General features: G+C 39.9%; 1 protein-coding gene across 1 annotated transcript; it reads right to left on the reverse strand.

Moving 5' to 3' along the window:
* Positions 1 to 2091: 2091 nt before the first annotated feature.
* Positions 2092 to 84248, reverse strand: Scn11a (sodium voltage-gated channel alpha subunit 11). The gene is made up of 27 exons (XM_076869138.2): positions 83982 to 84248; positions 83365 to 83483; positions 82042 to 82099; positions 81953 to 81981; positions 66819 to 66947; positions 65037 to 65131; positions 63026 to 63199; positions 61343 to 61409; positions 56858 to 56999; positions 56071 to 56268; positions 55073 to 55246; positions 52090 to 52219; positions 50777 to 51015; positions 47024 to 47194; positions 38134 to 38502; positions 36124 to 36555; positions 30997 to 31104; positions 30181 to 30298; positions 28311 to 28465; positions 25207 to 25380; positions 22651 to 22752; positions 21817 to 22071; positions 21603 to 21656; positions 16587 to 16728; positions 11027 to 11127; positions 5922 to 6192; positions 2092 to 3119 (listed from the first exon to the last, which is right to left on the reverse strand). Exons 1-27 carry the CDS (start codon positions 84246 to 84248, stop codon positions 2092 to 2094), a joined length of 5301 nt encoding a protein of 1766 aa, XP_076725253.1.
* Between the last annotated feature and the right edge of the window lie 58638 nt (positions 84249 to 142886).

The following is a 142886-nucleotide window of genomic DNA, read 5'->3' on the forward strand; positions in this document are numbered from 1 at the left end:
CTCTCCCTCAGACCTCTGGCTCTCTTCAGTGCTGGGCTCACACATAGATTGCTGTGCTAAGAACGTGTTGGTCATTTGCTGCCATCTAGTGAAAGAAGCATAGTTCAACCTCTTGGTATAGCCAAGCAGATCCTGTACTCTCCCTAGGAGGCAGCTCCAGGATTCCAGCCTGGTCCGATGGTATTCAGGTCTGTAAGGATGGCTGAAGCTTTGCAGAAAGCAGATGATATCCAAGCCCCTACCCGGTAGTCTGATATGGGCAAGTTCATATCTTTCCCTCTCTTCCTCCTGCTCCAGCAAAGAGGCACCCTACTGGAATGATGACCACCATCTTTTTCAGAAAACTTCCCGCACTTCCCCAGCAAGACACAAAGGCTCAGGCTTCACCAGGTGAATGATGGTGTGCAAGTCACCAACCTCTCTGAGCCTCAGTTTTCTCATACTTAAATGGGTACATCTTACTCATTGGGCTGTATGAGGTACAAATGAGATGACTCATGACAAATGCTTAGCCAGTTCCCCCTGCAGAACAACCACGTGATAAATATTTGTAATGATACTATTACTGTTTTAGTCAATGATCCAGAACATGAGGCTACCTACAAAACTCAGATCCTAGCTAAAAATACATTGCATCAAGTTTGGATGTTACATACATTGGAAATAATCACTGCCTCAGCCCACCACAGTATCCAGTGCTGGGTTTCCATCTACTGGACAGTGGTGGCCAGGTCAAAGGCTTGGACCTCAGGCTCCAGGCTGCTGGCAGACCCATGGACTCTTCCCACCTGACTGAGTACAGATTCTAGGGCTACACCTAGAGTTTTCCCTCTACACCTCGAATATTACAATGCAGGTTATTTGTACCCAGTATAGGCACTTTGAAGGCTGAAAACCGAGTGCCTCTTTTGACCTCTGGGCATCTCTAGTATTTGTGGAAGTCCTCGGCTGCCAAGTCCTTCTGATAGGCCTGGGTTTTGCTTTGAATGTCACATTTCATGATGACATTCAGCCAGAACTGAGTGGAGGGCTCATCTGATGTCTAAGATTGCTGGCTAACCAGTATGTCTTATGGTCCCCCATTCTGTAGACCAGATATTGCTTTAAAATGCTCCCTCTGTCCAAGGCAGATGTTATAACTAAGATTTCCTTATTAGTTCTGGCTAATGGTATACTGAAGCCAGCTCAGGCCACCTCTCCAAAATTTATTATGGGCATCTTTTCCCAACATGTTGTTAGCTTGAAATCAGCCATGATGGGAGTATTCACATCACAGAAATCAGTGAATGCTGTAATGCAATGGTTTTTTTCCCCCTGAAGAGCTCATTGTTAAACACTTATCAGACAGACTGCTGGCACCAGCTTTAATTCCAAGCAAAGACCCACATTAAGCCACGGCATAGGCAGCCACCAAACAAGAAGGAAATATTAGTGTACTATCTCAATGAAGCACAAATGGAAAAGTCTCATTTATTTATTTACTTGCTAAGTATATATAACAGAGATTGCAGCTTGCAAAAAGACAGCTTGGTAACTGACAAGTCAAGATTGTGCTTTTAGGTTTGAGATACACCCCCAAATACTTAATGTTGGCCAAAAAAAAAAATATGTGATAAGCAACTCATTTATTGGCAGGTTTTTATTTATTCACTTAGCACATAAAAGAGCTCTATGTGGTTAAACTACATACTCACATTGGAAAATCATTCAGCAAAGGTATTATACCTAGAAACATATGGGGACACAATTTAAAATTTTAACATGATTTTTGTTTGCTTTATTCTTTTGTTTTTATGACAGTCGAACAGTGTTTCAATCCTAACTTTATGAGGATATCCTCTGCAGCCCTATCTAGTGTCTTGTTCCTTACTAAAATAGTACCGGCAGTAAACAGTTAAGGCAGCCTTATCTTATACCTCTGCAAGAATCATTTTAAATGAATACTGAACTATCACTTCTTTCTGTCCAAAAACCAAAATAGAATGGCTCATTCAGTGAGTCCACGGCTTGTTCCTACACCGAGCTGCAGACCTCTGAGCTAAGGCTGGAGGCAGGACTGTGAGGCTGTGAGGTAGGGATGAGGTGAGGGGCTCAGTCATAGTGCACTTTGCCCTTGGCTCCCTCAGAGCTTGACAAGTCTCCGTTGCATAGGGTCTGGAATGATGCAGGAGGCCCGTCTTCCAAGGCACACTTGGTCATCTTCATCATGTACCTCCGAAAGGCCTTTTGAATGATAGCAGCCCCTCTTTCCTCTTCCTTTCTCTTGGTGGTAGTGACTATGGGTTCATATAACTTCCTGAAGGGATTGGCTTCCATGAACTTTTCCTCCATCATAGCTTTCATGGTATCCAGGCCAGTGGAGTCACCAAGGACCCTAGTGGTGAAGGCAAAGAGAATATCCATGCAGTGGAGACGATCTCCACTCACCATGGGCAAGTCCATGACAAGGAACTGGAATTTATTTGGCTTGGCCACACGCAAAGGCTCAGGCAGGGCATCGGCAAAGTCAGAAAGGGCAGAGTAGTCAATAAACTGTGTGGCTTCAGGGTCAAACTTTTCCCAGACTTCATAGAATATTTCAAAATCATCTTCCCCCAGAGGGTCCTCACTTTCTTCCGTGGCTGTATTGAAGTTCTCTAAAATCACGGCGATATACATGTTGACCACGATGAGGAAGGAGATGATGATGTAGCTAACAAAGTAGGCGGTGGCTACAGCTGGGAGGTGACTGTTGGCTGTGGAGTTGCCTGAGTCTCCTGAATTCAGCATGGGGTTGAGGAGGGAGTCCCAGCCTGCTGACGTGGTTATCTGGAAGAGACAGAGCATGCTGCCTTCGAAAGTTTTGAAGTTGAATATGTCATCGATCCCAGCGTCTTTCTTCACTTCGGAAAAAAATTTCATACCTAAAATGGCATAAATAAACATGACCAGAAAGAGTAGAAGACCGATGTTGAACAGAGAGGGAAGGGACATCATCAGAGCAAATAGGAGGGTCCTGATTCCTCGCGCCGCCCGGACAAGTCTCAGGATGCGCCCAATCCGAGCCAGGCGCACGATTCTGAAGAGGGTCGGTGGAAAAGGAATGTGCTCCTGCTTTTCCAAGGCAGAGACCATTGTACCTGGAGAAAGAGAAAAGCCAGTGAATTTCCACCTGATCTTCAACATGGGGAATCATTTCTAAGGACCATCTAATTTTACATAGCACTTTCAATGGGGTCAGTTATATAAAATATCCTGGACAAACAAAGAAAAGAATCTAATTTATGAAAGGCTACTTTGGGAATTATCTCACCTAATGAAGATTATCTACATTGGATTTTTAAAGCCCACTCTTAGAGCAGCAAATGAAATCATTTCCCTCATTTAATCGAATATATAAAATGCAAAAAGGATAAACTATATATACTTGGAGTCTTTCAGAGTCCAGGAGAAATTTCTACTACTGGAGACTGGCTTGAGTCATAGCAACCAGAGAATACTGTGGAACCCCTAATAACCCCAAAGTTCCTTAACAGGGACAGGTTCTTGTTTATTTAGAGAAATTCAAATATAGCCTTGCTACTGGCGTGTGGAGGGCCAGAGGGAGACAGTGGCATTGGGTCGCTCATCTTAGGCTAAGGCTGCCCCATGGATTGCTCACATCTGTCAATAAGGATTTCTCAAAGAATTCCTGAGGGCTGAGCCCATAAAATTTGAGGCATGAAATTGGGAGATACTTTCTGTGTTGTGGTGGACACCCCAGAAATCGCACTTCAAGCAGAGCTTTGTGCAAACATCTGAATATTTGGCCTAAAATGTCACCCTGTTCTCTCATTGCCTGCTCTCCAGGCAAGTGATACAGGGGTGAAAGCAGTCACATTTTGGCCCAAATATTATAGAACGGCTGGAACATGCTTGCCTTGTGTAGGCATGGCCTTGTTCTTGCTTTGAGGGTGCTCTAAGGTCATTAGGGGTCATGGGCAGTGAAAATGGTTCTGTCATCACCTAATGACTAAAGAGAACTAGTTGATGATATCCTTCACTAACTGCCCCATTGTGCCAAAGAAATTTAATTCATCTGTTAACTGGGAAGTCGACCCTGGCAACAAGTAAAATTTATTAAGTGCCAATTCAGCAACATCCAACCTTTAAAAAGCCCTGTCTTCTGCATAGATATTAATCGGGTCCACAGTTATTTGTCCTTTCTCTGAACTTAAGTTTTTTGTGTTGCATGTTATTGGTCCCTAGTTTTTTTCTGATACTTTAATAAGACAAGTACGCTTTAATTCCTCACTTGGATTGCTAACTCCTAGAGAGAGACTCATTCAACTTGCTCTGGTTTTGTTTTACTGTACAAGTTTAGGAAGAAGCTTGGGAATGTGTTGAGACTAAGTGTTGAATGGCAGATGAACTGGCAAAGGCACATTAAGTTCCGCCCACACTGGTAAGTAGGATTTGGCTTAAGGGGTAAATTTTCTCATTCACTGGAACAAAATGCTATTTGACACATGTAACTGCAATTGTCTAGCAGCTGTCCAAAGGACAGATGTCAGAGATATTTCCAGGAACTGTACAATGCCAGGCACCACCCAGAAGGAGTTGTGGAGTGAAAGAGCCTCTTTGCACATCAGAGGAAGGACTCTGAGCTTCCAGAGGGCTGACCCAGACCTGTCCTAACACCATTTTCTTCTAGCTTTTATTGCTGCTTCCAGTTTCACCAGGACTTGTGATTGGAATTGACTAATAAAGATTAAAGGTCTATTTAACTATAAACTTTACCTACATAAACCTTATGGCTTAGAAACCAGAGCAAACTTCAGAAGGCAATACTTTTTTTTTTTTTTTTTTTTTTTTTTTTTTTGCTCTCTGGCATGGCTATGTTGCTGCAGTAGCAACAGGAACCAAAATATTTTGATTCATCCTATCTGTTTGATGCATCATTTCTGAGATTGCATGAAAACAACCACTTGTGAAATCAGTTTTCCTTGTTTCCATTGCTTGTTGAACTAGGAGAAGGGCCCCTGGACAGTTTCACATAATTATAAAAAGCGTTAGACCATGGTTTAGTTAAAACCAGGCTTCAAAATCCAAGAGTAAATGCCAATGAGTTAGCTACGAAGAATTTAATTTCAAAGTTGTGTGTGTTTTGTGAAAAGATGTCTGGCAAGGGCTGGGGGTGGGGGTAGGGGGGTATAACTCAGTAGTAGAGCACATGATCCCCAGCACCAAAAAAAAGAAAGAAAAAAGGTATATGGCAATAACCTTCATTCTTCTTGCCTAGGTTTAGGAAATTGATATGCTTGTAGTCTGGGACAGATTGGTGAGCAGGGTCAAAACAGTTGAAAGAAGCATGGTTCATTCACCCTATGATTGATGTGAACATGGATTCAGAATAAAAAGAAAGCACTGCTTCTTGCTCTCAGACACTCCTGGAAGCCCAGTCTAGAATAGGCCATGGGCCCATACAGGAAGTGAGGGAAAGGCCAGTAATGTTAGATGATCTGATCGCTTGATCTAGCATCTGCGTGCGTGCATTTTGAACAAAACAAAAACATGAGCACTAAGTGCCAAATCCTGTAAATCATGGAGGGCTCATTAGAGTTCATGGTTGCACAGTAAAGGTCGATTTTGATTCAATTGCCTCTATAAATCAGGTACCACCACAAGAATTTCTAAATCATCTTAATTTTGTTCATCACCATTGAAAAAAACCTATTTCATTGGTGCTGACAATCAAAGGAATGAAAATTACTCTCTATCTCCTAGCAACTCCCCTTTAGAGATGGCATTAGTACACCTGTCTATTTTTTTTTTTCCAGACACCGCATTAAGCCTAATTTGTTGCTTTGTTGGATAGTTTGGACATACTTCCAAATTATAATGTTTACAGGTTTACTTCTGGTTCTCAGTTAAAAGCCTCTCTGGCTGCTGATTTTACTTACTAATAATAGAAAGAACCACGACCACACAATCAAATAAGTTCCAGCCATTGGTGAAGTAGTATTGCCTCAAAGCAAAGATTTTGATGAGACACTCTATCGTAAAGATGATCACAAAGGCTATGTTGATGTTATCAAAGGTAAGTGTCACGGCTTCAGATTGTTCATATGATTCAGCCATCATGCCAACCATGTTTAGGACAATGAGACTCATGATGAAGATGTCAAAGACCTGGTGTGTGACCAGGTCAAACACAAGACCTTGACATTTGTTCTGAGGAGAAAAATAAAAGAAGAAATCATTGAGTCATTTTGAGTCATCAGAATGAAATCATGTACATTTTCAAAAACATGTTAATACAACAGAATTTGCTCTTTCTTACAAGTAGGCAGTTCCTTGAAATAAAAACAGACCTTTCCAAAGGGCAAGATATTCTTATAGATCCCCAGTGTTGCCTTAAATTCATTTAAATTTAATTAGATAACTGTTTTTAAGCTTATAATTTTAATTCTACTTTAAAGCAAAAACTGTAAATAAAAAATTCTTGGGAGCAACAGAACTTTGAGATGATGGATGATGTTGTTTTACTGAAGCAAAACAGCTCCTGTTGGATTTAATAATAAAAGGATAAACCTTGATCTCCAATATTTCATCTGTTTTGGTATTCTTACTTCAACAATATTAATGCAAAGAACATTTGCTTACATAAGTGTCTTGGGCAAAATGGGAACGAACATCTTCAAACTTCTGTTTATCAGTTCAGAACAAAAAGAAATTTTATAACTTAACCAAAACTCTGTGTTCAGCCAATTCTTTTCTAATTCTTGTTAGAATAGGGTAGATAAATAGGGTTCTAATCCAATAACTACCCAAACTGAAAAAACATAAATGATTATTTCCTATTATTATTGATGATCAGCTTGCATATTGGCTTCTATGTAGCCAGTGTACTGCCCTTAATGTGACTATAAACCAACAGCTCTGGTCCAATTTCTAACTCTAGTTTGCATATACAGAAAAAAAAAAAATCAAACCTTGAATATTTCATTATTTTCTTTAACTCACTTGCCATGAAACACTACCTGGTACTTTACTGAGTGCAAAACTATTCTGAAACACAAACTCAGACCTGAGATTGAATGGCATTTTTGACTATATGTTGGTTGTTTTATAATACATGTATATATTTGATTGTTTTATATTATCATTGAATCAAAGAATGCACATACTGTTCTATTTAGCAAACTCATGGATCCCTAAGAATGCATCATTAGAACTCCCAGGGATCCGTTATGGTAAATCATCAAAAGACGATGTAGGTTTGTGGTGGTACCAGTAGAAAAAAATACCACATGCAAGTTTAAAAGCTAAGGTTGAGGCAGGAACAGTTGGAGTGTTGGAATGAAGGGGACTATGGGACAGACAAGGCAGAGGCTATTGTTTCTGGTTAGTCGGTTCATTTCAACATCCAGAGAATGAGGAGTTTTTGAGGGAAAGAGATGAGATCTGTCCTGAGCATGTTGAGTTAGAGGTGTCAGTGGGGCATCTAGGGGCCAGGAGTAGGCAGAGGTGTGTGTTTTGAGCTCAAATGCAAAATTTGGAAGGCAGATATGGAGTTCCATAGCCATCAACACTGATATGAATCAAAACCATGAAAGTGACTGATGTCATTCAAGGCAACAAGAAGAAGGGTACAGATCATATGGAAGGGATGTTACATGTACATAGGTCATTTTCAAGCCATGTGTTGGAAGTCCTAGGATTTTATCAAGGAGTCCTGAGGAGACACTGGAAATCTAACCACATTTCCCAGGTAAGGATGCATGTGGAATGTCAGTAAGGAGATGGAAAAGAGATATGTTCAAGGGTGCTCTTCAGGGAAGCAGAACAAGGGGCAAGAAGAAATGTGTGTGTGGGGGGGCTAAGTACTGGCTTTAGAGTTAAATCTAACATTTAGACAAATAGAGATTATGAGTATAAACTACTAAAGTTTTAGATGATCAATATATAGACTTCAGAATATACAGACTCTTAAAAATTATTATTATTATTATTATTATTATTATTATTATTATTATTATATTTTATTTTGGGGGGGTACTAGGTAGTGAACCCAGGGGCATTTTACCACTGAGTCACATCCCCAGCCCTTTTAATGTTTTATTTTGAGACAGGGTCTTGCTAAGTTGCTAAGGCTGGGCCTCAAATTTGTGATCCTCCTGCCTCAAGCCCCTAAATCTCTGGGACTAGAGATGTGTACCACTGCCAACCAGCACTGATTTTTAAACCAAGTAATGAAGTCACATTGTGGGGATGGGATGCTTCAGGAGAAACCAGAAATGACTCCAAATCATTTCCTCTATTGCTAGAAATGAAATACATCAATGCTCAGGCTAAACCAATTGTATTTTCTTCCCTGGGTCATTGCTACAGATTTTTTTTCTCAAAGTCAAAATATAAAGTTTAGATTTTAGAAATTTAAAAAAAAAATCTCTATGGAAGTGAAGTTGTAGGTGACAGGTTAAGAGTTGAATTGAAGTCTTATCTCAGGCTCAGGGACATCTGGGAACATGATCTCTGAAATAGACAAGTTAAGATCCATTAACTTATATTAAGATATATATGCAGTATTAGCTGGAAAGACTGTATCAGAACCATTCATTGAAGGCTTGACTGTGGGTTGTGGCTACAGGGAGGCCTGGGACTTGGCACCTGCTTCCAGATAACCCCTGGATAAACATGCTATAGAAGATGGTTAAGGAAAGGAGGTGACAGCTTTCCTGCAGGAAAGTCCTCCACAAACCACTTTAGGTTGATGTCTCGTGTCTCACATGCCCTGTGCAGTGGAGGGGTCAAGGAGCTTTATCTGTGCCTGAAGTTCTGTTTGGCTGTGTGCTGCACTGCTTGAAACAAACTGATAAATATGGGGGAACATGCAGTGTCTTGTGAGTCTTTGAATTAGTGAATTCTAATCCCTGGACCAACTGGTATTAAGCCAGTGGTTGTATAATAAGCACAAGAAAACACAAAGTCTCTGGGTCTTGTTTTGTTGGCTCAAGTCCAAATAAGAACTTCAAAGTGAAAGGAGTACTAGAAAGTGAGATTGGTATTTTTAAAAATATCTTTATTTTATTGATTTATTTTATTTTTATGTAGTGCTGAGGATGGAAGCCAGTGCCTCACACATGCTAGGCAAGTGCTCTGCCACTGAGCTACAGCCCCAGCTCTGAGATTGGTATTTTTTTTAAGCTTCTATTTAAAGTTTATTTTGGATATAGTTTCATTTGTTTGTATTTAGCGTTAAGAGTTTTACAAACCATCTAACCAAGTCTAATAATGAAGATTATTAAAGCCAGATGTGATTGAGCTACACTGAAGTTTCACATACTGTTAACAGATTAAACCTCTCCAAATACAATTATATCATTCACCTGTGGCCAAAAATTCCCTCGCTATTCAAAGGATAAATTCTAAACACTTGGCCCTGAAATTCACAGACACTTTTAGTGTAACACAAATATTTAATCCTAGTGGAACTCTGTTTATGTCCTAAAACACAGTCTTTCATTCAAAAAGTAATTAATGAGAACACACTTTACACCAGCTGTTTTGAGTTCTGGGCATAGCAGTAAATACCTTTGGCCATTTCAGGTTTTATGTTCAAATGAAAAATCTCCGAGTTCTTCAAATGCTTCATATAGCAAGCCTGCCTTCCAATCCTTTTCTCTCAATTTCTCAGTCCCCACTGAGCCTCCCTGCCATAGAAGCTTTCCAATTCACTGCTCAGAGATACCAAATGTGCCCCCTATTTTGCAGGTTAAGTTATCTCTTATCCAAAATGGTTGGGACAAGAAATGTTTTGGATTTGGGATGTCTTTGAATTTGTGAATATTTGCATATACATAATGAAATATCTCCGGGATGAGACCCAAGTCAAACACAAAATTCACTTATCCTGGGTCATGCCTGTAATTCCAGTGACTGGGGAGGCTGAGGCAAAAGGATTGCATGTTTCAGGCAAACCTCAGAAATTTAGCAAGGCCCTCAGCAACTTAGTTGAGACCCTGTCTCAAAATTTAAAAAAAAAAAATAAGAAGGACTGGAGATATAGCTGAGTGGTAAAGCCCACCTGGGTTTAATCCTCAGTACCCTCCCCCCAAAATTAATCTGTGTTTCATATTTGCCTTCTACACATAGCCTGAAGGTAATTTTATACAATGTTTTCGGTATATCCACATTTTGACGGTGACTCGAGGTCAGAAGTGGGATTTTTCACATGTTTGGCGTCACCACTAATCAAAAAGCACTGTATTTTGGAGCATGTTCCAATTTCAGGGTCTGGATTTAGGGATGCTTAACCTTTCCTTTCTAATCCAATGCACAGAGCAAGCACAAAGGGGCTGCTGCTGTATTGACCCATAGTACCTGACCAAGCAGGATTCAGAGAGAGCAGGATAAGCAAATTATGGCCCAGTGGTGAAAGCCAACCAGGCTGGGTTTTTTGTTGTTGTTGTTGTTGGTGTTGTTGTTTTGTTGTTGTTTTATTTTGTTTTGTTTTTTGTCCATGAGCTCAGAATGAATAATAGCCACATTCATTTGTCCTTTACTGTCTATGATTGCTGTACTTATTGCCACAAGAGTAGAATGTGATAGTCGGGCTGGAGACCACAGGGCCTTCAAAGCCTAAAGTGGTTGCTATCTAGCCCTTTACGGAAAAAGTCGCTGAATCCGTAATACACAGAGTTCATTATAAAGTGCAAGTAAGTAGGTGTGACCTCAGCCTCACACAAGCAACCTCACACACACTGGTCAAGAACGTTTAAAGTACATTTTAAACTGGTTAAGTTCAAACGAGCTGCTAAGTTTGCATCAATGCCATGCACCTGTGGTGCGGTCACTAAAAATGAACATTGAACTTCTTGCCCAGGCTCTTTCTAATGAATATGAATACCTAATTTCCTTAGGATTTGCATATATCTGGGGTTTTCTTGAGTTCTTAGATAAGTATGTAAATTTTACAAGTTTACAGGATGGCTTTGCCGAAAACTGAGTTCCTCGCAATCTCTTATCTAGGTTATATATTTAGAATCATTGGATCGCTCCTCACCAGAGGCCTTGGAATGGGTTTTTGAGGTTTCTTGGTTCCTAATTTTTTCATTGCACTGTAATATTTCTTTTGTTCTTCTGTCATAAAAATGTCTTGGCCACCTAAGTATAAGCAGAAGATGAGAGTTATTTATTTACCCTAACAGTTTTTTTTAATCAAATTCTGAATTTTTAGACACGATTTAAAGTTTCATTGCATTTTTATCAATAATTCCTAAAATTTCAATGGGAAGCAAAAGAAGATGAACTCGAGGGGAAAGCTGGAAAGAAACTGTTTAAGGGAGAAATAAAGTAACTTTTATAATCGTATTTCACTTTTTATAACAGAGATTACAAATTGCAAACCTCTCCCAGAATCTCTATAAAAACTGCATGTATTGCAGATTGTATAAATTCTACCACATGGCAACAATTATAGGAACTAACAAAAATTTAGATTAAAAACCCTGCAAAGTCGGGCTGGGATTGTGGCCCAGTGGTACAGTGTTTGCCTAGCACATGTGAGGCACTGGGTTCAATCCCCAGCACCACACAAAAAAGTAAACTAATAAAATAGTTTTTAAAAAATTTCAAAAATACTCTGCAAAGTGGCAACTAAGATTCTCCCAAACAATAAGCACATGTAATACTACTAATAAAATTGTATAAATTCTGTTTAGAGCCACTCTTAGAAAAAAATTACAGACCTTTCAAGCTATTTTCACCCCTGAACAACAACAACAAAAAGACAGAAAAATGGACTAGGATTTTAATTTCTGGAAATTCTGGAAGCAAAATATCTAGAAATGCTGAATCAAATATAACAGAAATCTTTTAAAATGTATAGCTGAACTTGCACAGAAAAAATCTCCAGGTTTTGAAAATTGAGAAAGAAAGAAATTAGAGTGGTTGAGTAGCTCTAAAGCCAGAGTTGGCCTAAGAGCATTTGCTAATCTCTATAAACTAGAATCTTGGGTTTTCTTGAATGTAAGGTAGAAATTCAAAAAAGACCATGGAAAAATGTTCATCATCTCTAGTAATTAGAGAAATGCAAATCCAAACTACTCTAAGATTTCACCGCACTCCAGTCAGAATGGCAGTTTTCAAGAATACAAACAACAATAACTGTTGGCGAGGATGTGGGGGGAAAGGCACACTCATATACTGCTGGTGGGACTGCAAATTGGTGCAGCCAATATGGAAAGCAGTATGGAGATTCCTTAGAAAACTTGGAATGGAACCACCATTTGACCCAGCTATTCCACTCCTCGTTCTATACCCAAAGGACTTAAAATCAGCATACTACATTGACACAGCCACATCAATGTTTATAGCAGCTCAACTCATAATAGCTAAATTGTGGAACCAACCTAGATGCCTTTCAGTAGATGGATGGATAAAGAAACGGTGGTCTATATACACAATGGAATATTACTCAGCTTAAAAGAGAATAAAATCATGGCATTTACAGGTAAATTGTTGGAGTTGGAGAATATCATGCTGAGTAAAGTAAACCAATCCCCAAAAACCAAAAGCCAAATTTTTTCTCTGATAAGTGGATGCTGATCCATAATGGGGGAGGGCATGGGAAAAATGGAGGAATTTTGAGCAATGGGGAGGGAAGGAAAAGGAGGAGGTATGTGGGCAGGAAAGATGGTGGAATGAAATGGACATTATTATCCTAGGTACATGTATGACTGCACATATGGTGCAACACTATGTGTCATGTACAACCAGAGAAATGAAACGTTGTGCTGCAATTGTGTGCAATGAATCAAAATTCATTCTGCTGTCATATATACCTAATTATAATTAATTAATTAATTAAAAAATAAAAGACCATGGGTACCTGGGTGCAGTGGCACACGTCAGTAATCCCAGCAGTTTGGGAGGCTGAGACAGGAGGATCATGGGTTCAAAGCCAGACTCAGCAAAAAGCCAGGTGCTAAGCAACTCAGTGAGATCTTGTCTCTAAATAAACTACAAAACAGGGCTGGGGATATGACTCAGTGATGGAGTGTCCCTGAGTGTAATCTCCAGTATTGCCCATCCCCTTCCCCCCAAAAAACATGGGCTAATGTGAACAGAGGGAAGCCCACAAGACCTGGCAAGACTCTGGTCCTTTCCAATGGCTTCCAGTGACAGCGTGAAGAATAAAACAGCCTCTGTCTCTTAGCAATGAAAGACACCACAAAACTCAGCCTGGACCAGGAGTAAAACACCACCTTTTCTGATACTCTGAGACTCCAGACTTCTCTTGATCAGAGAGTGGGGTTAGAATTTACTCCCCGAGTGTAGACCAAAGATACATAGCCCTAGAAGTTGACCTAGAAGGTAATCAGGTTGCTTGGGGGATGATGGGCAGAAATAAATCTTTTAGTAATCACAGGTGTGTTATGGGATAAAGAAAGTGAGTCATGGTGGTAATTTTAAATTTATCATCATCTCCTATGCTCTGAGAACCAGATTTTTCAGTGTGGAAAAGGAGAGATAAGATGTGATAAGAGGTTATATGAATTGTCTATATGCATATTCCTACACATATATTTCCTTCTATTCCTGAATTTGAAGTAGCTCTATCCACTAGAAAGACCTAGAAATGATGACAATGAACTTTCTGGATTGCAGTCTTGAGACATCATTTTCCATAAAAAACAAAAAGCAAAACAAACAAACAACAACCATTTCTCTCTGATAAGTGGATGCTGATCCATAATGGGGGAGGGCATGGAAAAAAAGAAAAACTAGCATTCCTTAGGGAAATGGCTGATTTTAGGTAAGGACAGAAAGGGTACAACCTAAGCCTGGAACATCTTGTCACATCAAAAAAAAAAAAAAAATACTGTCAGATGGGAGGACCTCATTTGAACCCTGATTTGAAAACACAACTTTAATAGAAATGAATAAATAAAATAAACAAACAAATCATTAAAGAATCTTAAAGACGGGGCTGGGGATGTGGCTCAAGTGGTAGCGTGCTCGCCTGGCATGCGTGCGGCCCGGGTTCCATCCTCAGCACCACATACAAAAACAAAAAACAGATGTTGTGTCCGCCGAAAACTAAAAAATAAATACTAAAATTCTAAAAAAAAGAATCTTAAAGACGCATTTGAACATAGATGGAGTATTTGATGAATTCAAAGAATAAATTTTTTAGGTGTGATAATGGAATTGTGGTTATGTTAATGTACATCATGCATGTATAGAAAAATCACAGAGAATCCATTAATCTGTACAATTAATATGTGTAGATGATTGTAATAAAAATATACATAAAAAAGAAATGTGTTCTGAAATATTTATGAATGAAATGATGTAATGTCTTGTCATTTTACTCCATAAAACAAATCCAGGGGCTGGGGATGTGGCTCAAGCGGTAACACGCTTGCCTGGCATGCTCGGGGCGCTGGGTTCGATCCTCAGCACCACATAAAAATAAAATAAAGATGTTGTGTCCACCGAAAACTAAATAATAAATATTTTTTAAAATTCTCTCTCTCTCTCTCTCTCTCTCTCCCTCCCACCCCCTCTCTCCTCTCTCTCTCTCTCTCTCTTAAAAAAAAAAAATCCAGGAGCAGAATTGAGTAAGGGTGTAGATGTTCTTAAGTCAATAAATGTTGTGCTAGTATACTCTTGTGCATATTTGAGACTTTCTACAAGATAAAACAAAAGGATGTTATGAATTGATCAAAACAATCACTTCTAATGTGAGCTTAAATCTAAAATCACAAGGACTGGCGTCCAAATTGCAGATATTGATTGCAATCAAGATGCCTATAACAGAGATGAATTCATTGCTTCCACACTCCGGAGTAGCAGGAGCAATCCAGTTGGTGTAACAATAGCAAATAACTTTCCCAACAGACGGTAAGAAGGCTAGTTGGTACCAAGGTACATTTTGGATGAATGACAAGATTTCAACAGTAAAAAAAAATTTTAAAAAGGCTTAAAAAAATAAAAGTAGTAATACCACAGGTTAATATTTAGCTACTTAATTTCAGAATCGAGAAATGCCTTTCGTTCATAAATGTGAGAAAAGGAACCCGGAAGGACAAACTTAGCAGTTGGACTCCATTAACGTATCTATAAGTCAAAATGTCATTACAAAAAATTTGAGAAGCAAGCCACAAAGTGGACTTACTATTTAAAAATGTATAAGAAATATGTCATCTTCAACATAGAAGATAAACCAGAGGATTCTTTGAATGTGTTACAAATGTGTAACCTCACTAATGATCAAACACACAAATATAAAACAATGAGATAACCCTTTCCTCATAAATCTAGAGAAGATTATAAATTATACCCATCAGAATGGTGAGTTACCACCCATTCTCATATCCTGCAAGAGAAGGCTAGCTACCACAGCATTTATGGGAGGTAATTTGATGATACCTTTAAAGCCTTAAATATTCTAATTCTTGGAACTTATCTTGAGAAAATAATAAAAAATCCAAAGGAATATTTATTATTGCTTTTAAAAGAACAAGAAGTTTATAATGACCTAAATGTCCCAAAACAGAGCATTGATCAGGATTGTTGTCTATACATAGTATGGAATATAATTCAGCCTTGAAAATTATGGCAAAAAATATTTTATGCCATAGGAATGATGACTAATGAGCTCATTTAAACTACAAAATTAAAAATATAAGGAATTCCAACTAAGTAAAAGAAATTATATGTTTAGTTAGAAAATTACTGGGGAGAATTATACTAAAATGTTAAGAGTCACTATCTCAAGTGGTTACCATTAGGTGATTGCTCTCAGGTGATATATATTTTATTTTTATGTTCCTTAATTTACTACTTTTAGTATGAAGCTCCTGTGGATTTTGGAATCAGAAAAATAAAGATCTGTTTATTATAATGCATGGGGAAAGACCTCTCTAGCTCTTCCTCTTCCTCAGTGATCTTTCCAAGTAGGTTCAATAGATCTGCTGAGACTGATGTTGGGAACCAGGAAAAAGTTTGTTGAAACAGGAAAGTTCATACTTTTTAATCATGGATTAAAAAAAAAACTTGGAATGTTATTAAAATATGACTCTAGGTCATAAATACTAATCCTGGTGATTGCTATTCTATTAAAATTCAATTATTATCAGATTTAATCTCAACAACAACAGTGTCCATTGAAGGATAAGATAAACATAAAAATAACGACTTTGGAGGATTTTCTCAGGCACAAGCTTTTTGTTCTCAAGCAGATAATAGAAGCTTCTCTGCACAACCATCTACATCAGAATCATGTCCCATTAAAGCCCTTGACAGGTGCCATAATTTTATTGTCTTTTAATGCTGAGTAATATTCCATTGTGTATATATATATATATATATATACCACAATTTCTTTATCCATTCATCTATTGAAGGGCATCTATCTAGGTCGGATGTCATTACCCTAGGTACATGTATGATTGCACAAACGGTGCGACTCTACATCGTGTACAACCAGAGAAATGAAAAGTTGTGCTCCATTTGTGTACAACGAAATGCATTCTGCTGTCATGTATAACTAATTAGAATAAATTTTTAAAAATTAAAAAGAAAAAGAAAAGCTATTGGCAGGATAACCCAGATACTTATCTTTTTCTGCTGTTGGTTGAAGTTGTCAATAATAACACCAATAAAGAGATTCAGAGTGAAGAATGACCCAAAGATGATAAAAACAACAAAGTAAAGGTACATGAGTGGTTTTGCCTCAAATGCTGGCTGTTTTTCTTCCTGTTAGGGATTTTTTTAATGAGAGAAAAAACAATTATTTAAGAAAAATTAAACCATCCTAGCTGTTTTACTTACAAGACCAAAGCATTTTTTTTTCTTTTCACCAGCAACATCACACACTTAACCTCCTCCAGATGACCCTGGTACTTTGCTTTTCCTTGCTTAGCTTGAATGGTGCACATAGTAGGAATACGGGGTGGGGGAGGCTCAGGCTTTTCTTCTGAGCAATGGAGAATCATTAGAGGATTGTGAGAGAGGTGTGGAATGATCCAATTTGCTTTTTGAAAGCCTCCTGAGCATTGCAAATTATATTCCATGCCTATATAATTATGTCAAAATGAATTAATACAAAATAATTTAAAAAAAAAAGAGTTCAGCTTCTCAGGGTACCAGTGTAAGACAGAAGAGAATAGAACCTGGATATGAAGAAATGAATTAAAGCTTCAGTCTTCAGCAGAGACTTGAATGAATTCAAAAGTCAAAAGATTTTGGGCTGGGGATTTAGCTCAGTTGGTAGAGTGCTTTCCTTGCATGCACAAGGCCCTGGGTTCAATCCCCAGAACCATAGAAAAAAAGAAAGAAAGAAATTCAAAGATATTCCTCTTTTTTAAAAATATTTTTTTTAGTTGTTAATGGACCTTTATTTACTTGGTGCTGAGGATTGAGCCCTGTGCCTCACACATGCTAGGCAAGCACTCCACTACTGAGCCACAACCCCAGCTCTTCTTCCTCATTTTTTAACATTGACAATATATTTCAAGTTTTCCACCAGTAGTTGAATTTCTTTTTATTGTTATCTCCTACATTTTGGCTTGAAATGAACTTCTGTCATGTGCTTTGTATACTGATACAATTCTATGATACAGTCTCTAAATATCATTTAATATGAAGATCACAAATTTTCTTTTGGTTTACATTTGCCTAGTGTATATTTACCAGTTTGTTTACATTTAACTTCTCTGAATTATGCTTTTTTATGAGTTTACATTTACTTTATGAACCAACCAAGAACTCTTTTATGTGGGAATTTAACCTACTTAGATTTATTGAAATAAAAAATATATTTTTTAAGTTATTTTTTTTTAAAAGAAATTCTCCCTGAGTGTGTGTGTGTGTGTGTGTGTATATATATATATATATATATATATATATATATATATATATATATATATATATATATATATATATTTGTATTTAGAGGGAACAAAACTGGAGGAAAGACCACCAGAGAAGGGGCACATACACTGTAGGCAGAAATGACTAAACTGCCCACCTTTATTGAGCTACTGCATCTGTCATACAGAGACCACTGCCTTTCTCATGGTTCTGTGTATGGTTCCATTCCTTCACTCCTGAATTCCTAGTGCCTAGCACACCTCCTGATATGTAGGTTCTTATACACATGGAATGAATACATAAACGAATGAATGAACAATCAAGCTCTAGAAGGGACAAAAATTGGCTACAGCTCTTCCAGTTCAAGAAGTAGCCAAAAGCATCTGAGATTCTTTTCATCCAAGTGTCTCACATTACTTTAAAAAATTTTATATACATATATATATATATATATATATATAATATATAAAGAAATATTTAATATTATAGACATACATATTTTAAATTGACATAATAATTTCAATACACATATATAATATGCAATGATCTGATCAGGGTAATTGACATATCTATAACCTCAGACATTTATCATTTCTTTGTGTTGAGAACATTCAAAATCCTCTCTTCTGGCTATTTTAAAATATTCAATTATTTGCTGTCAACCTCAGTCATGCAACCAGGCTATAGAACATGAGTTATTCTTCCTATATAACTGTATTCCTGTAGCCATTTATCACCCTCTCTCCTCCAGCCGTATGCCCTTCTCAGAATCTGGTAACCATTATTTACTCTCTACTTCTGTCAGATCAACATTTTAGCTTCCAGATATAAGTGAGAATATGCAATACTTGGTTTTTGGTGCCTGCCATTTCATTTAAGATAACACCGCCAGTTTCATCAATATTGCAAATGACATGATTTTATTCACTCACGTGGTGGGTAATATTCCATTGTGTATACATACCATGCTTTCTCAATCCATTCATCTATTGGTGGACACCTAGGTTGGTTCCATATCTTGGCTATTTTGAATAGTGCTACAATAAACAGGAGTGAACCTGCCTCTTTAACATACTCATTTCAATCCCTTTGAACATATACCCACTAGTGAGGTCATTGAGTCATATGTAAGTTTTATTTCTTTTTTTTTTTTTGAGGAACCTCAATACTATTGTCCATGTCATTACTATTTTACATCCCCACCATTGTTGTAAGAAGGCTCTTCTTTCTCTGCATCCTTAGCAGCATTTGTTAAGTTTTTGGTCTTGACAATAGCTACTCTAACTGGATTGAGATGATACCTCATTGTGATTTTTGATCTGCATTCTTCTGATGATTGGTAATGTTGAGCATTTTTTCCATATACTTGTTGGCTATTTGTATATCCTCTTTTGAGAAATGTCTATTCAAGTCATTTGGCCAATTTAAGTTGGATTAGTTCCTTATATATTTTGCATATTAATCCCTTGTTGGGTGAATAGTTTGCACATATTGCCATTGGATTCATGCATGCATGTTAGGTAGATGATGAGATTTCTCTTTCTTCTTCCTGATCATATTCAAAGATATAGCTAGCACTGTAGAGAGCTCCATTGCCACTGAAGTATATTTATATTTGTTATTCAACACCTCTCATATAGGCTCGGGTAATGGAGACAGTTATTAAAAATACTTTTCTCTTATGCCTTAAAGACTTGGCCTTCATACCAGTTGGCTTGAGGCTTCCATTTATTTCAACAAAGAACAGGCATTAGGACAGAAATAATATAATGGGAAGAAAGAATTAAGGTTCAGCATCTGACATTTAAAATAAGATATCGCAATGGGCTAGTAGGCTTGCAAGTTGTTATTGCCTTGAGAAATAAGAATATCTACATTCCTTCATGTCCCTCTTTGGCCATATCAAGGTCTTAGAGTAGACAAGTTTTACGTGAGGGTGGTTTAGACAAGAGGAGGAAATTGAGGGGTGTGGAAAAGAAACATAATCAGAGGTTCAAGATGTATGTCCTGATTCTTTCTCTTTGGTCTGGAGAGGAAAAATGGGGTCCAATAAATTGAGTGGAATGTGGAAGGCAAAGAAGATGTTCTTGCTTTAATCTGTATTTTTCTGAGAGGAAACTACTTCTTGGAAGACCTGGGATATACTGGGTAGGCAGGCTGACCTACGGGCCTGGGGAAGCATAATCAGGTAGAGTGAGGTTCCTTGAATCTCTCAGTTCCCATGTGGCTTAGATATGGAGTTGATAGTCATGGACCTGCCATGGTAGACCTTGTAGCAAAGGATAGGAGTAGTCTTTTAGGCCAGGGACCATGAGAAGGAGTCATATATATAAGTTTTATTTCTATTTTTTGGAAGAACCTCAATACTGCTTTCCATGTCATTACTATTTAATCTGAGAGTCTGTGTGAGGCCATGAAGAATTGATAGGGGAAAGTGGCCCAGGTATTTACCAGTTGAAATTGCAATATTTAATACCAGTAGGATGCCCTGTGATTTTGCAGACAAGGATCATAATGCAGCGATCGGTATACAACAGGTAGTGCACACTAAGACCAGAACCACAATAGGCACCCTTCCACACATTTCCACCCCACCTCCAGCATTCATCCTGGTAAGCCACACGCCTCTTCTGCCATACATCTGCAGAAGCTTTCCTTCATACCCTACACTTCCACCTCAAGGCAGATGAATGCCCAACACAAACTAAGGTTAAGTTCATGTATTCGAAAGGAAAAAAAGAAATGAATACAACTATATTTTAAAATGTGTCCTTTGTTACATAGTATAACTATAATATTATATTGTATATATAATATATATTTATATAACATAAATGCTATAGTATAAATTGTATATATGTGTAATATAATTGTATAATTATTATAAACACTTAAGTTTCTACTACTAGCTTTTCCTTTCCAGAAACTGGATTTTATTAACATACTCAGAATAAAGCAAATTCAGATTTGTTGCTATGCATTATCTACCTATGAACTCATAATGACAGTCTGTGAATTTATAATGAGAACTAGAATGACCATAAAGACAAATTTGCATTCCTTAACGTGTCTGTTATAGTACTCATACCATCTCCACTGCCATTGCCCTCTTACACATTTAAACACTTACCATGTGTCAGGCATCCACCCTGCAGACCCCCAAATAGAACAACGCACACACATGTGCCTGATAAGAAAAAAAAAAAACACACCTCCCCCATTGATTTCATTCTCGATTCAACCATTTGCTTACTCTGTGGCTTTGGGCAACTATTTTTTTTTTTTAAAACTGGAATCCAACAATCGGCAATCACCAGAATCCCCTCTAGTCTGCAGGGAAACTGGAGTCTTGGGAAGCCCTCTCTTACTCAGATGTAGCCCAGTCTTAAAGTTTTCTCACAGTCTAAGATGGTCAGGTTGTCTTTGACATTTGGTTTCTTCTTCTCCATTCATTTGTAGAAGAGATTAGAGAAAAATCAAGACATCCCATGATTATATGGCTTCTGGCTCCATCTTCACATGAACAGTCTTCCCTTATTCACCATGGAGAAGGAAGACTGGACTTTAGAGAATACTGGGATTTCAGATACAAATTGGACATGATTAGAATACCGTTTAATCAGACTGGTATTTTGTAATTTTGTCCCAAGGAAAACAAGGCAGAGAGCTCTCTGGCTGTGGAAACTCCAAGGCAGGAAGTTTTGGACTATCTATCATTTGACCCTAACATTCTAGAACATAGGGGAACAGGAACTCACCCCTCTGGAATCAACAGCTGCTTCCATGATGTCCAGCCAGCCTTTATATGTTGCCTACAACAGAAGCAAAGAAACACGGATACAACTGCAGACTTTGCCATCAACAGACACAGCTGATTCTGTCATTTTAAATAGAGTCACTAGGTTTTAGTAAAAAATGATTTACAGTTCTTACAGGTTTTCTCCGGGTGAAAAATCCACCAACAGCACTTACCACTTGCAACAGAGCAAGGTAAGCGATCCCCACATTGTCAAAGTTGACTTCCAGGTTCACCCAAGTCTCATTACACTGACTTCGGTTCTCAACATAAGGAAGATATTTGCTTTTATCTTTTCCACGAATGCATCTTCCAAAATGTCCGGAAAAGAAGTTTACTCCCAGGATACAAAATATGAGCCAGAAAATCAGGCAAACGAGCAAAACGTTGAGAATGGCAGGAATGGCCCCTATGAGAGCATTGACCACCACCTTCAGGAAAACAAAACAAAAGAAGAACATAAACAAACGTGTAGGCCTCACCCATAGCTTGATCACCTCAGGATGGGCCTGATGGGCGTGGCTGGTTCTCTTGAAGCTCTGTCTGACAGGCTCCACTCCTGGCTCCTGTTTCCACTGAGAAGAACTTGAGGATGAGCTTAGAAACTTAGAAGACAGCTGCCCTAGGATCCTGAAGGGAAGCCACCTCAACTGTCACAGAAGATCTCTTGGGAGTATCCCAGACTTTTCTCCACCACTTAGACTCTAAGCACTGGACTGGGTGGGAGGAATCCCAAGAAAATCTTAGCAACGCAAAGAAAAGCCCAAGTTGGGGGCTGGGGATGTGGCTCAAGCAGTAGCGCGCTCGCCTGGCATGCGTGCGACCTGGGTTCGATCCTCAGCACCACATACAGTTGTGTCCACCTATAACTAAAGAATAAATATTAAAAAATTCTCTCTCTCTCTCTCTCTCTCTCTTTAAAAAAAAAAGAAGCCCAAGTTGCAAGAGTCGTGGGCTCCTCGCCATATCTCTGTTAGCTAAATTTCCACCCATCCACCTGGAGAAGGTACCTTCATTCCTTCAAACTGAGACAGCGCTCGAAGAGGTCTCAGTGCTCGCAGAGTCCGAAGGGGCTTCCACGTATTTACGGTGAAGAGACTGACCACGGACACCTGGTGGGAGGAGATCCTGACTGGTGAGTGCTCCTAACTCTTGCCCAGGGTTCAGCACAGGCTCAAGAGCCCCTGTCTTAAATCAGTCCCAAAGAATCAAAGGCTGAATGTTTTCTCTGATACCCAGGTCCTAATTCACAATGGAGGGAGAAGAGAGGTACTTTGAATTAGACAGAGGGGAGTGAAGGGAGGGAGGGGAAATGAGGATTGGAATGATAGTAGAATGAATTGGACATTATTATCTTATGTGCATATATAATGACATGACCCGCGTAACTCTCCATCATGTACAACCAGATGAATGAGAAGTCATACTCCATTTATGTATGGAGTGTCAAAACGTGGTCTGCTGTCATGTATTAATTAGAACAAATTTAAAAATATATTTTTAAAAAAGAGCCCCCTTTTCTGAGAGGCTGAGCACAATTGTTATTGTCAGACTGTTCTGGAAGGGAAGGTGCAGATGGAGAGTCCACTTTTCTCCTTGTCTGGCAAAGCTACAGTCCACAAAAGCTGGAATAATGCATTTATATTATTTGTCCAATGAAAGATGAAAAAAAAAAGTTGAGAAATTGTTGTGAATCATAGGAAACCAAAGAGATGTGACAGTGGTATCATAGTATGGAATTGGGGCAGGGGTAGAGGGTGGACGGGTAGAAAGAACTCATCATAAAGAATCTTGTTTTGACAACTGGCAAAACTGGAAAACAGGCGTGGGTTTTAGTTAGGGGTCAATGCTGAATTTTCTTTGAGCATTGTATTGTGATTATGACAGACAATGTCCTCGTTAGGAAACACATGTTGACAGGTTGAGAGGTAAAGAGACATGATGCTTGCAACTCAATCTTAAGCATTTTAGAGAAAAAAATGGAGAGAGAGAATGAAAAAGAGTAGCAAACAGAGGAGCGACAATATTGCTAACTGGTCAAGCTGGGGAAAGAGTAGGAGGAGTTCTTAATACTATTTCTTACACCTTTTCAGAAAGTTTAAGATCAAAAATAAAAAGTTATAAAGAAAAACTAATTTGTTTGCTAATATTTTTTCTTTCTCAAATAGCCCCCTTTTTGTGAAATAAAAAGCATTTTTCTCTCCCCAATACTTTTCCCTTATGGCATAGGACTGAGGGTTGGAAAGCTCTGGTAAGAACACAAAATGAAAATTTAGCAATCTGCTGAACTTAAGCTGAGGGTGACTCCTTGCAGATCTTCAGTCATTCTTATTAGTCATGAAAAGTCTTCCGAGGTTCATCTAGAATGAGGAGTTGCTCAGCTGGCCAGGGAGTTATGATGCCCCTGACTAAGCCAATGTCAAAGTTTGCTATTAACCCAAAACATTCTGCACACATCCTGCCAACTACACTGCACTAGTAGCAACTTTTCAAATTAAGAGAAATTAGTGAATATGACAGAATGATAAGATTTTAAAATTTGTCATCAACTTCAAATGTTTCTATGTGTAATTTTTTCAATGGACTTCTTGCTTGAAGTAGCATTGCTTATTGAAGGAGTATTAGGCACCTCTCCAAGTACCCCTACTTTGCCCCTAGTCAGAGGGAGAAGGATGGCAGAGCTTAGCTGTTCATCTGGCTTTACCAAATTACTGTCCTTCTTGCTGGGAAGAGGTGTTTCAACAGGGACACTCGTCACCTTTCACCTGGAATCTTACCCCCATCTCTGTTCCATCAAATTTGGAAACATTGATGAAACCCATGAGAATACCCAGTGTTTCCCAATCTACTGCATTCTTCAGTGGGATGTCTTCCAATAGTTTTATCTTTTATCTACATGCTATACACAATGGCATATTACTCAGCATTAAAAGAGAATCAAATCATGGCATTTACAGGTAAATGGTTGGAGTTGGAGAACATAATGCTAACTGAAGTTTGTCAATCCCCAAAACCAAATGCTGAATGTTTTCTCTGATATAAGGATGCTGATTCATAAGAGGGGGGGATGGGAGGATTAGATGGACTCTAGATTGGGGAAAGAGATAAAGGGGAGGGGGGTGGAGGGGGGCCATGGGGGTAGGAAATATATTGGAATGAGATGGACATCATTACCCTAAGTACATGTATAAAGACATGAATGGTGTAACTCTGCTTTGTGTACAACAAGAGATGTGAAAAATTGTGCTGCATATGAAAAAAATTGTGCTGTAATATTAATTGTAATTCATTCTGCTGTCATATGTAACAAATTTTTTTAAAAAATTAAGAAATAGCCAGTGACATTAAAGGTTGGGAAGGTGAGCATAGGAAGTATCATGGATGAGAGGTGGGGCACAAGGAAGGCTGAAATTACATCGGACAAAAAACATTGAGTTACAAGTACTGTGAGGAGGCAATGATAACAAGTAAATAATTTGGAGAGGCACACAGGAAAAGCAAATCCTCAATAGTCCCCTTCCCCAACCCACCTCTACCTGCATCGGTCACAGACATGGGAAACTTACAATCACAATGATGAAATCGAGCCAGCACCAGGCACTGGTGAAATACTTCCCAAATCCAAAGGCCACCCATTTCAGACCCATCTCGAAGATGAAAATATATGTGAAAACATGGTCAGTATAATTTAGTATTTCTCGGACATGTGGCCGCTTGTCAAGGTGAACATCTTCAAATACCTGAGATAATAAAGCACATCCAGCCATAGGCCACGCTGAATATTTGCAAAACACTCCTTGCTTACTTTTTGTTTTTCTTGCTATTGTGAATAAAAGCGAGCCCCTCTCCTGGTGATGCAGTTTCGCTCAAAAGAAATCAAGGTTGATTTTTTTTTCCCAATGGAATCAAATCCCTGAGTACATGAAAATGGAAAATGCCATTTCTATACTTCTGTTGCTCTCTGGGTCCCATGGTCTTTCTTCACTAGTCAACCAGAATAGAAAACATCTTCCTAGTGGATCACCACACCATTTCCTGGACTTTCTAATCTTTTCAGGGCTTGCCAAGTGTATCTTTTCAACCTTTCCAGAAACACCCGATGGCACAGATCATCTCTTTCATCTTCCTAGTCCTCTCGGTGGCTTTATGCAGTGTCTCTCTATTGCTGATGGTATTGAGTCCAAATGCTCTAAGCCCACACTTGAGACGCAGGTCTGAAGTCTGTCATTTCCTCCAACAAGCAGCCTTAGCCATTTACCCCATTTCCCCTGCAAATAATACCATTTTCTATATGTGCCATGACACACTAAATTTGAGCAGCTCTGGACTTGATTTCCCAAGATAAATCACTTCAAATATTAAACATTCACTAAGTGTGATCATGAAAACGAGACTTATTGGTTTTCAGAGAGACCCTGTTTTCATGCTACATCCAAGCATTTCCCTCACCTGAAGTATGTGTGTGATTCTGCAAGGTTGATACAATTAGGATATCACCTGTCCTTTTGGCCTACACATAGTGAGGATGAAAGAAAGGAGAGAAGGGAGCCTAGTATTAAACCTGCCCAAGACACAGAGAAATGCTCAGGCAGGCAAGAACTTAACACTGCTATTGGGCCTGAAGGCAAGCCTATAGCCCCGGGGAAAAAAAGAATGTGAAAGGGTAAAACAGCCTCTCTTCCTGCTACCAAACGGGTTTTTGACGAGAGAAACCTTCCATCTCTTCCTTGCCCTGCCAACCCCATCTCAGCCTTGAGATCTGAGCTTAGCTCTCATGTCCTACAGGAAACTGTCCTATTCCCACAAGGCTGGGGTAGGTGCCAATCCCTACCTGTCCCACTTCACCCACTGCTTATGATCTGGCCTATAATGGAGCCATCCATCTTCATTACTGCTCTCCAAGCTTCTGAAGGTCAGGGATTTGTCTGCTTGCCTCTTGAGGACAGACAAATCTGATTCGTGTTATAGGTTCATTTTCTCTCTCATTTTGGAAGCTCAGCATCAAACTGGTAAGCAAGTCTGAATTAGCAGAGCTCAGTTACAACTAGCCCATTTCATGATCCAGGAGGCTCTCATTATTATTTAGATGCCCAAACCAGAACTTTTCAGATTTTAACAAGCACAGATCACCTGGAGAACTCCTTACAAGGTAAGTTCGGATTCGGGAGGTTAAAAGAGGGCCAAGACAGCATTTCTAAGCTTCCAGGTGATGCTGATGCTGCTGGCTCATAGACCACATGCATTGGCAATGGATTAAGTGCTTCATATTTCATTTTTTTTTTACAAATATTACAATGAAATGGGCTGGGTCTGTCTCCTGGCACTCTCTGCTTTGTATATTCAGTATCGCTCTGCCCAGATGCCTGCATTGCCTCCTGAAGGCAGATGAGAACTGGGATTGTGAACCTCTGCTCTGTCTCTGATTATACAATGTCTCTCCACAATGCCCATAAGTGTGTCTCTAGGGCCTTCTGACAAGCATTTTTGGCTTGAGGATTTCCCTCTGCCTGGTCTACCCACATCTACAGACTCAGGAAGGGTCCCGTCAGTGCAGCTCTCCCAGCTGCCACAGAATATCCCAAGTACTGTTTGTAGAATAAAACCAAAGAAACCCCAACATTGGAATAAATGTAGATCACCAATGGACATGTAATCACCAAGAGACTACAGATAATCCTAGACCATGGACGAGCAACATACATCAATCAAGGGAGTTCAATGGGTGGTTCTAGAAGCATTTGGGTGTTTTTGTTTGTTTGTTTGTTTTTGTCTAAAATGAATTTACATTGCAGCAAGTAGTTACATGGGGATATATGTTGGTCACAGTCCCTGATGAGCTTTGGTATATTCTCATTTCTTTTCACGTAGAGATCGCATGGATATAAAGCATTAGCTAGAAGGCATGGGATGCGGGAACAAGACATTTCCTTGTCTTTTCTATTTGCTAGATAATGTGAAATGAGCTGTCACTCTAAATCAAGAAGGGGGACCCAGGACTTTGTTCACTTAGCCTAGCAAATTGTAAAAGCTGTTAGTTCCCTATGGTGGCCCTTTAAAGGGAAGACACAAGATAGAAGGGGAAGGAATGAGAGAGGAAGAAGGAGGTGGGGGGGGGGTAAGTGATAAGAGATTCCCAGGGAGGAGCTGGAGAGGGTACAAGAAGGACCAGAAGGTGTGAAGAGAGGAGGGAAAGGAAATGATGACTCTCTGACTACGGAGGCAAGTGGAGTTAGTGTTATTTCAAGCCACACAGGGACTCTTACCACGCTTGGTCTAGAAGGATCTAGCAGTGTCTCCTGGTCCCCTCCTTTTAGAAAGCAGAACTAGGAGCCTCAGGAAAAGAGAGGATGGGAGAATTGCTATCTGGAGTAGGAAATGTGTAGATACAACAGAAGTAGAAATTCTCCCAAAAAGGTGGTGGTGGTTGGGAGTAAATAGACAGGCCTGGACTCATGTTAAGGTGCTGGTTTGGGTTCATTTTTTCCCCCGCAGATAAAAGCATTTTTGGCTTGAGGATTTCCCAGGCGTAGGATAAACTCTGAAAAGTACATCAGTGAAGATCCCCCTCTGCCTGGTCTACCCACATCTACAGACTCAGGAAGGGCCCCGTCAGTGCAGCTCTCCCAGCTGCCCTGAAATGCAATGTCAACACGAGACCATGATAATTTACCAGCGTCCCACTGCTCAGCAGAATCACAAAGATAATAAAGCTCTCAAACCAGCTGTGTTTCACTATTTGGTAGCAGGTTTTCCGCAGGTTCCACCAAATGACCCAGGGAGACTTTCTCCTGTCCTTCCTACAGCAGGGAAAGAAGCAACGCAGACCTGAAAGGGATCAGAAGAAGCACTAGCGTTAGGAGCTCTAGTAAATTGCATTAACAGCTCCGAATATTCACTCCTCCTTCTATTGGCATCTCTTGCCTTGTGGCCTGACAAGGCAGACAGAGTCTCTTTCCAATCCCCTGAATGGACTCGGCCATGGCCAAGAGCATGGAGTGCACTTCATGGTGGGCCAGTGCTGAGCCTGGACTGGGTATGTTTTCACTTTCCCTCTCGCACCATAAGGAAGGCATGTTCAGGCTAACCCATTGGTTCTGGGAGGAGGATGATAGACGTGTGGAGTAGAGAGCCATGACCCAGTTGAGCTAAAGCTAGATTAGTGGATTTCCAGACAATATCACGATTCACATGGAAAGCCATACAACATTGCACAGATACCCAGTCTAGAACAACCGAATCGTGCAGGTGTATGTTTATTATTGTGTGCTTCTGAGGTTTTGTGGGTTGTTTATTACGAAATAATATTTTTGGCACTCATGTACAGATTGTGTTCAAAGAAATGAGGTAAGGATAGCCAAAGGCTTTGTGAACCCACCCAAGCCATACGTGAAAGAACTGGATCAATTATCAAGATGTCTACAAAGAGCTGAACATTTGTCCCAACACACATAAACCTTTAGCATGGATCACACTGTGCTTCTCTCCTAGTCTCTCCTTCTTCTTCTCCCAGTTCTGATGATCCTAACTTCATGATGATTCCAACATTCCACTCCTTTCCGCATCATCTTCCCAAGCCACTATGAGGTCTCCCTACTCTGCCTGTTTTCTCCCCCTATCTTTCAGAACATCAGTAGGTTAATTTTCCCAAAAGCCTATTTCTTCCCATCTTTTATCCCACTCCTCAGTCCTTCTAGCATCTGCCTTTCTTCTCCATCTCCACTGTTGCCATCTGGCACCTTCTTCAATGACCAGGCCAAATGGAAATTAGAACTATAGTCTCTTGAAAATCCCCAGCCTGGCCCCTGTGAAGTTTGGGGACTGTCAAACAATGCAGAAGAGAAATCAGAAACCCCTTCTTGGTGTTCCTTCTAGACTCAGTTTAATCCCAAATGGATGGAGAAATTTTTAATTTTTAGATTCATTTATCAATTTTTTATCACTTATTTATTGATTGATCCATACTTGTCAGATCCATTATCTGGGCCATATTTTATTTCTCGTACTAGACATACAAATATATAATTACATCGACTCATTTCATACAACAATCCTTCGCAGTCGGTGCCATTGTTATCTCCATTTTATGAATGAGGCATAGACAGGTTAACTACACTGAACAAGTCACGTGGCTAGTAAGGGGAGGGGCTAGAGTTTGAGTTTAGGAAGTCTGGATCCTGAGATGAAGGTAATAACCAAAATAGCCAAGTTCTTCTCTTGGTTTTCAACCTCAAATATATTCTGATAATGGATGTCCAGGGACTATACAATGTGGTAGACGTGTTGACCAGTGGACATTCTAGGGAAGTTTTCTAGAGTGTTTGTCCTTCTTGTTGGGCTGTGTGAGTGGAGCCCAACTAAATCAAGAATTTCCTGAAGTCCCCTCTTCGTGGACCCCATAATAGCCTCAAGAATCTCTGGATGCCTTGTCTTTCCTTTTGTCCCTATGAAAAAGGAAGACACCTACCAAAACCACAGAGCTACAAAGATCAGAAATACCATTCAAAGACTTTTTGAACTGTATGAAGAATATGGCCACTTACCTTTAGGCAAACATCTTTCTGGTTGCTTTTGTTGGGGAACAATTCTATATAAATATCCAAAGGCTTCCTGCAGATCTATAGTGCTACATTCTGATGGAATACTGATGGCATCAGACTTCTGCGCATCAGAAAAAGGAAAGGGGGAGTCATTTATCAAGACCCTGTTTCCCCAGGGTAGTATCTAATTCTTCATTATTGATTTGCTAGGGAAGAAACCAATGAGGTGGGGGCTTTGAGATCTGAAGGGTGTCGAGTTAGGTCCTTTCCTAAGTGCTCTGATCAGCCTGACTTCAGGAGAGAATTCACTAACCACTCTCCATGGCTGAGGAACAGCAAGGCATATGATGACTCGGGAAGAGTCTTTTTGTAGGGAGGAAAATGTCTTCCCTGAAGGTTGCCTAATCCCAGTTAGGAACTAGGTAATGAGAAGACCATTCTGCTGAGACTCTAACTTTAATCTGTCTCACTTTGTGAAACAGTAGACCTAGACCAGTGGTTCTTGTTCATGTTGCCCTGTAAGAGACATTTTGACAATGTCTGCAGACATTTTTAATCATCCAAACAGAGGTGGAGGATGTTACTGGGCATCTAGTGAAGAGAGGTCAAGGATCCTGCTAAATATTCTACAGTTTACAGAAAAGTCCCATAATAAAGAATTGTCCTGCCCTAAATGTCATAGTAGCAAAGTTGAAAAATGTTCTACTTAAAACTCAATTCTGGCGATTCTTTCTGCATTAGATATTTTTCCATAATGGCTCTTGTGGAGGTGTGTGGATGAGTCACATGTTCCTTCCGACAATTCCCAAAGAAAATTACCTTTCTGGGATTTTGCACAGCTAAATAAACCTCTTCCTCAGGAAACACATCAATTTCCACACTTTGATCTCCTGGGATGGCAGGCTTCTCCTGGTGAAGGTCAGAGGCCTGTCACAGAGAAGCCCAGAGTAAAATTAATATTTTTTCTGGACATTTTGATTGAGATTAAAAAAAAAAGTTTGAATTCTACTTAGCTTTTTGAGAGTCATGAGAATAGTCTGTGACATTACTCTATTTTAAAAAACTGCCCCTGGAAGAACTCAATGTGAAATGATTCTGGGAAACCTACTAGATAAAACAGATAATTGAAACTTAACTTCAAAGTTACATAATCAAAATAGTTACATAATCAAAATACCCTTCAAAAAATTCAGAGGTGAAATGTAAATGGGGATTTAATATATTCTTAAATGTGTCCTTCAAATTTAATAGCTAACTAATAAATTATTTAATTTATAATAATAAATTATTATAAATGGTACTGATATTCATTGCTATTATATAGTAAAAATAAAATCTATAATTATGTGATAGTCTGATATAAAAAGAGATGAGCAAAAATACTGAGAAGAAAAATTTAGAAAATAATATTTTTTTATCTTCTGGGGGCAGAGAGGGTTTCCATAGCAAAACAGGAAGCAAAATGCATAAAGAAAACTACAGCAATACAGAACTACATATAAATAAATTTGGTTCAATAATCTGGGAGTATATCTGAAAAGGATGCATGAAGTCATAGCTTAGGCAAGAATTTCATCCTATTGAAGGGTTTCTGCAAATATGATCATGATTTAAGACTATATCTACCCTTTGATCATTTGTGATAACACATATAAATATGCATACACACTTATGCATGTCCTCAAATATACATACATACATACCTACACACAAAAAAAGGAATAAACACACAGAGCAGACACTAGACAGAAATATAAAGTCGTAGCAACAGGTACTGGTGCCTAAAAATGCTTCATGTAAGAAAAGGAAACAGAGCTCTATCTGAGGTTAAAACTGAGGGGTGAAACTATTGGGATGAAGTTCTTGCAATTAAGGAAGAAGGCTAAAAAACAATAACAACAACAACGACAAAACCCTGTGTCAAATGCTCCTAGTTACAATAATAGAAAGCTGTTCACCTAAGAGAAAAAAGGAAGTAGAACCTAAGAAATAAGACCTGGTCAAAAGTACCCACTGGTTCAGTGACCAGATCTGCAATATGCTTACTGTCACTATTAGAAAAAAATCCCAGGTTGGTAATAAGAGAGATGGTTTTGAAATGGACGTCCCAGACAATGTATGGGAGACAATCATAGAACTTCAGCTGTAAGAGAGAGTGACAGATTCTTTCAATAAACATGAACTTTCAAACTAATGTTCCAAAATATATAACATAAAATCAATAGCCTTCCCCCAAAATAAAAACTGAGGCGAATGTACTTGAGAAAATATGAAAGCAATGTAATAAATTAAAAGAACCATTAAAATTAGTAAGTTTAGCATTTAATTTTTAAGAAAAAAACATACAGCCGGGTGCCATGGCACACACCTGTAATACCAGTAGCTCGGGAGGCTGAGGCAGGAGGATCTAGAGTTCAAAGCCAGCCTCAGCAACAGTGGGGCATTAAGCAACTCAGTGAGACCCTGTCTCTAAATAAAATACAAAATAGGGCTGGGATGTAGCTCAATGGTGAGTGCCCCTGAATTCAATCCCCCGTACCACCCCCTGCTCTGGGAAGCGGGGGAAGAAAGAAAGAAAAAGAAAAAAAAAATACATAGAGTTTCACACACTTGATGACACATGAGGATCTCTGTGAACCTCCTCTCCAGGGAATAACTGTAAGTGGTGAAAACTTCAGAATTTTTGAAGTCTCTGGAAATTGTCCTGAGAGCATACACCACAGGACAAAACACTCATTTAAGAAAACATACTAAAATTCAGTAAGGACAGCAGAAGTTTATCTGCAGCATTGGAGCCAACAGGTGCTTTCTCCTTCCAGACTCCCAACCCAAGTGAGGCAGGTATAGCCAAGATTATAAGGTTCCTTGACCCTCAGCTCCTAATCAAGGGATACAATACCTAATCAGGAGTTAAGGTCACCAGTACTTCTCATCTCCTCTTTCAGCTGAAGGGTCTAAATTCCTGGTGAGTGTGGCCAAAAAGTGAGCTCCCTTTTTCCATTCAGCGCCCCCCACACACAGGACAGAGACTTGACTGTGGAAGGAGCAGCCTGAGAATACTGGGACCCTGACCATTCTCACTTCAGCTTGCCTGGCCAGCAGAGGCTTTGGAGGTCTACTGAAAAAAGAAAACTGACCAGAAGAAAAGCTATTGCCCCTGTTAAGTACGTAGAATAGTGACTCCAAGATTTTTCCTAAGGTGTGAGGGGATCCATAAGAAAAAAGAACTCCAGAGCAATCCACCAATAAAAAACAAACAAACAACACAAAAAAAATGACTTTTATTTGAGAGAAAGTTCAGGCCTATGGGCATTCTTGAAAACAATAGAGAAATGGAGATTCTGTAGTAAGCAAATATGAAGAGGCTAGTAGCTTTTCTTGATTAAAGGCAATAAATTAGGTCATCATATTAACCACAGAGAACTGTGGGGAAAACATCCAAGAAGAATCTTTTGGGGTAAAATAAAATTCAAAAGAGTGTCCTTAAATGCTATCTCTTCTTGCATTTAAGTGGATTACAATGTTGAGCAATGCATGTCGGATGGCATCATTAAAGATAATAGAGTAATTAGGCAAAAATCAGTTGAGCTTAAAATCCAGATGTGATATCAAATAAGGCAGATGACTTGACAGAGATCATAGAAGCAGAGCATCAAAGAGAGCCCTGCTAAAACAATTGTCATCTTAGACTGACTGTGTACATTCTGGGTTGTTCTCTCTGAGGAGTGATGCCAAAAACTTTGCAGTGTGTGTGTGTGTGTGTGTGTGTGTGTGTGTAGAGTTGTGGTTTGGGAAGGGAATGACCTTCACTATACTAGTTTAGCCAAGGCATCAAATAAATAAAGCACAGAAAAGAGAAGGGAAACTTTGTTATAGAGTTGCTATAACATGTTAATTAAAATGTCCAATTTTAAGCAAAAATTTTAAAAATGCAAAAGCCAGGAAAATGTGACCCATACATAGGAAAAAGGCAGGTTACAAAAGTTGCACAGAAAAGGGCAAAAAGTTAACAAAGAATGCAAGACAGCCATTAAAAATATGTTTAAAGAATTAAAATAAGTCATCCATAAAGAAATAGAAGATGCCATGATGACAATTATAATTCAATACACAATATCAATAAATATGAATTAAATTTTTATAAGGAACCAAACAAATTTTGGAATTGAAAAGCACAATAACTAAAATGAAAAATGTATTAGAAGGACCAAAATTCACTCAAATTAGTAGAAGAAAGAACCAGTGAACTTAAAAGATGTCAATAAAGATATGCAATCCAAAGAACACAGAGAAAAAAAGAAGATAAATTAATAAAAAATAGAACTCCTATATCTCAGGAAATTATAGCAAGAATTGACAAATGGGATTATGCCAAATTAAAAAGCTTCAGCACCGCAAAGGAAACAATTAACAAAGTGAAGAGACAGCATACAAAATGCAAGAAAAATCTTTGCCAGCTACTCTTCCAACATAGGATTAATGACCACAAAATATAAATAATTCAAAACAATGCTGGGTGCAGTGGCATATGCCTATAATCTCAGTGGCTTGAGGATCACAAGCACAAAGTCAACCTCAGCAACTTTGTGAGGCCCTAAGTAACTTAGCAAGACCTTGTCTCCAAATAAAAAATAAAAAGGGCTGAGGATGTGGCTCAGTGGTTAAGCACCCCTGGCTTCAATCCCCAGTACCAAAACCCAAATCCAAACAAAACCCAAACTCCAAAATAATCCAATTAATAAATGGGCAAATGAAGTGAACAGATGCTTCTCAAAAAAAAAAGAAGTAGAACAAGTGGCTAATTATATGAAAAAAATATTCAACATTTTTAATCATCAGGGAAATGAAATCAAAACTACATTAAGGGCTGAAGCTGTAGCTCAGTGGTAGAGCACTTGCCCCAAATGTGTGAGGCACTGGGTTCCATTCTCAGCACCACATAAAAATAAATAAATAAAGCTATATTAAAAAAAAAACTACATTGGGATTTCATCTCATCCCAAGCAGAATAGTACTCATCAAGGTTACAAATAATAAATGTTAGAAGAGGATACAGGGTGGGGGAAATCTTCTATTTTGTTGGTGAGATGTAAATTAATGGAGATGCTATGGAAATAATTATTGAAGTTCCCCCCAAATTCTAAAAGTGGAACTACCATATGATTCACTACACCATTCCTCAGTATATATTTGATGGAATCAAAGTCATCATACTGTCGAGATACCTTCATAGCCATGTTTATCTTGGCTATTGTGAATAGCCAAGTTATGGAATCTGAGATCAGTGCCCTTATTTCTAAAAGGTCCACAGGAGCTTGTTTGCACCCTGATGCCTCACCAATGATAGGGCACAGTGAGAAGGTGCCATTTATGAATCAGGAAACTGACCCTCACCAGACCTGAATCTCCTGGCCCCTCAAAGTTGGATTTCCCAGCCTCCAGAACTGTGAGAAATGAATGTCTGTTGTTTAGAAGCCCCCTAGTCTGTGACCCTTTGTTACAGCAGCTGAATAGACCAAGGCCCACCAAAAGCCCTCATCTCCCACCACTTCTGCACAAGCCTGGTCCCTTGGAAGACCATGTTTGGTCCCATAACTGTCTCTTTTATCATTATTATTTACTTCACTTTCCACCCTTCCTTCCCTCACTTTTGGGGCAATACTAGTGCTACATTCTTACCAGGTTTAAACCAAAGGCACTTTCTTGCTGTTGTTCCAGCCCATTCTGATATCGCTCCCCTCTGAACTCTTCTGACACCTCCTGTCGTGCCCCCTGGGGAAGACTCTGACTGAAATCTGCCCTAGGATGTGCACAGGGGTCTAAAAGAGCAGCACTACATTTTATACTCTTATTATTCCTTCATGGTGCTCAGAACAGTTACCACAACAAGAGTTTTGTGGTGATTCCAGCTTTGTAAAAATTCAGTCAATGTATGAACCTTCTTACCTGTCTTTCAGCCTCCGACTGCGTGATGGATGATGCATCATCTTTATCAGAATATTCAACATCATTCTCTTCCTCTGCAAGTGGAGCCAGCCAACTCCTATCATACCCAAGGCTGAAAGTCTTTTGTGCAGAGTTTAGTACACCAAATTCCTCCTGGGCTTCTGACCCCCTTTTCATATCTGCAGCCAGAGGAATAATGTCCTTGCTCTCTGCATCAGAGTCTGCTGTCATCTCTTTTAGCTTTGGTAAGTTATGCCTCTTGCATCGCTTGCAACAGAAATGTTCAAGCGTGTGAATCACAAAAGAAAAAGCACAGCGGAACCGATCCAGGGCTAACTGCACTTTGGTTTTCCTGGCCTCTCCTTCTGAGATTCCATATCTCTCTTCATTGCTGAAGGAATTGAGCAATAAAGCAATGAAGAGGTTGAGCACCTGGGGCGGGGGTGGAGGTAGGGATGGGGTGGATAAGGAGAATGGAAATTTTAGCAAATGCAAAGGTACAGTAAATTTCCAGAATAACATTTCCCCCAAGACTTAAAGAGTCAAATGAGAGTTGTGGGTCCTGCTCTCTCCCAACAAAGTTCATCTATAAAATAAAGATTGAGGAAGGCATGGAGATGATAAAACAAAAGAGAACTTGAAGTTAAGGGATGCAAAGAGCCAAATCCAGCTAAACTACATAGAAGCAACAAGTGTGTGCAAACCCTGGCCAGGGTAAAGGAGATGAAGTAATCATCATGTGGCAAAATAGAAGGTACATGGAACTTAGGGGTCAGTTGAACCACAAGCTTGGATTTTTGCTGGAATTGCCCACTGGAATAAGGATCCGGTATCCCAAACCTCTGTGAAGTTCTCTACTATTCACAAAATTTGGGAGATGATGTATTTTTTTTTTTACAGTCTCTTTAGACCCTGTTCATCCCTAACCTCAGTGAGATATTAGGGATGAGCCAGTGAGGTCTGGACCAAATCTGCAACTCTTCCTTTGAAGCATAGATCACTTTAAATTTAGATCAGTGGACATCTACCTACTTGGCTTTTGCTTACACTTATATACCTTCCAGTTCAAGTTCTCTCCTCTGTATGTCCTCTTGCCTTTTAAGTGGACCTCTCAGGTACCATATTTCTTCAAAGCCTTTCTTGATGCTCTCTCCCCATTTCCACTGGTGATATCCTGCTCTTCTGAACTTCTGAATCATTACTGTCTATGAACATCATTTATCAGGCACTTGGGATAAAGAGATCTTGTGTAGATCATCATATTTGTATGATAGCTTCTGGAGAATGTGCACTCAAGGATTTTTGTGAACCTTCTGTCTCTTCATCCCTTTACCAATGTGTGCCTAACTAGCCTCTCTCTAAACATCAGTGCTTTCAGCTTCCCAGGATGGTCTCAAGCCAGCTTACATAATAAGCACAACAAGAAGTTTGAAAATAGATTAGGGACCAATTCTGACATGAAGGTGGATTTGTTCTCTTTTCACTCCACCTTCCTCAGTGCTCGGTTTTACCTTCCTTTGTTCGAGGTTCTTACATGATCTCATAATCTCATGCAGTTTACAGTTTCTGTAGAAGTTACAGTCAGAAAAAGGCCCATAAGAAGCAAAGAGACCAATTTTTTTGTCCCCTCATATATACTTGTAATATCAAGAAATCTTTCCCACATATCCCCTGTGGACATCTCTTTACTTCTTACAGACCTAATTAAGTCACAAACCCTTAACTCCGCCAATAACTGGCAAAGAGAATAGGACTGACTTAGAATAATCACCTGGAATTACAGGAGGTATTGGAACATCAGTCAACATGGGCCCTTTGTCAAGGATGGTTGTTTCATGCTTATTCTACTTTCTTCAAAACGAATTCAAAAGATTTTAAAGATGTACTTGGTATTCTATTTAGAATTATGATTATCATGAGCAGAGTGTTGTCAAAGGATCTAATACATTTGAGAGATATCCACTTTCCCCACCCCCACCCCTTTTTGGAAAAAAAAAATCTGAGACTCACCACAAGCTTTCCTATGATCAATATCAAGACAAAGACAATAATGCACATCGGTTTGTTAACTTCTTGCATACATGCCCACATGTTTTCGATCCATTCCCCACAGAGGATGCGGAATACCACCAGGAAGGAGTGGTAAAAATCTCCCATGTGCCAGCGCCGCAAACACGGGTCTTCGGAGGCAGAACAGAGGTGTGCACTCTTTTGGCGACAGAATTTAGAGCCAAAAAGCTGCACGCCAACTACCGAGAAAATAAAGATCACGATGGCCAGGACCACGGTCAGATGTCCAAGAGCTCCAACAGAGTGGCCAATTATCTTAATTAGTGTATTTAAAGTTGGCCAGGATTTGGCTAACTTGAAGACCCTCAGCTGTTAAAAAAAAATGGAAGAAAATCCAGTTAAGAACAAACTCCATCTGCTCATCTGTAAAGCAAACGACATATTCCTAAATCACAACATTGATGACTTTAAAACTGATTTCAAAGTCAAATCTATCCTGAACATGGTCACCAACTTCCTGTCCCTTTGTCATTTAAAAATAGAAATATTTCATTCTAATTTTCTTTAATGATAAAGATTTTAGGTTTAGAATGACAATTGAGCATACAAATTTTATTATATAAAATGAATGTTTTTGAATTCTAACATACCAAATGTCAGCAAACTCAGGCCCCTGGGCCAATTCCAGCTCATTACCTGTTTCGTATACCTGAGACAAGGATGTCCACTCTCAATGTAGTACTAGAAGCACTAGCCAGAGCGGTCAGGCAAAGGAAAGAAATAAAGGACATCCAAATTGGAAAGGAGGTAGTCAAACTGTCACTGTTTGCAGATGACATGAGTGTATCTACAGAAAAGCACATCTAAGAACACTCTACCAAAAAAAAATTATTTGAAATAGTGAACAAAAATTACAGGATACAAAATCAATGTATAAAACTTAGTAGAGATTCTAAATACCAATAGCAAATTATCTTTTTAAAAAAATTCAAGAAACAATCCAATTTACAGTAGCTGCAAAAAATAAGTGAAATACCTAGGAATAAATTTAACCAGGTGTTAAAAGATTTATACCATGTAAATTATTAAAATGTTGATAAGAGGAATTGAAGAGGATACAAAAAATGGAAAATCAACCTGTGTTCATGGATTGGAAGAATTAATATTGTTAAAACATCTATACTACCTAAAATGATCTAGAAATTCAATGCAATCTCTATTAGAATACCAATGATATTCTTTGCAGAACTGGAAAGAATAGTTCTAAAATTTGCATGAAACCACAAAAGATTCAAAAGAGTTAAGGCAATCCTGAGCAAAAAGAACAAAGCAGGAAGCATTATACTACCTGATTTCAAAATATACAGCGAAGAGTTAGCAATCAAAAGAACACAGTGTTGGCATGAAAGCAGACCAATGAAATAGAGAACCTAGAAGTAAATCCATGCATTTATGGCCAAATGGTCTTTGACAAATCTGCTAAAAACACAAATTGAAGGACAATCTTTTCAATAAATGCTATAGGGAAAAATTGGATACCTGTAGGCAGAAGAATGAAGCTAGGTGAATATCTCTCATCATATGCAAACATCAACCCAAACTGGATTAAAGACTTAAGTGTAAGATCTGAAATTACGAAAATACCAGTAAAAACAAACAAACAAACATGGAAACACTTTAGGACATTGGATTGGGCAAGGATTTTTTGGACAAGAACTCCAAAGCACAGGAAAAAAAAAAAAAAAAAAGGATTACATCAAACTAAAAAGTTTTTGCACAGCAAAGAAAACAATCAACAGAGTGAAGAGACAACCTACAGAATAGGGGGAAATATTTGCAAGCTATCTAACAAGATAACAGGAGAATACTATGGGAGGGCAGACCCAGCCCAGATCAGCCTACACAAGCCTACACGGGGACCCAGGCTCACAGTAGGCCTGAGATTCATCCTGCCACCAGCAGACACCTGCCAGAGCCCAGCCTCTGGCATGTGACCACCCCTTTTGACCCGCAGACTACCGCAGGAGCTCAGGTCCAGACCAGATCTGCCCTTACCAACTTGCGCGGGATCCAGGTCCAGGATCCAAACTGCAAGAAAGGAAGACACATAGACAACATGAAAAACAAGAGAGGAAAGTGCCCCAAACAAATTAGGATACTACAATAACAGTCTGTGGATGTCTTTCCTATGAGATGAGTCTCTTGGAGGCAGAATATTGTTGTTGTTGTTGTTTTTTTAAATCCAATCTGCTAGTCTATGTCTTTCAACTGGTGAGCTTAGGCCATTAACATTCAGAGTTATTATTGAGACATGATTCGTACCCGCAGCCATTTGTGTTTATTTTGATATTTAACATGACTTAGTTAAAGTTGATGACATGTCAGAGAAGTTGATGACATGTCAGAGAAGGAGTTCAGAAGGTTCATAATTAAAATGATCTGTGAATTAAAGAATGACCTAAATGAGCAAATACAGGCAAAAATTGATCACTCCAACAAAGAGATAAGAGAGCAAATACATGTAGCAAAAGATTACTACAAGAAAGAGATAGAGACTCTGAAAAAAAAAAAACGGTCAGAAATCCTTAAAATGAAGGATACAGTAAACCAAATAAAATCTCAATAGAAAGCATAACAACAGACTGAATTACTTGGAAGAAAGAATATCAGATAATGAAGACAAAGTATACAATCTGGAAAATAAAGTTGATCACACATTGAAGATAGTAAGAAACCATGAAAAGAACATCTAAAAATTATGAGACAGCATCAAAAAACCCAATCTGAGAGTTATTGGGATAGAGGAAGGCACAGAGTTTCAAACCAAAGGAATGCACAATCTCTTCAACGAGATAATAGCAGAGATTTTCCCAAGCATGAAGAATAAATTTGAAAACCAAATACAAGAGGCTTACAGGACACCACATGTTCAAAATTACAACAGATCTACACTAAGGCACATTATAATGAAAATGTCTAACATACAGAATAAGGATAGAATCTTAAAAGCCACAGAGAGAGGAATCAGATCACATATAGGGGGAGACCGATTCTATCTCAGCAGACCCTCAAAGCCAGGAGATCCAGGAAAAGCATGTACCAAGCTCTGAAAGAAAATGAATGCCAACCAAGAATCTTATATCCAGCAAAACTAAGCTTTAGATTTGATGATGAAATAAAAACCTTCCATGATAAATAAAAGTTAAAAGAATTTACTAGTAAACCTGCATTACAGAACATGCTCAGCAAAATAGTTCACAAAGGGGAAATGAAAAACAAGGATGAAAATCAGCAGAGTGAGGTATTACGCTAAAGGAAAACCTAATCAGAGGAGAAACTAAGTCACGTTAAATATCAAAATAAACACAAATGGCTGTGAATACAAATCATGTCTCAATAATAACCCTGAATGTTAATGGCCTAAGCTCACCAGTCAAGAGACATAGACTAGCAGATTGGATTTTAAAACAACAACAACAACAATATTCTGCCTCCAAGAGACTCATCTCATAGGAAAAGACATCCACAGACTGAAAATGAAGGGTTGGGAAAAATCATACCACTCTCATGGACTATGGAAGCAAGCAGGGGTTTCCATCCTCATATCAATAAAGTATACATCAAGATAAAGTTAATCAAAAGGAATAAAGAAGGACACTACATACTGCTAAAGGGAACCATACACCAGCAAGACCTGACAATTGTAAATATATATGTCCCAAACAATGGAGCATCTACATCCAACAAACTCTTCTAAAGTTCAAGAGTCAAATAGACCACAACCCAATAATTTTGGGTGACTTTAACACACTTCTTTCACCACTGGATGGATCTTCCAAATAAAAGCTAAACAAAGAAACTATAGAACTCAGTAATACAATCAATAACTTAGACTTAACTGACATATATAAATTATTTTATTCTTCAACAAGCAAATACACTTTCTTCTCAGTAGCACATAGGTCCTTCTCTAAAATAGACAATTATGCCACAAAGCAACTCTTAGCAAATATAAAAAAGTAGAGATACTACCCTGAATTCTATCAGATTATAGTGGAATAAAATTATAAATCAATGATAAAATAAGAAATAAAGTTAGTCCAACACCTGGAGACTAAATAATATGCTAATGAATGAACAATGGGTTGCAAAAGATATCAAGGAGAAGATTTAAAAAATTTTAGAGGTGAATGAGAACACAGATAAAACCTATGAAAATCTCTGGGACACTATGAAGGCAGTTCTAAGAAGAAAGTTCATTGCATGGAGTTCATTCCTTAAAAGAAGAAAAAAATCAACAAATAAATGACTTAACGTTACATCTCAAAGCCCTAGAAAAAGAAGAATAAACCAACACCAAAAGCAGTAGAAGACAGGAAATAATTAAAATCAGAGCTGAAATCAATGAAATTAAAACAAAAGAAACAACGGAAAAAATTGACAGAACAAAAAGTTTGTTCTTTGAAAAAAATAAGTAAAATTGACAGACTCTTAGCCATGCTAATAAAGAGAAGGAGAGAGAAAACTAAAATTACTAACATACATGATGAAAAAAGGAAATATCCACAACATACACTACAGAAATACAGAAGATAATTAGAAATTGTCTTGAAAACTTACACTCCAATAAAATAGAAAATACCAAAAGCATCAACAAATTTTTAGAGTCAAATGATTTGCCCAAATTGAATCAGGATGATACACACAATTGAAACAGATCAATTTCAAGCGATGAAATAGAAGACGCCATCAGAAGCCCACCAACTAAGAAAAGCCTAGGACTGAATGGATACACAGGCAATTTCTAAAAGACCTTTAAAGAAAAAAAGAACTACTATCAATACTCTCCAATTTACTTCAGGAAATAGAAAAAAGAGGGACACTTCCAAACTCATTCTATGAGGCCAATATCACTCTAATTCCAAAACTAGGCAAAGACACATCAAAGAAAGAAAACTCCAGACCAATCTCTCTAATGAACATAGATTGCAAAAATCCTCAATAAAATTCTAGCAAATCAAATACAAAAACATATCAAAAAGATAATACACCACAATCAAGTGGGGTTCATCCCAGGGATGCAAGGTTAGTTCAACATTCAGAAATCAATGAATGTAATTCATCACATTGACAGACTTAAAGATAAGATCATATAATCAACTCAATAGATGCAGAAAAAGCATTTGCAAAATACAGCACTCCTTCATGTTCAAAACATTAGAAAAACTAGGGATAATAGGAACATATCTCAACATCATAAAGGCTATCTATGCTAAGCTCCAGGCCAACATCATTCTAAGTGAAGAAAAATTAAAGGCATTCCTTCTAAAAACTGGAACAAGACAGGGATGCCCTGTTTCACCACTTCTATTTAACATGGTTCTTGAAACACTGGCCAGAGCAATTACACAGACAAAAGAAATTAAAGGGATACATGTAGAAAAAGAAGAACATCAATTAGCACTGTTTGCTGATGATATGATACTATACCTAGAAGACCCAAAAAGATCCACCAGAAAACTTCTAGAACTATTAAATAAATTCAGCAAAGTAGCAGGATATAAAATCAACACCCATAAATCAAAGGCAGTTTATATCAGTGACAAATCCTCAGAAAGGGAAATGAGGAAAACTACCCCATTTACAATAGCCTTAAAAAAATATACTTGGGAATCAACAAAAGAGGTGAAAGATCAATACAATGAAAACTACAGAACCCTAAAGAAAGAAATCAAATAATACCTTAGAAGATGGAAAGATCTACCATGCACTTGGATAGGCAGAATTAATATTATCAAAATGACCATACTACCAAAAGCACTATATAGATTTAATACAATTCTGATCAAAATCCCAATGGCATTCCTCAAAGAAATAGAAAAAACAGTGATAAAATTCATCTGGAAAAAAAGAGACCCAGAATAGCTAAAGCAATCCTTAGTAGGAAGAGTGAAGCAGGTGGCATCACTATACCAGACCTTAAACTATACTACAGAGCAATAGTAATAAAACAGCATGGTATTGGCACCAAAACAGACTGGTAGACCAATGGTACAGAATAGAGGACACAGAGGCTAACCCACAAAATTACAATTATCTTATATTAGACAAAGGCTCCAAAAACATGCATTGGAGAAAAGATAGCCTCTTTAACAAATTGGGCTGGGAAAACTGGAAATCTGTATGCAACAAAATGAAATTAAACCCCTATCTTTCACCATGCACAAAACTCAACTCCAAATGGATCAAGGACCTTGGAATAAAACCAGAGACCCTGCGTCTAATAGAAGAAAAAGTAGGCCCTAATCTCCATCATGTGAGATTAGGCCCCAAATTCCTTAATAAGACTCCTTTGGTGCAAAAATTAAAATCAAGAATCAATAAATGGGATGGATTCAAACTAAAAATTTTTTCTCAGCAAAAGAAACAATCTATGAGGTGAATAGAGAGCCTACATCTTGGGAGCAAATTTTTACTCCTCGCACATTAGATGGAGCACAGATCTTTAAAGTGTATAAAGAACTCAAAAAGCTAAACACCAAAAATAACAACAACAAATAACCCAATCAATAAATGGCCAAGGACCTTAATAGACACTTCTCAGAATATGATATACAATCAATCAGCAAATATATGAAAAAAATGTTCAGCATCTCTAACAATTAAAGAAATGCAAATCAAAACTACTCGAAAATTTCATCTCACTCCAGTCAGAATGGCAGCTATTATGAATAAAAACAACAATCAGTGTTGGCGAGGATGAGGGGAAAAGGTACACTCATACACTGCTGGTGGGACTGCAAATTGGTGCAGTCAATATGGAACTCAGTATGGAGATTCCTTGGAAAACCAGGACTGGAACCACCATTTGACCTAGCTATCCCTCTCCTCCGTCTATATCCAAAGGACTTAAGAATAGCATACTACAGGGACACAGCCACATCAATGTTTATAGCAGCACAATTCACAATAACTAAATTGAGAAACCAATCTAGATGTTCTTCAGTAGATGAATGGATAAAAAAAAATGTGGCATTTATACACAATGGAATATTACTCAGCAATAAAAGTGAATAAAATCATGGCATTTACAGGTAAATGGATGGAGTTGGAGGAAATAATGCTAAGTGAAGTTTGCTAATCCCAAAAAACCAAATGCCAAATGTTTTCTCTGATATAAGGAGGCTAATTCATAGTAGGGTAGGAAGAGGGAGCATGGGAGGAATAGACAAACTCTAGATAAGGCAGAGGGGTGGAAGGGGAAGGGAGGGGGCATGGGGTTAGAAATAATGGTGGAATGTGATGGACATTATTATCCAGAGTACATGTATGAAGACACGAATTGGTATGAATACACTTCGTATTCAACCAGATATGAAAATTTGTGCTCTACATGTGTAATATGAATTGTCATGCATGCCGCTGTCATATATAAATTTTTTAAAATTAACACAAAAAGAAGAAGAAAAGATATACAAACTCAATAGTAAAAAAAAATCATCTAATTTAAAAGATCAAAATAGACATTTCTCAAAAGTAGACATACAATGGCCAACAAAAAAAAAAAAGGCTTGGCATCACTAATCATCAGGAAAATGAAATCAAAACCACAATGAGCTTTCACCTCACTCTTGCTAGCACAGCTATCATTGTTACTCTGCCCTAATTTTGTACCACCTGGGTGGTCCAGCTAATTTTTACTGGACCCTAATCTTGCTTATTAATGAAGACTGCAGTTAGTTAGTTGAGCTGGCTGAAACCAGACGGATTCAAGAGAGCTACCCAGAGTGGCCCCATCTTCACACTGAATGACACCTCCCACCAGCACCATGACAATTGGCAATGGCCCTGACAACAACCAGAAAGAATCATAAAACAAGCAAAAAGGGGGTTGGAGCCCAAATTTCCTGAAAAATCTCTGTCCATTACCAGAAAACGCATGAATTGCACTTTATTCACCTATCCCTTCCCTCTTTTTTCAAAATCCTTTATCTAAAACCTACCAACCCCAAAGAAGCAGGAAGTTGGTTTGCAAGTTCTCTCCCACTCCTATTCTTAGTCAAGAACACAAGTCTCCTCCACTGCTTGTGGGTGCTCAGTCTTGTAATTGCTTCTATGATTCCAAGAGAGAAAAAAGCCCCAGCCTTTGGGATCAAACTTGGTAACACTTTCAAAGAGGCAAAAGATAACAAGTGCTGGTGAGTAGGTAGAGAAAAGGGAACACTTGCATATTATCGGTGGGAATATGAACTCACACACTCACTATGGAAAACAGTATAGAGACTACTAAAAAAAAAAAAAAAAAAAGAAAGAAAGAAAAGAACTACCATATGATCCAGCAATCCCACTACTGGGTACATATCCAGTATATCAGGAAATGAAATCAGTTTATTGAAGTGACATCTGCACTCCCATTTTCATAGCAGCACTAGTCACAAAAGCCGGATAAACAAAAAGTGACCATCAGCTAGCAAACAGATAAAGAAAAGGGGCTGATGTGTTCTGAGATGGCACCTGGGGGCAGCACGCATCCCTCTCATGGGCTCTATGATCTTCACCCCATTGATGAGTTCACAATGAGAGAAACAGAGTACTGCCGGGGTTGTGCAAAAATGCAAGAAACAGAGTCCTGACCATGGGAAACACATTTTTTAATCTAATCACCTAAAGGTCATCTTGGTGAGGGGACGGAATAGGGGTTCATTTGAGAGAAGACTCCCCGAGATTTCAAAGGCTATTACAATTTTGAGTGTCAGGAGGAGTACAAATTATGTTCTAGGGTTAAAGTTAAGATGAATTAAATTTTAGTCCAAGTTAGTCATTGAACTTACTCAAGACTCTTCAATATGGATGACTAAGTGGGATGCAGTGAAATAAGAAAGTGCCTTACCACTCTGAAGGAACGCAAGAATGACCACTTTGACCCTTCACAGAGGACTTCGGCAACACTCAGGAGAGCTACGATGCTATCAAAAATGTTCCAGCCTTGGCGAAAGTAGTGATATGGATCGAGTGCAATGATTTTGAGGCACATTTCTGCTATAAAAATGCCACTGAAAACCTGTAGTGAGACCAAGAAGAATGAGAAAAGACACACTTTTAAGAATGGTCCCCTGGAAGTACAGAGGTTACAAAGAAATAAAAGTACTCTTGTGATTGATACAATGTACTCTGAAGTCCAATCAACAGAACCCCTTATTGTTGTACCTTTGCTCTTCTCAGTCATTGTTCATGGTGTTATCAAGCTCACAGACATCAGGATGGAAAATGAATGTTATTTCCTATTGTGTTGAAAAAATAAGGTGAAACTAGATCCTTGGCTGTTAGCTGGGTGGTAGAAAATGTCAGGCAATTCTTGGGCTGGGGTTGTGGCTCAGCAGTAGAACTCTCACCTAGCATGAGGGAGATGAGTGAGGCACTGGGTTCAATCCTCGGCACCACATAAAATAAAATAAAGGTTAAGAAAAAATTCCTCTTAAAAAAAAAAAAAAGAAAATGTCAGGCAATTCCTCCTCTGCATTATCCTTACCAATTAAAAACTCCTAAATTAGAAGGGGCAGGGTAAGACAGGGTGAACAGCTGCTCCAAACACTCAGGATAAATAGCCTACATAAACGAGTCTAGGAAGAGTTCACCTAACCATTCAATCACAACATCTTGATATTTAAAAAAAAAAAAAAAAAATTGTTTTTGTTTTGCAAAGTGGCCCAGAGCAGAGAATTAGAAAACACCATCAGGCATACAAAAATGTCTTTGAGCAGCCCAATATATGGGATAAACTGGTTGAGAATCCAGTATTATTTAAAATAAATGCTTCATAAGTCTTTAAAATTTTGATTTTTACATTCTTAAAACAATTTGCCATAAAAAAACCATAAGTAATTAAATCTCCTTATTAAAAGTAGATTGTTTTTATAAATAACGTAATGATTTATTATTATGAAAAATATGTCTAAACATGGTTATAGTTGAAAGGATTAGTGAATCAAAATAAAACCTTCAAAACTCACTGGGACTGCAGGGCTTTTCATCTCACAACAAAATATCAGAGAATTAAAAGGAGGGCTAAGAGTTATAAAAAGTGCCATGTGTGTTTCATAAGCAAAAATAAATTGTTTTGTCTTTGTCTCTGATAACTAAACAAATACAAGCTTAAGAAGTATGTAAAATGTTGACTAAGCAGTAGCCAAATTAAAACTAAATATATCTCCCAATCTGTGCATAAGATAAAGCAAACCATTTCTTCATAGCAAATAGCACATTATCTCTCTCACACACACAAACACATACACACACACACACACACACACACACACACACACTAATGAACATAAATTGGAAATAAAACAAAAGTATGAAAATAATAAAGTAATATTAAAAGTATTAAACTCTTTGGAAACATTGTCAGTAATAAGGACTCTCTACTGCATTTCTGAATGAAAACCCCGTAAATCCAGGGAGATAGTTTAAAACTGCCTTTCAGGTTGGAAAAGTCTAAAACTGGTTGAGATTCCAGTATTATTTAAAATAAATGCTACATAAAGTCTTTAAAATTTTGATTTCACATTCTTAATTAAAACCAGTTGCCATTAAAAAATAATTAAATCTCCTTATTAAAAATAGCAGATTGTCTGTTTTTATAAATAATGCAATGATTTATTATTATGAAACCCATGACCCAAGTTAAAAATAAATAAATATATATATATATATATAACCAAAATATACAGAAAAATAATCCAGTGGTGGGGGGCCAAGAATATTCAAGTTTATTTCCCTATTTCCCCTTTAAACTCTGCTGTATACCCCTTCTTAGTGCCAGCACCTGTCCTGGATGGTCATGGACTGCCCCATGCCCCCTGTGACTCTCCCTCCTCCTCTTGGCTCCTTAGGCTTTAGGTGTGTAACTCTACAACATCCCAAGATGCTTTGGGTCCACTGAATTTGTCAAGCTAATCCAATTTCTATTTATGGCATCTTGGGAGCTTAATGTATTCTCTGATGGGAACAATCCCCAAACAGGGAGAGTCCGATGCCATAGAATTCCACAGACTAGCATAATCCTGATCCATCCATTGGAGGGGGGAGGTTTGAATGTGTTTATTGAACATCAAGACTCAAAATCTCTCCCACCCACCAGCACCACAGTGAGGGCAACAGATGAGGTGGCTGCCATCTTTGTATTGCACGTCTAGGGAATGTGGGGCACGTGGAAGGGAAACAGAAGCTATGTGGACAGTTCTACATATTTCCTGTCTATTTTTAAGAGCTGGGGTGTAGCTACTGAGTGTGTATTTGGAAAACAATGATGTTCCTGGGGCTCCTTCTGCTTCTGAAGAGAGTAAAGAAGAATGTCACGTAATCAGCTAGCTGGTTTCCAACTGGAAAAGGCAGCTTAACCTCAACACTTAGAATCCCTAACAGTGGGAAATCTGAGAAAGAAAATAAAATCAACAAACATAAATGCATGCATACATACACATATAATCATATTTCCTGGAAATGTTTTGCAGTGCCAATACGATCATCTTTGCTGATAAGACCATGGATATTGAGTTTCTTCTTTGTATTTCCCTTATTTATATTTTCCTTTAAATTTTTTTAATCATGCACTGCTTTTTAAAATTGGAAAAGTAAATGAAACTTCATGAAGAAAAAAAATAGGTGTTCTGGTGAGATTTTTTTTTTTAGCCCATTAACCTATTAATTAACTAAAGTAAAACATCCAATGGCTAATTATTTGTTGTTCCTGATATCTGAGAGACTAATTTTCCCTTGAGAAAAATGCCTTCTACAAGTGGACAGGCCTTGAAAAGTCTATTCCCCTGTCTTAATTTTCCCAGTTTAACTGAGTCTAGATCCATCCCATGAGAAACCCTGAAAGGGGCTCAAATCCGGAAGCCCACTCTGAATGCTCCACACCTTGAACCCCCCACAGATTCCAGGTCCTGACTCACCTTCCAGGGAGAACACCCTAAGTAATGGCAGCCTCATTTTATGACAAATGATGTTATGAGTATCTCTGGGGATCATGGTAATCAATACCATGGGACTCCAGATGTGGTTAATATTATCCTGATTATCCCAAATTTTAAGACGTCTACTTGTGCCAGGTGTGGTGGTGGTGCATGCCTGTAATACCATTGACTCTTAGGAAGCTGAGGCAGGAAAGTCAAAAGTTTGAGACCAGGCTCAGCAACTTAGCAAGGCCCTAAGCAGTTTAGTGAGACTCCCATCTCAAAAATAAAAATAAAAAGGGCTGGGGATGTGGCACCCCCTAGGTTTAATCCCTGCTACAGAAAGAAAGAAAACGGGGTGGAGGAGAAAGAGAGAAATAAAAGAAAAACATTTTTGAAAATTAAGACTCAAAAGCCCTCCCACCCACCAGCACCACAATGAGGTTGTTTCTGACTTACCACTAGATAGGAAAGTGACCTACTACAGGGCTAACATGGGGCCCGTGGAACATTACTAAGACGAACTGGGTAAAAATAAAATCCTGACAGTCATATTTCCCTCTCCTCTACTTACAGAGACCAAAGACCTAGTTTAGGTTTGGTCACTCACAAAATATTCAGACTTTGAAAGAGCTGTAATTCAAAACTGGAAATACACTTTATATTTCACAAAAGCCTAAATTTACCCAATTTCCTTTTTGCAATATGCTCTTCAGATATGGATCCATATTATGATGCTCCATGGACAAGAAGATGGTATTGATTATGATGCAGATGGTGATGGCCAGCTCAGTGAAAGGGTCAGTCATCACAAACCTCAGGGCCTTCTTAATGCACAGCCACCAGGGACTGCAGTTCCACACGAGGTATCTGGATGCCAGGTTTTCCCCACATGGGAGACAAGGCTCCTGGGATTTTTCTTGTTCTGGAGAAGGAGAATGAAAGGGTGATTGAGGAGTTAGGTCTGGAGTCTCTGGCTGCTCTTTGCCCGAGTGGATTCCTTTCCCCCTCCTCTCTGGGGTCTCCAGGGATCTGTGTTCAAATCAGGCACTGACTGTGGTAGCCAGAACTAGGCTTTCCAGCCAATCACAGTGCAGAGGAGACAATTTCCCACATACAACTAGTGTGTGGGACAGTCAAAGACATTAAGTTTTGATGCTTATGGAGCCTCCAGGAGCTGGGCTGCACGGTTAGAGGTACAGATGTATACAGATGTGGGAATCGACACTGACTGGCTGGGAACCCATGAGAAAGATACAGGCACAAGCTATGTCCTCTCAAGACACTATGGTGATGGCTATAAAAGAGGCACTGGGGACTAATCAGGGCTTGGGGGAAGGGTATCTATAAGCACTTATAAACAATAAAAGACACCTTAGGAACTGCTTGAGATCAGGCCACCAGGCATCAGTACCTCTGACTTCTATGGCACCGTTTCAGGGCCTACCACAAGCCAAATGAGGCAGAGTGATAGGTTCAAAAGTGGCAAGGGACTCATATGACCCCACCCTTGCAAGGACCTGAACTCTGGCCCCTTAATTGGGGCCCTATTACCTCCTGTTAATAAGGCCATCAGATAGTGCCACCTTGTCTGTACAGGTTTTCTATTGCCCATACCCGATTCTTGACTAACTTTAATGACAACTATCACCTCCTGGATAAGTCAACTCTTTTCAGCTGTCATTGTCACTCAGGCCTCCTGCAACTGCCTGGCCTGCTTGTGAGACCCCATCTGTGCTCTTGGTCTGAAGTTCCACCCTACGTCTAACTAGTTCTCATCACTACCCAAGGGCCCACTCAGAGTGGCACTCAGTTAAGGGAGGGCCCATTTCATCCAAGCCACTTTGCTGACATGTTCCAAGAAGGTACAGGAAGTCCCAATTTGCAGGATGGTACAGTGGGCCTCTTCTATGGAGGGCTTTTGGAGGACTGGAAGGGGAGATGAAGAAAGGACATCATTGAAGTGATTCTTTCCCTTGGCCCTGGAGGTGGAACTTACCATGCATGGTGATGGTAAGGATGCTGACAGCACTCAGTGCCCTCTGTCTTTGGAAGGGGTCTCCGTGCTCATCAAACAGATCCACTGGCAGGTTCTGGGACAATCGTTTGGTTTGCTCTAGAAGGGGTGGCTGTAAGAGAAGGCATGGTGGACCTTCTGAAGGCAGGGCCAGGGTGTGGGGGGGTGGCATTCCTCTTCTCCAAAACTTTACAAACTACTTTGTCTCAGTGCTACATGCAATGAAGGTGCTCAACAATTTCTGAAGGTCTACTAACTCCATCCTCAAGGTGTGCCAAATGCTCACTTTCCTTATGCCATATTTAACAGATTGGAAAAACATGGTTTGTCCACTCATATTTCTTATTTCATGCACATTTCCACCGACAGAAATTTTACCTTGGGCTTTATTCAATGTCCACAAAGAGCAGGCAAATTTCTACAAAAGCTAGTGAGGAATGGCTGCTGGTATGAAAGCGGTAAAATGTCTAATTGGGGAACAATGTTTGCAAAGGGCAGAAGTTGGGGATAGATTTACAAAAGTGGATAGGGGCCATATAGTGAAGTTCTTTGAATGTTGCTTAGATTTTAAAACAGTCACTAAAAAGAATAGTCAGTAAGCTGGCTGCAGTGGTGCATGCCATATATCCCAGCGATGCAGGAGGCTGAGGCAGGAAGATGGCAAGTTCAAGGCCAGTCTGGATAACTTAGTGAGACCCTGTTTCAAAAATAAAATAAAAAGGGCTGAGCTACCATGGATGTAGCTCAGTGGCAAAGTGCCCCTGGTTTCAATCCCCAGTACCAACAACAAAAAAGAACAGTCAGGCTAGCAATTGTACCTCAGTAGCTGAGCACTTGCCTAGCACGCAGGAGGCCCTGGGTTCCATCTCCAGCAGCAACAACAAAAAACAGTCCAATTAAATATCACAAAATCTGTATACCAAATCTCAAGCACTCTCTCAAGCTATGAACAAGGACTTGTTGATTCCCATCTTACCTACAATTCTTAAGTCACTGTAGATCAAAGGATGTGAACCTTCCGTTATTCAGGAAAACTCAGTATCCAGAATGGCTTATTTGCCCACAGTTTTGACCAACCAGAGTCTTTTCAATAATTATTCCCAGTTCTTGTTAAGGGGGAGGGATGATTCATCTAACGTTTCTGGGTCTTTGTCTAGTGTTTTGTGAAATGAGGAGAAAACTTTAAAAATATTAAAGGACATATTTGCAGTCTTTTCTTTATATCATTATCTAATAGAAGAAATCTGTCAATCACGAGCCCTGCCCCCATCTCTGCAGCACAGACCCACTGCAGCGGTGGATGGAGTCCCTCTAGCTACTTCTGCAAAGGCCCTGGGCTCCCTTCATCACCCTGTCATCAGGCATGAACCTTCTACCCACACCTCCCTCTGTCCACCTCAGGAGAGTGACTCTTGCCATCCTTCCCTGGATTGTGTCTTCAACATATTTCTCTTCTGATTTTTCTCTTCCTAATTAAGCCATGTCTTAACATCATCCACCTTAATGATAAGGGTGACTTTTCTACTACGTATTCCCTTATCAGCTCCTTTCTGTATAACACACTCACTATCCACTTAACATCCCTGCTGGGATGTCGCATGGGCACCTCCAAATTGGCACATCCAAAACTCAGCTGGCCATCTTTCTCACCCCCAAAACAAGTTTTTTTCCTCTCAGTAAATGACCTTCCATTGAGTCATCTATCCGATACCTAATCAGGCATCACATCCATGCTCTACTCAATTCAATTGCCAGACTTGATCTATACTTTTCTGCATACTTTTCATGCAGTCTGTTCATCCTTCATCCTCACTGCCCTAACCATAGTTTCAGCTCCTATCATCTCTTAACTTGGGTTGCTATAGCAACCTCTTAATTCAATGCCTCTAGTCCTGTCTCCTCCCATCTCCTCTCTTCAATGCATCTAGCATTTGAAAACTGTGCCTCTGGTCATCTCACCCTTGCTTAAAATATTTCTGGGCTTCTTACCCCTTGCCCTCAGTGTAAAGGGTGAACCCACTGGCTTACTTTTCAAGGCCTTTTGTGATCATCCCCTCTTACGACTATAGCTTCTTGCCATTATCTCTGCCTCATCATACACATGTGCATGCAAACACACAACCACACACACACAACCACACTTACACATTCAAATACACGAAAGTGTTCAAATGAGTCCTGTTCTCCTGCTCACCTTTACTTCTGGGCCTTGCACACATCCCTCTCCCCAGAGAGAGGGATGCTTCTCTCTTCCTTTCACCACCCTTTCAGCTGAGGTACTGTTTTTTGAGAGCCCTTTTCTGACCCATTGCTCTTCCTTCCCCTACCTCCAGCTCCCTGCCAAGTCTGGGTTGGTTGTCGGAAACAGATGCATTGAGTTGCTCCATATGACCTTGGGCCATACTAAAGGGCTTTCTCTGGAGATTCAAACTCCCTCTTGCCCTAGGATACAGCAAGTCGGAAGTACAGGGAAATGGTCTCCAGTCCCCAGCAATCTGTAACCAAAGATGGACTGGAGTGGGTGCCCATGTATTCTAACACCCTCGCTCCAGGGGGATTCAACTCCAGCCACCTTCAGTGGTAACTGGCTTGATCCTGCACTTTCCCTGGGAGTCCTCCCCTGAGGATTGAAGAAAAACATCTCTCTGGGATGACTTTCCAAACAAGCTGCTTGCAACCTAATGTCTTTGGTTTTGCTCCAGAGGGACCCACACTTACACTCAAGTAGGAACCGTGCATCTCCAGTACCTACTCCAGTGCCAGGCAAATAAGAAACACTCTAAACAGCTTAAAGAGGTGTTTATAAATAAATGAGCAATTAAATGGACACGTAGATACATGAAAGTATGTGCAAAGGGATGAATGGATAAATGAGGAAATGAAGAACGAGTGGATTCCTTCAATTAGATGGTCCATGGACCTGTTCCTGGACCCCAGTATTATCAATCCTCTGGACCAGACTTACATTTGAGGGAGCCTCTCCATCAGAATCGGATCCTGAAGTTTTGTCTTTCCTAGACTTTCTCTTCAATAAGGACTTCTTTTTCTTATTTCCAAAGAACTTTCTCTTCTTTGGGGAAAAAGACGATGCTTGAAGGGAATTGAGTGAACTTCTGTCAATCCCCATGGCAACCAGAGCCTTAGAAAGTGAACAAAAGCAATTAACCAACACATTATACCTCCCCATAAAACAGTTCAGATGACCTCAGCCTCCGTCGCATCCCCCCCTCCCAGGGTAGTGATGCACCATTTAGATTGCTCATTGTCTTTCTGGAATATGCCAGCTCTGTCCTTGTTTATCTGGAAAACATGTTCAGATATTTTGCAGAGATTGCAGTTGTCAGATGCGAGGTTGACTCTCACATCTCTGTCGCTAACCCTTACCCCATGTCCAGCATGCACTAGGAACTCAATCAATGCTTATGCCTGAAGTTGCAGATATGAAGGACTTAGAGTGGACTTCCCTCCAACACATCTCTGTAGAGAATGACAAGGCGTATAAAACAAGTCCCTGCCCTGGAAAATCTTGGAATTGAACTGGAAAATGTAAAGACAGCAGAGAAACAATGAGAATGAAGGGGTTTTCAGCAAGGGAGAAGTCATCAGGCCTGTTGTTCCAGATCCCCCTCCTACCCTCAAGTAAAGCCCCTGGACCAAAACATCTCCAAATTTCCACAAGAAAGCCTGGAAGAGAGTCTGGATTTATATATTCATAAATTGTCTCTTCCAGCCTATAATTTAAGACATATTCTACAAGGGTCAAAGAGCATCAGTCTCAAGGGCTCTCACCTGGAGAGGGAGCAGCACAACCAGCCCTCAGGGGGCTTAAACTCTCAAAAAAGCACAGGTGGAGAAAGCACTGAGGCCAGGACCAAGGCAGCCTTGAACCTCAGGTCACATTGCCTCTGGGGTCCTTCTGCTGCCCTGTGCAGATCCCACAGTCTTGACCTCCCATACCCCTACCTCCTTTTCCTCCTTTAACAGCTGCTGGGCTTCCTGAAACATTTTTTCCTTGGCCTCAGTCTCTGCAGCTACATTCCTGTTCTGCTCCTCATAAGCCATGGTGACAACCGCCAGGGTTAAGTTAATCAGGTAGAAAGAGCCCAGGAAGATGACCACCACGAAGAAGAAGACTGAGTAGATCCCAGAGGTGCGCAGGGTCTGCAAGGAACAGAGCATATGCTTGCATCTGAAGCCTCTTCCACAGAAGGGTGACCATCACTTCAAGAAAGATAGTACAGCCACAGACAACAGTTCTTTCCCCAGGCCTGGGTGGCTCCGCTACCTCAACATCCTCTGCAGCCTCCCAGTCACCCAGTACCTATTGATACCCCGTCTCACAGGAGGGAGGTGCTATGCATACATCCACCCTCAGTGACTTTACTATTTTTGACTTCTCAATGGAACTTTTATATTTGAGAGAGAGAGAGAGAGAGAGAGAGAGAGAGAGAGAGAGAGAGAAAGAGAGCACTAGTGGTGGAACTTCCAGCAATATTAAGTCTGGAGAGCCATAATACTTGTAGAAAGAGTTTTTAGTTCTGTTTTTGTTTCATTTTGTGCTCTTCTTCTGAATACCACATTTATAATTTTCTTGAAATTTCAAACAGCACTTCTAAAGCAGAATGTAATAATACAGCTATTAAAGACATCAGGAATCCATGACAAAAATGGGGATGGATGGTAGGTTTCCAATAAATAAATATGTAAATAACGGACACAGGAGGAAAAAGAGAAACTATCAATAGGTAACCTGTCGATAAAGCTTCTCCCAGGAATCTTGAGTCATAAGCCGGAACATGGCAAGAAAAGACCAGCCGAAGTTGTCAAAATTTGTATAATTACTGTCAGGATTAATTCTGGTGTGGTTGCACGTAGAATTGTTGGGACAGGATCTAGATGTTGGAAACAAAGGATCAGAGAAGGCATTACATTCCCCACAGCCCAGTTCCTTTCGCCGGGACATGGTTCTTCAGAGGGCCTTTGGCTCACGCCAGGAAGCCCTGGAGGAGGGTTGGGAGTATTTGTAAAGTGGCCGTCCATCCCTCTGCCAGCCACACCTTCCCGGCTTCACCCTCCTGTGTCTGCTCATGGGCTTCTTTTCCCAATGGATTGATCAATAAATTCATATTAACAAGTTTTTCATTGAAAAATTAAGTGCAGTGACACAGCCACTAAACAATATAAAAGGGCCAATGATATTGTGTCCATCCGTCCCCAGTCCCTCAAGGATTATTTCCTAGCAGCATTTAACAGTTACTTTTGTGACCTTGTAGTATTCTCTGAATACAGAAACACACACACACACACACACACACACACACACACACACAATACAAAGGGGGGCATGCCTTAAATAGTCTCCTGCATCTGGCTTTTTTCTTACAATAATACAGCTTGGAGATTTTTCTATATTGGCATACAGGGGAATATGTCCTTCTCTTCAGATTTATATCATGCTTTTTCAGATCTTACAGTCTTATGATTTATATGACTGCTCTGCTAATGATGAATATTTGGGTTTTAAAGGTTAATCGTCTTTTGCTCTTACAAATATCTAGGCAATGAATATCTATGCCCAGTGGTCTTTGCCCATTTTACCATAGCACACACCATTAAATATATCCATGGGATTACAAAGGTATGCATTTGCTTAATATTTAGAAAATGTAGCATTTTGTCACATAATTTTAAAAGACTCCATTCACCAAAGAGTTTGTAATGAAATGTGTGTGCCATTCGCACATACTACAATTCAATGACTTTTAACTCTTTTACATTTGTACCTCTAAATATATTGCTTACATTGATATTTAATGTATCAGAATCCCGCCCTGGTAGGTGAGGGTCAACTCTCCACCATCCCACACCACTTCACCACTACTCCTATCATTTATCCCAGGAAAATACTGTGGCTCGTGCCGATGGCTCCCCTCAGTGGAGACATTTTTTCCTTGGCTTTGGCAGGCTGAATAGTTTTACTCCCTCGTTTTTCTGGAACACATCTCAAGTAGCTTCTTAAGAAGACTGAGTGACCTTTTACTTTTTTTGTATGAACATTGTCATCCCATCTTCACAATCGATTGATAGAATTTCATGTTAAAAATGGGTTTCCCTTAGAAATATGAAGGCATCGCTTAGCTCTTATCCTGTGCTACTGCTGAGAATTTGGATACCAATTTCAACTCTGGTATCTTTGTGGGTGACTTTCTTTGCCTTTTTGGCTTTAAGATCTTTTGCCCACAAGATCCTGAAATACCAAGACAATACACTTGGCATGGGCTTTTTCTCTTGGGTGTGTTGGGAACTTCATGGGCACCAAGGGTCTTTCATCCTTAAATTCCAGAAAAATTCCCTGTTTTTTTTTTTTTTGTTGATGTTGTTAATATTCTTTTTTTTATTGTTCTGTCCTCTATTTCTGGAATTCCTACTTAGTCAAAAGTTTAGAACTTCTTAATTTTTTTTTATATTTATTCTTACATTTTCTGTTTCTGTTGTGTGTTTCTACCACCTGAGCTACCTCCTCAGCTTCATCTTTTACACTCCATTGTAGATTGTTTTGTAATCACACTTAATTTCTAATTAACTTCTAGTTTTCGGACTGTTCCTTTTTCTTAACAAGCCATTTTCAGTTTTTAGATATGCAGTACCTCTCTTTTAATTTCACCAAGGGTCCTACTTAAAGTTTCTAAAGACCCACTTGGCTCTTTGAATTCTTGTTTTGTCCATAGCCACTTGTTCTGTTTCTTTTTCTGAATCTTCTTTCTGTCAAAGCCTGTCCCCCAATGTCATGGTGAACCTGGGTTGTCCAGTGGCAGCTCTCACAAGCTGATTGGGAATTTTGCTGGAGGAGTGGGATGTCCTGAGGGCTATAGGCTTGGCTTTAGGATACCTGGGGAGGAGGGCTTCCCTGTACCCTCACTGGGAAATGCTATGAAGTCCCAGTGCCCTCGAACTTCTAGGAATCTATTGAGGATGGTCGCACCATGCTTGACGTCCCCCATTACCCAGTCACCATTTGCCTATCTCCTCCTCTTTGGACGCACCTTCCTTTCAACTCACCAGGTGATTGAGCCTGTCCCTCCACGTTCCCCTCTCAGCCAACAGCACCACACGGGGAATGGAAGCTTGTGTAAGCTCTCTCTCCTTTGCTCTTCCTCCCATCTTTTACAGATGCACATGCATTTGTAGTCACTGATATACACCACCGTCCTCTTCAATCCACAAGTCCTGTTTCTTCTACCCACTAAATGTCTTTGGGACTCATTCATTGATTTCTTTTCTTTTTTATTAAAAAAAAATTTTTTTTTCAATGCTGAGAATTGAAGTCAGGGTCTCCTCACACATGCTAGGCACATGCTCTGCCAAAAGGCACACCGTGACCTTACCCATCCATCTCTCTTCATCTCCATGGTACAGCTTCATGACTCTCACTTGTACTCATATAGTCTTGAGAGCAACTTCCTCGTCTACTCTCTCCTTCCATTCTCTACACAGAAGCCATTTAAAAAAAAATCTACACAGATAGTTGTCCTATATTAAAACCTCTCTACATCTCCTGTTTCATTTGTGATTAAGGCCAAATCCTTGGCACTGACAGGCTACCAGGCCCTGAACAGTTGGCTCCCATTTCTCCTCCTGCCTCCTCTCCTGCCCTCTGCCTGACCAGTTGCTGGGCTTCATGTGCTCCCTGATGTGTTTGCATGCTGAGGTCTCCTACCATGCTGTTTCCACTGTGGGGATTGGGTGCTCTCTCCTCACCTACCGGGACCTCCCACTTCCACTTTGGGTTTGGGTCAATTCATCCTCAGAAATGCAGCAGAGAGCAAAGCCTGGAGACCCCTGGGGCCTGCCAGAGGAGGCCTGTCTGAGGAAATGACCTCAGAGCTGCCTTCGAAGAGTACCAGCTCCCCAGAAACTAATGCACTATGACCTGCACAGGATGTCACAGACTAGAAGTTGGTTTATTATCAAACTCCTGAGCTTAGACTAAGAGAGCAGTATCTGACACATAGAGTCAGGAACATCATAAAGACCAGGTGGAAACCAAGGCTGTTGCTTTTGTAGGTCAAGGTGACACAGCTCACCTTGAATTTTGCCTACAGTATCCATACCTGTCCTGCATGGTGAGAGGCCAAAGAGTCATTATCTGCAACAAGCTAAGCATCCCTGGTTAACATGAGGACACTGCGGGTACAGTGTCCTGACAGGGACCATTCTAGGGAGCTCAGTGAACCTCACATTAGATTCAAGCCTGTTGCATTTTGTAAGTGGTGTGACAGACTTTTCCCTAATTCCCCAGAAAGGGCCCCATCCCCTGTCGTATCTCAGCATTTGCACATCTCCCTTGCAACACACATCACACTTTGTAGAATTTACTCTATGTCTGTCTTCCCTGGCAGGCATCAATTTCAAGAGAGTACAGCAGCTCTGTCCATAACATGCTGTGGGTCCTGATGTCTATTTGACATATGGGAATGGATGTAATCTATTTCATTACAGGGCCTTGCATATTATCTTAATTTGAAATACACTCAGTAAATCTTCATTGACTTGAACTTCTCACCATAACCCTTAGAAGAAAGGGTTTCTCATAGGCCCAGAGGGTGACCAACTCTGGAGCTAAGTGTGTGTAAATGCACAAGCAACTGCATTTGCAGTGAGAGGAGTGATATTCAGGAGCCAAGAGAAGCGTGCTCAGCAGCCAAGAGAAGCGAGCTCAGACAGTCTTGCACCGAGGCAATGCCAGCAAGCACCAAAGTCCTATGTGGTTCTCCACCATGACTTCTTTAAGCCCTTGAAAGTCTTGATATCCACTCCATGAAGTTAAATGTCACTAAGTTTTTAGTAGATTTCTTATGAGCTACCCATTCAACATAATTGGGGGAAAACCTGTTGTGAACACTTGGAAATAACTTTCAATTGAATAATGCAAGTCTAAACTTGCTTAAGCTGGGCCTGGTCATGCACTCCTGTGATCCCAGCTCTTCGGGAGGCTGAGGCAGAAGGATCCTGAGTTCAAAATCAGCCTGGACAAGTTAGCAAGATCCTGTCCCAAGAAAATAAGCAAGTAAGTAAGGAAATAACTTTGCTTAGACACAGGAACTAATTGGCACTGTTTGAGAACTCTCCTCACTGTTTCTACCAGTCATTACATGAAGACTGTTTGCCACACCATTCCACAGGTCCAGAGGTGCTCTGCTTGTAGGGGGGGGGGGGGAGAGTTTAAACCCCTTACCTGCTGCCAAACCAGCTGCCACACAACATGGGTTCTTTGGAATTATCTTCCTTTTCAAAGCAATATTCTGAGAGAAGAAAAAGTCATAAATTATAATTTTTTAAAAAGCACTAAAATAAAAAAGAACAGTAAATACACCCAATTACTTTTGAAAGCAGATGATTCTGAATTATCTAAAATCATCAAAGTTGGTGAACAGAGAGGACCTGAGTCTTAAGCCCTGAGGAAAGAGCAAGAGAAAAAGAGGGAAAGGAAGAATATACATACAACAGTGAATGAGCCAGGGACCAACCCTGGGCAGGGCCAGGTGAGGTGGGGGTAGCAGAAGGGGCTGAGCACAGACTCTGTCCTTGACTGATGCAAAAAGAGTGTAGCCACTTGAGATTCAGGACACATGGAGAAGGTGTAGGGTTGACTTCAGTGTGCAGAGGGTGGGCACAGAAAGAAATATTGAAGATACTTGAGGAGGAGGTTTGGAAGTTGCTGATTCCTTTTGACCAAATCCAGACATTGCAAACACCTCTGCAAAAGTGGGGATATAGCTCAGTTGGTAGAGTGCTTGCCTTGCATGCATAGGCCCTGGGTTCAATCCCCAGCACCATCAAAAAAAAAAAAAAGCCATGATGAAGAAGTGGGCTGAGATCTAACTGGCAGGGGATAGAGTGGACACAGCTCTTGTGGATGTGCTTTGGGTTTTTCCTTCTCTAGAAAATCCCAAAGAAGGGCAAATTCTTTAAGAAACCTATCTTCATTCCTCAGAAAACGTGGAATGGAACCACCATTTGACCCAGTTATTCCACTCATCAGTATATATTCAAAAGACTTAAAATCATCATACTACAGTGATGCAGCCACATTTATGCTTATAGCAGCTCAACTCACAATAGCCAAGCTATGAAAACAACCTGGGTGTCCTTTAATGAAAGAATGGATGTGGTATATATAACACAATGGAATATCACTCGGCCATAAAGAAGAATGAAATTACGGCATTTGCTGATAAATGGATGGAACTGGAGAATACCATGCTAAGTGAAAGAAGCCAATCCCCCAAATCCAAAGGCCGAATGTCCTCTCTGATTTGTGGATGTTAACCCAAGCAAGGAAGGTGGGGGGGGTTGGAGAATAGAAACCCATTGGATTAAACAAAGAGAAAAAAGGGAAAGAGAGAGGGACAGGAATAGGAGAGACAGTAGAATTCATCAGTCATAACTTTCCTGTCCTTGTATTTAAATACATGGCCAGAGTAACTCCGCATCATGTACAACCACAAGAGTGGGATCCTAAATAGAATAAGTTATAATATGTGTATGAATAATCTACCAAATACATTCTACTATCATGTGTAACTAAAAAGAACAAATAAAAAAAAACTATCCTTCACTAGTATGGCAATATGTAAATCAATGGATGTGCAACTGATGTGATTCTGCAATCTGTATACGGGGTAAAAATGGGAGTTCATATCCCACTTGAATCAAAGTGTGAAATATGATATATCAAGAACTATGTAATGTTTCGAACAACCAACAATAAAAATTAATTAAAAAAAAACTATCCTTAAGTGAGATCCAGGATGGATGACACCCTCCCTTGTTCCTAAGAGCAAACTTTGCAGGGCGGCACGATTGGGGATCAATAAAAGTTAACTATGCACAAAAGAGTGAAAGGTGGGATATTTACCATTAGTTTCAAAGTTGCGGGTACAGTTGGTCCTGATACATTTCTGGTTCAGATTTCCCATGAAGAGCTGCTGACCTACCAGGGCGAAGATGCTGAGGCAGAAGAGGGTGAGGACCATCACGTCAACAAGCTTCTTCACAGAACGCAGCAAGGCCCCCACAATAACCTTCAGACCTGAGGAGGAGGAGGGCAGGAGAGGGTGGAGCTCCTCCCACTCCAGGCCAGACCTGGCCAGGAGTAAGGCGGGAACAACCCTGGAAACTGTCAAATTGTGCACTGGAGTTGGAAAGTGGCCTGGCCCGGGGCCCTGATGTCTTGATTCTTGTGCTTCCAGAGGACCATCTATGGTTTCCCTGCCACTTCATTAGTGTCTCCTGCTCATCTCTTTTGCCGGTTCCTCCTCTTCTCCCTCCCTTTTAAAGTTGTGGTAACCTGGAGCTCAGGCCTTGGTCTCCATCTGAGCCCATCCCTTAGTGATCTCAGCAGATTTCATGGCTTTAAAACCATCTATAGGCCCAAGATTCCCAAAATACAGCTCCAGTCAGACTGTCCCCTAGAATTCCAGATTCATGTACCTAATTGCCTGTTTGAGACTTTCACTTGGATGTCTCCCAATATCTCAATCACAAAACATCTGAAACCTCTCCCCTCCAGACCCAATCCTGTCACAGTCTTCTCTATCCCGGTCAATGACAACTCTGTCTGACGCTACAGGCCAAAACTTTAGCGTCCTCCTTCATGCCTCTCTTTTGCCCACACCACACATACAATCGACCTGTCAGGAACTCCTGTGGCTTCAAATTTATAGACTCTGAACACTGTCCACCAACTCTATGCCCAGCACCTGACCTGAAGTACCACTGTCCCTTGCTTGAAAGATGGACACTTGTGCCACTTTGGGTTCTGAGAAGCAGACGCTCTGGAATCAGGTGTGCGAGAGATTTGTTGAGGGGAAATGCCTGTGAAAGGGGACAGAGAGGGAGCAGCAGTCTGCAGGGACAAACTTCAGACTCCATATAGCCTTGAACATCTAAGACAGCAGAAAAGAAGTGGGATTGGATAGGAAGAAACTCAGTGCTGCTGATGAGTCTCAGCCAGAGGCTGGGGCACCCTGAGCCGCGAGAGGATCCCAGATCCTTCAGGAGTGGGCCACAATTAGCACCCCCGCCAAGCAGGGCAAGCCGGATCTTGGCATGAGCATGGATGCAGTGGTGACTCCAGAGGGGTGACAGCTGGGACTTTAGTTAATTGTGCTCCCTGCAGCAGGAGATGAGAAGCATATTTCCATGGTAACTACCATGCCTTCTCCCTGGTTTCCTGCCTCTGTGGCTTCTGACATTCTGTTCTCTACGCCCCAGTTCCCATCTCTTCAGAGCCAGATCCAAGTCCTCCCCATGCCTCTGAGCCTCCCCTTCACTTCTGTGACTCCCAACTCCACCTGGCCCCTCCCTCACCTTGTTCCAGCCCCACCCACAACCTTGCTGTTCCTCCATCTTTGCTCGGGCTAGTTCCCATCTTGGAAACCCTCTTTCCAATATATCCATTTATGTTCCTCCTCTCCACCTTCAAATTTTTGCTCACCTCTCACCTTCTCAATGACACTGACCACTCCCAAGTTACAATCTGCTTCCCCTAAACTTTGTGACTTCCCATAGCCCTTGTGATGTCTAAATTTCCTTCTTACCTTCCGTGGCACACAGCAGGTTCTGACATGCTGCATAATTCACTTATTATGGTTATTGCCCCGTGTCGGGCTCTCCACTCTCAACTCTAGACCATGAACTCTATGAGGGCAGGGGTCTTTCTTTTCTCACCGGTAGATCCTAAGCATTCTAGCATAGCGTCTGGACAGATATATAATTATGTCAATAATTATTGACTGAACAATCAAATAAAAGTGCCCAGCCAGGTTTGTTTGATTCTAGTTTCCATGATGACATTTTGAAAATTTTAAAGATAAAAGAACACCCTCTCCAGCTACGAGCCCGTGTTGAAAGTCAGAGTGACTTACCTGAAACTACTGAAATTGCCTTCAAAGCTCTGAACACTCGGAAGGTACGCAGGGACAACAGATTGATTTTTCCAAATGGAAAATAAGATGCAATCCTGCAAGACAGAACACAGGGTTAGCCTGGGCTTGCTCAGTCCGGCAGCTGCACTGATCGTCTCCACCAAGGCCAGAGGAAGCACAGCCTGGGGCTTGCACCCACCTATGGGAAATCCGCAACCTAACCTCCCAGCACCACTATCATCACAGAACCTGGCAACATCCCTGATCATTGCTGTGGACCACAACCTGCCCAGGGGCCTCTTCTTAGCTAATCTTTACCCACAGACACAAATGAGGCCACATGCATGGACAATAGAAATCTTCACATTTACTGACTGATTGCTAAATTCCAGGCCCCAGTGTACTTTGCTAAGGTCTCCCAGTCCCTACATGGCCAAATCTGGATGTGAACCCAGGCTGTCTGTTTTCAGAGTCTACACTCAACTGTTGGGTTTTACCAACTTTCAATGACTAAGAATACGTCAATATTGAACTTCAAACACAAAACTCTGAAAATAATCACACCTTCCTCTAAGGGCTTTTGGGAACCATGAATAGGAAAATAAATGCAAAGTACTAAACACAATGCCTGGCACAGATACATAATGTTAGGTTAATAGCTGTTGTATTAGCAATGACATGTTGCTTTTCTTAATTTTTTTTTTAAGAAAGATAGAGAGGAGAGAGAGAGAGAGAGAGAGAGAGAGAGAGAGAGAGAGAGAGAGAGAGAGAATTTTAATATTTTATTTTTTAGTTATCGGCGGACACAACATCTTTGTTTGTATGTGGTGCTGAGGATCGAACCCGGGCCACACGCATGCCAGGCGAGCGCACTACCACTTGAGCCACATCCCCAGCCCCTTAATTTTTTTTTTAATATTGCTGACTCCATCTCATTATTTAATGCCACATCAGTATCCTCTCCTTCAGGAAAAACTTCAACCATCATCTCCTGCCATGCACAGAAATTAACACAAGTGGACCAAGGAAATAAACATTAAAAACAAAAAATTATGAAACTTCTATAAGTAGCCAGGCATGGTGGTGCACACCTGCAATCCCATTGGCTTTGGAGGCTGAGGCAGGAAGATTACAAGTTCAAAGCCAGCCTCAGCAACTTAGTGAGGCCCTAAGCAACTTAGTGAGGCCCTGTCTCTAAAAATATATGTATGTCGAAAAGTGGCTCCCTGATTAAGCTCCCCTGGATTCAATTCCCAGTACCAAAAATAAATAAATAAATAAACTTCTACAAATAAATGTGGGTGAAACTCTTTGTGACTTCCCAGTAGCCAGAGATAAATTTTAGAGTCCTTCCTTCCTCCCATATGCTCTGACAGTTCTATAGATGCAGAGGCCCTATCTCAGATTGTAATGGTCACTACTTGTCCATCTCCCCCTCTAGACTGTGAGCTTCATGAAGTTGAGAATCATGCTTTTTTTTTTTTCATTGTTATCAACACATATCTGGCCCCGGGCTTGGCCTGTAAGAGGCTGATGTGGGGGAGTAGATGGCATGAATGGCTGAATGGAGGAGAACAGGAGGATTGGTATAGGGTTTGTGCCTCCAGGCCTCCAGCCAACTGGGGGCACCGCACTGTTCAGGGCCAACCACCACTACACTCAGAGCTCTAAGCATTATCAAGCCACCTCAGTCACTCACATGGGTCCACACAGAGCCTGGAGAGAAGCAGAGGGACTTCTTTCCCACCCCCAAGTCTCCAACAAAAATTTCAAACATCTTACGCTGTTGCAATGACAACGGAGTCCAGCCAGTTCCACGGATCGCGAAGGAAAGAGAACTCATCCAGGATAAAACCTCTTGCCAATATTTTTATCACGGCTTCCAAAATATAAATCGCAGTGAAGATGTATCTATAAAACAAGTCATCCAGCACACGAGGGAGCATGATAAGTGACGGGAAAAGCACGGAGTCCATCTGTCTTATCTGGCCTTGGTATTTTATTTCATTTTAATATGATGTTTACTATCCGGGTCTACAACAAATCAGAGTTCAGAAAGCCAAGCTCTTCAAGCAAATTCTCGTATCTAGAATTCTAGCATTTAGGATTTAGGTTTTCAATGTCTGGCTACTCTTCAGTGTCTGGCTCAATGGATGTCTTCTTGAGGATAGTGTCAGCCAACATGGGCCCTAGATCTGGAGGCTATAGTTTGTCATCACCATTCTAGAGCTGTCACTCTGGCATACAGAAGGGGACAACTGTGAGGGAACAATGAAGAGAGCATATGACCAGGCAAAAAACTGGGTCTTCCCACATCCTGTACTCATGGATTGGAAGATTTCATATTGTTAAAATGTCGTACTATCCAAAATGAGCTACAGATTCAATGCAATCCTTACCAAAAAGCCAATGACATTTTTTTTGCAGAAATATAAAAATCTATTCTAAAATTCATTTGGAATTTCAAGGGCCCTGAATAGCCGAAATAATCTCCAAAAAGCCAAACAAAATTATAAATCTCCAACTTGCTTTTGTTAAAATTTATTGCAAAGTTACAATAATCCAAATGGTGTGGTATTGACATAAAGACAGACATATAAACCAATGGAATAGAATACAAAGTCCAGAAAAAAACCTTAATATCTATGTTCAAATGATTTTCAATAGGGTGCTAATACTCTTTACTGGGAAAAAAATACCATATTTCAACAAATGGTGTTTGGAAGACTTAATGTCCATAGCAAAAGAATTAAGTTAGATCCTTATCTTACCCTCTATACAAAAATTAACTTGATATGAATTAAAAATCTAAGTGTAAGACCTGACAAAAGTTCATAGAAGAAAACACTTGTAAATAATATATCTGATCATGGGTTAATATCCAGAATATACCCTATAGCTCAGCAACAAACAAATTAAATAACTTAGTTATTTATTAGGTACAATGAATCAAAATGCATTTTGCTCTCATATGTACCTAATTATAATTAATTAATTAATTAATTATTTTTTTAAAAAGCCATAGCAAATATTACCTCACACTCATTAGGACGGCACTATTAAAAACAACTTTAAAAATAACAAGTTTAGGTAAGGTTGTGGAGAAATCAGAACCCTGAGGCACTGTTGATGGGATTGTAAAACAGTATAGAAATTTCTTAAAAAATTAAAAATAGGCCTGTAATAAAATTCAGCAATCTCTTTTCTGGGTAGATACAAAAGAATTAAAATCAAGGTCTCAAAGAAATAGCTGCATGCTCACATTCATAGCAACATCAACATCCAAGAGGTGGAAGCACCCAAAGATCCTTCTAGATGAATGGGTGAACAAACTGTGGGACATACATGTAATGGAATATTCATCAAACTTAAAGACGAAGAAAATTCCGTGACTTACCTACAACATGAATGAAACTTGAGTCATTATGTTAAGTCCAAATAAGCCAGTCACAAAAGAACAAATACTGTACAATTCACTTATATGAGGCACCTATAGTGGTTGCCAGGGGCTGGAGGAAGGGTGGAATGGGGAATTGATGTTTCATGGGAATAGAGTTTCAGTTTTAAGGAAAGAATTCTGGAGATGGATGCTAGTAATGTTGTGCAGTAAGATGAATGTACTTAATTCCACTTAAATGCACACTTAAAATGGCTAATATGGTACATTTTATATTGTAGGTGTTTTACCACAATTTTTTTAAAAAAAAAACACTGAGTCTTTCATTTTCTTTTCTAATTCCTACATCATGTTTCACTCTCAAACTTTCTTCTGCTACCTCCCAAAAGAGGCCCCCCACACACCCCTTTCCTTTTATTTTCTTTTCCAGTGCAAGGGATTAAACCCAAGGATGCTTAACCCACTGAGCCACATCCCCAAATCTTTTTTATATTTTATTTATAAACAGGGTCTTGCTAAGTTGCTTAGGGCCTCTGTTATTATAATCGCAAACTGTCAAAAATGCTGAGTCTACACACTCACACACACACACACACACAGACACACACACACACACACAAATACACTTTGGGAACTGAAGCAATCAAACAGCCTGTTGGTTCAGAGTAAAAGAAGTGGGTCTTTCCTGGCAGAATATCTAGCTACGAATTGTCCTCCAAGCTAAAGGAACAGGTCTTAGCAACCTGAAAAACCCAAAGCAGCCAAATGTAAAAGCAGAAATGGTTATGAGGCTGCCACAGGCAAGAGTTCTTCTCTGTTTCAGCCTTTTCTGAGCTGCTCATCTTTTGGTGACAAATTAACACATCAGATTAAATAATGCCTGCCCTGAAATAGCTTTTAACTTCAAGTGTGATTTACAAAGGTATAGATAGTTTTGGGGGAAAAAAAAAGGTTATAATTGCAGATTTGTGGGATTTTTGCAGGTCCTCATCTAGATCTAAAGCAAATGAGACAGCAGCCCTAAGCCACCAATTTTACCTGACCATTATTCTCCCATGTCCTGTACCCCACTGATCTCCTTTCTAACTGATGCTTGACCAGAAAGACCAAGATGACATCCAACACAGAGTAGAGGCATGCCCCCCAGCAAGATGCTGCAGGCCTCTTTATCTGAGGATATTTTTGATGGCCTCCTCCAACGCCCACTTTCAGGCAGTCACTGCCTGACCCAGTGCTGCTGGGGAAAGTGGCAGCTCTACGCTCACCCCTGGCCCTGCCTTGCTGCTTCCCCACAGATAGACTAAGGGCTCTTTCCTCTCTCTGCCTTATGGGTCTCTCAGTGGTGAAAACAACCTTAGAGCAAATTGGCTTCCAGTTGGACCACTGCTTCCCGTAAAGAGAGCTCATTGCACCTCACCACAAGTGCTGGGCAGGGCAAACCACTGCTGGGGGAGCGCTGTCTCCTCTGCAGGTCCTGCTCCACTCACCACCACAGCTTCCAGGGAAGCTGCAGTAAGCAACCAGCTGCAGCATCCACACTCTCAATCAGCTCCTAGCATGACCGCAAATCTGACCATGTTCCCCAGTGATGCTGACAGGATGGTCTCTATTCCCAGGAAATCCATGAGCTTCCCAAGGCACAGTCCCTAATCTGATTGGCCTTTAACCAGATTCCAAGTCCCACTCAGCAGCAGAGAGGGATCCATAGAAGACGCATGCAAGTGGGAGGAGAATTCCCTGGAGACAAAGAGACCAGATCACACCTAGAAGTCAAAGCCTGACCTGCCTCTGACTCATACCCCAGAAACCACTAGAATTATATAAAGGAGACCAGATGCAGCCCAGAAAAATGGTAGTGTGAAAATGACTGGACATTGCCTTCCCAAATTCTCATTATAAACCTGTGGAACCATCTGATAATGAAAGTGCGTTTTAAACATGTAAGTGAGAATAAGATTCACCCAGATTCTGGTGGAAAAGTCTCCAGTGATCAACTCATCTTTCCCAGGAGCACCCAACCTTGCTCACATAACCCCTTTCCTGAGGATAGTGCATCTTCTCACTAATGCCTCCAAGGTCTGGGAGACCTCAGTTCCACTCCTGCATGAGGCATTAACAGGAGCCAGCCAGATTCCATGTCATACCCCTAACATGGGTGCTTTTGTACCTGTGTACAAAACCAAGTCCCTTGAGCCTGAGACAGTAAATGAATCATGGCCTTGATAATCTTGTAAATGTTCGATGAGCATTCCATTCACAAGATGCTTCTTACATATGCCTACACCTGAGTGGGTCTCTGATTACTAGAGGATCTGAAAGAGAGGGGTAACTTATGTGAGGGAAATGATGCAATACTTAAAATTTTCCAAGTACAACTTCAAGAGTACGACTATCAACATCCCCGAAAAGGCCATCTGCAAGGAACTGAGTCAAAAAACAAGGAAAAACAAAAAATACAAAAGACATTTAGAAGGTATTAAAAATTAAAATGTCACACATTAAACTCTATGAGACAAAGTTTTACCCAAAAAGGCATGACTCCTGCAAATATTTTCATTATTTACAAACAGAAGAAAAATGCATGAATTAAACATTCAAAGTCATATTTTAGAAAACATTAAATCCCAGTGAATGTATGATGAAGAAAACCAAAGAAGGTGGAAGAAAAGATAAATTGTGTTGTAAAATCAAGTTTAAGAGCCAGTTTTAGAATACAAACAACTGGCAAATCCCTGGGAAATTGAATCACACACAAAAAAAAGAATGCCCATGAACATAATGATAGATGAGAAAAGGGATATAGCAAAATATTTGGAAGAATTATAAAGTTAAATACAGCCCAATTACCTAAGAAAAATGAAAAAGCTATTAATAAACTAATCCCTTCCCATTCTAATTCCTTATATCCTATCTCACCCCCAGAAAAAGATTTGAAAACACAAGTTATTTTACTGAATAATTCTCCGTCTCTCCACACTTCAAAATGGATCGTTGCCATGCTTTAGAAAGCATTCCAAAACACAGAAAATATGGGAAGTCATCCAAATCATAAAGAGAGAGAGAGAGAGAAAGCAAATATGACAACAAGGAGGACAGAGAAACAACCTAACAGAATTTCTGGGACAGTATAAATGTAATTCTAAGAGGAAAATTTGCAGCATTGAGCACCTACATTAAAACAGAAAACCAGAAAGTTCCCAAATAATCTAAAGTTACACATCAAGGACCTAAAAAAAGGAAGAACAAACTAATTACAAAATCAGTTGAAGACAGGAAACAATTAAGATCAGAGCTGAAATTGAAAATATATAGCTGAATAGAAAAATATAAAGGATCAATGCAACAAAGCATTGGTTCTTTGAAGAGATAAATAAGGTAGATAAGCCCTTAGTCAAACTAGCCAAAAAAAGAAGACCCAAATCAATAAATTTAAAGATGAAAAAAATGAGATATTACCACAGACGCTTCTGAAATCCAGAGGATCATTGGAAACAATTTTGAAGATATAAGCTCTAATAAACTGGAAAATCTAGAAGACATTTAAAGATATTTAGACACATTTGATCTACCCAAATTGAACCCTGAGGATATAGAAAAACCTGAACAAACCAATATCAAACAATGAGATCAAAGCAGCAATTAAAAATATTCCAACAAGGAAAAGCCCAGGACCAGATGGATTCTTAGCTGAGTGCTACCAGATCATTAAAAAAGAACTAATGCCAATTTTCCTCAAATTATTCCATGAAGTAGAAAGAAAGGAAACCTCCAAAATGAATTCCTTGAAGCCAATATCACCCTGATACTCAAACCAGACAAAGCCACATCAAGGAAAGAAAACTTCAGGGAGGTTTTCAAGATGGCGGAATAAAGGAGGTCACTTTTCTGGCTGCACCATGGAATGAAACCAAGAAAGCAGAAAGGCAGCTTCTCAGAAAAGTAGGCGAACAACAACAGCAATAAAAAAGCGAGAGGACATTACTAGAATTTAAAACTGGACATTCAAAGCAGATCAGGGTCTCAGGAGGTTGGATATAATAAAATAAAGAAGAAATCCCCAGCATCCACAGCCACTGCAGTGGCCAGGCTGGAAGCCCCAGACACAGCAATCCCTTCATGAGCATGGTAGAGGGATAAGGGAATTAAAGGAACTGGCGTTTTTAGGAGGCCCAAGGTGTGTCTGGACATGGAGCACATAGAAATCAAGGACATTCCCTGGCAAACCTGAAGAAAACCAAACAGGATAGAAGAAAAGGTAAACTGTGTTTTAAAATCAAATTTAAGAGCTAGTTTTAGAAGAACATAGACATAGGCAAATATTAAAAGAATTTGCAACCTGAAAACCTGCACTTCAGGATATTCTCAACAAAATATTTTATGAAGGTGAAATGAAAAAAGAGGGGGTTAATAGTGAAGGAAGAAACTACACTAAGGGGATAGTCAATCAAAAGACAAACTAACTCACATTAAAAACTAAAAATAAATTCCCAAATGAATGGGAATATGAATCATATCTCAATAATAACCTCAAACATTAATGGCCTAAACTCATCAATCAAAAGACACAGACTGGCAGATTGTATTTTTTTTAAAAAAAGATCAAACAATATGCTGTCTCCAAGAGACTCACTTCACAGGCAAAAATATCCATAGACCAAAGGTGAAAAGATGGGAAAAAAACATATCATTCACATGAATAAACAGGGATTTCTATCCTCATGTCAGATAAAGTGGACTTTAAGCCAAAGTTAATCAAAAAGGACAAAGAAGGCCATTTCATACTGCTTTAAGGGAATTATACATCAACAAGACATAACAATCATAAATATTTATGCCCCAAACATAGAGCATCTACATACATCAAACAGACCCTTCTCAACTTCAAGAATAAAATAGAACAATAAACTTTAACATGCCTCTGTCACCACTGGCTAGAGCCTCCAAACAAAAACTACTGTCATGTATAACTAATTAGAACAAATTTTTAAAATAGAGGCAAAAAAAGAAGCTATAGAAGGAAAAAATACAATTGATAATTTAGACTTACCAGACATGTAGAACATTTCATCCATCAATACACTGTCTTCTCAGCAGTACCCAGATCCTTCTCTAATACAGACCATGTCATGTGCGCTATTACATATGTTGGCATACAATTGTAATATTACCTTTATATATTTTTAGCATCTGTAGGGTTATTTTGATAGCTCCCATTGATATTAATTTTTGTGCTTTGCCTTTTACTTTATTAGACTTGTTTGATTTTTAACAAATTTTAGCTGTTATATTTCTTCTCTACTGGTGCTTTACAAGTACAATCAGGAAAATGAAAATCAAACCTACATTAAAATTTTATCTCACTCCAGTTAGAATGACAATAATTAAGAACACAAATAATAATTTTTAAAAATGCTGGTGAGGATGTTAGGGAAAAGGTACCCTGTACATTGTTGGGGGGGGGGCAGCTACAAATTAGTAGAACCACTTTGGAAAGCATAATGAAGATTTTTTCGAAAGACTTAAGAATAGAACCACCATATGACCCAGCTATTCCACTCCTGGATATTTATCCAAAAGAACTAAAAGCAGCATACTTTTAGTAATATAGGCACATCAGTGTTTATAGCAGCACAATTCACAATAGCCAAATTATGGAACCAGTACAGGTGCCTGTCAACAGATGAATGAATTAAGAAAATGTTATATATAGATAGATAGATAGATATAGATATAGATTTAAAAAGAATAAAAATATGCCATTTTTTTGTGAATGGATAGAACTGGGTAACATCAGGCTAAGTGAAGTAAGCCAGATTCAGAAAGTCAAGGGTCAAATGTTTTCTCTTCTATGCAGAAGCTGAGAAATAAGGGGAAAAAGGAAAGGATTCCCATGAAAAGAGAAGGAAAATCAATAGGGTAGAGGAAGGTAATTGAGAGGGATGGAAGAGGGACAGGAAAAGGGAGAAACTGCAGAATGAAATTGACCAAATTAGGCAGTGTACATATATTAATATACCACAGTGAGTTCCACCTTTATGTATATTTGTAAAGCACCAATTTTAAAAAGAATAAATAAATAGAAATAAGACCACTAGAGCAGAAGAAGGGGAAGAGGAGGAGGGAATAGAAAAGGGAAAGAGGAAGTGCTGAGGACTTCAATGAGGTAAATTATATTCCATGCATGTATGATTATGTCAAATGAACCTCACTACTGTATATGACTATAAGGCACTAATGAAAACATTTTTTTAAATGATAAACATTTTATCAAAGATAGCCCAAGAATTAGCATGTGTGTGTATAATTTTTTTTATAAATGATAGTTTTATATAATGACAGCAACTAGTTACAAGATATAATAGGGGAAAAGATCATACTTAAAATTATGACAAAAAAAGTAAAATTCACAAGCATTACATTTAACAAGAAATTTGGAACATCTTTGTAAAGAAAACCTTAAAGCGAGTCTAAAAGAGACAAAGGAAGATTTTACTAAATGAAAAGGCATATTCTCAGTGAGTTGAAACCTCATAAAGGCATCAGTTTCCTCTAGGTTAATTTACAAATTTTAACACCATTACAATAAAACTAATCAAGTTGACTATATAATTTAAGTAGAAAAATAAACCAACAGGAACAATAAAAATCCTCAAAGGAGGAACAATGAGGGTGATTTCTAGTGCTACCAAACATTACAACATCAGGCAACCTTAATAGTTAAAAAGTGTGGTCTGGAAATATGAAAATGTACACCAAGCCAGATATGGTGGTTCATGCCATAACACCAGCTACTTAGGAGGCTGAGACAGGAGGACCACAGGTTTGAAGACAGCCTGGGCAATTTACAGAGACCGACCCTGCCTCAAAATGAAAAATTTTTAAAAAGGCTGACATGGCTCATGTAGATGTACCTCAGTGGTAGAGCATCCATGGGTTCAATTCCCAGTACTGCAAAAAAGAAAAAAAAATGCAGACCAATGCAGAGGAACAAGTCTAGAAACAATTCTAAATGCAGGAATTAATATCTCAAATTAGAAGATAAAAGGCAGACTAGTAAATGGAGAGGCATCTGGGATGAAATATGGCTTCAGATCAGTTTATCACATTTTATACTTGGATAAATTCTAAATTAGTCAGATATGTAAGTTTCTTTTTAAAAAAGAAATTATAAAAACACTATAAAAGGCTATCTTTTCTCTAATGCATGTTTTTCGCAACTTTGTCAAGAATAAGATGATTGTAGGTGTGTGAGTTTGTCTCTGCATGTTCTATTCTGTTCCATTGGTCTACCTGTCTGTTTTTATGCTGATACTATGCTGTTTTGTTACTATGGCTCTAGCATAATTTGAAATCAGATATTGTGACGCTTTCAACATTGCTTCCCTCCCCCTCTCAGGATTTCTTTGGCTATTCTTGTTCTTGTATTCTTCCACATTAATTTTAAGATTTTGTTTTTCTAGTTCTGTGAAGAATGTCACTCATATTCTGATGGGGATTGCACTGAATCTATTAGCAATTTTTGGTATTGAGAAAACTAGATATCCATATGTAGAAGAATGAAACTAGATCCCTATCTCTCACCCTGTACAAAAGTCAACTCAAAGTGGATCAAAGACATCACTGTAAGACCTGAAACTTGTCAGGTGTAGTGGTGTACACCTGTAATCTCAGCGACTGGAAGGCTGAAGGAGGAACAGTAAATTCAAGCCCAGCCTCAGCACCTTTGTAAAGGCTGTAAAGCACTTTACCAGACCCTATCTCAAAATAAAAAATAAAAAGGGCTGTGGATGTGGCTCAGTGGTAAAGCACCTCTGGGTTCAATCCATTGTGCCTACACTAAAAAAAAAAAAAAAACCTAAAACTTTACAACCATTAGAAGAAAAAAATAGGGGAAACACTTCAACATATACATGAAGGCAAATATTTCTACTGAGTACAGGAAAGAAGAGATAGAATCCATAAATGTAATGGCATCAAATTAAAAAGCTTCTGCACAGCAAAGGAAACAATTAGCAGAGTAAAAAAGACAACTGACAGAAACAAGGACGAAATCTTTGCCAGTTACTCTCCCAACAGAGGATTAATATCCAGAACATATAAAGAACTCAAAAAACTCCACATTAAATAATTAAAGAATTCAATCAATAAACAGGCAAATGAACTGACCAGACACTTCTCAAAAGAATCAACACAAATGGCCAACAATTATATGAAAAAAAAAGTGTTCAGCATCTTCAGCCATAAGGGAAATGCAAAGCAAAACTACACAGAGATTCCATCCCACTTCTGTTAGAATGGCAATCATCAAGAATACCAATAATGATAAATGCTGGTGAAGATGTAGGGGAAAAGGAACTCATACATTAGTGATGGGAATTTCAATTAATACAGCCACTGTGGAAATCAGAGTGGAGCTTCCTCAGAAAGCTAAAAATAGAACTACCACATAATCCAGCTATCCCACTCCTTGGTATTTACCCAAAAGAATTAAACTCAGTAAACTCAGCATACTTTAGAGATACAGGCATACCCATATAGTATCACAGCACAATTTACAAGAATCAAACTATAGAACCAACCTAGGAGTCCACATTAATAGATGAATGTATAAAGAAAATGTATTCTAATCACACAATAGAGTTTTATTCAGCCATAAATAAGAACAAAATTATGTCATTTGCAGGAAAAATGGATGGAACTGGAGACTATAATTTTGAGCACAATAAGCTAGATTCAGAGAAAATAGTACTATATGTTTTCCCTCATCTGGGAAACTAGAGGAGGGAAAAAGGGATGCCATGAAAGTAGAAGGGTGACCATTAGCGTAAAAGGAGGAGTTGAGGGGAAGGGAAGCGAGAAAGGAGGGAGGGTATTGGGGAATGAAATGGCTCAAATTATGTCTTTTTATACATGTGAATATGCCACAGTGAAACCCACCAGTCTGTATAATTTGAGATCATCAATTTTTTAAAATGCACCTTAAGAAAATATGGGAGGATTCTTTATAACTGAAAGCTAGAGAAAATCTAACTCTAAGTCAAAATCCGTAAACATAAGAGAAAATTTTGTTAAATTTTACTGCATGGAAAAAAAATAAGAGATAATTGACTCCTGCTTATGGTGGTGGAAGTGTGAGGAGGTTTGGAAAACCCTTCCACAAATAATGAGTATTAAACTAGATGAAATATAATATAAGGACCATTATTTGAAGGTCCTCCAAAAATAACAAAAGTCCAGGTGTAGTAGCCCATGCTTATAATTCCAGCAACTCAGGAGGCAGAGGCAAGAGAATCACAAGTTTGAGGCTAATCTCAGCCACTTAGTAAGACCCTGTCTCAAAATTAAATATACGCCTGGGTTCTGTCCTCAGTACTGGGGGCAGGGAGAGGTAGAAACTAAAGAGAAAATCCATTTAATTTATTTATTTGCCTATTTATTTATCATGTGGTACTGGAGATAGAAGAATCCAGGTCTTCACACATGCTAGGCAAGCACTCTCCACTAAGCTAAACCCCCAACCCATGGACTGCATTGCCTAAGAATTATAAAAATGTGTAACTATTTTGGTTGGAAAGTGTTTTTCAACTCTCCTCCTCTCTTCTCAGCATGGACAAATGGCTGTAGCCCTAGGATATAAGGTGGCAGAGGATGGGTTTCGGAGCTGTTAGAGAAGATGGAAATTTAGGGAGAAAATCCTGGAAGCAAGAGGGAGCTAAACAGGGGCCAGAAAGCAGTGATAAAACATCCTTAAAGTGCTAGAAGAAAAATTATCAAGCAAGAATTCTATAGTCAATGAAATTACTTCTCAAAGAAAAGAATACAAAATATAAACATTTCCAGATAGATATAAACTTAGACAATGTGCTAGAACTGAACCACAAAAATGATTAAAGGAGAACTAAATTGCATCATTTGCTGGTAAGTGGATAGAACTGGAGAACATCATGTTAAGTGAAATAAGCCAGATTTAAATGTCAAGAGTCAAATATTTTCTCTCATATGCAGGAGAGTGAGAAAGGGAAGGAGGGAAAGAAAGGAATTAAAAGGGATCTCACAAAAAATAGAAGGGAAACCAATGGAATATAGGGCATCAAAAGAAGGGAAAGAGAAAAGAGCAAAGGGAAGTACTGGGGAATGAAATCTACCAAATTATGCTATGTCCACGTGTGGATACACCACAATGAATCCCACTTACATATATAATTATAATGCACTAAGTAAAATAATAATAAGAGTAGAAGAAAAATCATTAGAATAATTCAAGTGGATAGGGGGAGAGAATAGAAGAGGGAAAGGAAAGATACTAGGGAATGAGATTGAACAATTATGTGCATATAGAAATGTGGAATGATGAATCCAATTACTATGTACAATTGAGTTGCATCAATAAAATGTTGAAACCATAGCTACTAATGGAAGTTATTCAGGCTGAAGAGAAATGATACCAGAAGATAATTTATGTCTATATGCAGGTATGACTTTAAAAAAGACATGTACCTACTTAAAGCAAAAACTATAGACTGTATTGTTGGTATTGTTCTGTATATTCTTTAAATAAATGACAAATAACAAACAGATGTGAAATTATACTGTGGCAAGTTTCCTGTGCTTACCTGAAGCAATTCAATATTAACTATCAGTATATTGTGATATATTAAGGATGCATAATTTAATCACTGGAGCAACCCCTGAGAAAAAATAATGCAAAGAAGAAAAGCTAAAAATCCAGTAGACAATTAAAATAAAATACTAAAATATAACTAATTGATATTAAAGGAGACAGTAATGAAAGAAAAATAGTATAGCAAAGGAGCAAAAAAAATAACAAATGAAATAAATAGGAAACCAATTAAAAATGGACCTGGGGCTGGAGTAGTGGATCAGTGGTAGAGCGCTTGCCTAGCATGTGTGAGGCACTGGGTTCAATTCTCAGTACCACATAAAAATATATTAATAAAATAAAGGTCCAGCAACATCTAAAAATTTTTTTAAATGGACCTAAGTTTAAGTATAATCACAACTATATTAAATGTAAATGGGCTAAATATTCCATCAAAAGACAAATAGACCACAAAAGTACCTACAATATAAGTGCTCTGTACAAGAGATATGCTATAAATTCAGATACAAAAAGGTTGAAAGTAAAAAGATAGAAAAAGATATACCACGCAAACAACATAAGAAAATGAAAGAGCTATACTAATAATAAACATTAAAATGAGTATTGTTAGAAAGAACCCATTTCATAATATTTAAAAAATGCATACATCAGAAAAATATAATAATCTTAAATGTATGTGTGTCTAAAATAGTGCTTCAAGATGCACAAAGCAAAATTAGACAAAAAGAAAGGAATAATAGACAAATCCACGACCACAGATGGAAATTTCAAGCCTATTTCTCACAATTTATAAAAACTCTAAGTAGGAAAATCAGTAAAGGTATAAAAGATCTAAATGGCCCTATTAGCCACCTTAACTGACCACTTATGGAACACCACACCAAAGAACTGCAGCCTTCTTCTCAAGTGCACCTGAAACATTCCCAAGACAGACAATAAAAAAGTTTCTCTTGATCTCCAAAGACTGAAATCCTACATACATTTTCTCTGACCACAACTGAATTAAATTGGAAATTGATGACAATGAGACAAAGGAAATAACCAAAAGAGTTAAGAAGTTAAGAGATTACCTGAAGAATGGGAGAAAGTACTTGCAAACTATCCATTGGACAAGGAATTAAAATCCAGAATATGAAAGAAACTCAAAGAACTCAACAGAAAAATAATAATAATAATCTGATTAAGAATAGGCTCATTATCTGTGTAGACATTTCTCAAAAGAATACATGCAAATGGCCAAAAAGTATGTGAAAAGATGTTCAACATACACTTCATCAGGAAAATACAATTCAAAACCACAATGAGGTGTTATCTCACCCAAGTTAGAATGCCTATCATCAAAAAGACAAAAAATAACAAATGCTATCAAAAATATGGAGAAAGAGTAACTCTTACATACTGTTGAAGGAAATAAGAATTAATACTGCTCTCTTGCAGAAAAGTATAGAGATTCCTCAAAAAACTAAAAATAGAACTACCATTCGATTCAGCAATTCCACTACTGAGTATATATGCAAAGGAGATTAAATCAATATACCAAAAAAATACTTATATTTCTACATTTACTGCTGCACTATTCATAGTAGCTAAAATATTGAATCAACCTAGATGGCCATCAGTTGATGAATGAAAAAAAAAGTGTGGTATTTATACACAGTAGGGTATTACTGGGCCATAAAAAAAAGAATGAAATCCTGTCATTTGAGGCAATAACATAGAACTAGAAGTCACTGTGTTAAGCAAAATAAGCGAGAAAGACTTATAACACACATTCTCACTTGTATGTGGAAACGAACTAAATAGGTCATCTCAAAGAATGGAATAGAATGGTGGTCACCAGAGATTGGGAAGGAAAAGGGGGGAAAGGAAAACTAAAATAAATTTTTTAAAAAAAAACCTCATGCAATATGTAAGAAAATACTCACCAAATTTAGAGATTTCTAAGTTAAAAAACAACTTGTCTGAAAAGTCAATTAAAATGACAAAAAAATATTTTAATTATACAATGAATTCACTCAAACTGAACAGGATACATGGACAAAAATGGGAAACTAAAACATCAGAAAGTCTTGCATATAAGGAAAGTAAAGAAATATAAATATTTTAACTACATAAGTTGAAGAAGAAAAATTGAAAGCTGGCAGAATGTGATATGATTGGTTATTAGAATATATTGATGATGGTAAATAAACACGAACTTTTTGGAAAATATTTTGTCTATTTAGAAGCATTAAAATGTTTATTTTGCCCTTGGAAACTAATTTCTAAGAATCTGTTCTGGAAAAAAAAAAAAAAAAACGGTCATTTTAAAATAGCTTCCTGAAGTGACAATGTCACTTATACTATTAAATACCAGAAAGGTTAAGTAAATCATGATTTATTTTCTGACAAAAATAAGCCATCACAGTGGATTGCCATAAAACTCATGTAGTACAAAGTACACCACTTAAGATGTAGACACAAATTGTGCATATTCTGTTTATTACAAATGTAATTTTAAAAGTCCTTTAAAGGCAATTGTTTTTTAAAAGGGTACAAAAACAAGTCTGACTCCAATCAGGCGCAGGAGCACACACCCGTAATCCCAGAAGCTCAGGAGGCTGAGGTAGTAGGATCTCAAGTTCAAATTCAGCCTCAGCAACATAGTGAGGCCCTAAGCAACTCAGTGAGACCCTGTCTCTAAATAAAATATTTTTAAGCACCTCTGGGTTCAATTCCCAGTATAAAAATAAATAAATAAATAAATAAGTCTGATTCTGCCAGCATTTACATTGGGGAATTGGGACTATTGGGGACTTGTTCTTTCTCTAAACTTGAATAGATTCTTCAGGCATCTGTTTTGCAACTTAGGACAGGTGAACAAGTACGCACTGAGTAGTGCCTGTACTCAGTACTCACTCAGAAACGTCTGTCTCGGTACTGTTTTCCTTAATGCCAGTGCTATTGTTTTCCTTAATGTCGGTGCAATTGTTTTCCTTAAAGCCAACCGCAGCCATTAGCCCACAGTTGACGATGACTGTGCAGATGATGAACATGCTGAACAATGTGACCAGCGCCCATTAAGGCAGATACACTGTGGGATAACACTTGCTGTTAGTTACTGAGGTGGAGGTTGTTGCTGTGGGGGGGGGGGGGACCTCCTGGCAGCCTTTTCTGTAAGAGCATCCACCCTCTAATTGTAAGACTCAGCTGAGAACAACTCATGCCTGTCCCCTCTGCGGAACTGTCCCCTGCCAAACCAAGAGCTACAAGCCCTGGAGAGCTACGCATTCTCTTCTGTGGATCTGGCTGACACAGACTTACAAAAATCTGGCCCTTCACTTCAAAGTTGGACAACACCATGTAGGTCTGGTGCCATCCAAGTCCCAGAGCTCCTCCTGGGATCAGGCTTAAGCACACATAGCTGAGATCACAGTCTTTTGCCCCATCTTGCTTTCCTTTCTCCTTCTTTAGAGAGCACTCCTCTACTAAATCACTTAAATGAGAGTCCCCGTCACAGGCCCTGTTTCTAGGGAAACCAACTTAACTTCATTACCATTCTCCTCAATATTTTACCATGTTCAGTAAACTATGTTCTGTTTTCACTTCCCTTTGTCTAAAATGGTCTGGTGTCTTCCCTATCCCCTGCACACATCAGAAATGCTTAATAATGCCTGTCTTTAGCCTTTAAAACCAAGGTTGCAAACTCTGTCTTAGGAGGCTGGAGCATCATATTTGCAAAGCAAGCTCATGCTGGGCCATTGGAGGGGTACAGATGTGGTGAAACAGAGCTTGCATGCCCCTCTAAAAGAGGCGATGGTTTATCACAATATCGATTTTTTTTTTCCAGGTAGTAATGTAGCCTAGACGTGCCTGAGATTCCATTTTGCAAGAGAAGCTGGAAATCTGGCTTTTTTTGTGTTACCAAATGTTTGCAGAATGCTTAAATACTATGTAGGTCTAACACGATGCATTTGTTGAGCCAATAAGGTGTGTGGGCATCAATTTAATGTTCCTTCCTCTAAGAAGCTGTTCTTGGGTACCTCTGGGGCAGCTCTTTTCCACACAGCCACTCCCATACTGCTGATCTCTTTCTCTTGTAAACTACCTGCCATTTATTCTACCTCCTTCTGAAGCCAAGGATCCCATAACAGGGGGCAGGGGCCACACCTGTTCACACCCAGCCCCCAGGACAATGCCCACCAGTGCTTCCACAGTAGCACTCAGCCAGTGCTCGCTAAACAGATGAGTGTTGGCTTCCACTCCATGGACATGTATACACCCTGGGACTTGTGCACCTTTCATGTGACCTGGACGTAGCCAAAGGATATGAATTGACCAGGATTCTAATGGCTAAACTTCTGAGTGGATTGAAAGGTCCCAAAATGAACAAGGCACGCTTGGCACTGAAGCGGTAGATGGTTCTCTTCTTGTTCAACACCATAAATGTCTGCAAAACACAACGAGAATTAAATGCAATGACAACAATATGCATTATGAGTTAATTTGTAGGAAATTCAAGGGAACCACAAGTTGAATCCTGGTTTGACTTTTAACAAGAACTGCAGTTTGGGACTGCAGAATCATTCTAAAGACTAAGGTACTTTTTAACCAGCAAACTTTTGATTCCAGAGGGTAGTGAATTTCTCCACATGGATCAGGTCTCAAGATAACTGTTGGAGGATGGACTATTCACCCAACAGGATATGATGGAGGAAATAGAAATGTGTGAGTATTTGGGGTTATCTGTCATAATGACGGGGTTCTACTTTCACAGGTATGTCCAGGGGTGCCAAACAAATCTGCTAAATGGTGCATGGTCCCATCCCAGATGCCCAAAAGATCCCCATTGAAGAATACCAACCTGTGTCCATTTCCTCCTGGCATTTCTACCTAAGCTCTGAGAATGAAGCAACTCATGGACACCCCAGCCTGCCCACAGAAATACCTTGTGATTTCTATAGTACGGGTCCAAGTCTTCCAGGGGCTTCGCTATCAGGTCACGGGGAATGTTGCCATAGAGCTTGGGCAACTTCCTGGAGGCCTTCAGGTCAAGCTGAGGTCGAAGTTGGGGTTCTGCCACAGTCTTGTCTTTGGACTTCTCTTTCTCTTTTTGGACAGCAATCCGCTTCTCTATTGCAGCCAGAGAGTCCGAAGTGAAGGGGCGGAAATTCCGCTCATCTGGGAAGATCACTGGGTAGCACCTGTCATCCATCTTCACCCTTGTGATGGAGACAAACTGAAAATCCTGAGGGAGCTCACGGGGAAGTAGAAAAAAAATGCAGCCCTGCCCTGGGTTTTAGTCTCAAAGGCTGATGTTTTGGGGATCTATAGGAGCTGAGGTTGAGGGGGAGGATGGGAAGGAAAACGGGGAGGGAATAGGAAGGATCATAAATTGAAATCAATTTCCATGCATGTGTAAGTTTGGCCAGATGAACCCAACTACTATGTACAACCATAAAGGCCTAATTTAAAATGAAAATAAAAGTAAGTTGAGGTTGAGGGGGTTGGAGGCTCATTGGTTGTATGGCAGATCAGAAGTGACTACCACTGTGGGTACAGCTAAAATTTTGGGTATGTATTCACAAGACCAAAAAGAAACATCATTCCTGGAAGAATACATGGGAAGCTGAATTCAGGAACCAATGAGCAGAAGAAGACCTGTCTCTAAAACTGAAACCCAGACAAGGTTTTAATCCGCAGAGAGACGGCATGTGCACACCTGTAATCCTTGACAAAGATCATGGACTTGCCCTGAAAGTAATGGGGAATTGTGGAGGTTTTGGTTTTCATAATGATGATGATGATGACTGTAAAGGATAACACTATGAGGATTTTTTTTTTTAAATCCCTCTAACTGGTGGGAATTGACCGGGCTGGAGACACAACGTTGAAGGAGGTAGGAGGCTAGAATCAGAAATGACCTTGGAAACTGTTGCAACAGATCAAACCTCAGAGGGGGCCCTAATAGAATGGATGGATTTGTGAGTTACTGAAGAACCGCCTTGACCAGGGAGAAGATGGTCCTTACCAGGTCCCTGGCTTGGGCAGTGAGGCAAACCTTGGCACCACTCACTGAGATAGCACTAGGGAAGCAGGAAGCGTTGGGGGAATAAATTCAGTTTAAAACACATGAAGTTGGAGCTGCTTGGGAAACCTGCAAGTGGAGAGAACCAGAGGCACTTGAGTACAGGAAAATCACAGTTAATACATGTTACACTCTGAAAATAGCACCCAAGGCGGGGAGAAAAAAAAAACATGCTGTTAAAACTTTTCTGGAAGGAATACTGGAGAAGCATCTAATGCCTGTCTCAGCAAGGTTGGTTTCTGTCATAATGATGGGGTTCTACTTTCACAGGGATGTCCAGGGATGCCAAACATCTCTTCTTTCAGCACCATATAAGTTAAACCCCAAACAAGGTAGCTGATTGTGTTTAAAGGTGACATATCTCTTTAAACATGCATTATTCAGGTCAGCGCAATGCTAATACCATTTGAGTCACACCATCAACCGAAAGTAGACATGGGACTGTAGATTCATGACTTTCTATCCCATGTAGTGTCAAGCTCATTATTGATCGTCTGGATGATAGAATTGTACATGCTACTTAAATCAATTTTTCTCCCCTTCCTACATTCTCAGCAACGTATATAATTGAGTTTGTGTAAATGAAGTGTGCATATAATGAGACTCCATTGCATTTGGCTCTAGACCTCAAGAAAGATAATTAGGATGAAATTAAGTTTTTGATAATCAACAGCATATGAGTGTTAGTTAATTCTATAAAGTCAATGTATTGAAAAGGATCCTGGATGACACAAACTAGACTTTGTTAAGTTATAGCAAGGTTGCCGTGGAGGGCTACTGCCATAATCATGTGACTATTAAGAGACTGGAAGGTCTGATCCTCATTGTGACCCTGGGAGACATTTTGCCCAGGTTCTTGAGGAAAAGAGAGTTGATATAAATAACACAAAAGAAAACTGGTAACCCCTGAAATCACACCCATAATATTTGTTATCGATAATAAAACAGCTGAAAGATTACATCTTAAAGGTGACATTGAAAGCTGCAAAAATTTACCGAGGAGAAAAAAAAAATATTTTAAAAACTATCAACTCAAATAAATTTGACAAAATAAAATAAAATGCAACAAACTTGTCTTATCAAAACAATATGAATCGATAAATATGATCTATATGCTCAATGGAATATTACTCAGTTTTAAAGAAGAGTGAAATTATGGCATTTGCCAGTAAATGGTTGAAGTTGGAGAATATCATGCAAGTGAAATAGCCAGTCCCACAAAACCAAAGGCCAAATGTTTTCTCTAATATGCAGATGCTAATTCACAATAAGGCAGGGGGCACTAGGGAAGAATAGTGTTACCTTAGATTAGGTAGAGGGAAGTGATGGGAGGGGAGGGGAGGGGATATGGGGATAGGAAACTTAGTAGAATGAAACAGACATTATTACTATAGGTATATATGCAACTGCATGACCAATATGATTCTGCAACATATATACTCAGAAAAATGAGAAATTATATCCCATATATATATGACATATTAAAATGCATAAATGCATTCTATTGTCATATATAACTAATTAAAACAAGTAAAAAATTTTAAAAATATGATGGAAAATTCAAATACTGTTTAATTAAAGTAGGAAACTGGGACAGTGGAAATAAGAGCTAAGAGCTGTACTCACAATATTTTAAAAGTTGATAAATTAACAAAAAATCAATATGGCAATATTGATGGTAAAATTTGGAATAAGTGAAATATTTATTGTGAAATTTATACAAAAAAAAATACTTAATTCTGAAAGTTTTTCTGGTAGAAAAGAGACTGTATTGCTAAAAAAAAATTGACTAAATGCAAAAATTTCCCAAGTTCTACTAACAATCAAGTATGCATACCAATATTTCAAACACTAAATGGCTCTTTACAAAACAGTTATTTAATCTATGCTTCCAAACAATGAAAAGAAGTCAAAAGAGGAAGATGCATGGGATCCAAGACATAGAATACTTAAGCCAACTACACAATAAAGCATTCCAGGGTGAATGCCCGTCGACAGAACGAAACAGTTGTCCAGGTTAGAATGAGAATTCAGACAACTCTGAGAAAAACGCTTCAGGTATAAAGAAAATTCTGTGCAACAGGGAATATGATGGAGAAACTGGTTTTTCAACTTTAAAAAGAAAAGTGATTAGAAATTCCATTAAAATTTTTTTATAAAGCCCATGGTTTATACAAGAAGTCAAATAAATGATTTGAACAGCTGACAGAATATAAGAATAGGAAAAAAGAGAGTTCATTCAACCTTGATGCTTGGGACCTTCTCCTTTATGCAGCAGGTGCTATCAGAATCTATCTTCTTTACTATGGGTCAAAATAAAACTTTAGGTCTTGGAGAATATTAGCTACAAAAATGTTATATAATAAAGGTTATCTATTAATTTTTCATTTAAACAATCATTCCAGGGATAAAGTTGAATTAATTGCAATTACAAGATAGAATGCAAATGTTATGAATGTTATCCTCTGACCTGTAGTTGGAAATAAAAAGTGGAAAGGAAGCTCGAGGCCACCAGTTGACTCAACTCATACACTTGGAGGGTCAGGGCATTTTATGGCAAGTCAATCTATTGAGGAACACAAACATATCTACCCCTTAAAATTATATAGGTAATCCAGTGCAAACCCACATTTAAAATACGAGTAACAAAAACTGAAAGAATCTTGATTCTAGAGCTGAATATGGCAGAGTCTCCTTAAATGTCCACTGCATTTGTACAAGGGGAAGGCAGAGGGATTGCTGTCGGTAAGCTGAATCCCTCTTTCCCCCCAGGAATACTTCAGTAATTTCTATTCAAGCATGATAAATCAAGAAATGGCCCTATAAATGAATTTAGAGTTAGAATGACAATGACCAGAAGAATTAAAAACTAAAATGGTTAAAAGTGAGACTGGGTATAGAGATGAAAGGGGAAACATTTCATTTTTCACAGTATAATATTTTATATTATATCCTTCTCAAGATTTTCCCCTTCTGAGCTCTTTGAATTAGGAGCATGTCTTATTTTTATTGAATTGTAAAAGGATTGCAAAGATGCTTTCAGGGTCTCAAAACTGTCTTCCCATTCAACACAGAGAGTCAAATAGCAGATATAATCACCATGTTTAAATCCCCTTGATTCATAAAGGAAACAAGAATAACCTCAATTTGCAGTCCTAACCAGGAGGCCAACAACATGAACCATAACTCATCACGGGGACCTCCCAGAGACTGAGAAACCCTGAGGAGGGTTTCCCGGACCTTCATGAAGTAATGGGGCTAGACTTAAGGGAGACCCAGAGCTCCCTATCAGAGGGCTCTGCTCCAGCAGTTTCACAGACCCATTGCCCCAGAATAGACAGAAAACACTCACCTGGAAAAGGGCTTCAGTTCCCTAATATCTCAGTTCCTGAGATATTCCCTCCAGTTAAGATTTGGTTGCTCCAGCTTTGCCTCAAATCCATAAGCTTCACAGAAGACTTTATTGTTCATTTATTTCTATGCTGGGTGCTGAGGATGCAGAGTGAATTAACACATCAGCCCTCAAGGTTCTTACAGTCCTGTGAGAAACCAGGTGAGTAAATGATGGAGGACAAAATCCCAGGCTGCATGTGGCTGGGCCAGGGGTAAGCACGGGGTGCTGTGGGAGCCCAAGGGAAGGTGTGGCTATGAAGAGCCGGAAGTCATTTGGCTGGAGGAGTAAGGAGGGTGTCTGAGACAATGGGAAACAACACAGCACGAGGGCACTGAGGATTTGGGGTTCTTACTGATGAGTTTTATAGAAGTCACAAAAACCTCTTTGTGCTGGACGGCTTTGGTCGCCTGCAGCTCACTCTCCAGTCTTCTCTGCCTCACTCAGTGCCCATGAGCTCACCCATGTGGAGTCCATCACTGGGGGTCCCTTGTATTCTGGCTTCTGATTGGGTTGGCCAGTGTCTGGCACCCGCAGAAGAGTGAGTCAGCCATTTCTCCCTCCTGTCTCTCCTGTGAGGTGTCCATGCACAGGGCTCTCTCCCCAGTCCTGCAGCACCTTCCTCCTCTAGCCTCTTCTGCTGCGGGATGTTGTGGCTCCCCACTCACCAGCCCCCAGACTGCACCGGCACCTGTTTCTATCACTGAGATCTGCCCACACCTTTTTACAGAGTCCCTTTAATAAAATATTCTCAAAATGCTCCATTTGAATGTGTCATCTGTTTCCTGCCAAGGCCCTAGCTAATAGAGCCATCCATTAAATACAATTTAGAAAACCAAAAAGGAAATGATCACCCACAAGCCACAGCCACCTGATACATGCAAGTTTTGACATTTTGGTGTATTTCTTTTTAGTAGCCTTCTCGTGTGTGTATTTTACACTGCAGTCAGTGTCACATGCATACAAATTTTAGATGGCGATCTTCTTCTCACTTAACCCTATGTAACAAATATTTTCACAATGATAGCTGCCCCTCAGTGGCATCTAACTTATCCCAGGTAAAATTTCAGGTGTGTTAATATACATTATCTCATTTGATCCTTAAAACAATCTCACGAGATAAATATTATCCTTGGGGTCTCCTGAAAGAAATGTTCTTTTGGAAATAAGTTGTGGCCTCCTCTTAAAGATCTGGGATTTTAACCTTGTACCTCCCTGCCTAGACTAGTGGATTGCTCTAATTTCTTCTCTAAGCAACATATACTCTGACACTCATGCTTTATTCTAAACATAAGGAAGTCACTGGAGAAGTCACAAAAGGTTCATAACTGCTCACTCGGAACATTTCAGCATGGATCTGGTCCATATGATCAGGAGTATCAAAGATCTACATTGAGGAGCTGGGGTTATGGCTTAGCGGTAAAGTGCTCGCCTAGCATGTGCAAGGCCCTGGGTTCAATCCTCAACACCACATATAAATAAATAAAATAAAGGTATTGTGTCCAATGAATATTAAAAAAAAAGAGATCTAGGGGGCTGGAGTTGTGGCTCAGTGGTAGAGCACTTGCCTCTCACACACGAGGCACTGGGGTTCAATCCTCGGCACCACATAAAAGTAAACAAATAAGATAAAGATATTGTGTCCATCTACAACTAAATATATATATATATATATATATATATATATATATATATATATATATATATTTAAAATCTACATTGAGATTTATGGGAACTATAAGCCAAAAATTATGTCATATGCTTTAAGTGGATTATTTCTTATAATTTCCCAAGAAATATACAAGATGGGCATTATTACATCATCCCAATTTTACAAAAGAAGACATCAGGGTTTAGAGACATTGAGAGACTTGCCTATGATCATACAAGTGTCAGAGAATCTCAAGCCCGAGAAAATGCTTGTTAGTCCTCACATTCTGAGCCACCATGCAATTCTACCTCTTGCTTCATTCTTCATACTTAAAACCAAGACATGAGCCAGGCACAGTGGTGCATGCCTATAATCCCAGCTGCTTGGGAGGCTGAGGCAGGAGGATCACAAGTTCAAAGCCAGCCTCAGCAATTTAGTGAGGCTCTAAGCAACTCAATGAGACCCTGTCTGTAAATAGAATACAAAAAAAGGGCTGGGGATGTGGCTCAGTGGTTGAGTGCCCCTGAGTTCAATCCCCAGTACAAATAAAAAGCAAGCAAACAAACAATAACAAAAAACCCCAAATCCTCAGCTATTCCCAAGAAAGCCAGAAGAGGGGAATCAGGAAGAGAAAGCCAAATAGCCCCAGCAGGACTGAGCTGGGTCTGTGGCACCTTTACTGAGTGTGACATGCCTCCCAATACATCAGCTTCACTGCCACCTTCCCATTCACACGTCAGTCCCATAGGCACTCCATCGGCCACACCAAGACACCCCTACTCTCCATCCAAGGCAGATAGCCTAATGATAAATGTGCCCTGGAGAGTGCCTGCTTACTCCTCACTTTGGGTGGTGGCCTGAGTAAGTTCTTAGCTTGTGTGACCTCGCAACTATCTTCATTACCAAGAAATAACCTCTTTCCTCCATCGTAGATCCCATAAGAACATCAGAAAGCAAATAAACATGAACAGACCTTTGTACTGTTGATCTCAAACCAAAACCCATCCCAGAATTAGCTTTCCAGCTCTCCAGTAAAGAAGTTACGTACATGTATTTCTGATTAATTAGCCACAGGGAATTCAGAAACATTTGGAGGATCTGCACCATCACCTCAGATGGAGACAAGACTTAAGCACACCTTTTCTAGAAAAGTCCAATTGCTAACACAAATTCCAGGGTAGGAGCACATACCTGGCAGCCACATAGCTCCTACCCTGTGCCCCAGGCCATGTCAGGACAACTACCTGATTGGACCGTGCCACCTGAGCCTCATACCTGGTTCCACTGCCTCTGATTGGGGTAAGAAAGAGTTACAAAAGCCCTTTTCTTTGCCAAGTTCCAAAGTGGCAGGTCCCCGGCTTGAGAGAACAAAAGAGTGGCTTGCCCCCAGCCTGGAGGACTTACCTGTCGTGTTGGTAGGGCGCCTCCAAACAGCAGCCCCAGTGATTCCTCTCCAGGCCTTCCACAGAGCTTTGCTCTCCCGGAGTTGGAGCTCTGCTGCTGGCAGTCAACTAGAGCTCTGGGAGAGGCAGCTCCAAAGCTGGGTGGAGAGTGTAGAGGAAGGCAAACGGGAAGAGAGCCAAAGTGATTCTAAAGAATCGTGTAGGAAACCCTGTAACCGGAGAAGTGGCTGAGAGCGTTCTTACATTTATACTTTGGAAGCATCTGCCTTTAATCAGTGCTTAATCTAACTCTGTAGAAAGCATCATTAATAAAGAAACAGGTTGTTATTTTTTCTTTGGCTTCATACAAGTGGGTGAGGGAATACAGAAAATTCTATCGGAAAAAGCCATGGTGGGTGTCTGCCTTTGGCTTACCCTGCAGGGCCCCCTAACCTGGTGGACTGGGGCCTTGCCCTCAGGACCTACTAAGTTCCGTGCAACAGGAAATTGTTTGCAAGGCACCTATTGAGCATCTCCTCCTTCAACACTGGTGTCCAGACCTGGGAAAATTACATGCTTAATTTTGGGTACTAAGAAGACCCCCTTGGCCACCAAAACAACTCTGCACCAAACCCAAACTCTTTCATGTAAGCTGCTGGGTATTTGTTATTGTTGTTGTTGTTGTTTTGATTACTAGAAAAAAAAATTTTTTTTTAATCTGCCTGGGAAGTGTCACACTTCCCGGAAACTTTTTTCAACCATTCGCATCTTCATGAGACTAGCTGACAACCAATTGACATAAGGGATACAGGATGGTGTTTACCAGGAGGCAGGAGGTAGAAGTAAGTGTCAGAAGGAGTGTGGGAAAGGCATCACAGGCAGACTTCAGTTCCACCAAAGAGGGATTTTGAAGATTAATTTCAGCTCTACCACCAAGAAGTTTAAAAGTTGTGAGATATTGGACAAATCACTTGATTTCCCTGAACCTTTCTTTTTTTCATGTAAAAATGGAATGATTCTTTCAAAATTTCTTACAATTAAGGAGAAAAGGGAATAATCATTGTAAAAACACTTGGCGCACACTAAATAAAAATGCCTGTTGGTTTTTAAGAGGAAAAATTCCTGGTTTTTTTCCTTTTAACCCAACACCCAGATTCTATACAGAGGAACCAAAACTACAGGCATGGGATTGGCCCATGGCCAAGCACAGTGTATGTGGCTTGGCTTTTTAAAATATGGATCAGAACTCTAAGTCCTTGTCTGGTTTCAGGATAACTCTCAGAATGAGAGAAGACCAAAAAAAAAAAAAAAAAAACGAGAAAAAAAAAACAAGAGAAGTACTTAGAGTTAATAAGCACTTTTTTACATGAATAAAAACATGTGTGCATTTGAAAACACAGGAGATCTCCAAATCCATTATCTTAAAAGGCTCTGGCATTTTTTAATATCAACTCTTTGCACTTATTATTTTTCTAAGCTATTAAGTTATAGTCAGTCTTCCTGAGCTTTCAGAGAATCTTTCTAGCTCCCTCTTCAAGGTAAATGCAAATGATTTCAAGTGTAAGAACTTAAGTGACAAAGAGTAATACACAAATACAGGCCACCAGAGCAGGAGGAGATTTGCATTTGGGACTTTTCCCCATACCTCTTTGGTTTGTGGGAAATGCAAACACTCATTTGACAAATCAAGCAGAGCACCTGTGTGCTTAATCTACACAGTTGTCAACACACTTTCTAAAAAGTGTTCAGCATTCAAGGATGATTCTTGATTGAGTCATTTATAAATACAATGGCAGTTTTCTAATTTTGACCTTCTACATGTATTAGTTGGCATTTTACTGTCTGGAAGTACTTTCCCTTTTTTTGATGTATCTACTAATGCATTTGTTTTCACCTGAACTCCTGGGATTCCTCTATAATCTGATGCTAGCATTTATTTTGTAGATGGTCAGAATTAGAAAACTGCCATTGTATTTGTAAATTATTCAATCAAGAATCATCCGTGAATGCTGAAATAAGTGGTTTAAAGTCAAAGGAGGAATGGGATTAATTCGCAAGGTCTCAATATATCTCCCCACAAAATATTTATTAATTGCACAGGATAAGAGAGAAACTTTACAGTTTCTACCTTTAACAAATTATCAAAGTTAATTTCACAAGTAATAAGATCAACTGACATCATGGATGCAAAACAACAATGACAAGATATCACTTCTAAACTCACACTGCCAAAAACACATTATTAGAATTTAACAATGAAGAAGCATCAGACAAACTTAAATTGAGGGACATTGTACAAAACACCTGGCTTAGTCTCTTCAAAAATAGTAAGTGTATGAAAGTACTGAGAAAATGTTCTAGGTGGAAGGAGCTTTAAAAAACATGATGAGAAAATGTCATGAATAATCCTGCATTGGATTATTTTGATCTGAAGAATAATACTGAGACCACTAATATGACCTGCATGGAATCTGAGGATTTGATGACTATACTGTACCCTAAGTGGATCATGACACTGAGGTGAGGGTTGTCCTTGTTTGTGGATAATATGCCCTGAAGCATTCAGGGTAGTGAGTCTCACATTTCTAACTTACAAATATTTCAGTGATAAAAAGAGAAAGATAAAATTTATGTGGAAAAAAAAAGTGTTCAGGATGCTCTCACATCCACATCCCCAGAGCCACATAGCACATTGCCTCCTTTGGGGGCTGGCAGGCATCAAGGTTCTGCCAGTGTCATTCCGGCCACCTGATAAGTTGGCCAGTTTCAGCATCTGCACCCAGGTAAAACACATCAGATTTAATAGCACCCTTGCCTCCCATCCATTTATTTGGCAAAGATGACATAGATTCTCCCCCCTTGCAGAATACCTAGGTCCTGAAAAATACAAACCCTGCTTCCATGAGGAGCATGCAGTCTCTGTATGAGAATAAAAGGTGAGTCATAAAACAAGCCAGAGACCATCAAGGGTCTTGCAAGCAAGTACAAGCACAGGACTTTTCACAGCAGGAACAGGAAGCAACTCCTTCTGAGAAGGCTTCCAGGAAGAGGGAGAATTTCAGCTGAGGCTTACAGGATGAATAAGAACTCAATTGCAGAGAAGTTAGGGATGGATTTTCCAGGAAAGGCAGGAGCAAGGACACACAGGCTGGAAGTTCAGGGCATGTGTAGACAATTTCAAGTGACTCTTTAAGAATGGATATTGGCTTGGGGAAGCCAATAAGAAGTAATTAATCTGAAGCAATGCTTTCCACGACCTTGAGTCAAACAATAGACATGAATGGCACCAATATGGTCTTAAGCTTTTTTTAAATTTATGCATAAGCACGGAGTCTTCTGTTTCCTTTATGTGCACCACTGCTAGGATCTCACTGCCAATAAACCATCCATGTCAACAAGTAGATGTACGCCACAGCAAAAGGGTGGGTGGCCAGAGTGAGCAGAGCATTTGGGGGAAACTCTGAGTGAACAAGCCAAGGAGAGCAGGCTTTGACTGATTCTGTGGACAACTTTCTAAAAAGTGCAGAATTTATTTCCCAGAAAACATTTGCCTTTAGGGTTCTAAAAGAGACTTCTAGATAGATCTTTCCAAGGCTAAAGGTGTAGCTTAGAGGTGGAACACTTGCCTGGCATGCTGGAGGCCCTAGTCCCTAGCACTACAAAGAAAACAAAAAGGTTAGTCTACATAGATTTTTCTAGAACTGTCCTCGTTGAGGACAGAGTTCCATAGTCTTGCTCGTTACTATACCTCCAAGCTTAGAACAGTACACATTACCTCACAAGTGCTTTGTAATTGTTTGTGAATGGATAAAAGACCTGTTAACTTCCTCCTCCCTGAGACCCACCCCTGGATCTTCAGTCCTATAGGTCTGGTCCTGGGAAAGAGGCCCTACCTGCTCCTCCTTTGTAGGGTCTTGCCCTTCACTCCCATCTTTCATATCCTGCCAGCTTTCCCCTTGTCTGACTCCTTCTCACCTCTCATCTGGACTGTTCCTACAGCCTTACAAATGGACAAGCCTGCTCCAGCCCCTCTCCAGTCCACACAGTGGCCAGTCTGCCCCAGCCACATCATGCTTTTTTCTGCCCCCTGCCCTGCACATACCCAGTGCCTGCTCTGAGCACTGCAAAAGCTTCAGTGTTCTCTTCTTGCATTTTTCTCACTATTTTTCCCAATCCCTTAATCTCTCAATCCCTGGCTACTTCTTTTGAAGTCTTTCTTGATCATGCAATGAATCTTCAATATTCTAATTGCCCAGTGCATGGTCTATTTTTTACAATCAATTCCATACCATTTCAAAATTATCTGAGATACTATCTTTGAATTTTGGTTTGAGTTCCCCCAAAAGTATTAGATGAGCACTTTAGTGCCCTTTATTTGGAAGGGGATTCCAGAAATGGGAGTGGAGAAGCAAGGAAAAGAAGTCTAAGAAGGAGGAGAAGACAATAAAGGCATGTACTTGAGATGATCATGCATATGGCCAATTGTGGATCAGCCTCTCTGCATCCTTCTGGGGAACTATGTGGAATATACTTGAGTGTCAGGAGACTGGAGCATTTATATCCCCTATTATCAGGGGTGTCATGGTACTCAGCTTCCAAGGTTGTCCCCAAGTCTTATCTCTTGACAGTCTTGTTCTTGGGTAGTCCTATCTCAAACTGAACAGAGCTGACATGTATAACTAACAAGATGTTGGATGATCATTTCGGAAATGATCATCCAAAATTTCTGTAGAAGGCATCACCGATTCTATCTGGCTCTCTTGGATTACCCTCCATAGAGGGACTAACCTCTATGGTTAGTAATAAAACTCCTTCAGCCCCGTAGAGTTCCCACATGTGGAGGAACTAAGGCTCCTTGCCCACAGCCAGCACCAACTTGTCAGTCATGTTAGTAGGTCATCCTGGAAGCAGATTTTTATGTCCCTCCTACTTCCAAATCTCTGGACTATGATTGCTCATGGGCTAAAAGAGCTTTGGAGAAAACACTGAGATAAAAAAGACAAGAGAAGCAAGGCAGACCCTTGAGGTGGGATGCTCTTAGGATGCAAAGAAACCGTTCACCACAGCTTTAGCTGGAATCGGAGGTGGGCTGAGGGAATGTGGCCAGAGCATCAGAGGCAGCTGCTGTTCTCAGAAACTTCCTGGAAGGTAGTTTTTTGTATATTCTTTTCCCTCTAGAGGGCTTATTAATGATCTGTGTATACATGTAGGTGCTTAGCAAAGGTATCAACCTCAAGCTCACGAGAGCTCTTGCAACATGACAGTAAAAATTACTTCATTTTCCAACTTCTGCTGTTCATTCCTTGGGCCTATTCTTCACATTTAGTTCACTCTGCTTCCAATTGCATATATCTATATTTGAAGATTCTTTTGGTTACAAGTAACAGAATCCTAACCCTGGCGAATATAAGCATAAAAGACCCCACCTTGACAAGACACAGGGGTGTCCTACAAAATCCAAGGGAAGAGAATTCTCTCTGACCCTTATAAACTAAAACCAAAGAAGATCTGCAGGAAGTTTAGGAGGTCCTGTCTCTCCCAGTGTGGCCTGGCTTTTTAAAGTAGGGATCAGAATTCTAAGTCCTTGTCTGGTTTCTGTAGAAGGCATCGCCTATTCTATCTTGCTCTCTTGGATTACCCTCCATAGAGGGAGCTAACCACCAGGCTGTAAGAAAACTCCTTCCGCCCTGTAGAGTTCCCACATTTGGAGGAACTAAGGCTTCTTGCCCACAGCCAGCACCAACTTATCAGTCATGTTAGTAAATCATCCTGAAAGCAGATTTTCTGATCTCAGGGGTTAACATCCCTCCTATTTCCAAATAGGAGGAAATAGATCCTGTTGCTATTCTATGACTTCATCGTTCTCCTTTCTCACTATATATTGCTTTTCTCTGTTCTTAGTAGGTCTAATAGAAAATTGAACGTTCTCAACCACCATATTTACATGTTAACTTCTTTTACTTCCAGATACCAAATACCCTGGCTCTGGGCTCTGGCTCTGAACCAGTGAACAGAGGTCAGGGAGATAGGGGTAAGGCAGCTGTCATTGCCCACCTGTGGATGGATCAGGAAGAAGCCATTCCTGAAGAATCTCCAAATGATAATAGCATCAACATCATCATGTTTGAAGAATTAGATGAGGTGATGCATCTAAACTTCCCTTTCTGCCCTGCGCCTGCCCTGTGCCTGAGTACTGCAAAAGCTTCAGTGTTCTCTTCTTGCATTTTCCTCACTGTTTTTCCCAATCCCTTAATCTCTCAATCCCTGGCTACTTCTTTTGAAGCCTTTATGAATCATGCAGTCCCTTTCTGAGCAATGTACAACTTTACTATTTTCGGGGGCGGGGGGGGGGGGGGGACCAGAATAGTGTAGAGGCGAAACATACACGATTTAGGAAGAAAACAATTTGGCCTTCAATCCCACCTTGTTCAGCCACATCTGCTGTGTGAGCCTCAGTTTTTTTCATCCAGAAAATGGCACTGATAACATGTAATGTACAAAGTATTCATGAGATTTAAATAATCTGGGGATCACCCTTTGTAAACTGTAAAGTCAGAAAATTATTTGTGGTTGGGGTAAGCACTATTAATGTTCACATATGTGGCCACCTGCCAGCTACCATGTCCCTGTCCTGTGCACAGATACAAATATACATTTCTCTATGCCCACCACAACCCCTATCATGCTTAAGCTCCTGTACACTGTAGTTGCAATGAATCACTGACTTATCTGTGCAGGAGGGAGCAGGGAAGAGGTGGTTGGAGGAAAAGGAGGAAGAACAAGGCAGACAGGCATGCCGCCAGGCCCAGGCTGGGATAGGTGGCCAAGTCTATATAGAAGCCCAGTAAAGGGACTGGCTGGGAGTCAAAAAGGATATAATTAACTTAGGAATCACAATAAACTTGTTGCCACGCTTAATAGGTTTCAAATATTTTCTCAATTTACCCTGGCTTAGTTCTTCTTGGTTGGCTGTTATGGGGAGGCAAGACAGAGTCTTAAAGGGGCAGCACCACCAAGTCTGTAAAAGGGAGGGACAAACAGGTCTAACCTTTGAAAGAGAACTCTGTGGTTGCCATGACATCTTATATCTGCATGGCCACTCCTTAGGGAACACACTGAGCCAGGGAGCCGTAGTGACAGGAAGAAACATGCCTGAGTGAACTGTGAGGCTGCCATCTGACCCTGCGGGACCAGGGGCTGCAGGCCAGTGTCCCCTGCAGAGTGGGGAAAGGTTTGCTTCATGATGCCCCCACTTGATCCTTTCAACTTTCTTTCTCTATTTTCCCCTTAACTAGATAGAAAGTGGATGTTGGCACTCCTGGAGCAAATTCTAGAAATGAACCTGATGCTCCACGATGTGCGTAGCGGGGAGAAAATGGCTAATAAATGAGGTTCAAGTTCAGAAGCAGAATGATTGGGTATCCCAGTGGGATGAAGCCCTTTCTCACCCAGGCTTGGGTTAATTGCTTCCTGCCAAAGTCTGATATTGACAAGACTCAATTCTGTCTCCTCTAAAATGAAGAACACAAAATCTCCCACAAATGCCATGGAAAATGCTTCAACCCAAACCTCCAGGTATACTTGACCCTGCAGCCATCTGACACTATTTAAAGAATGTTTCCTTTCACCAGAGCACGGACGACAGCTGCCTCTCTCTCTGCTGTCACCTGTACTCACTCTTGCTGCCCCTCTTCCAGCCCTCCTAAAGAGCCTGCTCTCATAAAAAGCATTCTGAAGTAACGTGGATCTCACCAAGGTTTCTGTGGGGGAGAGAAGGAGGGGGGTTCCCACTGTACAACCCAGAACAAAAAAGGGATGGCCTTCCCTAATCCCACAGGGCCCTCATTTCTTTCTATTTGTCAATTTCCCATCATATTTCCTCTCAGGAATGAAGTACATTTCTTTCAGCATCTTAAGTATAATAATTTCAAAGATGCCTCTCTCTCTCTCTCTCTCTCTTTTTTTTTTTTTGCATGTATACCCTTGGGGTCTTACCCTCCATCTCAAACAATTTATCTGAGTATTGCTTTCAAACAAATAAAATGCTTTCTCCAAGAGAAATTTCATTAAAGAAGTGTACCTCCAGCTCATTAAGTCACCATAATTTGGAATTAAAGGTGACATTGTTTTATTTAGTTTGCTCTTGATTTTATATTTTGTCTTAGAAGTTAAAAATAGATACTGGAAATCATAGTTAATTTTTCTTTTTTTAATGAGGCCTGGTTTTAAAAACATTTTGCTCAGAAACCTGGAGGCGAACTGTGTATCTTGCTCGTAGAGACCTAGAGAACGAGTCCATGGCTCTCCCTCTGTAGCCTCTCCCTCCTCAGCCTTCTCTCTTGTATTCTTTGTGATCTGTGCTCTGGGCAGTCCAGCCTGTTAGCATCCTGGATCCTCGGAAGGCTGTCGAGGGCCCTTCCCCCCCCCCCCACAACACCCAGCATGGTGTTGCCTGAAAAGAGGGCAATGGAGTGTGGTCATCTCCCGAACATGGAGGCTTCAAAGCACCCCCAGAGTCCCGGGATGTTGCTCAAGAAAAGCAGGCTATGTGGGTGCCCCTCAGCCCCTCCAAAGGCCCAGGCTTCCTGCCCTCCCAATCTCAGGGCTTACCCTCTACTATCAGGGAACACGACAGGTTCCTAAGATAGGGCAGAGCTGTTACTGGGGCCTCTGAGTTCACAGGATCTCACAACACCCATGACTCAAAGCTATAGCCCCCTGCTGCCATGTCTTATTATTACCACCCCAGTCCCAGTTCAGAAACCCAAGTGTAGGATGAGGGTCCTGAGAACACAGGTAAGTGTTCATTTACACAACACACACACACACACACACACACACACACACACACACTTACATACATATATAGCCCAGAAAAAAAAAAAAAAAAGACATGAAAAAAACAAACCCAGAAAATCTAAAACTTCACTGTGGCCATTATATAGTTTCTTTTGGAAGGTCAAGTTTTCCCATTCACTAGAAACTAAGATATTAAGAAAGAGAGGCTCACAGGCCAAGCAGTCCCAAAGAGGAGATAAAATAGCAAACAGGAAGGGAAAGTGCTGTCTTCACTGGGAACTGGCTCACCTCCCTGTCCTCACCTCACCTGTCCTCATGCTAGATGCTCATTCTCAAACCCACACCTGTGCTCCTGCCAGGCCCTTCCAAATTCACACAAGCATTCGGCACTGGTACAAGTCCTCTTCCTGCAAGAACTCTTCTCACAACAATATCTGACCACTTTCGGGTCCCAAGCCTGCACTACATCATGTACAATAACAAATACGGTCCCCTCCTTCCTCCCTGCCTGAGTCTTGTTGGGTGAGCCTCATCCCTCCAGTTGATTGAAAGCCAATCCAGAGAAAAGACTGTATCCTCTTCCCTGTACCTCTCAACAACCAGCCTGGAGTCCATGCTTATAAATGATCGTCCAGTTCCTTATTAAATGGGACAAAAGATGCTAGGTGGGAGATGGCTCAGCTGCTTCCAGAAAGACACTGTGCCTTAAAGCTCAAGGAGACAGAGAGGGAGAGAGGGAGAGAGGGAGAAGAATCACTCACTAAAAGCTTATGGAATACACAGAAGAGCTGTGCATCAGAACAAAAACTCATTTAAAAGGGCAAAGGAAACACTAGATGGCTGTTAATGGTGAACTGAATATGATAAATTATTACTTAAATCACTTGGTTTCGCTCTTGGTTGTTATGCACAGTTAATTGGAGAGAAGAAAAAAAGCTGCTTCAGAGCTGCCGGGTGGGAGGTGAGAGCTTCCTGATCCTCCTTGCAGACTCGGTCTTGCAGCTTCTCCAGGACCACAGGGCCACCACGAAGGGCTGACAAGCATTGGGCCATTTTTCACTCTCCAACCTCCTGTAATGGCCAGGTCTCATTGACCGACACTCTGCTCCTGTAGTAGAGGACCATCAAGCCATTAGTAAGTCGGTGGCCTAAAGGAGAGGGAATCAGGAAGGTCAGGTGCATGGCTGGAGGTCACTTAAATTATGAGCTAGCCTCTGAACACCATCCACACCTGACCTGGGCTCCGCTCTTACCCTAAAAATAAATAAATAAATAAATATTGGGTGGCCTCAATAGCAGATTCAAACTCTGTTCAAAAACTTGAATAGTGACTCTTGCTTTCTACATGTATGTAGACTGAGCTTTCACTAAACTATGTAAAGCACCAAATGGGGCAGGGGTCAAAAGAGGTGTGCAGAAATAAGGACGATTTCTGCCTTCACTCACTTAGGAAGACAGATACAATCACATTGAACTCATTGTGGGCTGCATAGCGAAAAAAATCTTTCTAACACTTAATTCAAGACATCGAATCTGTTAGTGGGGAATTTTATTATTAGTCCTGTGGCCAAAAGGAAGGAGAGGCAGGCAGAGTGAGCATCACAGCCTCAGCAACAGAGAAATTTAGAAGCACAAGGAGATGTGTTACAGAGAAGGATCTCACACACAGTATCTTCATCACCGTTAATTAACGAGGCTTGGAGAGTTGTAGCAACAACATCTAAGGGAAAACATTAAAGTGTTGAGATCACGCATCTACATGATAGTTTCACAAATAATATCAATAGGTGATTTTATAATTACAGAAATGGAAAAAGAAGATTATAAGATGAAGCACGGGAGCAAGCTTGAAGACCACGCCACTTTTCCTAAGCACACACTAAATTTGTATTTTCCTAAGCACACACTAAATTTGTATTTAAACTTATATTTAAAGATTATTCTTAACTTTCTGTGTTATAGTTGCTATTTTTTTTTTCAGAATAAACCTTTTGACTACATGTTTTCTCAGGAGAAAAAACGTTTTTCACAAATCTGCTAATTAGAGACTCACAGTCTCTCCTTGCAATCGGGAAAACAACAGCAACGCCATATGTGTATGATGTTGGTATACACACACACTCACACAGACAGACACACACACATGCATATATATAATTATTATGCACATATAACAAAATCAAAGTGCTAACAAAGAAAGGAATATGTGATAATGGTTTTATATTAAGAAACTGTGGTGCTTAAAGAAGAGCCTAAAATGATATTTCCGTCAGTACAGAGAATTAGATACATTGAACAATTTTTGTAACCAAAACAACTAAAGAATGGATAAAATATTAAAAGAGAAAAATTTGAAACACTTAAAAAGCTCTGATGATTCCAAAGTTAAATAGAAACAGAAACCCTTAGATGGAAGAGAGCGTTGGAAGAACCTTTTACCTGACAGACCTCTGCTAGGCCCTGGAGACGTTGTGCTTCTGCTTGGATGACTGCAGAGGGGGAGGGGCAGGGCAAAAATCCCAGGACCCATCTAAAGAGGGGTGTGTAAGAGGAGTCCAGTGGTAAGCACCAAAGGGCTGCACCCAGAATGTAAGGTAAATGAGCAATAAAATCTGCCTCTAGAAGGCCACACACATCCTTTCTGGAGAAATTCACCCTGATCCAGTCCTCAAGCCATTCTCACATATAAGATTTTAATGAAAATTAGCAGCTTGCAATCAAAACCACAAGGCATACAAGGAAGCAAATTATCATGAGTAAGAACCAGTCAAAACAATAGACAACACAATGACTTTCGGTTCTGGAATTATCATACAGAAAATTTAAAAAGTAATAGAAAAGTTTAAAAATATGAGAGTACAATAGACCATAAAGAATGCTCTCAGAAAACTTTTAAATGAAAAATATGCAATTTTTTAGAAATGAAAATTTAGCAATTGCTACCAGACATGTAATACACAAGTTAAATGATAGATTAGACATATATGAAGAGAAAAATTAATACTCTAGATGGTAAATATAAGAAAATTAAAATATAGCACAGATATACAAATTGATGCAAAATATGTAAGAGTGGTTAAGAAACATGGAGAATAAATTAAGAAGGTCTAATGGAAGCCTAATGGAATTTTCAAAAGGAAATAATAGAATAAAAAATACAATATTTTATAATAATGTAAATTTCCAGAATTTTTAGAGAAACACCTATCTTCAAATCTAAGAAGTTCAATAAATCCAAAGCAAGATGAATTTTTAAGAAATTAATAACTATATGCATAAGAGTGCAATTTCAGAACATCAAAGGCAACTAGATTCTGAAAGCCATCATAGATAAAACAGATCATGCTCCAAATAATGACAGTTTAATTGATGGCTGACATCTCAATAGCAATAAAGGAATCCAGAGAATAATAGATTAAATGTCTAATGTATTGAGAGAGAGAGAGGGAAAAAAACCAAACTGTCAACCTAACATTCTGCACTGATAAAACTATCTTTCAAGAACAACAGTAAAATATAGACAATTTCAGACAATAACAAAGGAAAGTTTAATCACCAACAGATCTTCACTAAAGAACATTCTAAAATAAATACTTCAAGCAGAAGAAAATTTTTCCATCTGGAAAGTCTGAGAGACATGGAGGGAAGATGAGTAAAAATAGAAGTTAATATGTGGATAGAGCTAAGCAAACATGAACTCTAAAGTTCATAGTAATACTAACAATAAGAATATCTTATCTGAGGGTGAGAAGGCAGGCTGGAAATAAAATAGTGGATAAAAGAGGCTAATAATTAAAGCATCCTCAGATACTTGCATTGTGTGATACAGCAGGCAGATTAAGATGTTGATTGACTTAAGACTACTATAAGCACACTAAAGTAACTTGCTAAAGAAAAAGACATAGTGTATAACTCTTTCCCAACCAAGAGGAAGATTATAATAAGAAAAAGAAAATAATACAGAAGATTGTTAAACATTATGCAAAATGAAATAGACCAATTACCAAAAGACAAATACTGTACCCACTTTTATAAGATAACTAGAAGAGTCAAAGTCAATGAAAATAGAAAGTAGAAGGGAGGTTGCCAGGGGCCACTGGGAGGGCGAATTGGGAGCTGCTTAATGGGTACAGAATTTCAGTTTTAGAAGATGAAAAATTTCTGGAGATTGTTCTTCCAACCACGCGCATGTACATAACACTCATAAAGGTAAATAGACTGAACTGTAGTTACAATTTTATCCTATAGAATTTAAAATAAAAATCCAGGCTCTGAGGGTGTAGTTCAGTGATAAAGTGCTTGCCTAACATGCATGAGGCTCTGGATTTGATCTCCAGCACAGCAAAAAAATAAATAAATAAAAATCCAATTATGTACTTGCTATAAGACACAATTAAAATACAATAAAATAGAAATGTTGAAAGTCAAGGAGCAGAAATACATATATTGTCACAAACAAAGTTGCCATATTTGTGAGGATTGCATCTCAGTTTTCACACACTCCAAACATCCCACAAGACAATTCTCAATGTGGCAGACTTAACTAAAGGTCTGGGGAGGCAAGGGCCTTTCACCACAGAAATACAAACCATTTCAAATCCAATATTGCACTCGGTGGCTCCTTCCTTCTTCCTTCCCCTACTCTCTCACTTGCACCCACCACCTCTAATTCTTCCTGCTTCCAGGCCAAGCAATGTGGCTTTCTCCAGTCCCTCTACCCAAAACCCAGCCCATGCCCAAACCCACACATGCATTCAGAATAATCAACAGGCCTTTTAATTAGTGAAAGCCTTCCTCCTCGGAAGTTGGTGATTTATTATTACATGTGGAACTAGATGTAGCCAGGAAACTATTTTAATATCTAATACTGCTCAGTGAGTGCATGATTTGAAAGCAGCAGTTTCTAACAACAGTGAGAATCAAACCTCCAGCAAACTTCTCTACAGACCCTCTTAATTAGACCTCCTATGTGGATTTGGATCCACATGCATCTTTCTTAAACAGAAGAGAAAACATAAAGGAAATGACTGCTGCTGAGTATGTTGCGATCACTCCAAAAAAGTAGGTTTCCACTCCACTCTTAATTTGCACCAACCTCATCCAGCTCTCATAATTCTTCTCTGGTTACTTGCTCCTGTCTGTCCTCCCATTCCATCCACTCTGCACTCACCACTTCTGAGACCCAGGCTGCTCAGAAGACTTGGAGGTCCCCCATTAGCATGAAATAAGAATTACATAAACTCAATTTTATGTTCAGATATGAGGTGTTCCCCAAGAGATCCTGTTAATGCAGGAGTATTCCAAGGTGAAATGATTAGATTGTGAGGGTTGTAACCTAATCAGCCCACCTGATTATGGATTGACTGGGTGGTGACTATAGGCAAGGTAGACCATGAGTGGAGGAGGTGATCACTGGGGGCATGCCCTGGAAGGTTGCATCTTCCCTGTGGCCCCATCCCCTCTGGCTCTCACTCTCTGCTTCCTGACATGAGGGGAGCAACTTTTCTCTACTGCAACCCACATTGGATTATCTCCATTACTCCCAAGAATGCTGATGAATTCCCACTTCTGCATTCTGCTCACTCTGTAACTTCTAGGTGGAATGCATGTTTTTTTCTTGACATTTCAATTAATAGACCATGTTTTTTGTTGCTGTTGCTGTTGTTGTTTTGTTTTATTTTGTTTTGTTTTTGTACTAGGGATTGAATCCAGGGGCATTTAACCACTGAGCCATATCTCCAGTCCTTTTTTATTTTTTATTTAGAGAAAGAGTATCACTAAATTGCTTAGGGTCTCTCTAAGTTGCTGAGGCTGACTCTGACTCAAGGCAATCTTCCTGACTCAGCCTCCTAAGCTTCTGGGATTACAGACGTGGGCCACCCACACTCAGCTAGATAGGCCGTTTTTAATGGCATAAAACTCAAGTTTACTTCCTCTATGGACTTTCCTCTTCTTGCCACCAAACTATATTATGTCTGCCTCCCATCTCACAAGGAATATTTCAATAGTCGAACCACCCTTAGCTTCTCCCCACCAATACCACCATCTTCAATGCTTCCAGAAAATTCTTTCCCCTTAGAAAAGCAAGCATTCATTAACTGCCCATCATGTACCAAGCACAATTAGAACCTTCTAGCATATTTCATTGCACATCAACCCACATATTACCATCCCCATCATCCAGAGAAGGAAACTGATACTCAGTGTGAAGACCACAGAAGTAGGTGGTGGTGGAGGGGCCAGGATTTCAAACCAGATCTGCCTCCTCTCATACCCACTATAGTCATCCACTATAGTCATCTTTCCACTGTGTTCAGAATTTTTGCCAGTTCTGCCTACCACCTACGTATTAACTCATTATTTTTATTTATATAAAGTCCATTTTCATTTCAAATATAATTGTTTAAAAATCTATCACTACTACCCATTAAAAACTAAGTACTTGCCATAAGTGTAATACTAAAAAATAATTCAGTGAATATAATATGATGTGATTCAATTTTAAATATAATAAGCAAAGATGAAAACAAACATCCTAACGTGATTCACAAGCCTAGTATGGTGTGGTCCTGGCCTCTCCAGCCTTATCCCCTCTACTCTTCCCTTGTCCTTTCTGATTTGGCCCACATAGCTTTCTTTTCTTGCTGTCCTTGCTGAAGCCACAGGGTGTTTGCACATGTCATTCTCTCACCTAAAACCCTTTTCCCCATCACCTTTGCTAACTTAACTCCTTTCTACTCTTTGAACATCAATGTGAGGGTCCCTTTCTTGCGAAAATCTTCACAGGTCCTCTGGCTGGGCAAATCCTTCCATTCCTCAGACCTCCGGGCACTATGGGTCTCTCCTTCATTGCCCTTATCCCAGAATCAGTTTTATATTTGTTTATGGGATTCTGCAAGGGTTAAGACCATTCCTGATTTTGTTCACCATTGAACAAAATTTCCATAATTGAGCCAGGTGCCTTCATAGTGTTTGCTGAATGGATGAGTAAATGAGCAATTCCCAGATTTTTGAGATATAAAGTAGTAAAGACCTGCAATCCTTGAGGGTAACTTTCCCCTTCCCTACCATAAACTTTCTTTAGCAGGGCCAGAACTGGATGTTGTTCTCTGGTTTGGGTCTGAGCTTTCTGACCCGTCTGAATCCTCTGCGACTGCCAACTCCATGGTCCATTCCCTGCAGACCTGGGCTATCTCATCCACACGAGATTGTAACCAACAGAGACTTCCACATGGAAAAACTGATTTCACAACTAATGAAGTTTAAAATGGACTTCCATAAACCTTTTAAATTTCACCCTTCAAAAAAAAAAAAAAAAAAAAAAAAAAAAAACCACAAGAAATCTGGTCACAGATCTGCCAAGTCTGAATAGCATTTCCTCCAAAATCTCTCCAGACTTTTTTTCCTCCATTCTCCACTGCCAATATTTAATTCTCAGTCTTGTCCTCTGGCATCCAGACCATCATCACAGACCCCTCCAGCCTTTGTCTACTTTGCTCAGTTCTGTACATAGTAAAAAATTCATAGATGAGTATGTTGTCTCTTAGCGGGGGGTGGGGGGGGAACAGATTTCCTAGCTCCCTACAAACTTACATCAAAAATTTCTAGCCAATATCTAAGGTCCTTATCAGTGCAGGCTCTAGCTTACCCACTCAGCCTCTTGACTCAAAAGGGAGAAAGAGGCTCCCTGTTCCGTGGTCACCCTGAGATTCAACCCAGGCTTGCAGCTCCTCTGCATCACACCCACACCAGTCCTGGCCCCTGGTGACCCACCAGGCAGGAGTATCTGGGTGACACAGGGTGTGTCCGCAGACTTGACAAATACTCAGCGGAGCAGAGAGCACTTGCCCCTCAGTGCACAAAAACAATGCTAGGATGTGGGGAAACATCATTTTAGGCATGACTCTGTGGGTGCAAATGAAAGGATCTCTTTCTCCTTTCTTTGAGAAAATAAAAATGCCAACTCACCTTGAAAGAATAGAATCATAGACTTTACACAGATTCTGGCAGGAGGGGGAGGTGAGACATGGAAAACTGCACTCAGAAAGAAGAATGGAAGAAACAAGGGGCAATCACTCGCAAAGGCAAAGTGGTTTTAAAAACAGCTCTCCAGGAAGGGAAGTTAATGGGTGAGCAATTCAACGGAAGACCCAGAACCTCGGCAGGCAACTGTGAGCCAGTGATCTCGGTCATTAACGGGGAGTTTGAAGCCACAGCTCCTACACAGTGTCACAGCAGGAGCCTGGGCCCGTCACAGAACCTGTGTGAGTCTGTAATACAGACTGCAAATTGAACACCACTGGAGAGGGAGGAGGGAAAAGAGAGAGATGTGAAAAGGTGTTGTAAACGGAGCCAGGCTCTAAGTGCATCTGAGCCTGAAGGTGAGATTTGGACACTGAAATCACCTGTCCTGTCAGGGAGGAGCTCATAAATGGGTCAGATTAGATCCAGAATCTTGTTCCCAGCTTGGGTGATTCAGAAACATTTCATTTAACAAAATAACTTTTAACAAACTGCTATCCAAGGTAGCCTCTTCCCAGCATCAGGATACCAAGAAAATCAAATTCAAAACCATTTACTAGGGGTGGAAGCTGAGTCCAAGGGACCCATCAGATAGTCATAGACATTTTATTTTTTAACCAAAACTTACACAGACCCTAAAAACTTCCAATGCGAGGAAGAAGTGGGCTAAACTCCGGGATACTGGCCTTACCCCAGACACAGGACCTCACTCCGTTGGCAGTGGCTGAACCAACCCTGAAACTGGTTTTTGAAACCCTCTACATCTCCCTCTTCTGCCTGCACCCGTCACTAGTAGGTCACAGTTTCCTAGGTGATAGCTTATTTTACTTAGTTCTGGGTTTTCTTCCTAATCTCTCTAATTCAAAAAAATGCTAATCTGATCACCATGTGTTTATGGGCCCTCTCTGAACTGCACTTCTCATATATTATGGAAATTCTTATTATCCAGGAATGTCACTTCCTAACCAGATGGACGAATTCAGTGTAACTGTCTCCCTTTGTATCTTAATTATGCTTCCAAGAAGTAGCTCAGAAGGCTGGAAAATACCACTCCTTTGTATTTGTCCTAAAGAATTTAAGTTTTCATACTCTAGCAATATGTGCATACCCATGTTTATAGCAGCACAATTCACAATAGCCAAACTATAGAAAGAAAGTAGGTGTCCGTCAATGGATGAATGTATAAAAGAAATGTGATACATACACACAATGGAGTTCATTCGGCCATAAGGAAAAATAAAATTATGCATTTGCAGAAAAATGGATGGAACTTGAGAACATTATGTTGACCAAAGAAAGCCAAAACTCAGAAGGTCAAAGGTCATATGTTTTCTCTCCTATGTAGAAACTAAAGAGGAAAAAGAAAGAAAAAAAAAGGTGTGGAAGGGATATATCTCATGAAAATTGAAGCAAGATGAATAGAGTAGAGAAAAGAGGCTGGGGGAGGGGAGAGGAGAGGAAAGGGGAAATATTGCAGGACGATGTTGACCAAATTATATTGTTCTATTGTATGTATTTATGAATAAACAACAACAAATCCCACCTTTATGTAGAACTGTAATGCACCAATTTAAAATACACAGAAAAAAAGAAGGCTAGATAAAGGCTTAAATTTGCCTCCAATATGAATATAACTGGGAAGGACTGAAAAAGTAGCCACATTGAAAACTGTAGCAGGCCAGTGCCTCCTGACCCACCCTAGGATGGTGGCTTTAGGGATCCATTTCCAGTTTAGTTTTTTTGTACTCTTAGTTCATGGTTTCAGAAAAGGGTAGCAGGTCATATGATTTATGGCGAATGTTTGAGATAAAGTGCCACAGTGGTCACCCCAAGGCAAAACACAAGGCTAGCAATAGAGTCATCCACAGGGAGAATTCTAGTTCAAAAAACACAGCAGAGCCAGGTGTGGTGGCATACACCTGTAATCCCAGCAGCTCAGGAAGCTGAGGCAGGAGGATTGTGAGTTCAAAGCCAGCCTCAGCAATGGCGAGGAGCTTGGCAACTCAGTGAGACCCTGTGTCGAAATAAAATACAATGTGGTTGAGTGCTGGGAATGTGGTTGAGTGCTCCTGAGTTCAATCCCCAGTACAAAAAAAAAAAAAAAAAAACAGCAAAAGGAAGGGGATCCATTCACCTTTTCTAACTTTCCAAAGGTACAACGAATCTCACAGGGAATAAAAGGTGAGATAGCATTAACTTAGAAACAGGAGAATGAGCAAAAGACAGAAGAATTAGCTGAGGCCAAGACTAGATCCTGATTGGAACTGTGAGGATCAAAGAGTCAAGTGCTAAGGAGGAACTGGTAGCCCCTGCTGCCTACTCTGTGGGACCACATCGGGACCACCACATGGTGCAGAATTCCGGGAGCTTTTAACGGTTGTACAGAGCCTTTGTTTCTACAGAGCAAGAGGAAATTAGCTTCATTCCCAACAAAGTGCACAAGACTTCCTGACCCAGGGAGGCACCATTTTTTCTTAATGGTTTAATGGGCCCTGGGTAAACAGTAGGCCAGCCCCTGACTTGAGTGGAAAAGTCTGAAATTTATATAATCCAGGCCTGCAGAGCTAATAAGACAGGGAGTGAGAGCTTCTATAAAGCTGCTACTTCCATCTGAACCTAAAGGGAGATGAAAGAACCTCGTAGATTGTTCCACTGGGCTAAGTTTAAGAAATGGTTTCACTCATTAAAGGAAGAAAATGTCTCCAAAAGAAATTCTTATAAATAATGGGCTGGGGTAGAGTGGTTGCATAGCACGTGTGAGGCACTGGGTTTGATTCTCAGCACCACATTAAAAAATAAATAAGAAAATAAAATTATTGTGTCCATCTATAACTACAAATATGTTTTTTTAAAAAAAAAAAACATACTGGCCTGAGGTTGTGGCTCAGTGGTAGAGCACCTGCCTAGCATTCATGAGGCACTGGGTTCGATTCTCAGCACCAAATAAAAATAAAATAAAGGTATTGTGTTCTCTTACAACTAAAAAAGAAAAAGAAAAAAAAGATACAGTAGAAGACAGTATGTAGTTAGCTAAGATGTGTCATGCTACACAGTGACAGCAGTGATGGCTTGGGAGTGGGGTGGATCAGAAGGAAATCAGCAAGGAGGAGCCCTGGACTCAGGGCCAGGAGCCTGGATAATGGTGTGACCTCTACCACCAACTGTGATCTTAGGGTAATTCCTTCTGGATCTGAGTTTTCACATCTGTGAAGGGTGGTAGTAGTAAAAACCAGCAAATGTTGAGAATTTCCTCCATATGTCAGTCACATAGTCAGGCACTTGATATGAGTTATTCCGTTAACCTACCACAACAACCTCATGAAGTAGAAGAAAAAGAAATTCTGACTTCTCTTGAAAAATCAGAAAATTGGACCATGTTGGACATCAGTCCCACACAGCAGCAATAAGCCAGAACTGAAGGAAGCAGGCTGTTTTAGTTGACGCCATTAGCCACAGACCTCACCACACTTATTATCACTTATTTTGTGATTCCTTAGTGGTTCTTGCAGCATGCGAGTTTGTGGTCGCTACATTAGATGGTCTCAGTGGTTCCTTCTCCACCCAATGTTCTTTGCTCTGTGTCACCCTGCCCCATGTGATCGGGCCAGATGTGATCTCCAGGCAAAGAGTGCTTGAATCTGGATGCCCCCAGTAAAGGACTCCCAAGGAATCAGGGGCCTTGGAGCTGGGGAATGGTGCTTACTGTGCCCTGTGAAATGGACTGTCAGCAGACACCAGGTCTTCTGCAGCCTGTCCTCCCTTGCATCAAGAACTTGAATCTCACTTGAAATGGGAAAGGAAGTGATGGATAAGTGAGCAAGGAAATTCTAAAGCCCTCAGTACAAACAAAATCCTCCTATCCTAGAAGCAAGACCAGGGGTGACCCAAAGGCAAATTATTTAACCTGTCTGTGCCTCAGTTTTCTCATCTATAAGTTGATAATAGCCCCTGCCTCATAGAGGGGTTGTGAGAGGCAAAGCAAGAATCTCTTTGGGCTCTAGTGACTGTCAAGTTTCTGGTTCTAGTCCTTTGGCCATTGTGACAGTCCTGTGGGTTCCTGAAAGATCTCTTTTTAAAAAAGCAAAACCCATAAAACCTTTTTCCGCTTAAGCTAGCATGTGTGGTTTTCACTCACCAGGAAGTTAGAAACAGAAGTTACTTCGACATAAACTTATACATTATAAACCCCCAGTTCTGTGTGCTTTCTGAAACATTCTATTTCTAAATGGGCCTCTGGTGAAGATAATGATCAGTTCATTGATTTGTTCCCAGGAGGACAGGGTAAAGTGAAGTCCTGCTGATCACACTTCTGATTCTTTTTAGTCCCATTGCTTTGGAAAAGTTTCTACCCCATCATCCATGTCTAGCTCTCCTCCCACACATTCTCCAAGCTGGGATGACTCATGCTTCAATGGAGAACCCTCCAACAAGGCAGATGCCCTCTTCATTCAAAGATCAGCATGTTCAGAGTGACCCGTATCTGCATCTTCCCGGCTGTTCAACGTTGCTTTCCATCAAATGAACTCCCAGCCTTCCCATAGTTGCTATTTTAGTTTAAATAGGAAAAAGTTGGATTTTGTTGCTTGCAACTCAAGAACTTCAATATGGAACTTCTGTGGTGATGGTAGATGATTTTTAAGGGGGGGGGGCATTTATATTGGGCTTTCAAAAATGGCCTTTCTGAGGAGGTGAAATTTGTGATGAGTTTTCAGCAAAGGTAGGAAATCTGGGGGAAGGAGCATTCAAAGAAAGTAGTGACAAATGCAAAGACCTTGAGTTGGGAACATAGTCAAGAAGTATCAGGAGGCCAGTGTGGCTAGAGGTGAGCAAATAAGAAAGGGAGTGGAAGGGCATGAAAGCAGCTGGGCAAGAGCCAGGCAGTGTAGAGTCTCCAGGCAACAGTGGGTGATGTGAGTTTTATAATGTGGCATGAGCCACCAGAGGGCTTTAACATAGGCATGACATAGTCTTATTTAAAAAAGAAAAATATATTCCTGGCTGGCTGTTTTAAGAACCGACTGTTAGGAACAAGTATAGAAATAGAAAGGTCAGTGAGGATGCTATGCCAGCTGTGCCGGTGACCATGACTTGTGTGTGAGTTATACACTAGAAGATGGAAGAAGACAGATATGTAATATGGTTTTAAGGAAAAGTTGCCTTAAAAAAAAAAAAAAAAAAGAAAGAAAGATCAAGGTTGAGTCTTGGATGTTGGACTGAATGACAGAGTAAATGGTTTTGCCATTTTCCGGCATGGTAAAAACTGAGAGAGAGAGAGATTTGTCAATTAACAGTCTGTGTGTCATCTGTTGTTAGATGAGAAATGACCTCAGAACAGTGGTGTAAAATCACAATAGGTGCTTATTGGGTTTCAGCTTTCTGGGGCCAGAAATTCCAGAACGGCTTAACTGGGTGCTTCTGGCTTGTGGTCTCTCATGAGGTTGCTGTCAAAATGTTGACTGGTTGATCTTGGTTGGGACCAGAGGATCTGCTCTGCAGGTGGCTCACTCCTGTGGCCAAGCTGTGCTGGCCATGGGTGGAAAACTACCAGTTCAATCAACCTAGACCTTTCCACAATTAGTTTAAGTATCCTACAAGTGATGGAAGACACTCAACTGGAATCTGCCTTACTCCAGCACAAGTGATATTAGAAATAATGCAGCCCACAGCTTGGGTTCCCTTCTCCAGTTAGACTCTGAGACAGCATGGGCCTTGGCTCCTCTAGAGAATTCTCATCCTCCTCCAACTAGTGGCTTTGGCCTACTTGAGACCACTTTGTGTAAGCAAATCTCTCCCCTGGGGTGGAGCTTTGGGTTTCCAGCCAACACCCTCACATCTGTCACTCAAATGTCACTCCCCCACTCTGGCCAACTCCTCCATGGTAGATGAACATGTAGTTGGTGGAGGAAAGGTGGAGGGTGAGAATATGGGGCTAGGAAGATGGGAGAGGTAGAGATCATTGGTATTGAAATATTTGTCATGGGAAAAAATCAGAGCCTTGATTTCCTGCCTTTATGATTAAAAGCAAAAAAAAAAAAAAATGCAGCCAGGCATGGAGGCGCACACCTGTAATCCCAGCAACTTGGGGGAAGGAGGCTGAGGCAGTAGCATCTCAAGTTCAAAGCCAGCCTCAGCAACTTAGCGAGGCCCTAAGCAACCCAGAGAGACCCTATCTCTAATTAAATGTAAAAAAGGGCTGGGGGATGTTGGGGTTGTAGCTCAGTGGTAGAGCGCTCACTTTGCATGTGTGAGGCCCTGGGTTTGATCCTCAGCACCACATAAAAAAAATAAACTAATTAATAAAATAAAGGTATTATGTCCAACTACAACTAAAAAAATAAATATTTTTTAAAAGAGGGGTTCTGGGGATGTGGCTCAGTGGTTAATTGCCCCTGGGTTGAATCCCTGGTACCAAAAAAAGAAGAAGAAAAAATAATGCAAAGGCCACAAGGCCACAGTGTCTTTTATGACCCAGCTCTGGAAGTCACACTTCTTTATGGCTACAAAGTCCTGTTGTTTACACAAGTCAGTCCTATTCCCTGTGGGAGGGGATTCCGCAGGGACATGGATACTAGGAGGTGAGACTCACTAGAGGTGATTTAGGCTAGGGTTTCAACTCCAGTTCCATATTTAACCTCTCTGGACTTCAATTCCTCCTCTCTAAAATGGAAGTTAGGAAGTCATTTCCACTTCATGAAGCTGTGGGAAGATTCCAGGAAAGCCAAGGTATGAACATGCTCTGAGAACTTTTCAACATACCATAAGGATGCTTGTGAAGGCCCCCTACCCTCTGTTCCCTGTGCCCTTCCCTTTGTCTTGGCACCTGGTAGACACACCCTGACTCTGTCCAAATAATTCTCCCAGCCCAAGCCATTAGCTCTCCAGAGCCTCACACAACTGCCTCCTCCTCCCCAGTTTGCACCTTTCCAATAAAAGCATTGCCTCTTGATTACAGGAGAATTCTCCACCCTAATTGACTTCCAGGCATTAAAGTTTTACTAAGATGATCTCAGAGGCTCCCTGGGGAGCGGGGAAAGTGCTGAGCATCGCCGCCCTCGGGGGCCTTGGTGCTTGTGAGAGTTTCCAAATCTGTTGGCTCTAAATTTTGGCAGAGCACCTTCTGGGGAGCATAAGGAGCAGCTTGAAGCAAGGGAAACACTCAATCTCCCTCCCAACCTAGGCACTGGAGGGGTGGAGCTGGCTCCCTGGGTTCTGCAACAGGGGCAGAGCAGGACAGAGGCACAGAAGCCCTCACACCTGCATTCTCGTTCCAAATCAGTCCCCATAAAGCCTCTGTGGGCCACAAAGGAGTAAAAAGCACAGTGTCTGCCCTCAAGGGGTCAGCCATGCTTTCCTCTAAGGGAAACAACTGCTCAAAGGGGGAAACAGAGCAAGGCAGAGCCTGAGCACCTGGATTATTCCAGAGGCGGCTAGGGACCATCCTCATAATAGCTCAGAAGGCTGTGCTTCAGGCCCAGGATGCCAAGGCTCACCTCTTCCCTTGAGCTTCCCTAACTTTCCACTCCATGCCTTGTGTTTGCAGAGATCACAAAAAGACCTAGACACGCATTTTTTGACACCATGACACACACACACACTCACACATACACACATATATATATGGTTGTGGGTTTTTTTGTTTGTTTGTTTGTTCGTTTCTTGGAGGTGCTGAGGAGTGAACTCGGGGCTTTGTGTGTGTTTGGCAAGCATTCTACCACTGAGCTATACTCCTGCAATATATTTTGCAATTTTAAAAAATTAGTTGAGGGTCTGGGGATACAGCTCAGTTGCTAGAGTGCTTGCCTAGCATGTACAAGATCCTGAGTTCAGTCCCTAGCACCACCAAAAATATTTTTTTTAAAAATAAAAAATTAATTGAGATTTATAAAAAATGGACAAAATTTATATAAAAAAACTGAATTGTGGATATCTTTCCATAAAACTGGAAGCCTAGCAGTCCCAGGCCCGCATTTTCACCCAGCAACTTGGAAGCTGAGTCAAGGCTACCCCTTTCAACGTGTCCTCAGTGTACCTCTATCTTTACCACAATGTATATTCTCACAACACTAAGGTCAAATGTCATTTCTATTGCACCTGCTCTACTGTCTGTTATGTAACAGTTTTGCTTCCTGGTTGTGTCACCTGCTGGTCCTGGTGAATAGTTGAATTTGCGGTCTATGGTTTAGATTCTAAATAATTTTTATTTGTTTAGTAATTCTGTTCTCCCCAGGATCCTTGGGTGCAAGAACAAAGTCCAACACATCCTTTGCAAACCACACATCCTCTAATGGTGAAGCTTTTCATTGAAGGCCTGATGAATTTTTATCTTTCATGATTAAGTTACAGAGCAAAGACCAGGACTTCACTCTATCCAGGACTGGCTGTGGCCACATCATCTGTGCAGCTCAATACTCAATCCTCCCCAAGAATGCTCTGTGCTTTTATGCTTCAGAACATGATAGACAACAAGCTTCTCTCCTCTAGGTCTATAGTTACACTATTATATTTTATCTGCAATTAAATATAATTGCAGATTTTTGTTATTTGCCTTTACAAACAACCTACATCCCTTTAGCTGATCTATCTTCCCCCGCTTGACAGTCAACTTTCCATTATGTCTCTCTCCTGCTCATGCATATTATATAAATGACTCATGTATCATTGAAAGAAGGAATCCCTTTACCCTCTTCCTAATTTATTTTTTAATTGGTGCTAGAGATGGAACCCAGGGCTTTGCTCACATACTGTACCACCGAGGATCTTTGTTAGTCTCTCTATGTGAAAATGACACAAGGTTGACATATTGGACACCTCATAGGAAGGGTGGTCCCCACTCAGGCATTTAAAAACAACTTGTACAGAAATTAGCTAATAGCAACTATGCTTACTTGTGAGCCAAGGTCAGTGCGGGGTAAGCTGGGGTAGGCTGCATCTTTAACAACTGAAGGTGAGGTTTAGATTGCAGTTAAGACCCATTCTAAGGTGAGGGTAGGCAGGAATGGATATCAGATGGTACAATAGAAAGAGGGCACAGTACGTCAAGATATGACTCCCGGAATACTGACAGTTAAATTAATAAGATTCAACAGGTGGGGAGGAAACCCATTTGAAAAGGAACAGGAGTTCATTGCAGCCTCATTGATAATACTGCAATGGTCTGAATTATGATTCCAACTCATAAGTCAAAGCCTGTGATAGTCAATTGTATGTGTCAATTTGACTTCTCCATGGGATGCTCAGTGTTAAGGTTTGAATAGGAGATGTCCCCCAAAAAACTCATGTGTTAATGCAGGCGTGTTCAGAGGTGAAATGATTAGATTGAGATCTGTGACCTCATCCGTGAATTAATCCATTAAATGGATTACTACTTTGAATGGACTACTGGGTGGTAACTATAGACAGATGGGGCCTGGCCTGAGGAAGTAGGTCACTGGGGGCATGCTCTTGGGTATTATATCTTGTTTCAGATTCCTCTCTCTCTCTCTCTCTCTCTCTCTCTCTCTCTCTGCTTCTAAACTGCCTTGAGTTAAGCAGTTTTCCTCTGCCACAGTTCTCCACCATTATGTCTGCCTCACCTCGGATCCAGAGCGATGGAGTTAACCAACCATGACTGAGACCTCTGAAACCATGAGCTCAAAGTAAGCTTTTCCTCCTTTAAGTTGCTCTTGTCAGGTCTTTTGGTCACAAGGATGAAAAGCTGGCTAACAAACCCAGGTTAAACATTATTCTGGGATATGTCTGCAAATGGGTTTCTGGATGAGATAAGAATTTGGGTTTATAGACTGCCATCCCCCATGTGGGTGAGCATCATATAACCCGTCCACAGCCTGAATAGAACAAGAAGGCAGAAGAAACAGAAATCTACCCCTTTTTCGTCTCACTTGCCTGCTTGAGTGCCTCTGGTTCTCAGGCCTTTAAACTCTTTCTAGAACAATATCAGCAGGTTTTCTGGGTCTCCAGGTGCAAACCAAAGATCATGGGACGTCTCAGCCTCCATGATCATGTGAGCCAATTCCTCATAATAAATAAATCTTATTGGTTCTCTTTCTCTGGAGAACAGTGATTAATACAAAGCCCCAGTTCTCCTCTGTGACCATACATATAGAGCCAGTGAGGACATGATAAAGGTTCGATAAGGCTGTAAGGGGGGACTTCTAATCTGATACGGCTAGTGCCCTTACAAGAAGAGGAAAAGACACCAGTGTGCACACACTCTCTCTCTTCTCTCCTCCTCCCTGCTTCTCAAGTGAGGCTACAATGAGAAGACAGTCACCTACAAGAAAATCCTCATCTCGCCAGAAATTGAATTGGTTGGCACCTTGATCTTGGACTTCCCAATCTCCATAACTGGGAGAAACAAATTTCTGTTGCTTAAATCATCCAGACTGTGGTAACTTTGTTATAGCAGCCTAAACTGAGTACTACTTCTATATGTAATAAAGAGTAGATGGACAAATGGGATTTGTCCATAGAGAAAATATAATCAAAAAAGCAGATTCTAAGGCTGGGATGTAGCTCAGTGGTCGAGTTCTTGCCAAGCATGTGGAAGGCCTGGGTTCAATCCCCAGCACTGAGAGAAAAAGAAAATAAGTAGAATCTAGCATAAAGCATGATCCATGGCAAGAGGTGCCTAGAAGACAGGGCATTTCAACCCACTTAGAAAGTCTGTAGTAGCAAGGTGAGTGCATCTTTCTGTCAAGTTCCATAGCATCACCCATCAGTTATCTACTTTAGGCCCTTAACAGAGATCCCAGGTTTCCAGGGATCTGGTGGCTTCCAGGAAACACTCTCCTGAGGAGGACACTAGGAAATTGCCATAAGGACCTGTTCTCTTGGCAGTTTTCTTGCTCATTATAAATGAATAAATGAACATCAGCCCGATGTAGGCTTGGAAGTTGAGACTTTATTCTCAAAAACAATTGAAGCACTCAGAAGAAAATTTCCCCAGAATCCCACAACCACGTGGACCTACCTAAAAGCACCAACATCCATAATCATGGCCTGTGGCATATTACAAAGATGTTCACGGATTCTTCCCCTATCTGAATCTATACCCCATTGCAAGGTAACTTTGTTACCCATAAAGAAATAGTTTCTGGTACCCTCATCCTTGAAACTCGGCTTGACCATATGACTTGTTTTGGCTCCTACAACATTGTACTATTGATGCAAAGAGGGGCTTGAAAAATATTTGTACATTGGCTCTTGCCTTCTCCTATTGTACTTGGAATCCTGAGACCACTATATGGAACAAGCTTGAGCTAGCCTCCCAGAGGACAAGAGATCCCGTGGATAAAAAACTGAGGCAGCCCAGCTGATAGCCAGACAACCACCAGGTTTACCTGTGACAGAGATAGTATGAGATCAACCAACTTCCAGCCAACCCAACAGCTGATCACAGCAAGCCCAGGAAAAATCAGTCTAGCCAATTCAGACAAGAACCAGCTGGACTGCTAAGCCACCATGTTTTGAGGTACTTTGTTATACAGCAAAAGCTAACCCATATGCCTTCTGTTACTTTAGATGAACTCTCCATGGTCCTGCCTAAAGGCACTTCTACACACATCTCACTCCCTATCCTAAATCTAGAGACAGTTTCATAATTGTTCTCTTCTCTCTTTTGCATCACAAATGTTTCTTTGTCTAGGTGGATGGTTCAAGTGCCATTAGTTCCCACCTCAGTTATTGCAATGTCCTCCTAACTGATCCTCCTGCATCCACCCATATCCCCAATGATCTATTCTCAACAAGATCACCCAGTGACCCCTCAATAAAGTCAAGTCAAACCCCTCCTGGGCTCTCCATTTTATTCAACGTCCTCACAATGACCTACAAAGCCTTGCTCTGCTTTGCACCCATTGCATCAGACTTCACCTCTGATCACTCTTACCTGCACCCAGCCACACTGACCCCCTGCTGTTCCTGCTACAAACCAGGCATGCTCTGACCTCAGGGCCTTGTTGCTGCCCAGTCCTCTGCTGGAACACTCTTCCCCAAATGTCACCATGACCAGGTTCCTCATCTTCTTCAAGTCTTTGCTCAATTGTTACCTACTCCACCATGTTTATTCCAATCACCCTATATAAAATTACAACACACAAAAAAGGTCCTAACCCCCATAATGTGCTTTATTTTTATTATTCTTTTGTTTCCAAAGTATCTAGCTTCTTTTAACATCCTGTACAACTTATTAGATATGAGACTTCTTTCCTCGCCCCACTAGAATGTTAAAGGCAGACATCTTTGGTTCATTGACAATCCCAAGTGCCCAGATCAGTGCCTAGTGCAAAAATGAGGCACTTAGTAAATGTTCATTGAATGAATAAATTAGTGCTTGGATAGTAGAGATGAACTACTTTATGTCCATCTCCAATTTCCCATCTCCAAAGATTCAGAAAGAAGTGAAAAGGAGGCTTCCTCTGACTGCAACATCACCTAGTATTGTATTTATCATGAACACTAATCAATGTCTGTTAAGATACACATTTATGGACTAAGGCTTTTAATTCAAACTATCCTCACTTGGGACCATGAAGGTATGTGCTGATACAAAAGAACCCAATTTACAAAATAAATACTTTAAACATCTATCAATAGAGAGGAATAGATTTCCATAATCTCCTTTCAAATAAGAAGGGATTCTTTGGTTTAGCAACCCTCTTTCCTAAAGGGGCGCTGCTTTTTAAATTTCTCCTATGCTTAATTCCTCAAAAGAGCTGAATTAGTGCATCTAAAGCCACGTTTATAATCTCTGCTAACTGAACATACAACCTCTCTAAGGTTCTTTCATGCCTCATAGACCCTAAAAGCTCTTAAAGAGTAGAATTAAGGAGCTGCTTAGACAGAGCCTATTTGAGAATAATAGGTGCTGGGAAAAGGTCGCTTACAGTGAATCCACTTAAATAGGAAGCAACATTTTATAAGTAATGGTAGTGAGGTGAATCAAGGTTTTATCATAAAAAACACTGAAAATTATGATAGTTCATTTTATTTGTATTTAACTCCGTTTTTATTATAATTACAATTATGGACTAATTCTTAGGACTGGAAAATAAATCAAAACTTGGTTTTGATATGCTTTTTACTTTAAGGGAAAAAAAGGTGTAAGAGAGTAAAACATGGCATTCATCACCTCTCATTTGACCTTCACAGCAAGATTTTAAAGAAGGCAAATTTTGCAAAATGGTCCTTAAAATCAGCAAGATTTAAAAGAAGGCAAATTTTGCAAATTTTGCAAAAAAGGTCTTTCTCCCCAGGACCTCTCCACCCCTTTGAATTCCCAATCATCCCCTTTTGAAGTCTCCATTCTGTCATTATCTTTGCTAATTTTCTCTTCTTCAGATGTAACCAGACAAACTCTGCCAGACCCTCATTTCTTGGAGGCTTCCTAATAATTATTGCAGCACTCCTGCCGCATCACTTTCATTGTCTTGGTTAAATCCTGCAACTGTTGAAATAGGGCAATTTTACTTTGCAGTTGGTTGACATAGTAATCGCAGTGAAAGCGTCTGATATTAATGTTGGGTAGGAGTACATGCCAGTGGTAAGCCATAGGGAGGTGCAGTGGGGACCAGTTTTATAAGGATCTGTTTGTTAGTGAACATTTTAGAGTGACCTTTGCTTCTCAACTTGCAATTACAGGTACTCCAGTAGTAAATACCGGGATAATGAGGTTCCCTTGCACTCGAAAACAAGAATTAGCATCGCAAGGTCTGAGTAAAAGGAATTGACGGAAGGTGGTCAGCTGTAATGTATGTGATGCTGGCTGAGAGTGACCAAGGTCCCCTCAGTTCCTGAGTCCCAGATCCTGTGGATTTAAACCCTAAAGCTGTGGTCAAAATTTAAAGCTAGAATACTGAAAAGATAAAATAACACAAAAATCTGCTTTGTGGCTACTGCCACCTATTGAATGTAAGCTTAACTTACCATGTTATTGTTATCACTGTAACTCACTCTAGGGAGCAATGCATTGCGTGAGGTCTGGGAGATGAATAGGTTAGCTTAGCCCTAAGTAGGTCAGGGCTTCAAATCCCTTCCTCCACATTGTGCTCTATTGACAGGTCCTGGGTTTGGGTCTGATCTGGTTTGAACTGGGTGGAGTCTGACTCTGCACATCCTCGAAGCAGTGCACACTGATTGGGAAATTCTCTCTTGGAATATGGCTTGTTCTTTCCTATCTGATTTTGCACATGTTCTTTCCACGGCTGGCCCACTCTTCCTCTTTTCTTCCACTTGGTAAACTGGCCTCTTTCAGAATCAGGTTCAAATGTCCCTTCTGGAAGAATGTCCTCAACTCTCCCAAAGTTGTTCTCCACTTTTCTCTCTAGGATTTCAGAACCAACTTTTAAAAAAATCTTTTATTAGTTGTTGGATGGACCTTTATTTATTTATTTATATCGGTGCTGAGAATCAAACCCAGAGCCTCAAACGTGCTAGGCAAATGCTCTGCCACTGAGCCACAACCCGAGCCCTCAGATCAAATTTTACTTAGTTCTGTCACAACTCTGGCCACACACATCTTAGTTATTCAATAGGCCATTTCATCCTCTAGATTAATGCTGTTTAGGTACAACTGTCATGATTTCATTTTATTACTATGTGTTCCACTACCTAGGACATTGAAGATGCTCACAAAAAAACTTATTACATGAGTGAATTAAGAGCCCTTGGTTTCATTGAATTTACACCAAACTCCGGAAGTCAGTTTTTTTTTTAATGAGGTAAAATCCACACAACATAAAGTTCACCATTTTGACTGCTTCAAATGTACAAATCAATATTTTATAATTATATATTTTATTTTATTCAATTGAATCGTTTTTATTGAATAGGTTTTGAATATATTTGATTCAATTTTCTGAATAATATCTTGATGTATTCAAAATATTGTGCAACCATCACCACTACATAATTCCAAAAACATTTTCATCACTACAAAAAGAAACCACATACTTGAAGCAATTGATCGTCTTTCTCCCCAACCCTTGCTCTTGGCAACCACTAAACTACTTTCTGTCTCTATGGATATGCTTATTTTAGATGTTTCCTATAAATTGAATTATACATTATGTAGCCTTTTGCACCTGGCTTCTTTCACTTAGCATAATGTTTTCAAGGTTTATCTATGTTGCAGCATGTATCAGTTCTTCGTTTTTTTGTATGTTTAAATAATATTCCATTTTAAGAATATTAGTACATTTTGTTTATCCATGTATCAGTGTACATTTGAGTTGTTTCTTCTTTCTGGCTAAAATTAATAATACTTCTATGAACATGTGTACAAGTGAACATATGTTTTCTTCTTTTAGACACAGCCTAGAAAATGAAACAGATGTGTTGCTATGTTTAACTTTTGGAAGAACCACCAAGCTGTTTTCTACAGTGGCCACACCATTTCACATTCCCACCAACAAGGTTTGACAGTTTAAGTATCTCCATGCCTTTAGAAACAATTGTTATTTTCTTCTTTTAATGTTTTTTTTTTTTTTCTCGTTGTCAATGAACCTTTTTTTATGGTGCGATTTTAGTAGATGTGTAGTTTTATCTCATTTGGGTTTTGATTTGTATTTCTTTTTTCTTTTTAATGTTTTTTAGTTGTAAATAGACACAATACCTTTATTTTATTTGTTTGTTTTTATGTGGTGCCAGGGATCAAACTCAGTGTCTCACCACTGAGCCACAAACCCAGCCCCTGATTTGCATTTCTTTAAGAACTAATGATGTGAGCATCTTTTCCTGTGCTTACTGGCCATTTGTATGCTTTCTTAGGAGAAATATCTTTGAGGTTGTTTAAAATTTTGTTGTTCAGTTGTAAGAGTTTTATTTTTCCCCCTATATTCTGGCTAATAGGCCTTTATCAGATCCTATGATTTACAAATATTTTCTCCCATTCTATAAGTTGTCTTTTCACTTTCTTTTTTTTTTTTTTTTATTGTTGGTTGTTCAAAACATTACATAGTTCTTGATATATCATATTTCACACTTTGATTCAAGTGGGATATGAACTCCCATTTTTACCCCGTATACAAATTGCAGAATCACATCAGTTACACTTCCATTGATTTATATATTGCCATACTTTTTCACTTTCTTGATAGTGTCTTTCTGGGTCTGTGAGGTACCAGGGATATAATTCAGGAACACTTCATCACTGAGCTATATCCCTAGAAGTTTTGGGTTTTTATTTTTTAGACAGGGTCTTGCTACAATGCCCAGGCTGGTCTTGAATTTGCAATCCTCCTGCCTCAGCTCCCAAGTCTCTAAGATTACATGTGTGCGTCACATCTATCTTGACTGTGTCTTTTTTTTTTTTTTTTTTTTTTTTTTTTTAGTTTTCGGCGGACACAACATCTTTGTTTGTATGTGGTGCTGAGGATCGAACCCGAGCCGCATGCATGCCAGGCGAGCGCTGCTACCGCTTGAGCCACATCCCCAGTCCCTTGACAGTGTTTTTTGATGAACAAAATTTATTCATTTTGATGAAGTCTAATTTATCTATTTGTTCTTCCATTCCTTGTGCTTTTGGGAATCCCATTGCCAAAATCAAGGTCATAAAGATTTACACTCATGTTTCCCTCAAAGAATTTTATAGTTTCACTTTTTATATGTGGGGTTCTGATCCATTTTTTACCCATTTTGACTTAATTTTTTTATATTTATAAAAATGTGTTAATAAACAAAATGTGCAGGCCGGGGATATAACTCAGTTGGTAAAGTGCTTGCCTCGAATGCACAAGGTCCTGGGTTCAATCCCCAACACCACAAAAAAAAAAAAAAAAAAAAAATATATATATATATATATATATATATATATATATATATATATTCACACACACACAGATACACAAGCACAAAATATTAGAGTTAGGTGTCCATCTTCCTTCTTTTGCATGTGGCTATCCACTTGTTCTAGCACTATTTGTTGAAAAGATTATTCTGTTCCCCATTGGATAATCTTGGCATTCTTGTTAAAAATCAGTTGACCAGTTTTGTGGGACTGAGCCCTTAACCTAATGAATCTGCATTAACTCTATGTAGTTAATCTCAGAATTTAATGAAATTGGAAGACACTCAGTTGGTGTCCCCAGAGAACAGGAGAATTGCCCACACAGTTGGTATCAGAAGTGCTCTGAATGAAGAAATAAGATTTTCTGTTAAGGAAAAGCAAGTTTCTTGAAGGTAAAGTAATAGGATCAGGAATCACAGTGGCTTTTGACTTTTTAACAACAACACAGAAAGCCAAATCACAGTGAAGCAATGCATCCAAAATAACGAAGAAAAACTTTTTCCAAATTATTATTATGAATTCAGCCAAACTCTCCATCAGCTATGTGAATAAAGACATGCAAAGTCTAGAAAAATGTATTCCTGTCTATCATTTCACAGAAAGTTATAGCAGGATCTAGTCCATCAGAACAAGAAAGAGTCTTGGATTATAAGAAGCATACTATTTATTATAGGAGAGAAATTACAAGAATCTAGTGAATAGTAAATAGTAATGAAGGGAGATCCCAGGATTCACTATTGAGTATCAAACGCAGAGCTAAAGTAGGTGAGATTGAGGCAGTCAGAAGGACCTTCAATCAATTTCTTTTTAAAAGATTAAATTATTAAAACACCCAGTGCCTCAAAATGTATTTAGACAGATAATTCTCTAAGTAAGGTTCAATGACCCTAAGAGTCCCTGAGACCCTATTAGGGAATTTTCAAGGTCAAAATCACATACATAATACCACATATTGTTTTCCTTTTAAAATTTTATTCTCTTACAAGAAAATGGTGGAATTTTCAAGAGGCTAAATGGCAGGTGATACAACAGATTGAACACTGAAGCAGATATGAGAAGTTAGCTGTCTTCTAATAAGCTCAACATAAAAACATTTGAAAATGTATATAAAATTTTTTCTTACTAAATTTGTTTTATTTCAGAAAATAAAGTCATGCTTTATTGTAAACTGTTATTTATGTTAGCATGTGAATTAGCTCTTCGTTGCTATGGTCAAAATACCTGAAAAAAAAAAAAAAAAAAAAAAAACAACTTAGAGGAAGAAAAGTTCATTTTAGGCTCACAGTTTCAGAAGTCTCAGTCCATGTTCTCCTACCAACTCCATTGCCCTGGGCCCAAGGTGAAGTTGAACATTATGGTGGAAATACATGTTGGAGGAAAGCTGCTCAGCTCATGGCAGTCAAGAAACTGTGAGAGAAAAAGGTACCATGGACAGATACAATCCAAATGCACACTCCCAGGGACCTACTAACTACAGCCGTGCCCCACCTGCCTATAGTTACCACCTGGTAGTCCATTGAACTGTCAATGAATCAATCCAGCAAGTGGATTAATCCATTGATTAGGTAAGAGTTTTCATCACTGCCTAAAATTTCCACCTCTGAACTTGGCTGCATGAGAGATCATGCTTCAACCCAGGAGCTCTTTGGGATCATTCCAGATTCAAACTATAATAGCATGAAATAGGTTCAGTATTTCTAATGTACTAATAGATAAATTTTTTTAATTCATCAGTTTTAAATACTTATTTGGTAAATGTAGTAGATATGACTCACATAATCAAGAGTACTGTGGAATGCTCCAGAATATTAAGAGTGTAAAGTAATCTTGAGACCCAAAAGTTTCAGAACTGCTGACTTAGACAACTAGTGAGGATTGGGTTGAACCAGTGTTGAGCAAACTGAAACAAATAGACAACCTAATTAAGAACTCCAAAGGAAATATACAGTTGAGCAGAAAAAGAAAAAGAAACATAGAATATTTTATGGTTCTGCTGAGAAAAGCCATCTTAATGTAAATTGATATTGTCTAATCAAAAATATGACAAGCCAGGCACAGTTGCACACGCCTGTAATCCCAGCGGCTAGGGAGGATGAGGTGGGAAGCTGAGGTAGGAGGATCATAACTTCAAAGCCAGAATCAGCAACTTAGTGAGCCCCTGAGCAACTTAGCAAGAACTTGTTTCAAAATAAAAAATAAAAAGGGATGGGGATGTGGCTCAGTGGTTAAGTGACCCTGGGTTCAATCCCCAGTGCCCTGCCCCCCCCTCCCCGAAAAAAAAATATATAAGAGATCGGAGACAGGACCAGGAATTAAAGAGAGCAAAATTCTTATCTTCTGGGGCTGGGATTGTAGCTCAGTGGTAGAGCGCTTGCCTAGCACATGTGAGGCACTGGGTTTGATTCTCAACACCACATATAAATAAATAAAATAAAGGTCCATCAACAACAACAACAAAATTCTTATCTTCTATGTTGGGAAGCCAAGGCATAACTAATTCTGAAAAATAAGATTAGAAATGTAAGTATGTCCTTTAGACATATAAAAATGAATCATAAAAGTCCACTCAACAGGGTAGATGTAGTGGCCAACAGAGAGGGGGAATGAAGAAGAGGCTAGTGTTTCCCTAACAAGTTCTATAAAACAATTTGATTCTAATATGTAATTTTGTTAAAAATAAAAGCTGAAAATAGGGGCTGGGGATGTGGCTCAAGCGGTAGTGCACTGGCCTGGCATGCATGGGGCGCTGGGTTCCACCCTCAGCACCACATAAAAATAAAACAAAGATGTTGTGTCCACTGGGGGAAAAAAAAAAAAAAACCTAAAAAATTCTCTCTCTCTCTCTCTCTCTCTGAAAATAGAAAAAAAAATAATACAAATAAAATTTTGAGCATTCTTTTTTGACCTCCACTTGGAAAATTTCTGCACTAACCAAAAGCTTCCTTAGATAAGATCCTGGGGCCCTGGACACATCACAGAGCCTGAGCAGCCATCTATACATTGTGAACTTGTAAAGGGATGAATGAATGAAGAGGAACCAATAAAGAGGGTTTTCCAAGCACAGGCCTTTCAAACTATTTTTAGCCCCATCACAGAGGCATGATCTAATTTGTTTAGGATTGATTCGTACATGGCCAAGTTATTTCTGTATTTTGCACATCTATTGTTCCCCCCTGTGGAAAAGAGGAATATCTGGGAAATGGTGTAGATTCATTTAAAAGAGGTAGCTCCTTGATTTTTTGATTCAGAGACCATCCTCATAGTAAATCTCAGATTTTAGATTTTGGTTTGAGAAATGGAAGATGATAATCCATGTTTATCATCTGGGAGAGGGAGCATAGGAGAAACACCAGGGTGGGATTGTTGTGGTGGGGGAAGAGTTGAAGGAAAAAAATAAATAAAACACTATTCATCTGAGAATCACTCATCTTGTTTATGGAAAAATGTAAAGATAGAGTCAAGAAGGTGATTTGTGGTCCCAGCTCTGCTACTTGTCCCCCTAACCATGTACTTTATCTCAGTTTCCTGTTAGATGAACGGCTGTACTTGATAGTCACTAAGATTATAATTTAAGTCTAAAAGTTATTGTAATGTTCTACCAACAATATCTGAATAGCAAAGGCAGGTTAGACTGACCTAGACAAGGAAACCCTTTTATCCTTAAAATAGAAATAAAAAAAAAACATTTTAGAGAGAAAAAACAATATTTAACTTGAGATTTGAAATTTGCAAATTAAATAATATGGAATTCTGTTGGTTAAATAAATTGGTATACTGGATCCATTTCAGCATATGCAAACACCATGGTGTTTTTTTATTTAAGCTCCTTGCCAACAGCTTCCCTACTCCATAAATTCCACTTGAGATGTTGTTTTCTCTTCCTGGTCTCTATGTAGGTAGCAGTGCTTAAGTAATAAGCAATGATGCTCGTCTCTCACTTTTTCTTAGATTAATTTCTATAGTTTCTACTGCAATTATGTTGCTTTACAGAGGATGGCTAAAAATGTACCTGCAGCTAGAACTTGTAAAGGCAAGATAAATGCTTGATTAGCTGCAATTAAGGGTTCCTGAAAATAAATACCAGGTGACAGTTCGCACTATTCATCAGAGAGCATTAACAGAGGTGAAAGGGGGCATACTTTTTTCTTTAAAAAAAAAAAAAAAAACAAGCGAATGAAAAAAAGTCATCAATAATGCTACCATTTAGAGATAACTACCTTTAGTAGATTGCCTCATTAATAGTGTCTTGCAATCCTTTCTCTTGGCAGATGTAACAAATGAAGTAAGTGCCCAGAGACACATTTCAAAAGCTTAGCACACAAGTTTTCACATACATAAAATTTGTATTGCCATTAACTGAAGCTATGGAGGAGACCCAGCCCCTGAACTATGGCAGAGACCCAGTTCCTGCTGGAGATGATGCCAGGACAGAGAGGAAGAGGAAGAAATTCCCTGGCTTCTTTCTTCTTTTATTCTCAGGTCGCCCAGTAGTGTCTCCTATTGGCAAAACTCAGCCAGAAGCCAGCTAACCTGAGAGCCTGGGAAACCCAAGAAAAGCAACCTGTGGTGGGCAAGTTCCAGACAACCAGAGCAGGAAGGAGAGACACAGACAGTTACAGGACCAGCACGGCCTGCCCCTTTGCTACTCAGCATTCATTCTTATCCTTCTACCCACACTTAACTCTCATAAAACAACTTGATACTTCTGCCTTTATATGTACAACAAATAAAAACATTCTCATCCTCTTCCCATCAAAGAAAAGCACAAAATCCCATCTTTCATATTATCCACACCAAGTCTAGGATCTCTAAAAGATATGTAACCCATTAGGTCTGGTTTTATCTCCTGTACCCGGTTGTCACTGAATTAAAGTTGAGCACCACCAAAACTCTTTATGCAAAGCCACAGGGAAAGAGGGATAAGGCTAGGAATCACAGATTTAAAACATGTTGAACAGCCTCGTTCCTCAACCTTGAATCGGATCACAAAGCTATAGATAATTCTTACCACATCTTTCTTCTACTGTCTATTCTGTTACACTTGCCTCCAAGAAGAGCCTTGGCAGATTGCAATTTTTTTTTTTTTTACCCAGTGAGGTGTCCCAAATCCATTCTTAATGCATTTCATTCCTTCATCATCCTGATACTGGGGCAGTTGCTGTTTTCCTCTTCTCACACTGTGCATTCTTTCTTATTGAGCACGGAAGTATTAAAAGATACCCAGTGACTCCCTAATTCCAGATATGGTCTTCTCTTTCCTCTCTGAGAAGGAACGCCTCCACTTTCATGGAACCATTGTTGGTTGTCCTGATGGAAGCTCTTTACTCTTGTTAATTAAGACTTCTAGGCCAGAGGACAAGGTTACAAAAACAAGAACTCTTGCAAGTGGGTTTACTACTTGTGAGAAAGAGCTCTTCCTACTTCTACCCCTTGATTCTCAGCCCATGGGTTCTTGCCACAAGAGAAAATACAACATATATTAATTGTTGGTTCAAAGACGGTATCCCAACTTGGTAAGATGTTGTCTCCCAGCTGGTGCCATAACTGAGTCTTCATCCTACCATTTTATCATACCAACTGCTTCTTTATAATGGGAAACATAGTAAAATGAGTTGAATTCCTTGTTGCACTTATTTACAGTACAATGAGTCCTTTATTTGGAAGCTTTGTTGTGGGGGATACCTTGATGGCAACAAGGAACACCATAAGTCCATGGATAATGCCGGCTGAAGCAAGATGGGCAGAGGAAACTAATCCATAATCAGAAATAAAGTCCAGTGAATAGGAATAATAAAGACAGTAGAATGAATCAGACATAACTCTCCTATATTCATATATAAATACCTGACCAGTGAAATTTCACATTACGTACAACTACAAGAATGGGATCCTAATTAGAATAAGTTACACTCTGTGTGTGTATAATATATCAAAATACACTCTACTGTCATGTATATTAAAAAAAGAACAAACAAAACTTTAAAAAGAAAAAAGTCAAGTGAGAACAAGCTGATGCCCACTTAATGACAGAATAACTTTAACACAATTGACCTACCATAATTGGCTGGCTGGTTCCCCAAGGGAATGATGACCTAAGAGTGGCTCAGCACTGGCCTTTGCTGTTGGGCTATTGTGCACGCAACAGCTGCAGTAGTCAGTCCTGGTGGGGGAAAGTCTGTGTGGCTAAACTCAAGCCTGTCCACATTCACGATGAACACTGTATATGGGAAGCCATGGAGAAAGTAACAGGGTAGATGAAACAAAGGAGACTGATGCATACCCACAGGATAGTCACATTATTTGCCTGATTATTATGAGGCTCCACTAACTTGGACTCCTTCTGGTGAAGATTTACATTGGACATACAGGTCCTTGATATGGGTTGGATATGAGTTATTTCCCAGAAGTTCATGTTAGATAATTGCAGGAATGGTCAGAGGTGAAATCTTTAGCTTATGAGAGCTGTAACCTTATCAGTGGATTAATCCATTTGATGAGTTAATTATTTGAAGACTACTGCACTGGGCTGTAATTGTGCGCAGGAAGTAGAGGAAGCTCATGGTGGGGGCGGGCATGCCCTTGTCCCTGGCTTCTTGCTCTCTGAAAGGAAATGAAAGAGAACACAGAAAAGAAAAAGAAACAGAGATAGAAAAACTCAATGGATCAGCAACGCTTTATTAAGCAGCAGAGGGGCACATTTTCAAGAGGAAAAATGGGGACTGGCTGCAAAGAGGGTCTGAGTTGTATAAGGTTACCATGGCCGCATCATGAGAGGAGTTTGTCAGTTTCTTTTTGACAGCCTTACTTTTTTTGGTGGGCAGGGGAATTTTGGCCGGTAGAGAAATTGCAAAAGGTCAGAGTGCTTAGTTTCCTTTTTCCCTGAGGGATTTTAAGTTTCCACCTCCTTTACTCTCTACTTTCTGACTTCCATGAGCTGAGCATCTTTCCTCTGCTTGTGCCCTTCTGCCATAATGTTCTGCCACCTTGGGTCCAGAGCAATGGAGTTGGTCAACCATGGATGGAGACCTCTGAAACTGTGAGCTCAAAATAAACTTTTCCTCCCCTAAGTAGTTCTTGGATATTATGGTCACAGTAATGCAAAGCTGACTAACATGGTCCTGACACTCTGCAACCCTCTTAGGTTCAATATACACATTTGTTTGTTGTTTGTTTGTTTGTTTTTGGTACTGGGGATTGAACCCAGGGGCTTTATCATGGAGCTGCATCCCTAGTCCTTTTCATTTTTTATTTTGAGTCAGGATCTAACTAAGTGGCTTGGGGCCTAGCTAGGCTGCTGAGACTGGCTCAGGCTCCCAGCCTCCTCCTCCAAGTTGCTGGGACTACGGGTGTATGCCACAGTGCCCAGCTCAAGGTTACTTTTAAAGCACTCTTAGGGGAAATTGGTAAAGGAGTGAGGGAAACAGGGTAGAGAAGAGAAAGGAGCTATGCAAGAATGTGGTTTCAGGTAAAATCTAGCTTCATCCAAATCCCACTGGGAGCTCTAAAGTGTTCCCTGTGATGCAGAACCTGTCCCTCTTGAGTCAAGGGCCTTTGTGTCCCCATTATCATCAGTCATTGGCCATGGGCTGCCTGGGAAGGGAAAGCAGCATAATTCTCAGGTACCTGTAAGTAAAACAGCATCCGTTGTTCAGGGATAATCCCCTGGAGTAAGTCACAAGTCTGAGGCATTGCCTGGAGCATGGGCATCAGCTCAGAGACTACACAGACAGGAGCTTCAGAAAGGATGTCATTTCTGGTCATCTTTGCTCTTTGTGTAAATCCAGATTCTGTCTGATATCATTTTCCTTCTGCCTGAAGAGCACCCTTTTATATTCCTTGTAGTGTGCATTCTATGATGAATTTTCTTCAGACTTTGTTAAGTCTGAAATGTCATTATTTTTGCCATCCTTTTTGAAAGGTACTTTTCCTGTGTATAAAATTCTAGGTTCACAATAATTTTTTTTTCTTTCAGTTCTTTAAAGATGTTGTTCCTCTAATGCTGTGGACTGAATTTTATGTTCCCACATCCAAATTTATATGTTGAATTCCTAACACCCAAGGTGATGGTATTTGGAAGCGGGGCTTTGGGAGACCGATTAGACCATGAGGGCAGAGCCCTCACACATGGGGTTAGTGATTCTAAAATTACAAAACAGCCGGATTTGGCGGGGCATGCCTGTAATCCCAGCGATTTGGGAAGCTGAGGCAGAAGAATCACAAATTCAAAGCCAGCCTCAGCAATTTAATGAGGCTCTAAGCAACTCAGTGAGACCCTGTCTCAAAATAAAAAGGTCTGGGGATGTGGCTTGGTGGTAAATCCCCTGGGTTCACTCCTTCATACCAAAACACACACACACACACACACACACACACACACACACACACACACACACACGAGAGAGAGAGAGAGAGAGAGAGAGAGAGAGAGAGAGAGAGAGAGAGAGAGAGAGAACGTGGTGAGCACTTGCTGCTTCTCTCTCTGCTCTCGCCAAGAATGGAAACAAGGAGAATATGGCCATTTGCAAACCAGATGGCAGATTCTTATCAGACACCACATCGGCCAGAAACTTGGTTTTGAACTTCCCAACCTCCAGAACTGTGAGAACTGAATTGTCATAAAGATTATAGGGAAGCCTACTCCACAGGGGTTAATAGCTTGAATTCTTTTTTTTTTTTTAATTTTTATTGTTGGTTGTTCAAAACATTACATAGTTCTTGATATATCATATTTCACACTTTGATTCAAGTGGGTTATGAACTCCCAAGTAAGAGAGTACAGCTTTATATCCCTGCTCTGTCTTTTCCTAGCTATAGGACCTTGGGCAGTGTATTTAACCTCAGTCAATTTCTTCTTCTGTAAAACTGAGATAATAAACACCTACCTCAGATGGTTGCCCTGAGAGTTTAATGAAGATGATATATGTAAAGCCTTCAGCATACAGTAAACATGCAACAAATTTTAGTTAGATTTTTTTTTTTCTATTTGAGGGAAATCATGGGATTTCTCTATGGTCAACTTTTGCTATTCAATTAGCACTTGAAAGAAAGAAAAGGATATTTTCAGTAAGTGCAAAGTTTGGCCAGGTATGCTGGCAAACCACCTGTAATCCCAGCAACTCCAGAGGCTGAGGCAGGAGGATGGCAAGTTAGAGGTCAGCCTGGGCAATTCAGTGAGACCTTTTCTCCAAATAAAATTTTAAAAGGGCTGATGGTATAGCTCAGTGGTAGAGTGACCCTGGGTTAAATCCCCAATACCACAAAATAAATAAATAAATTGGTGCAAGTGTCAGTGTTGCAGTAGGTGCTACATGCTGTGCTTTGGATCTTAAATGTCCCCAAAGACCCATGTGTTGAAGGCTTGGTTGCCAGCTGTGGCACTACTAGGAGATGGTAGAACCTTTAGGAGGTGGGGCTTTATGGAAGAAGTTAGGTCATTGGGGGTGTGCCTTTGAAGGGGACATTGGGACCCCCAACACTTCCTCCCTCCCTCCTTGTGCTTTCCAGCCATAATGAGATAAGAAGCTTCCTCTACTGCTCATACCTCTTCCCTCCCAGACCTGAATGAAGGAAATGGGAGCAAGCAACCATCAACAGAAACCTTCGAAGTCCATGAAGGTTTCATGAAACTGTGAGCCAAATAAATCTTTCCTCATTTTAAACTGGTTTTCTTGGGTATCTTATCACAGTGACAGAAACCTGACTTTCACACTTTTAATCCCAAACTCCATGTCCCTGTGACCCACTGGCACGTCTTCTGTAGCCTCTGTGCATCTTTCTGTTTCTCTGCCTGAAAGTGCCCTGAGGAGCGACCAGTAGTGTTTGGGAGGGATTCAAGACCATCAGAAATAATTCTCAGCCAGTGAGGCAGGAAATAAAGGTTACATAACCCAGCTTTGCTATCTCTTAAGAAATCAACTCTAAGGTGCATTCTGCAGGCTGCTCAGAAAATCCCCTGGGAGGACTGAGTTTCAGTCACACCCAGGAGGAACCCCCTCTGTGCATCCTAGATGGGCTTTTCCCTCTTCCTGTCTTACTCCTGTTGCTCTTCCTCTTGAGCTTCCTGACATTCCCTCCTAAATAAACCACCATGATCTCATCTCAGAATCTGCTTTCTGGAGAAACACAAACGAACACATACATAAGTGTATTAGATTACTCTAGTAATTATATTGCTCACATCCTCTAAGCCATGATTCTCAAATCTCATTTCATATTATAATCAGCTGGAGAAGAATACATCACATTTCCTAGAAATTGTGAAATTAAAAAAAAAAAAAACTCCAGATTTAATAGAAACTATTCAAAAGGATTATTGTAAGGGGTGTGGAGAGGGACAACTGAAATAGTGAGAATAGGGCTATGACAACAGGAAGAACCCTCTGACCGTAAGATCTGCTAAAAGATTAGGCTCCCTTTGGAATGCAGCAAGATAAGTGGAGATTTAAGGCCGCAGAGCAGGGTGAGGGTGAGTGACTAAGAGAAAACATCTGGGATAAGGGAGATTCTAAACTGACCCAGAAGGACTTTTATTAAGGCTTCCAGTGTGATAAGATATTGCAGGTGGGGATGAGGAACTTGATCAGATATCCAGGGTGGTCAGATACCAAGGGTGTGGCGAAACTGACTTGGTAGGATTCTTGCTAAAAAGAAACAAAGCAACAGAGAATGAGCAGGTCAAAGACGGAGTCCAAGGTGAGGACCATGAATACAGCCTGAATACAGTCAGGTCAAGGAGAGAGTTTTTCACACCAAGATACCCCTCTAATCTCCAGAAGTAAGACAGCTGATTTTTCTAGACAATACCCAAGAACTGGCATCCCAAATCTAGACTGCCCAATATCATCTACTGCCATGAACGTCACTTCTGGGGTGGTCCATGCTACGAGGACAGATATGTAGAACAGAAGCCCCTGGCCCTAGCAACACCTCTCCACAGGAAGATGGGAAGATGGGGAACCTTGACGATCTCTGTCTTGCTTACCCTGGCCTGGGCTCAATTAGGTCTATTCCTCAATCAATGCTTGCAACATGGCAGCAACCAAAAGGGAACCCCATCTGGCAGGACAGATTCTCCTTTAACTTTATTAACCACAAGATTTGCCAATATATTTGGTCTTTGGGGGCCATTTGCTTTCCAAAGTTGACACCAACTTTTCAAAAAATCCCTGTTTTTTGCCCAGGGGTTAGTGCACTTGAGATTCAGAACATGTCTTCTTTCATAAATTGGAAGAAAATTGAGCTTTAAAGGGCGGACAGGGAAGAGAAAACAGCACTGGCAATCAACAGACTGTTTTCATCAGCTTTTTCGCCACTGTGACTTAAGGACCTGACCAGAAAAACTGTAGAGAAGGAAAGGTGTATTTCAGGGCTCACAGTTTCAGAGGTCTCAGTCCATAATAGGCTGGTTCCATTCCTTGGGGATCAAGATGAGACAGGACTTCATGGCAGAAGAACGTAGTAGAGGGAAGCAGCTCACATAACATCAGGAGAGAGAGAGAGAGAGAGAGAGAGAGAGAGAGAGAGAGATCTCCACTTGCCAGATACATTATGTACCCCAAAGCCATGCCCTCAATGCCCACCTCTTCCAGCCACGCTCTACTGCCGCAGTCTCTGGCTGGGCACAAATCACGAGTCTCCACACAGCTTGTAGATTCAAACAGCAATTCTTTATTCCCGAACTCACACCGGCCGTCTATAAACACGCTCTGGGGGAATCCACGTTCTCTGCCCAAATCCACCCCGCATGGGCTTCTGTCTCCCAAAATATACTGTCTGACCCTAAGCACTCAAGAGGAACTCAGCAGCAGGATACACCCTATTCTAAAGGGGGAACACCCTAATCTCCTATTATGCTAAACTGCCCTATTCTAAAGGGGGAACACCCTAATCTCCTATTATGCTAAACCGCCCTATTCTAAAGGGGGAACACCCTAAACTCGGATCCTGCCCTGGTCCTTGAGCAAGGTCACCTTTCAGAAGTCCTTCCACTAGACAGCATGGGAGTAAGCTGGCAAGGAATTTGTCATACCTACTTGGCTGATGGCTCCCAGCACTCTACTGCTTCAGTTAGGGATTAATTATTCAGTTAATCCCTATCAGGGAATTAATTCAAGGATTGTGTTAAGACTCTCACAACCTACTCATTTCTCCTCTGAACCTTCTTGCACCATTTCACCCATGAGATTTTGGAGGACACCTCACATCCAAACCATAACACAGACCCATATCTCAGGCATATATATTTGGGGGTGGGGGGATTGGTCTCTTAAAATTTAGTCCTGATGGGCCCTGTGGCATAGGCTTGTAATCCCAGTGGCTCAGGAGGATGAGGCAGGAGGATCATGAGTTCAAAGCCTGCCTCAGCAAAAGCTAGATACTAAGCAACTCAGTGAGACCCTGTCTCTAAATAAAATTCAAAATAGGGCTGGGAGTGTGGCTCAGTGGTCAGGTGCCCCTGAGTTCAATCCCTGGTATCCCCTCTCCCAAGAAAATTTAGTCCCTTGAAACTACTATGAAATATCTCATTAAAAACAAAACAACTCAACTTGAATCCCTGAAATATCTCATTAAAAACAAAACAACTCAAAGGCAGGAGAATACAACAGACACTAGTATGGCAATATGTAAAACAGTGGATGTGTAACCAATGTGATTCTGCAATATGTATACGGGGTAAAAATTGGGAATTCATAACCCACTTGAATCAAATGTGTGAAATATGATATGTCAAGAACTATGTAATGTTTTGAACAACCAACAATAAAAATTAAAAAAAAAAAAAAAAAACTCAATCCCAACCAGGGCTCCCCTACTCCCAGCAGTGGCTTCAGACCCTACTAAGGTTGGAAAAGTAAGGACATAGAGCAGTTTTTCCTTGTCTGGTGTCTTTGCACCTTCTGTAGCTGGCGGGTGAATGAACCTAGCATTTATCTTCTAGGTTTTTCTTGGGTTCTTTTGGAAGCGCCATCTCTCTGTAATTCTTCTAAGAACATGAGGCTTTCTGCTCCCTGGCCCAATTGCATCCCTCTCAGCTCTAGGTCATGATGTTGCATCAAAACAGTCTGATAATTGAGGATCCTTCACCCTCCCAGGAGGTTCTCTTGAGTGGCACTTAATACAGATCCAGCCTGGATCTTTCCCCCATGTGCTTCATATCCATCTGGTCTACAGAAGAGCTTCACCAAACCCTTATTTGTCCCCCCTTAAAAAAAAAAACTGTAGGAGTACAGTCTGTTCCCAGTACTTTCACGGTTCCACCACCAAAGCAATTATTGTGGTTAGGCATTTCCCATCCTCTAGATTTGCAATCCACCCAACTGTTCATTTATTGAGCTCTCAGAATGGTGTCACTAAAGATCCACCTCATTATGTTTGGATAAGAGAACAAATCCTTTTGAGGGAGAAGAGATGGGGGCTCATGGCACAAATTATTTCTAGAGAAATCATTTTATCTTTCAACCCACGCTTTGATGTTGTTCATGTTCTTGAGTCTGCTAGATGAGCTGGAATCAGTCCTCAGGAATATTCCCTTTTTTGATCTATCCATGGAATCTTCTTATGCTTATTTATTTCTTACACTTATTTGGGATTGTGTATTAATCCTATTTCCACCTCAGGTCAAACTGAGAGAGGAAATGCTCCCTTTCATGCAACTCCTTTAACCACATATTTATGTACGCACCTCTATAGAGGTCTCTTAGTAACTTCTTTAATTTGTCCTAGTCATTTACTTTAACAATATGTCATTTACTTTAAGAATATGTTTCCCTGTTCGTTTTGCAGTGCTGGGGTTTGAACCCAGGGCCTCAAGCATATTAGACAAAGGTTCTAGCACTGAGTTATTTTCCCAGTCCTCTTTTTCTGTGGATTTTTTTTTTTTGGTGGGGAGTGGGGGTTACTGAGAATTGAATCTAGGAGCACTTTACTACAAAGTTACATCTCCAGACCTTTTTTTAATTATTATTATTTTATTTTGAGACAGGGTCTTACTAAGTTGCTCAGGCTCTTGTAAATTGCTGAGGCTAACCTGGAACTTGTGATCCTCCCGTCTCAACTTCCCACTGTGCTGGGATTACAGGTGTATGCCACCACACCCAGATTCCTGTGTTTTTAAGTCAACTCTAAGTACACCTGTAAGATGAATTTCTAGAAAAGGAACTGCTTAGTCACTCTACAAAGAGTTTACATTAATTTACCCTCTTACTTAGTATATAAAATGATTTTTCCATATAATCTGAGTATAGAACTTTATTAAATTTTCAGATCTTTTCCAATCTGTAGATGAAAATTATATTCATTTAAGCACATTTTCTTTGTTATGAACGAAATTAAGCATAATTTTGTATAATTCAAGCTTTTTATCTTCTTTTCCAGTAAGATGCCTGTTCATGACTTTGCTTAATTTTTCGATTATGTTTTCTGGTATTTTTCATATGAGCTTGCAAGCACTTTTGTATTATGAAGGAAAATGGCCCTTTGTCGTGTCTGTTGCAAACATATTTTCCCCTAGTGGGAAGGGGCAACCAGGAAGAGGGGGATCAAGAGGAGCCAGTGCAGTACAACTCAGTGGGTTCAGCGTGTAGCTGCCTTTAGAACCACAACTCACATCTCCTCCTGCCTTCCAGATGTGACTGAGTCCTTACCTTCTCATTCATAGCAACTCACCAATGAAGATCTAATTGAAGTGCAGGAAAAAGTGTGCATTGGACAGTCACCATGGAAACTGCCCCTCCCACTGCATTTACCATTCAAAGGCTTCTGCAGGCATTCATGTACAACAAATTAGAGAAGAAAGATTTCCAGACTCATTTGAAGGTGTTTAAAGACATAAAGAATGCCTGTGGTTTCTAGCGGGAGATGACTAGGAAAAGAATTGTCTTTAGTTCCAGTTTCTGTGGCAGAATAATCTGTTGAGACATTACAGTGTATTTTGTTTTTGCTGTAATTTTCCTTCCTTCCCCCATCTTCTGCTAATGATTGCCAGTTCACAGTGCTTGCTAGTCGCAGAAGTGGTTTATATTGCTGGGCATAAAGTGGAATCTCCTCAAAGATCATTGCCCTTCTCGTTTTTTAGTGAAAGCTCAAGTTTACTGAAAAAAAAAAAAAAATTAAGCTACAAATCTGGGTGGGATGGGGAAGCAGGAAACCAATTCTTTAGAGGTCAGACAGATCAGTGGAAGCTGGAAAGTTACCCTAAAGGAGTCAAGATCTGTGGCTACACTGAAAGAATTCATGTTAAAAACTGATCAGTAGTAGCTGGTGCTCTTAGGAATTCAGGGCCTGAGACACTGGGATTTCTAGCACTAATAAATAACCTCACTTCCAATAGAAGAAAAGGCTAGTGGCCTGTCACTTCCAAGAGACCATATTTCAGAGACACTAGTATCTCTGCCTTAACCACTGTGGCCTAAGGATTGTCAGTGCCTTCTGATATATGATCCTGAAATCAATGAGTGACTGTATAGAAGGTTAGGGTGACTAGGGGAACATTACCAATTTTCCATCATTTTTATTAGCTAGAAATTCAAATTATATTTAACTGTAATCATCTTATATGACATTTAATTTATCAAAGTTTGTGAAGTAAATTCATACCCACTGAACTTTTTTTGAAACAGGTATTTTACGAAGCCTCAGTGAGGTGAAAAAAAAATCCCACCACAAAAAAGGGTACATTTGTGACATATTTTTAATATTGTTCTTATTTTGTCCACTTAATAAACATGATTGTCCCTCAATATCTGTGAGGGATTGGTTCCAGGACTCCCTCAGATACCAAAGTCTTTGGATGTTCAAGTCCTTTATATAAAATGGCATAGTAGGGGGCTTGGGTAGTGGCTCAGTGGTAAAGCCTAGGATGTGTGAGGCACTGGGTTCTATTCTCAGCACCGCATATATAAATAAATAAATAAAATAAAGGTCCATTGAAAACTAAAAACTATTTATAAACAAATAAATAAGATAAAATGGCATAGTATCTGCTTATAATCTATGCACAACCTTTCATGTACTTTAAATCATCTCTGTTACTCAAACCTAATAAACTGTGATATGTAAATAGTAGTTATACTGTAGTTGTGCAAGAAATACTGACCAAAAAGAGTCTGTATGTATTTAGTACAGGTGCAATTTAAAAAAAAAAATATTTTTGATCTGAGCTTGGCTGATTCCACTGATGTGTAACCCATTGATACAGATGGCTGTACTTAAAAATGCAAGAATTTCACTTATTTTGTGATAAATAAATGTCGTAAATCTGACTTGTCACATTAAAACCTATGCATTCCAAAATCAGGGGTGGCCTGAATGGTTCTGTACTGCCCTCCAGTGGGAAAACTAGACAGAAGCATTTCTAGAATGGAAAATGGACTGGTTTGTTTCTAGTGTTGGCAAGAAAAAATAGAGATAAAAGAACTGAAGGCTATTTTCCTCCCAGTGTGTTCAGAAATAAGTGTACTGTTGAATGATGAGTCATTCGGCACCATGACTTCTTATTACTTGGAAAGGAAATTTTATGAAATACTATTTAATACAGGTTTTTCTGACAAGTCAAAAAAAGACATCCAACTTTTGACATAAACATCTTCAACATTCTGAGTCTCTACATTTCCTTATACAATCTTGCTTTTCTTCTACATAATTATTTAATGATGATCTTATAGTCTGTGTCATAATATCCCATTTATTACCAGAAGATCATTAAAGATCTATAAGGAAATTATGCAGATTATCAATCTTTCCAAGAATCTGATTGATATCCATGATAAGCTTACATTAAAAGGTTTACTTGGTTCTTATTTACTACCTAAATAAGTATTTAAATGCTCTTTTTTTTTAAATTTAATTTTAGAGCTGGGGTTGTAGCTCAGCCATAGAGCACTGGCCTAACACGTGTGAGACACTGGGTCTGATTTTCACAACCACATATTAAAAAAACAAAAATTAAAGGTCCATTGACAACTAAAAAAATATTTTTTTTAAATGAAAATATAGGGCTGGAGACATAGCTCAGTTGGTAGGGTGCCCGCACAAGGCCCTGAGTTCAATCCCCAGCACCACCACCACACACACACACACACAAATATATATGTATATTTTATAATAAATGCATATTTAAAATAAATATATATTAAAATATAGTGTATGTTAAAATCCAATTTTAAAATATCCAAATTAACATATTACCAGCAGACAGTTGTGATTACAAATTAAGGCGCTACATGATTTCATGTTTTTAAACAAATTTCAAAATATATTAATTCTTTTAAAAAATAAAAGCAAACAAAATCATGAAAACATTCATGTTTCCTCTTTGGTGAACCAAAAGATAAGCCTATAGTATGGTACATAAATATAGCAGACTTTTCCACTTTGTTCAACAAATCAATAGGTACTAAAATATCAAAATTGTCTATGAAAAAAGGCTTTTCCACTTCATGAATCTTCTTCCAGGCTCTAAAAGCAAGAGAGGTAAAACATAACAGGAAGTTTAGCCTGATGCAGTGGCACATGCATGTAATCCCAGTGGCTAAGGAGGCTGGGGCAGGAAGATCACAAGCTTGAGGCCAGCCTCAGCTAAAATTTAGTTAGGCCCTGAACAACTTAGTGAGACCCTGACTCAAAATTAAAAATAAAAAAAGAGCTGGGAATATGGCTTAGTGGTTAAACACCCCTGGGTTCAATTGCCCTCGAACACACCCACTACAAGAAGGAGATGCCTGTTGAAGATCTGGAAAGT

This window comes from Callospermophilus lateralis, chromosome 1 (assembly GCF_048772815.1).
Source record: "Callospermophilus lateralis isolate mCalLat2 chromosome 1, mCalLat2.hap1, whole genome shotgun sequence".
Taxonomy (NCBI): Eukaryota; Metazoa; Chordata; class Mammalia; order Rodentia; family Sciuridae; genus Callospermophilus; species Callospermophilus lateralis.

Bases quoted from the DNA above. Each gene is read 5' to 3' on its own strand.
- Scn11a (XM_076869138.2), bottom strand. From the start codon at position 84,248: ATGGATGACAGGTGCTACCCAGTGATCTTCCCAGATGAGCGGAATTTC. The intron at 47,195-50,776 runs GTAAATTTAGGC...GTCTCACTACAG, and splicing joins TATTGCAAAAAGGAAATTGG to GTTTTCAGTGGCATTTTTAT. The intron at 31,105-36,123 runs GTAAGAAGGTTC...TCTCTGTGACAG, and splicing joins AGTCGGAGGCTGAAAGACAG to GCCTCTGACCTTCACCAGGA.